At 43.2% G+C, this 144,179-nt stretch overlaps 2 long non-coding RNA genes across 6 annotated transcripts; one reads left to right on the plus strand and one right to left on the minus strand.

Moving 5' to 3' along the window:
- Positions 1-25,332: 25,332 nt before the first annotated feature.
- On the minus strand, positions 25,333-69,381 carry LOC111751390 (uncharacterized). 5 transcript variants are annotated; one of them, XR_010319808.1, is made up of 7 exons: positions 66,973-69,381; positions 40,358-40,447; positions 38,313-38,523; positions 37,612-37,743; positions 31,722-31,934; positions 30,081-30,291; positions 25,333-25,905 (listed from the first exon to the last, which is right to left on the minus strand). It is a non-coding gene; the product is annotated as an uncharacterized LOC111751390 (long non-coding RNA). The 5 variants fall into 5 exon arrangements; XR_010319807.1 differs by having other exon boundaries at positions 66,953-69,381; XR_010319809.1 differs by lacking the exon at positions 66,973-69,381 and adding an exon at positions 41,934-55,781 and having other exon boundaries at positions 38,379-38,523.
- Positions 69,382-71,301: 1,920 nt separating this feature from the next.
- LOC135228963 (uncharacterized) lies at positions 71,302-94,111 on the plus strand. The gene is made up of 3 exons (XR_010319811.1): positions 71,302-72,261; positions 89,621-89,719; positions 90,252-94,111. It is a non-coding gene; the product is annotated as an uncharacterized LOC135228963 (long non-coding RNA).
- The last annotated feature ends 50,068 nt before the right edge of the window (positions 94,112-144,179 follow it).

The raw sequence follows: 144,179 nt of genomic DNA on the forward strand, positions 1-144,179 counted from the left end.
GACAACATGTTCAAAGTATGTAAGATGCAGTCTCGTCATCCTTGCTTCTAAGGAGCATCCTGGTTGTACTTCTTCCAAGACAGATTTGTTTGTTCTTTTGGCAGTCCATGGTATATTCAATATTCTTGGCCAACACCACAATTCAAAGGCATCAAGTCTAGAAGGCTAGAAGTCCAAATTCAGGGTGCCAGCTCCAGGGGAAGGCTCTCTCTTTCTGTCGATTCTGGAGGAAGGTCCTTGACATCAGTCTTCTCCTGGTCTAGGAGCTTTTCAATGCACGAACCCCAGGTCCAAAGGCACGCTCTGCTCCCAGCACTGCTTTCTTGGTGGTATGATGTCCCCCTGTCTCTCTGCTGGCTTCTGTCTTTCACATCTCAAAAGAGATTACCTTAAGACACAATCTAATGTTGTAGGTCTTATCAAAAAGAACTGCCACTAGTCCATCTCATTAACATCATAGTGATAGGATTTACAACACATAGAAAAATCACATCAGATGGCAAAATGTTGGGCAATCACACAATATTGGGAATCACGGTCTAGCCAAGTTGGTACACATATTTTTGAGGGACACAATTCAATCCATGACACCTTCCGTCTTCTTTTGATGCTTCCTGTGTCATATAATATTTCCCCTGTAGAATCCTTCAATGTTGCAACTCCAGCCTTGAATATTTTCTTCAGTGTTTTCAGCTTGAGAAAGGCTGAGCATGTTCTTCCCTTTTGATTTTCTATCTCCAGGTCTTTGGATGTGTCATTATAATACTTCGTCTTTTCGATGCACCCTTTGAGATCTTCTGTTCAACTCTTTTACTTCATTATTTCTTCCATTAGCTTTAGCTACTTAACGTTCAAGAGTAACTTTCAGAGTCTCTTCTGACATCCATTCTGGTCTTTTCTTTCTTTCCTGTCTTTTTTATGACCTCTTCATGTAGGATGTACTTGATGCCATTCCACAACTCTTCTGGTCTTCGGTCATTAGTATTCAATGCATCAAATCTATTATTGAGATGGTCACTAAATTGAGGTGAGATATACTCAAGGTGCTACTTTGTCTTTCGTGGACTTGTTCTAATTTTCTTCAACTTCAACTTGCACTTGCGTATGAGCAACTGATGGTCTATTCCACAGTTGGCCCCTGGCCTTGTTCTGAGTGATATTATTGAACTTATCCTTCCTCTCTTTGCACAGATGTAGTCAATTTGACGCTGGTGAGGTCCACATGTACAGTCACCATTTATGTTGTTGAAAAAAGGTTTTTGCAGTGAGGAAGTCATTGGTCTTGCAAAATCCTATCATGTAATCTATGGTGTTGTTTCTATCACCAAGGCAATATTTTTAATCTACCAATTCTACTTTGTTTCCAACTTTCGTTTCTAATCGCCAGTAATTATCAAAGGATCTTGATTGCATGCTTGATCTATTTTAGACTTCAGAAGTTGGTAAAAATCTTCAATTTCTTCACCTTTGGCCTTAGTGGTTGGCATGTAAATTTGAATAATAGTTGTATTAACTGGTCTTCCTTGTAGGGGTATGGATATTTTCCTATCACTGACAGTGTTGTACTTCGGGATAGATCTTGAAATCTTCAGTTTATCATTCCTGGCATAGTAGACCATATGATTGTCCAATTCAAAATGTCCAATACCAGTCCATTTCAGCTCACTAATGCCTAGGGTATCTATGTTTATGCATTCCATTTCATTTTGGCGATTTCCGATTTTCCTAGGCCCATACTTCATACTTTCTATGTTCTTATTATTAATGGATGTTTGCAGCTGTTTCTTCCTATTTTGAGTAATGCCACATCAGCAAATGAAGGTCCCAATAGCTTTATTCCATCCACATCTTTAAAGTCCACTCTACTTTGAGGATGCTACTCTTCCTCAGTTGTATTTTGGGTGCCTTCCAACCTGAGGGGTTCAGCTTCAGGCACTGTTTCAGACAGTATTCCACTGCTATTCACAAGTTTTTCACTGGCTAATTTTTTCAGAAGTAGCCCACCTGGTTCTTGTTCCTAGTCTGACTTAGTCTAGTCTGGAAGCTGTGCTGAAACCTGTCCACCATGGGTGGCCCTGCTGGTATTTGTAATACCGGTGGCATAGCTTCCAGCTTCACAGCAACATGCAAGCCACCATAGTACGACAAATTGAAAGACACGTCAGTGGAGAGCAGTGCATGAGCTAGTGTCAATTCTTATTTTCCAAAGATGATAAAAGATTACAGTAAACTCTTCAACCTCACCCTGACTTGTTTGCAGGACCCATTTATCTTTTATTCCTGAGCTAGTGTTGCATGATGTTTTTATATTTTCACTTGCTGCCTTCTTTTCTCCCTAAGATTGCCGCCATAGATTTCATGATCTATTTCAGATAAGAGATTCTTTTTTCCTTTTGACCATTTGATTGGACATGAAGACAAGAACATCTTTCTCACCTATTCAGTGAGCCATAGAACAGGACTAGGGGAAGGTTATAGTAAAGTTGGTCTATATTGCCCCAGTCTCTTTTAATCCCTATTCTTTTCTCTGTGGTACTTCTCAGTGACTAAAGATCTTCTATTTTCCAGGTTATTCAAAATCTGCTTTTAAAACAGGATCTGCTTTCAATAATTTATCCTCTAGTGCAAGAATGTTAAATAAATTGTATGTTAGCCCTAAATTATTGATAGTAGCTGTCTCAAATGTTATATTAGGAAGGATTATTGGGCTGCATCCATTTGAATTAGTTGTGGAAAGAAGAATGGCTTTTTAAGAAGGAGGATCAATATTCAATGGCTTAAAGAAAAAGAAAGGTCTTTCCCACATGATAGTCCCAACGTAAAATATTCAGGTCAGAAGGGCTCTGTTCAGCTCCATTTCTTGGAGACATTCCGGTACTTGATTCCCTTTCAAGTCATTGCATTTCAATTTCTTAGAGATTTGCTGTCACCTGTATGGCTAAAGGTGTACAGCCATTATATATGGGTTGCAGTTGGTGGGTAGGGGATGAAAGTGGAGAGGAGAGCATAACCTATGTCTTGAAACCCAGGTCCAGAAATGCCACACATCACTTCCACTCACATTTCATTGGCTACAACTTAATTATTTGGCTGCATAAAACTGTGTCGAAGGCTGAGAGATGTAGTCTAGTTGGGCAGCCACATGTCAAGCAAGAAGGGGAGAATGTATTTTGGTGGGTAACTAGCAGTCTACCCCTCACTAGTCTTAGCAAGCACCATGATTGATTAATGATATGTGCCATGACCTGGGAGAAAGAAACCGTGGCATCCATACATGTTATGTATTAGCTGATCTTGCCTTACATGAAGAGTGAAATCATGTTTTCTCTCTTAGAAGTTTCTGAAGTTTAAACCTAATTCAAAAAATCAATTCAACAGACATTTGCTGAGCATCTCCCATGAGCAAAACACTCTCAGTAGGTTCTCAGCAGGTACAAAAATAAAATGTAGTCCCTGCTTTATCACTTATTGTGGAATCAAAGATTTACCTATCTATAATGGAATTTCATAATATCATTTACAAAAAGAGAAAATATAGGCTTGGAAAAGAAGGTCTTCTTGCATGTTGGTAGTCACATCACACAGATGCAAGACAGATCTACCTATACATACATGTGATACTATGCAGATGAGATTGTTTCAGAGATTTAGTTAGGAAATGGACAGAGACCACAGTTGGCGGGGCAAAAACTGCAAGCGCTAAGGTGAGAAAGGAACAGAACATAGGCAAAGATTATAAAACCAACTAAGTAGCATAAGTATCTGGCTGATAAACTTATCAGGTAAAACTGCCTACCTACTTCCTAACCAAGCTAACATCTGTTTTGGGCCTCTAGGATATGGGATCTCTTAATACCAGGTCTTTCTGTGCCTGCTATTTTAAACCCTACTGCTATCTTCTGTGTCTTCCCTTACAGGTTTTTTTTCCTCCAACGCTGGCCGCTCTTCCAGCATTTCTTATTCCAAATATGGACAAGTAGAACATTTTGATGTATGGGGAATTGAGTAGGGATTGGCACTGGAAAGGGGGAACTGAGCAGTGTCCTTGGCTAAATTGAGAATGGCATAAGATAGGGTAGGGGTCTTACTTAGAATAATACTGCTATTTAATAGAATGTACTATTCTTTTTTTTTGCTACAGGGTGGGAACATTCTCTAACATTCACTAGTAAATCTAGGGGACTTTTATAGATCATCCAGCCTTCCCCCTGGTCATTGTACTCCTTATTTAGTAATGCAGGGAAAGAGCAAAAAATAGAAGAGAAGAATAAAGGGACTTCTCATTCCAGACTAGATTTTGAAGGGAAGTCATGGTTGGGGCTTTTCTTTGGCTTTTACCTAGTCTTAGTATATCTAATGATATGACTGTTATATCATTGGGGACTAATAACCAATCCAGTGACTAGGTCACTAAAGTTATTTTATGTGAACTTTGTAAACTCCTGACAGATTATTCTGCTGAAAGTGATGGGATTTACTATTTATTTTGGATACTTTCCAAAGCCAATCTGCTATCCACAGTAATCAGAGGACACTTCCGTTTGGCTATAGTTCAGGTAAGTTCTACACTTCATGCCGTTTCTCAACATTCTGCTACCCAGGGCCATTGGAGTCACAAAATCCAAACTCCAATGTCTTCTTGCTATATTGAAAGCAGAAAGTCCCTTCCATCAGTGGTTGGGTGAACTAATTTTAGTCAGTGCCAGTTACATTCTTCTTGGTTCATTCACTTCCTTTGGAGGCAACAGCTTAGTAAGGTGGGAAGGACAGCTAGAATCTATTTCTATCTTTTTTCACCACTTTTGTAGCTCAAAAGCAACTTTACTCCCCATTGAGACCTGTTCTTTCCAATGGTTATTCAAACAAGAACCGGGTGACAGTAATAAGATGGGAGGTTTGGGATCATAGGATAGTATCATCAAAGGTAATCTAACATCCACCTTTTTCTCATGGTCTTACTACCTCCCTGCAGACTCAGATTTCACCTGCTGTCCTCCCATGTCTACAGTCCGAATGCATGGATTACTAAGGTGGAAACAATCTCCAGGTCTTCAGGAAGTAGCAACTGGGAGTACTTTCACTCAAGATGGGAGCAGCCCAATAATTGGACTCCAGCCATGAATGAGTACAACTAAGAATTTACCTGAGTCTGCCTGCTCCTCAGTTCTCCACTCTTACCCACCTCTTTTCCTGGTTTGTTGTGGTAAAGTAGCAGTCATAACATGGGTATAAAAACAGAAGTAACAATGGGAAAGCGGAAGGGGCAAATAGTACTTTGGTAATTTCAACAGTCCAGTAGTAATGAAGCCTCCGCCGAGGCTTCCCCTGCTCCACCGGGTCTCCCTGCTCCTCTGAAGCCTGCCAAGCCATGGCTTCTAGCTGCAGTTCAGCCCAACCAGGCCGCGGCCCTAACTGCTGTTTGAATTTGGTGCCAGAAACCTGCACGTACATAAACCAGGATTCTGGCCCAGGACCTGAAGAGCTGTGTCCCCCTCAGCCTGATCCTGGAGCTAAGCATCGCCGGAGAGGAAGATATTTTCCAGCACGCCAGGGTTCCCGAGCCTATTTGCAAAGCAAAAGGTCCCTTCCTTTGTAAGGTGACTCAGGGCCCTGATCTCCAAATATGAGCATGGGAGGGCTTGGGGTTTCAGATTTGGGGCCCCAATCCCAGCTCCCTTGGGGTGGGGAGCTCGTGGTCTTTCACTCATGAGGCCCCACGTTGCTCCTTATTTTCACAAACAATAAATTTCCACTTTCTGTTTCCCTTGCAACTGGTGGTGTGGCGTCCATCTTATTTCTATGAGCTAATAGGACAGGATGAGAATTCAGGTTCATTTACAGTAATAGAAGATAAACTAGCTGATTTTTGCTCAGTTCAAACCCTATCTCTCCAAGCTAGGAGGCATGGGGTTGGGGTTTATGAGTGGATGGAGTATCTTCCTACCGTCCTTCAAGTAGTCAAGATTGCTGTCTGTTTCAGGCACCAGATTTAGCCACAACCTAGTCTCTGGGAGACAAAGGCTTGTGATTCTCTTACAGAAGATCCTTAATTGCCCATTTTTTTTCATGTTTTTAAGAGGAGAAATTTATTAATGTCAATGCCAAAAGGGGACCCCTAAAGACCTCTTCACTTTCAATGCTAGGTTCAGTCCTATCCCAAGTGTGGTGTAAGGAATAACTTAATATGGCCCTTCTAGCCGTGGTCTTTGTGACTCACACAGAATGATTGAGTGGGACTATGCAAATAAGGTTTATGGAACCTGTGATGGTTGGAGTTATGAGTCAACTTGACTAGGCAATGACTCTTAATACTGCATGCTTGTCCTCGATTTTATCTGTTGTGGATCCTGACCTCTACATGTTGATGAGGCAGGATTGGTATAGGTGTGTCTTGAGTCACAGCCTTGCAGGAGGGCGTGACTCAAGTCTCACCCTTACTCAAGTTACACTCTTCCCTGGGGTGTGGCCTGCACATAAAATATATGTGTGGATGACCTGCTTGGTCTGTCTCTCTGTGCATCTGGATCTCACGTCTGGTTCGTGATCGATTGATCTCTGGTTTTTTGGGACTTGAGCCAGAGGTCTAGTGTCTGACCTGCCGATTCTGGGATTCCCTGGCCTCCACAGCCCCGTGGGGCAGTGGCCTATCATCTGACCTGACTCACCAGCTTCCACAGCCTTGTGAACCAGCAGCCTGTGGTCTGAACTGGCAGTTCAGTATGGGTTCATCAGACCCTTCAGCCTTGTGAGTCAGGAGACGCCTATTTCTGTCCCATGGATTTGGGACTTGCCAGCCCCCACAATCACCTGGCATCAAAATTGGAGGAAGCTAATTAACAACATGCTATAAGAAGATGGGAAACCCTGGTGGCATAGTGGTTAAGTGCTACGACTGCTAACCAAGAGGTTGGCAGTTCAAATCTGCCAGGTGCTCCTTGGAAACTCTATGGGGAAGTTCTACTCTGTCCTACAGGGTTGCTATGAGTCGGAATCTACTCAACGGCAGTGGGTTTGGTTTTGGTTTTGTTATATGAAGATGACACAACCTGGCTTGCTGAAAGTGAAGAGGACTTGAAGCATTTATTGGTGAAGATCAAAGACTATGGCCTTCAGTATGGATTACACCTTAATATAAAGAAAACAAAAATCCTCACAACTGGACCAGTAAGCAACATCACGATAAATGGAGAAAGTATCAAAGTTGTCAAGGATTTCATTTTACTTGGATCCACAATCAACACCTATGGAGCAGCAGTCAAGAAATCAAATGAGGCATTGCATTGAGCAAATCTGCTGCAAAAGACCTCTTTAAAGTGTTGAAAAGTGAAGGTGTCATTTTAGGGACTAAGGTGGTCCTGACCCAAGCTATGGTATTTTCAATCATCTCATCTGCATGCAAAAGCTGGACAATAAAGAAGACTGAAGGAGAATTGATACATTTGAATTATGGTGTTGATGAAGAATATTGTATATACCATGGACTGCCAGAAGAATGAACAAACCTGTCTTGGAAGAAGTACAGCGACAATGCTCCTCAGAAGCAAGGATGGCAAGACTTCATCTGACATACTTTGGGCATGTTATCAGGAGGGGCCAGCCCCCGGTGAAGGACATCATGCCTGTTAAATTAGAGGGTAAATGGGAAAGAGGAAGACCCCCGATGAGGTAGGTGGATGGATTGACACAGTGGCTGCAATATTGGGCTCTAGAATAACAATTATGAGCATGGTGCAGGACTGGGCAGTGTTTTGTTCTGTTGTACAAAGGGTCGCTATGAGTCAAAATCTACTTGACAGAACCTAACAACAACTACAACATCTGCATGATCCATTTCCTTTATACGGTCCATGAGTTCTGTGAAATATTGTGGGGAACTATGGAACTCAAATATGAGAGGGAGGGTACTGAGGGAAGAGGGAGTAGTTTATGTTAGAGATGATGGCGTCGTACAGCAGTTTGGAAAAGTCAGACACTTGGGACATCTTTAACATCTGCATCACTGAAACCAGCTTTGTGGTGATCCTTGTAAAAGAAATTATTTGTTTAGTTGGTGTCAGAATGGTGGGTTTCACTGCGACAGCATAGACTCACTGGAATACGTGGTTTTGATAAAAAGGGGATAAACAGGAGAATGATAAAACTTTGGTTTCTGGATAGGATAATAAACACCCACAGATTGAAGCAGCTGTTATATTGCAATCAGTTACCCAAGGCAAAAGCTCTTCATGGGATTTAAGAGGTGTGGATCTAACTCCTGAAGAATTGGCCAGTTGGATGAATATGAAAGAGTGATAAGGAAAAGGCCAGATATACAATTCCTTGGTTTATGTTATCAGTAATAGCTGCAATGGCAGGAAAAAAAGAATGTAGGGGCTGATTTAGCACTGAACTAAGCCCAGATCTGGACTGGTGAGAGCTATGACTGACTGCTAGTCTCAAGAAAGGAAAAAAGATGTGAGAACAAGAAGAAGTTCCTCTATAACTGTTGATCACCACAAAGGTAGTCCGGGAGGGAAGTGGGCAAGACCAACATACTATAGAAAGCGGGGTGGTATAGTGTAAAGGAGTTGCTTCAATTTTTAGATTGGTGTATATATATATATATATATATATATATATATATATTTATTTATCATCAGCTTCTTGAGGAACCGTTACTAAAATGGATTGTGAGAGTGACTAATTTAGGGGCAGTGTCTGTAGTTTTTTGAATGCTGCAGAATGGAAGCGTATGTTTGGGTTGATGCAAGACCCACAAATCACTATGAAATGGTCACAAATGATGACACAAGATTCAGTTACAGAGCAGGTTAACCCAGAGGGGACGGCCAGCCTGGTGGACTGGATAAAATTTGCAGTGAGATTTGTTTACTCTGAGAAGGGAAACTGCCCCTCTCCACCCACTCTGAAATACCCAGTGGAACACTCCAGATGAAGTAGCTGATGTGCTGCTTACGCAGGCCATGCTGAAATAGCTTTATGATGATCATGTTATTTATCCAATGAGTATGCTCCTTACACAGGTCATGGTAGATACAGTAATAAACTGAGCCCTTCTACATGGGCACCCCATGTAACCTTGCTACTGTGAAAAAAAACAACAATTCTAGAAGCCTTGTCAGATCTGTTGGCATAGCTTTCCCACATGGGTCTTACAGATGCAAGAAACAAGGGTGATATATATGAAAATGGGAAGAGACAATAGGGAAAGAACTTACCCTAGCAGGACAGAGATTTTTAGATGGTTACTAAGAAATAGGAAACATTATAATTGCCCAGTTCCACTCAGGTTGTTAATTTGCAACAATATAGCATACCTGGTTGACAAAAGTAGATTACTGCTTTGATTAAAGACATGCTAAAGGCTAGAGTATTGGTGCCAACAAATTCTCTGTGTAACAGCCCTTGTCTGACCTGTAAAAAATGCAGATGGCTCATGGAAGCTGACAGTAGACTATCCAGGCCCTAAATAGTGTCATCTGTGGCTTCAGCTGTTCTAGACATGGTATCAACGGTGCAGAAAATACAGCAAACTAAAGGAGCCTGGTACTCAGTAACTGATCTTGCAAATGCCTTTTTCTCCATACCAATCTCAGAAAATAGCAGGCCTCAGTTCGCTTTCACATGGGCAGGATCTCAACTTACGTTCACTACATTGCCACAGTGTTACCTGAATTCACCAGCTTGCTTTCATTGTTTGGTTAGAAGAGACTTGGGGTGGATCTCAAGTGTAATGATAGATTACATTGTTGATATTATGTTAATATCAAACACCTAAGAACAGGCTAGAGCTGATTTGAATACAGTTGTAGCCCACAGGACCAACAAGGTTGGCTAACAAATTCAGCAAAAATCCGGGACACTGCCCAAATGGTGACATTCTTGGGAGTAATTCGGTTGGAGCCACCGATGACATTTCACAGGCAACAAAGTATAAGCTGTTGTTGCTACCTACCCCCAAGACTAAGCAAGAGGCCCAAAACGTTTGGATTTTGGAGAATGCATATTCCATATCTGGAATATTGCTGACTTCTATCCATAAAACCACTCAAAAGAAAACTACATTTGAATGGGGATCAGAGTAACAGCAGGCTATGTCTGAATTACAAAAAGAAGTTTCACTCTGCCTGCCTTTAGGCCCTTATGATCCACATTCAGACATGATTTTGGAGGTATCTGCCACACGTGTTTAGGCAGACTGGAGCTTATGGCAAAGAGCTGAGAATGCCGCCCTACAGCAACCACTGGGATTCTGGACTAGAAAGTCTCCAGATGCTGCAACACAATGCATGTCATTTGAAAGACAATTACTCACCTGCTCTTGGGCATTTAGACTGCCTCAATGACCGAAAGACATAAAATCATCATGAGACCTGAAATACCCATAATGTCTTGGGTGATGTCAGAGAATCACTCTAATAAGTAAGGCAGTGCCCCAAATTGTCCCATAATAAAATAGAAATGGCTCATACAAGAACAAGCTACTGGGGGCATGCAAGGAGGCAGCCACCATATCCACGAGTGGGTAGCCTCTTTTCCCATAGGTTCTACCCTGGAAACACCTGAGAAGCTCCCAGCGTCCATTGCTAGGTAAAAGGTGCTCTATGAACAACTTTCTGCTGACCAGCAGAAGGTTGCTTGGTTCACAGATGGCAGTTCCAGAGTACGTGGACTACATGTAATGTGGAAAGCTGCTGCATTGAGACCAACAGGTGGACAGACTGATTGAAGAAGGTGAGAACAGGTCAGCCCAATGGGTTGAACTGCATGCTGTCTTCCTAGCTGTGATGGAAGAATTGTGCAACGGTGAAAGCTCATATATTTGGATTTTTACTCATTTAAGGGCAGTGTCCAATGGCCTGGCTATATGATCAGGCAAATGGGGGATGGAAAATTGGACTGTTAGGGGAACACCTGTGTGGGGCATGAACTTATGGAAATCACCTTGGGAACTTAGAGGGCACATCAGAATAGGACATGTCGATGCCCATCAGAAAAACCCTGTTCTTGGATCAAAAGGCAATTGGAATCAGCAAGTGGACCTGTTGGTATGCTCACTTGAGGTGGCCATTTGGGTCCATGAAATGAGTGAACATGCAGGTGCTGCAACAATGCAGACATGGGCTGAATCTAGACACATCCCCCTTGCACCCTCTGAGGCACAAATTGCCAATAAAGACTGCTGTGTCTGCCAGCAAGAAAGACAGAGGTTGTACATGGCTTTGGGACAGATTCCCCAGGGGAGGGGGAAGTCCTGCATATAGCTGGCAAGTTAATTACATTGGACAAATGATGCCGGTGGCACCAGGTGGCTACAAATGGGTCCTCACAGTCTAGCACTTGCTAGACTGGTCTTGCTACCAGCAATCTGGACTAGCACAACAGCTGAACCTCATGTCAGCTCCTTCCCAAGGTGGAAAAGATTGGGTAAAAATATATGACAAATGAATGGAGGGAGAAATTTTAGCTGAAGCTAAAGGAATGAATAAATGGGTTATGCAACGTGTAACCTAACGGCACTGGGGTTTTTAACCTAACATTATGCTGATACCTCCAGAGAGACTCAGAGCAAGGGAATAATCTTCTCTCAGTTAAATTTTATTAGAGGCCAGAAAGGGTAAAGGCAAGACAAACTATTGGAGTACCTGACCAATTCAGATGGACACCTGCAGCATACCTGAATGACTGGTATCTGAATAACTGCACCCTTAGGACTCTTTTTCCCTACTGAAGGACTAACTGTTAATGACTGCTTTGGGATGGTAAAATGACTCAAGTAGGGAAGGGTCAATGGCTAGAAGAGCCAGGGGGTGGCCTGTGGTGTAATGAATTACTTAATATGGCCCTTCTAGTCAGGGTCTTTGGGACTCACACACAATGTGGGACTATGCAAATATGTAACCTGTGATGGTTGGGGTTATGTGTCAACTTGGCTGGGCCATGATTCCCAATATTGTATGGTTGTCCTCCGTTTTATGCATTGCGGATCCTGACCTCTACATGTTGATGAGGCAGGGTTGGTATAGGGTGTGTCTTGGGTCGCAGCCTTGCAGCAGGGCATGAATCAAGTTCCACACTTACTCAAGTTACATCCTTCCCTGGGGTATGGTCTACATGGAAGGTATATTGCGGGTGACCTGGTGGGTCTCTCTCTCTCTGCTTCTGGATCCTACCTTCAGTTCATGATCAATTGACCTCCAGTTCTTGGGATTTGAGCCAGAGGCCTGCTGTCTGACCTGCCAATTCTGGAATATGCCGGCCTCCACAGCCCCATAGGTTGGCAGCCTATCGTCTGACCTGATTCATCATTTTCCATAGCCTTATGAGCCAGCAGTCTGTGGTCTGAAATGCCAGTTTGTGTTCCTCAGATCCTGCAGCCACATGGGTCAGAAGAATCCTATGCCTGTCCCAGGGATTTGGGACTTGCCAGCCTCCACGACTGCATGAGCTATTTCATTTATATGGTCCATGAATTCTGTGAGACGTTGCAGCGAATTACAGACAGGAGGGAGAGTACTCTGAGGAGAGGGAGTAGTTTACGTTAGAGATGATGGAGTGGCACAGCAGTTTGGAAAATTTGGACATTTGGGACATCTTTAACTTCTGCCTTATAGGAACCAGCTTTGTGTTCATCCTTATAAAAGAAATTATTCATTTACCAAGATTAAAACAGTCACCTTAAACTAGAGCTTCTTCACTGTCAGTGATTGGGGTTCACTGCATTTGGTTTCCTATTAATTACTAAAGCACGGTTTGCTTGGTAGTCCCCTGCATTTGCTTTGAGTTGAAAGAATATAATTCACACAAAGAGAAGAGGTATACAAAGACTTTAAGTTTCAAATCTTGTCCTTGTTAGGAAGGCTCACATATTTTCCACAATTCTTTCACCTAAATATAATCTATCTGTCCTCTTGGAACCACATAGTTACAACCAGTAAAAATGGCAAGTTTTTCCCAAGAAGTCCAACATGACCACATGTATAGGTATAGCTTTAGGATCATTAGCAAATTGTGGCTTGCCCAGGGCTTTCTGGCTTATCGTTTAGGACAATACGGACTCCACGTGTTGTCACACCCCCAATCCAAATAGAAATCCATTTATAAAAATTCTACTTCTACCAGTCATTAAAAAATAAATAAATAAAACCCCTCTGCCACTGAGTCAATTCCAGCTCTTAATGACCCTATAGGACACAGTGCAACTGCTCCACAGGATATCCAAGAAGTGGCTGGTGGATTCAAAATGCCAGCCTTTTGGATAGCACCCATAGGCTTAACCACTATGCCACCAGGGTTGCCACGCATAAGACCTAATTTACTAAGCCAAGTTCAATCAGAAAAGTGGCCCTATCCATTTCAACCATATACATTTGAAAAAAAAAAAACCCAAACCCGCTGCTGTCAGGTTGATTCTGACTCATAGCCACCAGTAGGACAGAGTAGAACTGCCCCATAAAGTTTCCAAAGAGCGGCTGGTGGATTTGAACTGCCAACCTTTTGGTTAGCAGACAAACACTTAACCACTGTGCCACCAGGGCTCCTTTGTAGTTAAATGATATGATGATATACAGCATTTATTTGCTTACTATATGACAAGTACTATTATGCTTACATGCATTTTCTAAATTTAAACTTCACTACAACACTATGAGGTAGGTACTGTCATCTTCCTCATTTTACTGATAAGGAAACAAAAGCAAAGAGATTTAGTGACTTGTTCAGATTCAATAAGTAGCAGCACCAAAATATAAACACAGGCAATATGATTTCCAAGCCTGCTCTCAGAATTACTATACACCCATCCTTTGGATATTCCCTGAGGCTTTGTCTCCCCTTAAGTATAATGGCATGAAGTAGTCCACTGGAGAGTAGCTATGATTAGGGAGAGCTGTGCCTAAATGGAAATTACTTATAATCCAAACTCATTCCTGATCAGAATGTATCCCTTTTGTCATAAAAAAGTGCTATCATAATAAATAGTGAGAAAAGCACTAGTCTAGAAATAAGTGACCTTAGATCTAGGTTCACCTCAGCTATTATTTTGGACCGTGACATTGAGCAAGTTATTTTATTTCTCTGGGCCTTTGGTGCCTGATCTTTATTGTGTTTATTTATACAAACAATTTTAATTACTCTGTTGGTAATTACGTGGCTAAGACCTGATGCATGAAAATAAAATTCAGTGAAATTTAGTTAGAGGGGGTAAAACCAGCACACTATGCAGATGAAGACCAGTTTGTCAACCTTCAAAAAGTAAAATCTAAAAGACAAAGGGGGATTCGCTCTAGGTCTGCAATATATGTTTTGTTTTGTTTTTAATTTATTAATTGTGCTTTAGGTGAAAGTTTAGAAATCAAGTCAGTCTCTCCTACAAAGAGCCATACACACCCAGCCATGCATTCCCAGGTATTCTCTCCCTAATGCGACAGCGCACTCCTCCTCTCCACCCCATATTCCCCGTGTCCGTTCAACGAGCTCTTGTCTCCCTCTTCCTTCTCACCTCGCCACCAGACAGGAGTCGCCTGCAGAGTCTCATGTGCCTACTTGAGCCACGGAGTTCACTCCTCACCAGCATCATTGTCTGTCTTATACTCCAGGCCAATCCCTCTCTGCAGAGTTGGTTTCAGGAGTGGTTCCAATCTTAGGCTATCTCAGTCAGACCATTAAGCCTGGTCTTTTTATGAGAATTTAAGATCTGCAACCCACTGTTCTCCTGTTCCATCAGGGATTCTCTGTTGTGTTCCCTGTCAGGGCAGTGATCGGTGGTACCCGGGCACTCAGGCTGATGGAGTCTCTGGTTTATGTGGCCCTTTCCGAAGTAGAGAAGATATATTTTCTTTAGTGTTTTAGTATTGAAGTAGAGAGAATATGTTTTCTAATGTTTTAGTATAACTGTATAAGCTAGTCTTTGAAACGTAATTACTTGCTCTGGAATCTGTCCCACGATTGTTCCTTTGAAGAAAAATAAGGTAATCAATTTTTTGTCTTTGATTAAACTATGTTCCTCTCCCAGGGGGCAAAACACACAGGACCAAAGTAGGTGAACGAAACTCAGATCCATCTTGTGACTGAAACCAGGATGGGGTGAAGAGACTTGCAAGACTCCAGGATAGCATGAAGAGACTTGCAAGACTTCAACAATAGATCACTTTATCATTATGTCCACCTCAAAGAACAATCAACATTCCTAGAAATCTCTAAGCCCTGACCTCCTCCCTATAAAACCCTCCAGTTAGCCCTTTAGAGTTAGACAGAAATTTAACCCCCTCTGTCTCTTGGACATCGGTATTCAATAAAGGCCTCTTGCTGCATACGTCCTCCTGTCTCAGTATTGGCTTTGCGGCAGGCGGCTACATTTTTGTCTCTTGGGCTCATGTTTACCTTGCGTCTTTGGTGTTCTTCATTCTCCTTTGCTCCAGGTGGGTTGAGACTGATTGCTGCATCTTAGATGGCTGCTTGCTAGCGTTTAAGATCCCAGATGCCTCTCACCACAGTGGAATGCAGAATGTTTTCTTAATACATTTTATTATGCCAATTGACCTAGATTTCCCCTGAAACCATGGTCCCAAGACCCCCCTCCCTGCTATTCGGCCTTCGAAGCTTTTGATTGTGTCTTATAGAATATAAAAGTGGGGCCACCCAAAGGTACCCCCTCACAATCCATCCTGCCTTTGACATTCTTCTATGTAACTCTTCTTCTAAAGAGTTTTTTTCATCCTGCCTGCAAAGTCTACTTGCAATTTTTTTTTTTTTTTTACTGCCAAGCTCCCCAGAGAAGTGAGGGGTTCTATCTAAGTAGTTAAAAAAAAAAAAATAGGTACCAGTAAAACTACTGTAATCCAACATTTATTTCACATCCTACTTTGTCTTTCTCCTTCCTTTCCTTATACCCCCAAGTGATGAAACCTTTTGCTACAGCACTCAAAGAGGGAGGTACGATTTTTGACTGAGTACACAGGGGAGACAAACTGGAATGGGGAAAAAAATCACCACTTGGAACATGGGTACTGGGAAAGACTGTGGAAAACCTAGAACTTACTGTTGGTTAAAAAAAAAAAAGCTCAAAATATCAATTTGTCAAGCGAAAGGAAGCAATATAGCCAAGAAATTAAAGGTATAAAGCCTATTCCAATGGTTCCTATGGTATTCCATTTTGCATAAGCCCTAGAAGCTGTCTTTCAATTGGCTTTGACTAACTCCCTTCGACTTTGTGAGAAACTTGTCCCTGAAATTAGCAATTTTTCTACCATCCAGAGTGGAATGGCTAGCTCAATTTTAGATCCCGCTTAAATTGTCCAACTCTCAAATTGAAATAAGAGTTTGCCTAAGTCTACCAGTCCCAGAGGATCCCTGGTGAAGTGGTGGTTAAAAGCTAGGCTGCTAACCAAGAGGTTGACAGCTTGAATCCACCAGCTCCTTGGAAACTGTATGGGGCAGTTTTACTGTCATATAGGGTCTATGAGTCAGATTCGACTTGATGGCAATGGGTTTGGTTTGTTTGTTTTTGGTTACCAGTCCCAAAACCATTATCGTTTCAAAAAAGAAAAAAAAAAAAAACCCGAGGGGATAAAAGTAACTTCTCTTGCCTAAGGGGAGAATAGTAAACTGATAGAAGGCACAAGTTAAAAATGTGTGGGTATGGCCTGGCATAAAATAACTGTTAAATACAATGCAGTGACTACCCTATAGAAAATAGAGAAGCTGAAAAATATTGGCAAATGTTTTCACATTTTCTAAATATTCTTGTTGCCCCATTAAAATTGCCTTGTCTGCGTCTGGGGTCTTAAATGCTAACAAGCAGCCATCTAAGATGCATCAATTGGTCTCAACCACCTGGATCAAAGGAGAATGAAGAACACCAAGGTCACACGACAACTAAGAGCCCAAGAGACAGAAAGGGCCACATGAAATAGAGGCTTACATCATCCTGAGACCAGAAGAACTAGATGGTGCCCAGCCACAAACCGACGACTGCCCTGACAGGGAGCACAACAGAGAACCCCTGAGGGAGCAGGAGATCAGTGGGATGCAGACCCCAAATTCTCATAAAAAGACCAGACTTAGTGGTCTAAGGCTAGAAGAATCCCGGCGGTCATGGTCCCCAAACCTTCTGTTGGTCCAGAACAGGAACCATTCCTGAAGACGACTCATCAGACATGGATTGGACTGGACAATGGTTTGGAGATGCTGATGAGGAGTGAGCTACTTGTATCAGGTAGACACTTGCGACTATGTTGGCATCTCCTGTCTAGAGGGGAGATGGGAGGGTGGGGGGGGTTAGAAACTGACAAAATGGTCAGAAAAGGAGAGGCTGGAAAGAGGGAGCGGGCTGACTCATTAGGGGTAGAGTAAATAGGAGTATGTAGTAAGGTGTTAAATTTATATGTGACAGACTGACTTGATTTGTAAACTTTCACTTAAAGCACAATAAAAATTATTTTTTTTTAAAAATTGCCTTGTCTGACCTTTCCTCACTAACCAAGAGACAGTGTTTTTCATTTCCTCTTCATCTGCAAAGTACAGAAGCAATTTTGAGGGCCAAATGAACCAAACACAACGTGTAAGTGCAGCACATATAATAAAGAGACTGAAGTCAGAACCCCTGAGGGAATCGGAGCCACGGTGGACATCAAAGAATAACTTCAGGGAGAAGCCTTTCCTCACCAGCCTCGTGTTCTTCCCCACGTACTCTCCCGCTTTATCCCACACCCAGCTTTGCAGGAAAATGGAAAAGCCACCTAGGACTAACCCAGCGCCCTAGGACCATCGCAGTTCAAAACCAACACCCCAAGATAATGGGTCAATATTGCCAATGAAAACCCTACCAATCACTAATGACAAGAATTACTAACACAAAACGCAAGAGCTCTTTAGACTTTCAGATTAAAAGCACATATACTGAATGGTTACTTGGACCAAGACAGCTTAAAGCCATCTTCCAAAAATGCTCGTTGCCACTTGTGAGAAATATTGCTAATTGTGAACAAAGCAGTAGAAACTCATCTACAAACACTGCCCTGGGTTATATGCCTGTGAAATTGCCATTTTAGCATTTGGGTATTTAGTCACTCAAAAACCTATGAATACCAAAGTTCCCTTTGCCTGCTCAAGGGTTGGGCCTGTTAATTAGTACTGTGGTTTCCTTTTTGCGTGTGCCCTACTTCCCACAACCTTACAAATACCTCATTTATGTTCTATTTCTATTCCACCACTGCTCAATAGTTTTTTGCTTTTTTCATTTTTTATTAGGCTCGTGCTTCTCAATATATCTGACCAAAGTATGCAGCTATACAAAATAAGACCTTAAATCATTTACTCGAACTGGGTGACTGTAAAAGAAACTTAAGGTACTATGGTTGGGAAAGGATAGACAGTGAGAAGTTATCGAAATACAAAGGTTTAGAATGGTACATTTTATTTTACGTTAGACAACAAACTCCACAACTTGTCTCAGTTGTGACATACATATGGCTTTTGATAAAGGTGAAGTTATTTGCTTGCTTGGGGTTGGGGTAACATGGGCAAAGGAAGCAAAATAGCTTATTCGAACCAAGTTCAAGATCTCAGGTTGAGTTTGGAACACACAAACACCTGTCATTACCTACAAAAGTAAAGCTATAAAAACATTTTAAGTTCGAAGTGCTTTTCGGCAGTCATCCATGCTGAGTAAGATTCTTCAATCTTCAACACACTCAGGGTCAATGGAGATTCTAGATTTCACATCAGTTCACTAGTCATAGGGTCTTCCATTTATCTTAGAATTTTGGCAGAGCTTTCCTTTGAGGTAGAAGAGTAGAGAAGTCATTTCCTTTAAAAACGGGTTTGTTCACCACAACTTCATTTATGCAACAAAAATAGACAGTAACATGCCCTCTTATTCTTGTTTAATCAGTAGTGGTAGTCTTATGATGCCAGAAACTGTGAAAAGAAGGCTTTTAGTTACTTCTCCTTTCTACTTCCCAATAATGCACTTCCCACCCCTATCTGAAGAAAGGGGTGTTACCAAATCCAGCAGATACCACATTAAAAGCTAGACATTATTATTTCAGATGTATCTGATGCTTAACTAAAAATGTACAAAGCAAAAACTAGAAATATTACCCCCAAATCCTCTTCAATCATTTCCTCCATCAATTGTCCATTGTCATTAATCTGTTTCCTCCTCCATTTCTGGATGTTATTGTTGGCTTCTTATGTGAAATAACAGTTTTGATGCTTTGAAATTACGTATGAATTACAATGAAGCTCTCATCCTTTGCAGTGAATTTTAACTTCAGTCAGTCTTAAGGCCACCTTACGATGAAGCGGTCACATTGACTCAATTAATAAATTCTACTCCCAGATAAATCAGGTTTAATTGATAACCTTTCAGACAAAACTAGTTATTTCTCAAAAACTTATAAACAAATGAGGATCAGAGATTTTGTCTTTGTCTCAGCAATGACCAGAGTTATTGGGATTTCTTTAAACTAAAAAAAACAACCTCAAGTTAGACCTGGAGCTGGTAATGCTCTTAAGATCAACCCAGAACAAAGGCTGGCTGCCCTTAGACAACAGGTTTGACCTTTTCTTTCACTCATCCTCCTAGCCCACCCTCTTTGAGTGATTTAAAAATAGAAAAGGTCAAACCCTTCTTGGGCCTAGTTGAAAGAATTTTTTTTTTAGTCATGTTTTTGCTCCAATTTTTGCCAATTATTTCCAATTTTTATTTTATTATTCACACCTTAAAACTTAAGCAAGTAGGGTAACATTTTTAAGCTGTTTTCATCCCCTGACACTACGCTACTCATAACAAATTCTTCGGCAGGTTTTGAAAAGAAGGCAACATTTCTAAGGTGTAAGTCGAGAAGCTATTGCAAAGGAGAAGTCATGTCTCCATCTCCAATTTTATGCTGAGATTGTTCCTGAAAGGGACCTATTTTGGCATATACTTTTTGTCAGCAGATAGAGGGAAAGTAATTGAAAATAGACAAAACTTGTAAATGTTTTTCTAAATTAGTTGTGGCCTGAGTATGGGGTATTGGTTCCCTGCGTCTGGTTTGGGAATTTGTTACCATCCCTCCTTCTGCCCAATAGTGGTTGCAGCCATTTTTTTTTTATGAGGGATGGGTCAGAAAAAATGAAGTTTGTAAGGAGGGTTCTTGCAACTTAAGGAGCAAGCTCAGTATATAACCCAGCTACCTGCTTACTGTAGTGGCCAGAGTGGTAGAAGAGATTTGGAGTAGAAATTAAACCGTGCCATGTTAATGAGGGACTAAACTATGCCCGTAACAAGAAAACAGGCCCTAAGGAAAGTTTTACAAGAGCTCTGGGATGGTATACATGTTTTCATCTTTGGGGTCAACTGAGAATCTAGTAAAAGGTCTTATACTCAATTAAAAAAAATACTTGCATAATGAATAAATAAATGATCTTTCATTTATTTTTGTCTAGGATTTAACATAATGCCTTGATATAACAGGTATTTCTGTTTGGTGAAAAGAATATCACTCCATTTCTTACTTTTTAATTTCATCTCCAAGTCAGACTAAGTGCCTTTTTGACCAGATCTATTTCATCTGGCATCACCTTCATTGTTTGTATGAATTCAGAAAATAAATAAAAGCCCTCCACTGTTCCCCCTCTACAAAGCATGCCAAAGAGGCGATCTATTTAATCACACCTTCTCAGTGTCTTTCATATCACAGCTGTTCAATAAATTTTTTTTCAACTAAAGCAGTCCCTTATTAAATTTGTTCTTGTGTTTCCACCATAAGCTTCTGTGAGATGCAGTGCATTTGGCTCTAGGTCTCTTAAATCTTTTCATTCTCAATACTTAGGAGCAGTACTTTATTGAGGTTTAATCAATACATTTTTACTAAATTTAATAAATGTAAAAAAGAATTCCCTTTATTGCTCAAGTGTCTTCCTGACTCTAAGCCAGGCCAATCAACATGAAAGCCAGCTGTTTCATTTTGAGTCTAATTATAAACCATTTTTAAGTTAAAGAATGAAAGAACAAACCCTTAGCCCTTTTACTGTTCTTCTGGCTTTAAACCAGGCCAATGAAAAAATAATTTGGGGCTTCATGGAACTAGAAAAAATATTTTCATTTTGTGTTAAAAGAACCTTGCCTTTTTTTTTTTTTTTAATTCTCCAAGGCAAGACAATGAGTCTTCTAGACCAGACCTACTTAACTACTTCATCTAGCATAGTACCTTGCAGGAAAACAGCCACTGAAATATTCACTGAATAAACAAAAGATGTTTTCCTGTCTTAAGCTGTGATGAGTAATCATTAGATTACTTTTTAAATTAGATCAACTTTTAGACTACGCCCATCCTCAGGACCTAGAGTAGTATATTCCACATAGAAGATGCTTTGTCAAATGAATTAAAAAGCAAAGCCGAGCCCTTTATTTTTACTCCTTTACTGTCTCTAGGCCAAGCCAAGGTGAATCTACTCACCTCCATCTTCCATTTAGGACTGGAAAACCACAACCCGTTTCTATTCTAAAATTTTCCTCTCTTAAATTAGGCCAAGGAGCAAGTGGCATTCCAGGCCAGATTTTATCTCTTTATGTAGCTCAGTATTTAGTACACTGCCCAGTACATTGTTAATTGATACAAAGAGATCCAAATCCATTTTTCCCGTATATTCTCATTAACGAATAAGCTTAGTAGTGGTTAAGTGACTTTAATCTGGATCTCACATCTACTAATTCATCTCCTCCTGTGAGCATACCATAATGATAAAATCATTTTTATATCCAATGGTATACACAGTTCTGAGCCTCACAGCAAGTAATCAATATTCATTCATTAAGCCGACAGTTAATTCCTTATGTCTGTATAGAACAGTAGGCTTTGTAAATTCACACAGATCTTTGTTGTAGGCTCAATGATGATAATTTTTGTACCCCGTTTGTTATCTCTGGGGATAAGAAATACTAAAAACAAAAATCAACACTTATTCAGCAGACATTACTTATATATGTGTAGCAGTTTACAACTTATTGATTTTACACATACGATCTTCTACTACCCAGGATACAATGTCTAGCAAGGAGGCTGGCACATAATAAAACAATCACTATCCATCCTTACACTCATCAGAAATTTAATACTTTACATATTATATTCAGTGTCTAGTTAACAATTCTTCCTCAAACCTTTTTTTTTTTTAATACTTTTTTTCCCCCAGAGTATACTGGTAACTGAGATACAATTTTATAAACTTACTACTTGGCACCAAATAAAACCAATAATTATATTTATATGGTGCTCTGTTTTATTTTTTTTTCTATTTTATAGTTTAAAACATGCTAATATTTCCTTATTCTCAGCTGTGGGCACAAGAAATGAGTGGGCAGTGGTTAAGAGCTCGGCTGCTAGCCAAAAGGTTGACAGTTTGAATCTACCAGCTGCTCCTTGGAAACCCTGTGGGGGCAGTTCTACTCTGTCCTATAGGGTCTTTATGAGTCAAAATCGACTCGAGAGCAATGGGTTTGGTTCTTTTTTTGGTTTTTTACATTACCTTTCTCATTGTGGTTCAAGCATACAATGAGAATTCATTTTAGCTCCAGTGCCTGCTATGTACTATTAATATTCATTTGTCAAATATATACGACCTGGTCTTTGGATAATGATTTACCAATTACAGAAAACTTGCCTCTTATTACTTGGGATAATTAGTAATCATAGAATCAATCCACAGTACCCAAGACAATGGCTGGCACAAAAAAGGGGATGAATATTTATTTATTCATAAACATGTACTCCATTAGTATTTGTATAGTGCTTTTTAGTTTACAAAGCACTTTAATATGTATTTCCTTTCTGAAATCTTTAATTCTATAACGAGAATATATATATATTTTTCTCTCCTTGGTATAACTGGAGTCTAGTATGGCATCTGGCATCTCATAGATTATCACAATAGATTAATCCTTAATATTTTTAGTATATTTTATGCTTTAAAAGCAGTTTCCATGTTTTTTTTTTTCTTTTCTGCTATCTACAATACTGTAAATCTTTTTACTGAAAATCATCATAGTAGCAGAAAAGTGTTGGACACTGATATATATTCATTTACCCAACACATAATTCCTTAAGTCTGCATAGTGCTACATACTTTTAACAAAGGAATTTTCTATTCATGCTTCCTTTAATCTTTGTATTCACAGTGTCTAGCACAAGCGAATTAATAGGTAATCAATACGCATTCATCAAACACTGAAACTCATTCTTTTTTAAGTGCTTTATACTTTGCAAAGCAAGTTCACATATATTTTTCCTCAAGTCATCCGAATGTGATCATAAATAATTTTGCATCCCCAGTGCCCTAGCACAGGGACAGGCACAGAGAAGGAATTTAATATTATTCAGCACATAGTCCTTGGCACATACATTAGGGGTTGGTAAACTATGGCCCACAGGCCAAATCCGCTTGGCTGACAAGCTAAGAATGAATTTAACATTTTTAAAAAATTGTAAAAAATGAATATACAACACAGACTATGCAGCCTCCAATGCCTAAAAATATTTATTACCTGGCTCTTTACTGAAAAAGCCTACTGACCCCTGATTTACGTAATGCATTACAGCTTACAGGGCACTTTCAGATGTTACCTGTGCCTGGTTGCCAAAACACTATTAATGAGAATGCCTTGCTTTCCTCTCACGTTTTAGTCTGAAAAGTGTTTTCATATACATTATCAATCATTTAAACCATCTTCCCACATAGAAGGGAAAAAGAAAATTCAAGAAAAGGATTGAACCTGCTAAATAGCCCCAATTTCTCTCACCTTCAAGTCCAGAGGTGGGTATTAAACCCAGATTGGCACAGTCCACCTATTTGGCCACTACCATGAGCAGGGAGTTCAGGCTGTCTCCTCGGGGACTCACTTTGTCCTAGGGCCAATCACCCTTTCTGTAACCATTATTAGAAATTCAAAATCTCAAGAATCCTGCTCTTCCAGGCTCTAGAAAGTAAGGAGTTGTTGGCTGGTGCTTCTTAGTAGGTTAGCACATCTGGGTATTTCTTGTTTAAGTTCTTCTCAGTGGCTGAGAGAATCTCTTCACACTGTCTCTAGATAGCCTGGCATTTTTCCCCCCAACAGCTTATGCTTTCCTCTTCCCATCAGCTTAGGGCTTCTGAGGAAAAGGGAGGACTTAAATACAATGTCACCTATATGGATGCTTGCTCCTGAGAGTAATAACACAATCCAGACTAGATATTGACTGGATATTGGTATGTCTGTCAAATGGAGAGGTGACGAGAGATATAAGTGTTTAGGAGGGGGAAAAAAAAAAAACCACTTTAGAAAAATCTAGTGAGTAGTTTAAAACTAAGATAAGAAATGGTTCAAAATATTCTCTCAGGGATAATATCACCAATTTTTGATGTTGTCCTCAAGTAATGTTCCTTTAAAGTAATCACATCACAAAAGGACATTAAAAAAAAAAGTGTTTAAATGGAGATAGGAGACCAGGAAGGGGAGAACTACAAATGTTCAAAAGTAGGGGCTACAGCAATAGAAAAGAGCTGAGAAAAGCTAAGGTTTAGGTTCTCATAATGGGATTTCCTCTGGTCTTGGAGCTTCTATACTGAGTTCTAGGTCTTGGGTCTCTAGCTTCCTGCTTTTGCTCTTGAGTTGTCTATTTTCCTTGGGCCTCCTGTTCATCTAGGGCCATAGGTCCTGGGCCTTTTGTGTATCTTGGGCCTTCCATCCAAGGTCTTGTGTATCTTAGGTCTCAGTTCTTGGACCTTCCATGTGTCCTGGCTCTTGGTTCTTTTACGCATCCTAGCTCTCAGGCCTTCTGTTTAACTCCTGACTTGAGCCTTACATCAAACTCCGGCCACCTTCTGTACATCTTGGCTCTCTGGGCTTCTGTCGGTTTCAGGGCTAAGGCTTCATTTTCCTTGGGACATGGGCTTTCTGTTTTAGCCCTTAGATCTCAAGTCTCAAACCATCTATTCGTAGCTTCCCATCTATTTTGGGCTTTCTGCCTTTTGTTCTCCTTCAGTCTTGGGTTTTACTTCAGTTTAGGGCCTTGGGCCTTCTTTTCGTCCTGGATCATCTCACAGGGTAGCGTGGCATAAGGAACAGCTCTGCAAAGCATTTTGATAGCTGACACTCTGCACCTAGTGGAAAGGAGCTAGGAAGCCCCTCTGTCACATGCACATACAGATGCACAGGCACAAAGAAATATCTGAGAGAGGATTACATGAAATCGAAGAAGAGGACATATAGACTCACATGAAGAGGCTGAAATACTGAGAAGACAGCAGGAAGGGAAAAAAGCAGAGAAATACAACACAAGAGAACAGGGAGACGAATGCTGAAATGGAAAAATGACAAAGAGCAAAGAAACACTAAGACACACAGAGAAGGAAAACAGAGAGAAAATGGCCCAAGAGAGGCAGAGAGGAAATGTGGAAAAGAGAAATGATAGGTATAGAGTAGAAACAGCAGAAGGATGGCTAGAATCAAAAACAAGAAGTCAAACAACAGAGGGGGTAACAAACAATCAGGATTCACAGAGAGAAAAAGAGAGGTAGGAAGAACAGGAAAAGAGCAAAAAGAACACAGCACGTGACTCAGCAGACACAAAACAAGTGAAAAAAGGCCAGATAAAGGAGAGTAAAGAGAAGAAACAAGAAAGTGAAAAACACAACAAAACACAAGAGGCACATCTAAGACAAAGCACAAACCACACAGCTCTTAGGAACAAAAAGAGAAAATGAAACAAAGGCATGCATGGAAGAAAGTAGCAAGAGAAATAGTTAAGACACACTTAACATACAGAAGAAAAAGCAAAGACACTCGAGGAAGAAATAGACAAGCAAAGAAATACTCACATAGGCGTGAAAGAGATAAGCAAGAGAGGGAAAAAAGCCAAAGAGACAAGATAAAGCGAGGCGCTAACAGAGGCACAAAAAGCCATCACAAAGCAAAGACAATAAAAGAAAACCAAAAGGTGCCATTAATAATCATAATATTAGTACCAAACCCCAAACCAAACCCATTGCTGTTGAGTCAATTTTGACTCATAGTGACCCTATAAGACAGAGTAAAACTGGACTATAGGGTTTCCAGGGAGCTGCTGGTAGATTCAAACTGCCGGCCTTTTGGTTAGCAGCCTGGCTCTTAGCCACCTGTGCCACCAAAGGTCCATTACTAGTACCAGTACTATTTATATTACTACCAATAATAACAATAACAACAGCAACCACCAACACACATTTCATCTATTTATAAACTTCAACCTTACAAATTTCTTACATAAAACCAAAACATACCAACTCTGCCTGCCACCAGATGGTATTAGTGGTTACTGTTACACTGTGTCAAATGAATTTATGAAACTTCTTGTGTTACCTTTTACTTACCATGGGCCAGACATTATACTAAGCACTTTACATACATGACTTCATTTAACCCTCACAAAAAAGATAAGTCTAATCAGAGACTAATGAGTAGCAGACAGAATTTATACAGAATGCCTGACTCTAACATTCGGCTACAAATGCTTTCACTAGGATTTCCATAAGAACCAAATGAGATGTCACAGATCAGTGAATATTATAATAAAGGGCCCTTAGATAGCATCTAGTCAATCTTCTCATTTTATAGCTTCACTTTTTCCCTCATCTGTATCTTCGTTGTTGTTGTTAGGTGCCATCGAGTTGGTTCTGAATCATGGCGACCCTATGTACAACAGAACCAAACACTGCCTAGTCCTGCGCCATCCTTACAATCATTGTTATGCTTAAGCCCATTGTGGCAGCCACTGTGTCAATCCATCAATCTAATTGGGGGTCTTCCTCTGTTTTGCTGATCCGCTACTTTATCAAGTATGATGTCCTTCTCCAGGGGCGGATTCCTCCTGACAACACGTCCAAAGTATGTGACATGCAGTCTTGCCATCCTTGCTTCTAAGGTGCATTCTGGTTGTACTTCTTCCAAGACAGATTTGTTCGTTCTTTTGGCAGCCCGTGGTATATTCAATACTCTTCTCCAACACCACAATTCAAAGGCATCAATTCTTCTTTGGTCTTCTTTATTCATCGTCCAGCTTTCACACACATAGGAAGGGGGGCAATTGAAAACACCATGGCTTGGGTCAGCTGCTCCCTAGTCTTCAAGGTGACATCTTTGTTTTTCAACACTTTAAAGAGGTTTTTTTGCAGCAGATTTGCCCAATGCAATGCGTCTTTTGATTTCTTCACTGCCGCTTCCACGGGTGTTGCTTGTGGATCCAAGTAAAATGAAATTCTTGACAACTTCAATCTTTTCCCCGTTTATCACGATGTTACTTATTGGTCCATAAGCCCATTGCCCATTGCCGTTGAGTCGATTCTGACTCAAAGCGACCCTACAGGACAGAGTAGAACTGCCCCGTACGGTTTCCATGGAGCGCCTGGTGGATTTGAACTGCCAACCTTTTGGTTAGCAGCCGTAGCACTTAACCACCATGCCACCAGAGTTTCTTTTATTGGTCCAGTTGTGAGAATTTTTGTTTTCTTTATGTTGAGGGGTAATCCATACGGAAGACTGTGGTCTTTGATCTTCATCAGTAAGTGCTTCAAGTCCTCTTCACTGTCAGCAAGCAAGGTGGTGTCATCTGCATAACGCAGGTTGTTAATGAGTCTTGCTCCAATCCTGATGCCCCATTCTTCTTCATATAGCCCAGCTTCTTGGATTATCGGCTCTGCATACAGACTGAATGGGTATGGTGAAAGGATACAACCCTGACACACACCTTTCCTGACTTTAAACCATGCAGTATCCCCTTGTTCTGTTCAAACAACTGCCTCTTGATCTATGTACAGGTTCTTCATGAGCACAACTAAGTGTTCTGGAATTCCAATTCTTCGCAATGTTATCCATAATTTGTTACGATCCACACAGTCGAATGCCTTTGCATAGTCAATAAAACACAGGCAAACACCTTTCTGGTATTCTCTGCTTTCAGCCAGGATCCATCTGATATCAGCAATAATATCCCTGGTTCTGTGACCTCTCCTGATTCCAGCTTGAATTTCTGGCAGCTCCCTGCTGATACAATGCCACGGCCACTTTTGAATGATTTTCAGCAAAAGTTCTTGCATGTGATATTAATGATATTGATAATTTCCGCATTCGGTGGGACGACCTTTCTTAGGAATAGGTATAAATTTAGATCTCTGCCAGTTGGTTGGCCAGGAGGTTTCTTCCATATTTTTTGGAATAGACAAGTGAGTACTTCCAGCGCTGCATCCCTTTGTTGAAACATCTTAATTGGTATTCCGTCAATTCCTGGAGCCTTGCTTTTCACCAATGCCGTCAGTGCAGCTTGGACCTCAACTTTCGGTATCATCGGTTCCTGATCATATGCTACCTCCTGAAATGGTTGAACATTGGCCAATTCTTTTTGGTATAGTGACTCTGTGTGTTCCTCCCATCTTCTTTTGATGTTTCCTGAGTCATTTAGTATTTCCCCCATAGAATCCTTCACTGTTGCAATTCGAGGCTTGAATTTTTTCTTCAGTTCTTTCAGCTTGAGAAATGCAGATCGTGTTCTCCCCTTTTGGTTTTCCATCTCCAGGTCTTTGCACATGTCATTATAAAATACTTTACTTTCTCTTCTCAAACCACCCTTTGGAATCTTCTGTTCAATTCTTTTACTTCATCATTTCTTTCTTTTTCTTTAACTACTTGGCGTTCAAGAGCAAGTTTCAGAGTCTCTTCTAACATCCATTTTTGTCTTTTCTTCCTTTCCTGTCTTTTTAATGACCTCTTGCTTTCTTCATGTATGATGCCGTTAATGTAATTCCACAATTCATCTGGTCTTCAGTCATTAGTGTTCAACACTTCAAATCTATTCTTGAGATAGTCTCTAAATTCAGGTGGGATATACTCAAGGTCATACTTTGGGTCTCATGGACTTGTTCTAATTTTCTTTGGTTTCAGCTTGAACTTGCATAAGAGCAATTGATGGCCTGTTCTGCAGTCAGCCTCTGGACTTATTCTGACTGATGATATTGAGCTTTTCCATTGCCTCTTCCCGCAGATGTAGTAGATTTCATTCCTGTGGATTCTGTCTGGAGAGGTTCACCTGTATAGTCACTGTTTATGTTGGTGAAAAAAGGTATTTGCAATGAAGAACTCTTTGGTCTTGCAAAATTCTACCATTTGATTTCCGGCATCTTTTCTATCACCAAGGCCGTATTTTCCAACTACTGATCCTTCTTGTTTCCAACTTTCACATTCTAATCTCCAGTAATTATCAATGCATCCTGACTACAAGTTCTATCAATTTCACACTGCAGAAGTTCGCAAAAATCTTCCAATTTCTTCACCTTTGGCCTTAGTGGTTGGTGCATAAATTTGAATAGCAGTTGTATTAACTGGTCTTCCTTGTAGGCGTACGGATATTATTCCATCACTGACAGCATTGTGCTTCAGGTCAGATCTTGAAATATTCTTTTTGACGATGAATGCAATGCCATTCCTCTTCAAGTTGTCCTTCCTAGTAGCCCATATGATTATTTGATTCAAAATGGCCAATACCAGTCCATTTCAACTCATTAATGCCTAGGATATCAATGTTTATGCATTCCATTTCATTTCTGATGAGGTCTAATTTTCCTAGATTGCATACTTCATACATTCCACATTCTGGTTATTAATGGATACTTGTAGCTGTTTCTTCTCATTTTCAGTCGTGCCACATCAGCAAATGAAGGTCTTGAAATATCTTTAATTTTCCCCATCCCTTTAGAAAACTGACTTGGTTTTCACACCCTTCAAGTGTATAATGGTTGCTTCAGGGTCTGGGTTTCTTTCACTATTAAATCCTAACTGCAATTAGAATCTCTTACAAGGGGAGGTGACAAAGGGCCAACCCTTTTAGTAGAAACCAAAAACTATGTTTAAGGCTTCTATATGTTTAGGTCTCTAAGAGTGCAAAGGACTTATGGAGTAAATGTATAGAGCAGACAAGTAGAGGCTAAAGTACTCTGATACAACTAGAATATATGCAATGTCTCTGAGTTACTTCATTGAAACCCCTTCCATCTCACATTTCACACCACTTCACGTTAAACCACCACACCTCAATAGTTCTGGAGTGATCCTCACAGGATTGTAACACCAACTAACTTCATCCTGCTATTCTAAGCTGCTGAAGAGGTTGGCATATTGATATTCACGCAAAAGGCTGACTTCCTTTGGTGTCTTCAAATCTCCTGATTCTGTGGAAGCCCTGGATGCACTGCTTTTGGGAAGGATAATGATTTGGCAGATATGGACGAAACGACCAAGAGCTACAAAAAAAAAGCAGGAGAGAAAAACTGTAAATGCCGTAAAGAAGTATTAACTGAGTACTGTGCTAGAGTTACATAGGATTCAAATTAATGGGACATGGGAACTGTCTCCACAGAACTTAGAAACAAATTTGAAGCTTTGAGGTCCTTAGAGATAAAACTAATACAACTTCCTCATCCAACAGAATAGGAAACTATGGCACATAGGAAAATGACTCGCTCAACATCACTTGGTAAGGTCACTGAAAATATCAACATTAATCATAGCCTCACTCCTGTAGTTAAAGACTAGAATCCTGTTTACAATGTCAATCAGCTAGGAATGAGTCCCTTTAAATGATTAATAAATGAGACCACAAAAACCAACAGTAGATATTAAGGTAAAGAGAGTAGGGTCTAAGAACAGGACTATCTCAAGTTAGCGTTATTTAAGACCCCTGGTTATGGGCCATGACACTTTGGCTCTTGTTTGTCTAGAGGCAAGGATACCAATAGCGACAAGGATAGCCACAGAAGGCAGCATTTTCAAAACTATTAATAGCTTTCTGAGATAAAAGTGAGTCACTCTGGTAGGCAGAAGTTCTCAAAGTAAGAGAATTCACATAGAGTACTGGCTGCCCTAGCAGAACTCACTTAAAAATTTTGAATAAAGAGAGATCCTCCTAGATAACTCTCACCTTAGCTTTCTATTTCTAGGCTTTCTAACAAGTTCTTTTAACTTTATCTATTTTCAAATCCATGAATCTTTCTAGTCAACTAGCAGCAATTACATTTCAAGAATTTCTACATGGTGAAAAATCTTATGTAATTTCTAGGGCATCCACTCTTTATAAAGAACGGTAGACAATGCCTGTATGATCAGGACTTATCATACTGAATGGTCACCTCCATCTCCCAACCCTTATTCTCTTAATCAGCCTGGCCCATCACTAAACTAGAGTATGAAGGCTTCCATCAACGAGCCCAACATTAAAAAGATACAACTTATTTTTATCTTCTCAAACAGTTTGTTGTGTGCTTCATCCCACTGATATCTTAGGGCATCCTGAAGTATGTAAATGATTGGCAAAGTTCTCTTGCTAAGCCTCAAGGTAGAGTTTGGGGACCAGATAGAATGGTATGATGATTTGCCCATGATCTAGGTCACCAACGTGGCATATATTGCTCATGTTCTCCAAAAAGGAAGGACAATTTATACGTAGGACTCTATCACTTACAATAGTCCTACCCTATACAACTGTACTCATGCAATCTGCTCCCCTCTTCACACCATAACTTTTGCCAATCTCATACCCAGATGCTTCCCAAGTTAGTTAAGAAGCTATTTTTGCCACTGCAGACACAGAATAATGCAGAATACAAATGTCAATAGAAAGCTAAGTGCAACATACACCTGAAAGCAAGATAAAAAATAAGACTACAGAGCTTACCCACTTGATATATGGTGGTTGTCTTTTGAGATTCCATCCTCCTATCTGGGTGCAGGGAAGTATTTTGGTACAATTTCTTGGCATAGAGTTGTTGACCAGAGTTAGTGAGCATTTCCCCTGGAAGATCCTCATGCCCCATCTCCACCTAAGGATCTTCAAAGGGAATGGGTCACTAACACTGTAAGACAACAAGCCTATTATTTTATGGAAGACCTGGAGAAGAGAAAAAAGAAAAGTATATTACTGAAATGTCGTGAACTGGAAAAATATGCCTCAATGGGCAACAAGTGGTGGAATTCACCATGAATTAACCAAGGGTAATTAACACACCAATAAAATTTTTCTGAAGGTGATTCAAAAAAAGTTGCAGCAGTCCATCAACAGGGAACTGCCAGAAATTCAAGCCAGCATCAGAAGAGCACATGGAACTAGGGTATCATTGCTGATGTCAGATGGATCTTGGCTAAAAGCAGAATATCAGAACGATATTTACCTGTGTTTTACTGACTACGCAACGGCATTTAACCGCGTGGATCATAACAAATTATGGATAATATTACAAAGATGGGAATTCCAGAATATTTGCTTGAGCTCATGCGGAAGCTGTATATAGATGAAGAGGTGGTCATTCAAACAGGACGAGAGGATACTGAGTGGCTTAAAATCAGAAAAGGTATGCATCGGAATTGCATGCTTTCACCATACTTATGCAATCTATATGTTGGGCAAATAATCCGAGAACCTGGACTATATGAAGAAGAATGTGGCATCATGATTGGAGGAAGCCTCATTAACAACCTGCATTATGCAGATGACAGAGCTTTGCTTGTTGAAAGTGAAGAGGACTTTTGAAGCACTTACTGATGAAGACTGTCTAGTGCTGTTATAACAGAAATACCACAAGTGGGTGGCCTGAGCAAACAGAAATTTATTTTCTCACAGTTTAGGAGGCTAGAGGTTCAAATTCAGTATGCTGGCTACAGGGGAAGGCTTTCTCTGCCTGTTGGCCCTGGAGGAAGGTCCTTATCTTTTCTACGCTTCTGCTCCTGGGCAGTCTTCATGTGGCTTGGCATCCCTCTCTCTTCCTTCATCTCTATTTCTATTGCTTGCCTGTTTAATCTCTTTTATATCACAAAATAGATTGACTCAAGAACACCCCACAGGAATCCTGTCTTATTAACATGATAAAGACAACCAATTCCTAAATGCAATTATAACCACAGGTAGAGAGATTAGGATTTACAACACACATTTTGGGGAACACGATTCAATCCATAACATCCCATCCTTTGGCCCCCAAAAATTCATGTCCTTGCCACATGCAAAACACATTCACTCCACCACATCATCCCACAAATCTTAAATCAACTCCAAGTCCAAAATCTCATCTTCTGAATCATTAAATCAAATATGGGTGAGACTTTAGGTGTATTCCGCCTGGGGCAAAATTCCTCTTCATCTGTGAACTTGAAAGTGGTGTTGTCTGGTGTTCTAAAACTGACGGGCTTTGTTTAATAATTCTTGTAAGTTTGGCTTGATTTTTACATATTCCCTTAACTTCTGTTTATTTGGAAATGTCCTAATTTCACCATCATATTTGAACAGTTTTGCAAGATATATTATTCTTGGTTGGCAATTTTTTCTTTCAAGGTTTTATATATGTCACCCCATTGCCTTCTTGTCTGCATGGTTTCTGTCAAGTAATCAGAGCTTAGGCTTATTGTTTCCCCTCTGTATGTGACTTTTTGTTTTTCTCAAGCCGCTCTCAGGAGTCTTTGTTTTTAGAACTGCTCTCAAGATTCTTTGTTTTTCTCGAGCTGCTCTCAGGATTCGTTGTCTTTGGTTTTAGTGAGTGTGATTACGATATGCCTTGGTGATTTTCTTTTGGGGCCTATCCTATACAGGGTTTGCTGAGCTTCTTGAAGGGTCAGCTTTTTGCATCTTTCACGATATTAGGTAAGTTTTCTGTCAGCAATTCTTCAATGATCTCCTCTGTGTTGTCCATTTTCTTCCCCTGTTTCTGCAACTTGGTCACTTGTAAATTTTTTGCTTTTTGTTGTATCCCACATCATTCTCAGGGTTTCTACATTTTTCTTCATTGTTTTCTCTGATTTATCTTTTGGATTTCTAATTGCTGTTTTTGTATGATTTCTAGTTGTGAATTTATTTTGGCATTTTGTTCCTGTATTATTTTCCTGAATTCTTCCACTGTTTCGTCAGTTTTTTTTCCATGACTTTGTCTATTTTTTTTTCATCATTTTTGTCTCCTTTTTCCTTCAACTCTTGGATAGCTCTGAGTATGAGAGATTTGTATTCCCTATTGGGTTTTTATTATTATTATTATTATTGGGTAGTTCCAGTGCCTTTTTTTCTACTGGAATGTCATCTGGTGTTTTATTTTGGACACCTACTGGAACCATCCTGTCTTGTTTTTTATTAAATATTTTTTTATATTGTCTGCTGTCTTCTGGACGGTCAGTAGTTATTTTCTTCATTTATTAATTCTAGATTTGTTTGTCCTGCTTTTTTGTTTTATTTGGTTAGGCCTGAGCAGGTGCACTGTGTTCTTTGTCGTTTGCTTGTATGTGGGCATGTTACTTCTCACCACCTTTTCTCACCACCTTTTCCAATGGGCATGGCCAGTCACTTAGCAATGGCACAGCAGGGCATGTCCAGCAGGTGCTCTGTCTCCTGCTGGGGGCTGCATGAAGCTGCTTTCCCATACTCCCTGTATGCCAGTTTCCAACAGGAATCCAAGATGGTGAATCCATGGTGCATTAGCTGATAGGTGACTTCCGCTCCATATCTCCCCTAGCTCTCTGTTCTCTGTCAGGTTCTTATTCCATTCGGTGCTTGGTTGAATTATTTCTCTCTTCATTTGATGCTTAGGGTTCCAGGATTGTTGTCTGTCTCTGCTTTACTTAGTTTTTTGGTTCTTTGCTGTGGGGGGATGGTGTGGTGCTCGTGTCTATAGTGCCATGTTCAAGGATCTGCACAGTTTATTTTTAAGTCAATCATCTTCCCTCTCATATCTTCTAAAAATGACAAGAAGAAACCACATGGCCCCTTTAGGATCTTGCTTAGAAATGTCCTCAGCTAAATATCCAAGTTCATCACTTGCAAGTACAACAAATCCTCAGAGCTTAGTACTACCACTCTTGCCAAAGGAAGGTGGGAATAATTTAAAAGCCTGTTAATCAATATGGAGAGGGATACAAGGCTATATAGGACAATACAAGTTAGGTTTTTACTTAGAAAAATAGGGGTAAATATTAAGGTAACCACAAAGAGGTATAACAACTCCATAACTCAATATAAAAACCAAGAAAAACGTAACAACTCAACAAACATAAAGTCAAACACTACGAAAATGAGAATCGCATAATTTACAAAGAAAAACGTCTCAGCACAAAAAAGTAAGTGGAAAAATGAAATGGTCAACAACACACATAAAAAGGCATCAAAATGACAACACTAAACACTTATTTATCTATAATTACGCTGAATGTAAATGGACTAAATGCACCAATAAAGAGACAGTCTCAGACTGGATAAAGAAACACGATCCGTCTATATGCTGCCTACAAGAGACACACCTTAGACTTAGAGACACAAACAAACTAAAACTCAAAGGATGGAAAAAATATATCAAGCAAACAATAAGCAAAAAAGAAGAGGAGTAGCAATATTAATTTCTGACAAAATAGACTTTAAACTTAAATCCACCACAAAGGATAAAGAAGGACACTACATAATGATAAAAGGGACAATTGACCAGGAAGATATAACCATATTAAATATTTATGCACCCAATGACAGGGCTGCAAGATCCATAAATCAAATTTTAACAGAACTGAAAAGTGAGATAGACACCTCCACAATTATAGTAGGAGACTTCAACACACCACTTTCGGAGAAGGACAGGACATCCAGTTAAGAAGCTCAATAGAGACACGGAAGACCTAATTACAACAATCAACCAACTTGACCTCATTGACTTATACAGAACTCTCCACCCAACTGCTGCAAAGTATACTTTTTTTTTCTAGCACACATGGTACATTCTCTAGAATAGACCACATATTAGGTCATAAAACAAACCTTTGCAGAATCCAAAACATTGAAATATTACAAAGCATCTTCTCAGACCACAAGGCCATAAAAGTGGAAATCAATAACAGAAAAATTAGGGAAAAGAAATCAAATACTTGGAAACTGAACAATACCCTCCTGAAAAAAGAGTGCATTATAGAAGACATCAAGGAGGGAATAAGGAAATTCATAGAATGCAACGAGAATGAAAATACTTCCTATCAAAACCTCTGGGACACAGCAAAAGCAGTGCTCAGAGGCCAATAAATACACACATACAAAAAGAAAAAAGAGCCAAAATCAGAGAACTGTCCCTATAACTTGAAAAAATAGAAAGTGAGCAACAAAAGAATCCATCAGGCCCCAGAAGAAAACAAATAATAAAAATTACAGCTGAACTAAATGAATTAAAAAAAAAATGAATTAGAGAACAGAAAAACAATTGAAAGAATTAACAGCGCCAAAAGCTGGTTCTTTGAAAAAATTAACAAAATTGATAAACCATTGGCCAGACTGACTAAAGAAATACAGGAAACAAATAACCCAAATAAGAAACGAGATGGGCCACATCACAACAGACCCAACTGAAATTAAAAGAATCATATCAGATTATTACGAAAAATTGTATTCTAACAAATTTGCAAACCTAGAAGAAACAGATGAATTCCGGGAAAAACACTGCCTACTTAAACTAACACAATCAGAAGTAGAACAACTAAATAGACCCATAACAAAAAAAGAGATTGAAACGGTAATCAAAAAACTCCCAACAAAAAAAAAGCCCTGGCCCGGATGGTTTTACTGCAGAGTTCTACCAAACTTTCAGAGAAGAGTTAACACCACTACTACTAAAGGTATTTCAAAGCATAGAAAATGACGGAATACTACCTAACTCATTCTATGAAGCCACCATCTCCCTGATACCAAAACCAGGTAAAGACATCACAAAAAAAGAAAATTACAGACCTATATCCCTCATGAACATAGATGCAAAAATCCTCAACAAAATTAAAAATATTGTCAGTACCATACTTAATGGTCTGACTGAGACTAGAGGAATCCCGGAGGACATGGTCCCCAAACCTTCTGTTGGCCCAGGACAGGAACCATTCCCAAAGACAACTCATGAGACATGAAAGGGACTGGACAGTGGGTAGGAGAGAGATGCTGATGAAGAGTGAGCTATTTGTATCAGGTGGACACTTGAGACTGTGTGGGGATCTCCTGTCTGGAGGGGGAATGGGAGGATAGAGAGAGTTGGAAGCTGGCCAAATTGTCACGAAAGGAGAAACTGGAAGGGCTGACTCATTAGGGGGAGAGCAAGTGGGAGTACGGAGTAAGGTGCATATAAACTTATATGTGACAGTTTGACTTGATTTGTAAACGTTCACTTGAAGCTCAATAAAAGTTACAAAAAAAAAAAAAAAAGCCTGTTAATCAGAAGGAACAGGCTCATTCTATTCCTTCCACTAACTATGTGATGCGACAGGCAGTAATTTCTTGTTTTGCATCTCTCTTCGCTTAAAAAAAAAAAAAATTTTTTTTTTCATTTATGAAATGGGGATAAATTATGCCTGGATTTACTGATCTACTGGAGCCTACCTCTGAGGGTTAAAGGAAATAATATGCAAAATTCAGTGTAGAAAGTTAATAGTATGTATGTGTATGTACATCAAAGAAATTATATAACAATTGACAAAAACTGTGTCATATTCTGCTTTAAAAAGAAGCAATGCAGAAAGGTAGAGCCCTTAAAGCCAAACACGGAAATCCCACAACAATGAGCTCCCCAAACTACCTTTTTCTCCAGTGGCCTGCAAATCAACTTTTTGGATTAGTTGGAGTGTGTCCAGATTCTCAAAAGGAATGATCTGCTGGATTTCTTCTTAGAGCAGCTTGCAGTCCTCAGGTCTTACGTGGTAGGATCATCCTTGAGGAGGAAAACAGGGTTCAGAAGAAGGCACCAGTAGGATACCAAAACTGTTGAGAAAATCTCAACAATAACAATAAAACTAGGATGCATCGTCTTAAAGCATTAGATATAGGTGTCTCCTGTCTCTACTTTTTAGCTTATTTGGTCTCCACAAGGGCCTGTAATTGCAAGCATTAGCAATATTGCATAAGGATTAGGCAAGTGAAGAAAAAGAATTATATGAAAATATGGGTCAAGCCAATGCCCTCCTTAAGGACTGACTAAATTTATGGTCTAAAGGTTATCCTGTTGTTGAAAATACTTCAAGCACAAGGTGGCAGAGAAGTTCCTCCTACTACTGTCTGGAAGTATAACAGCTTCGACTGTTTTTACTAATTAGCTAGCTCACTTTACTATAGGATAGGAGCTCGGATTATATTTGATATATATTTGACTCTGCTCCTTCCTGAAACTCCATTAATGAGGGTAAGTGGACACCCCATGTTTCCAAGAAAAGTTATCCAAAGAATTTTTAAGTAAATGGATCCAAGCTCAAATTCTTTTATACGCTGCCAAGGTTAGAGTACCTAGAAAGAAATAACCATTCCATCTGACTGAGACTAGAGGAATCCTGGTGGTCATGGTCCCCAAACCTTCTGTTGGCCCAGGACAGGAACCATTCCCGAAGACAGCTCATCAGACATGGAAGGGACTGGACAATGGGTTGGAGAGAGATGCTGATGAAGAGTGAGCTACTTGTATCAGGTGGACACTTGAGACTGTGTTGGCATCTCTTGTCTGGAGGGGAGATAGGAGGATAGAGAGGGTTAGAAACCGGCAAAATTGTCACGAAAGGAGAGACTGGAAGGGCTGACTCATTAGGGGGAGAGTAAGTGGGAGTATGGAGTAAGGTGTATATAAGCTTATATGTGACAGACTGACTTGATTTGTAAACATTCACTTAAAGCTCAATAAAAATTATTAAAAAAAAAAAAAAAAGAAATAACCATTCCAGCCTCTCCAAATCTTCTGAACCATAATGGCTGAGTATGACTGCTTTAGCATTAAAGTCCTCTAGTTTTGTTATTCCAGTGATGAAATACTCAAGAAACATTCCCTTTCCTTTAAAGGGAATTTAAAGCCAGGGAAAGTGGTTACATTTGGAAGCTGGTATAGAACCAAATTTTACTAGAGTTCAATATTCATTGATAAGAATTTTGAGATTCCTGATCTGTCATCTCATGGCCCAACAAAACGTCAAGGTACTTTGGACATAATAACCAAATGGTATAGGCAGCCAGCTGGTTAGAATACTCGAGCACTAAGCAAGTCACAGAATCATCAAAGCTAGAAGGAACATTAAATGATCATGTAATCCAACATTTTCACTCTCCAGATAAACTGGCATCTCAGAAGATGCAACTCTCCCAAAGTTTTGCAATCAGTAGATGGCAGAGTGGCACTTAAACCCAAGTCTTTTGTCAATCAGAGATCTTTTAATTCTGGGGTCTAGGCAAGGATTCTAAGAGATATGGAAGCCTTCCACAAAAATATTATCATATTTTCATTTTACTGTAATGATAGTCTACATTAGCCACAGGGCTATCTCACAATGGATGACTGCATTGACAGATTGGTGGCATATGGTACTAGTTTTATTGCCTGGAGCTTATAGAAAAGAACAGAGGCAAATAATATATAAATGTGTTTTGTGCCAAATTTGCTTAAGTACATGAACAGCATGTGATATGCCATACTGAAAAGAAGCAATATCAAACTAGTAGGTACCATAGTCACATTTTAGGAGCTATTTGCTACTATTTTGTAAATTTGCTATGTTTTACAGTTTAACTAGAGATCTAAGCAAAAATATTTTACTCCTATGGGTATTCTGTTCATTCACTTTAGCTTAAAAATTATTTCCATAAACTTATTGGGACTATAAGAATTTTTTTCCCTTTTTTAAGTATTTATTTTAGTTTTGGTGAAAATATACACAGCAGATCATACACCCATCCAACAATTTCTGCATGTGCAGTTCAATGACATTGGTCACATTCTTCATGTTGTATCACCAGTCTTGCTCTCTCTCCCTCTTTTTTCCTTTTAAAGAAAAAGTTTAATCAAATATAGCAAAATATTAACTGTAGAATCTAAGTCGTGGGTTTACGGGTGTTAGTTGTACAATCCTTTCAACTTTTCTGAAATTGTCCATAATAAAATATTGGGGGGAAAAAGGGAAAGTTTGATAAAACAGCTCAGTACTGTCAAACTCGTTGCTCAGATTTTCTTCAAAAACACTATCTCAGTCTAACACCTAACATATTAAAATTATGTTCGATACTTTTTCCACTCTTCTTTTATGCTCCACGTAACTTCCAAGCATTTTATACCCAACGTAATGATTTGTTCATTTCTGTGTCCTCCATGAAACAGCAAATTCCTTGAAAGGAATCATGTCTTTGCTTTTGCTATTCTTCCAGTGCCTGGCACAATAAATATACGTCAACACAAGGATTATCTCAATTTTGATGCCCACATTTCCAGAGCATCCTTTGCACAACAGCTAGAGATTTTTCTTAAGAGTAGAGATAATTTCAAGCAATGAAACAAATAAAACACCAAGATTCACCTTTGGATGCCATCTAGTGTAGGCTTCCATCCACCTAAAATTGATCCATTCTTCCTTGAGTGGAGTACAGAACTGGCTGTGAATTCATCCCTTTAAAACAAAATCCGGCAATAGTTATAGCTACGTACTGATACTGAATGGCAACTTAACCATTAGCAATAAAAGATTTCATAGGCATAGACCAGTGTTTCTCAAATCGAGGTGATAAGAACCCTGGAGATTTGTGTACATATTCTTATGGATCCCCAAATTCTACATTATATAAAATGGGTCTTTGACAAAGATAACTTGAAGGTGGAAAACATGTTTACATTTCAAATAACTTTCTTAAGTCAGGGTTCCTCAAAACCCATTTGCTTCAGGATCCCAGAAAATGTTGTTCCTATGAAAGCTGTTTCATCCAGAAGCATACCTGAGTTTAAGAAACAAGTCACAGACCATGTTTCCAAGAAGGCTCAGAACTATTATATGTGTTACCCCAGTCAGTCAGACAAATAATATCTTTAGGCCTTGGGGAAAAAGTATGCTGTGAGGAGCTATGGATATAAATTAAAATGGTTCTTTTTGTTCCTGCTAGGATGCATGTGCATGTACAAGAAATGTTTCAAGTTTTATGTTAAGGAATTTCCTTGACTGGGCCTCTGTGTTTGTTTTACATCAGAGAGGCTAAGCTTCTTCTTGCTTACCAAGACACTGTTGAAAAAGGGAAAGGGAAGAAGGTATGTAAACTAGAGCATAAAGTAGGCAAGGTCAAGGTTTTCTTGTAAAATTATTACACTTCTTCACTGCTCTCCTGCCAAAAAGGTTCCACAAATATCCCAAACTAAGAAGGTCTCTCTACTCTGCTCTGGATTAGCCATGGTCATCTGTTCTTAGGCAGAAATAGAATAAAATGGAGCAAAGAGCCAAAGTATCAGACTTATACCCCCAATCCCTTTATCTTTAAAAGTTAAAGTTACAATGAGACTTAATAATCACCATTTGCCAGACTTAGTATATACAGCCAAATGCAATAGCTAGTCCCTGTTTAATTTCTTTTCATGTCTCCAACACAGGTAAAAAAAAAAAAAAAAAAAAAAAGACATTAAAATAAACCAACTGGATTACCCAGATGGCTGAAATATTAATCATATCCTGGCCCACAGAGAAAAAGTAAACCATCTTGAAGCTTATGCTATCAAATTCAAACTTCAATGGGCTCCTTTAAAAAAGAAAACTCTGTAATTTGTAATTCATGCAAGATAGCCTTGATTATCATCAACTTATTTCAAGTGTGCTTATTTATATTAGCTCAACAAGATAACCATCTTAATGATGGGATTATATAGGACTATACCATTTCTGTCCCTCACCTCTGTGTAACCTAGCATAGGGCTGGGTAAATTCTGCTGGTTAATTTACATGGTGATATATATGGATGCATAGATAGGCAGACATATATATTGTAGATGAAGTGGGAACAAGGAAAGAAACTAAGAGACTTTCTGGACCTACTGAGTTTTCTATGGGCGGCATCTAAAAGATAGAAAATAGAACAGGGAAAAAGATTACTTAATATCTGCAAAGTGGTACTTACAGTATTCTAAAGAGCCAGAGACTCTTCTTACAGCTGTCCAAGGAGCTAGTAGTGCAAACTGCACCCTGAGCTGAGCCGATCTTTTGACATCCTTCTCATAAGAACAGTATCCTTTTTCAGTGATTACAGGGTAATCGCTGTTGTGATGACTAGTTATTTGCTTCAGCAGTTCCATACTAAATACTCCTCTGCCACAAAGCACCCTGTACACTAGAGGTTGGGACACTAGTCATTTTTACTACAAAGCTATCTCACTGTTGACATTTATATCCAGAAGAATGATTAGATCTTGGCTTATTTTTCTTATAAAATAGGGAAACAGGTCCCATCATTCCTAAGATAGCGCTTCACTTCGGTGTAGTGCTTCAGGCTACTTCAAATTATCTCCAGAACTATAAGAAGGTGCCTAATAATCAAACAGGGTGGTCTATGGTTTTCAAAAGCACCTCAGCATATGTTCTCTCATGTAAACCTTTTACAGGAATCCCCTTGAAATAAGTATGGGCTACTGCTCCAGGTGAAGAAATGTAAGGATTAGAAAGTTCAGATGGTTTTTCTGAAAGTGAATGGTGGTACAGCCCAAACAAGGACACTGGTCTTAGAGAGTTCCACTCCAGAACTCCTTTGATAATACTAATATAGCAAGAGTCACAGTGGTCTGTCCACAGACTCACCACCCTCAGTAAAATAAGAGACACTGTTTATCGGTATGTGCTATAAATGGAATTTTTGACTTCGAAATATTAATGACCAGGTTATCAATTCCTTCTTGCAATCCTGATGTCTTCCTTAAAAAGTAAAAAATTAACACCAATTTTTCCAGTTGTATCCTGGCAATTGGCACTGCACAATACCAATATACAGAAAAAAAGGGGAGGACAGATTCTTGGTCAGACAATCTCCTTTGGAAGGAAGAATGCAAGGAAAGGGCTAATCTCCTTCCTGGGAGACTCTTTTCAGCGATACTATATATTGAAAACCCAAAATAAAGGATGGCAATCCAGCTCCTTGGTATTTTGCACTGTAGAGTAGTAACAGCTGGGCAAGAATGGTTCCTGCCCCAGAATTGACAGTAACTTGAATCACTAACAATGCAGAAAAAAAAGTGAAGGCCCAGCCACCTAATCCAGTCCTGCTTTTGGTAGTCAACACTGCACATACAACCAAAATGGTAGGGGGATCTAGTATCGATGGGCTGAAAAATGGGACAATTGGTATTGTGCTCATTGATAATACAAAAGAAGGGACTTTGAGAAGTCAGCACTACTCAAAAGCAACTCAAAGAAGGAAGTGGAAGGGTGCATGGGAAGGACCAAGGGAAGTACAACTGATGCATTACAGCAATACAAAGTTGGTAAACCAGTGACCTCCGGGATTGTTAAACTTTTAAAAGTCCCAGAGAAAGGACCTTGCCAGTCAACATTCCCCAACAGTGCAAAAAGGGCAGGGAAAGGGGAGAGCACGACATTATCTATTGGCTAGATACATGGATACCTGAAATTGTGAGCATTAATAATAGTTCATAAGAAAGGTCCAAGGGCAGGCAAGGGGCGGGGGAAAAGACCTTTTATAAAGGTTGAGACCATGAATACTTGGAACTTTATACATTGGAGCAAGGCAAAAGGAGAGTGTGAGTCCCTATATGGATTTGTTGGATAAGATCATAGCCTTTTGCAATGTTTACACTTTATTATGGCATTGGAAATTGGCGGTGGGGTGCTTGCATAACAGGGCTGGGGAGAGAAAAATATTGATAATTGCCACTGTACCCATTAACAGTCCAGAAGGTTTTGGGTGGTCAGAAGCTTCTGCAGTAATGTAAAGGGGATGTGAGGAGACGCTATCTTAGTTTAACAAAAGGGGACATGGATAACTGCAAATATTCACATTAGCAGTCTAAGAAAAGGAGCCTTAAGTACTCCAAAGGCATCTATGCAAAGAGGGTACAAGGATTATAGTGATCAGTATTCGCCACAGTTGTTATTGGTGCATATTAACTGTGCAAGAGCTGAGGACCTGAATAACTAGTACCCTTCAGCAGCAATCCAAAGGTAATGGTAGGAGCATAGGGTCTTTTTTTAGCTGCACAAGTCCACAGACAAATATAATTATTCATATTTATATTCCCAAGAGAAGGGAACATGTATGGCTAACATATCTTAATGCAAAAGAGTTGAGGGGACAGAATCCTAGCCAAACTAAATAGATGGACAATTGCAATTATGCACATTAAAGTCCAAAGGGGTATTAGGTGAACAGCACTCCCTGCTCTAAAGCAAAGAGGGTGCAGGGCTTCTGGTGTAAGACATGCTTGTAGAAAATTGTGTATGTGACCTTTTCAGATGTAGGGATCTTGAATAGTGGGAACTACCTGCTAAAAATGCTAAGGAAGCAGGTAGGGCCCTCAAGTAGTGCACAGAACAGGGGCAAAAGTAACTACATACACTAACAGTCCAAAAAGGAGGGCCTTTGTTGAGCAGTAAGCCCTGTTATAACGCAAAGGAAATGTAAGAAGGAATGACCTCAGGCTAATAATGAAGACCAAACAGTTGGAATTATGCATATTACATATCAAATGCAAGGGTCTCCAGCAGTGGACACCACTTACTGGAAGGCAAGGAGAGTTTGATGGGGACATCTTTGTCTACTGCACAATAACCGTCACAAATACAATCATGCACATTAACTAGCCAAGAGAGATCTTAGTCATCATCACCCCTGCTATATTGTAAAATGGGTGTGAGGGGGTAAGACCTTATTTAAATAGAATGAAAAAGAGGCAATTATACATATTAATGCTTAAAGGACGTGGCTGTGGTCAATTAAAGTCACGTACCTTGACTGTCGAAATAAAAGGATTTTAAAGTAGTGAGCGCTCCCTGCTGTAAGCAAAGGCACTGGGGGAGAGTGGGCAGGGAGGACAGGCCTGTGTTCTTATCTAGGGCACAGGAACACGGACAAATGCAGTTATGCACAGCAACAGGCCAAGAAAAGAGGCCTTAGTGGTCAGCACCCTTGTTATATCCCACAAAGTTTGTGAAGGGGTAAGATCTGATTGAAATGGGAGGAACCATGTACAATTTATGCACACTGATGTCCAAGGGACATGGTTGTGGTCAATTAAAGTACCTAGACTGTCCAAATAAAAGGATCTTAAAGTAGTGGGAGCTCCCTGCTCAAACACAAAGCGCTATGAAGGTGAAGGGGCAGAGAGGACTGGGCTGTGTCCTTATCCAGTGCACAGAACATGGACAAATGCAATTATGCACCATAACAGACCAAGAAAAGACGCCTGAGTCGTCAGCACCCTTCTTATATCCCACAAAATCTGTGAAGGGGTTGGATCTTATTCAAATGGGAGGAAGCATGTGCAATTATACACACTGACGTCCAAGGGACATGGTTGTGGTCAATTAAAGTCATGTACCTTGACTATCGAAATAAAAGAATCTTAACATAGTGGGCACTGCCTGCTGTAAAGCAAAGGAACTAGGGTAGAGGGGGCAGGGAAGATGGTTTGGTGTCCTTATCCAGTGCACAGGAGCATGGACAAATGCAGTTATGCACAGCAACAGGCCAAGAAAAGAGGCCCCGTGGTCACTACCCTTGCTGTATCACACTAAGTGTGTGAGGGGGTAGGATCTTATGCAAATGGATGAACCATGTGCAATTATATACATTGATGTCAAAGGACATGATCGTATTCAATTAATGTCATGAACCTTGACTGTCCAAATAAAAGGATCTTAAACCAGTGGGTGCTCCCTGCTGTAAGGAAAAGGTGCTGGGGAGTTAGCAAGGGGAGGTGGAGCAGTGTTTTTATCCAGTGCACAGGCACATGGGCAAATGTAGTCATGCACAGTAATAGGCCAAGAAAAGAGGTCTTGTCTTAGTAATTAGCATCCTTGTTGTATCGCAGAGTGTGAAGGGGTAGGATCTTACTCAAATGGAACAAACCATGTACAATTTATGCACACTGATGTCCAAGGGACATGGTTGTGGTCAATTAAAGTACCTAGACTGTCCAAATAAAAGGATCTTAAAGTAGTGGGAGCTCCCTGCTCAAACACAAAGCGCTACGAAGGTGAAGGGGCAGAGAGGACTGGGCTGTGTCCTTATCCAGTGCACAGGAACATGGACAAATGCAGTTATGCACCATAACAGACCAAGAAAAGACGCCTGAGTCGTCAGCACCCTTCTTATATCCCACAAAATCTGTGAAGGGGTTGGATCTTATTCAAATGGGAGGAAGCATGTGCGATTATACACACTGACGTCCAAGGGACATGGTTGTGGTCAATTAAAGTCATGTACCTTGACTATCGAAATAAAAGAATCTTAACATAGTGGGCACTGCCTGCTGTAAAGCAAAGGAACTAGGGTAGAGGGGGCAGGGAAGATGGTTTGGTGTCCTTATCCAGTGCACAGGAGCATGGACAAATGCAGTTATGCACAGCAACAGGCCAAGAAAAGAGGCCCCGTGGTCACTACCCTTGCTGTATCACACTAAGTGTGTGAGGGGGTAGGATCTTATGCAAATGGATGAACCATGTGCAATTATATACATTGATGTCAAAGGACATGATCGTATTCAATTAATGTCATGAACCTTGACTGTCCAAATAAAAGGATCTTAAACCAGTGGGTGCTCCCTGCTGTAAGGAAAAGGTGCTGGGGAGTTAGCAAGGGGAGGTGGAGCAGTGTTTTTATCCAGTGCACAGGCACATGGGCAAATGTAGTCATGCACAGTAATAGGCCAAGAAAAGAGGTCTTGTCTTAGTAATCAGCATCCTTGTTGTATCGCAGAGTGTGAAGGGGTAGGATCTTACTCAAATGGAACAAACCATGTACAATTTATGCACACTGATGTCCAAGGGACATGGTTGTGGTCAATTAAAGTACCTAGACTGTCCAAATAAAAGGATCTTAAAGTAGTGGGAGCTCCCTGCTCAAACACAAAGCGCTACGAAGGTGAAGGGGCAGAGAGGACTGGGCTGTGTCCTTATCCAGTGCACAGGAACATGGACAAATGCAGTTATGCACCATAACAGACCAAGAAAAGATGCCTGAGTCGTCAGCACCCTTCTTATATCCCACAAAATCTGTGAAGGGGTTGGATCTTATTCAAATGGGAGGAAGCATGTGCAATTATACACACTGATGTCCAAGGGACATGGTTGTGGTCAATTAAAGTCATGTACCTTGACTATCGAAATAAAAGAATCTTAACATAGTGGGCACTGCCTGCTGTAAAGCAAAGGAACTAGGGTAGAGGGGGCAGGGAAGATGGTTTGGTGTCCTTATCCAGTGCACAGGAGCATGGACAAATGCAGTTATGCACAGCAACAGGCCAAGAAAAGAGGCCCCGTGGTCACTACCCTTGCTGTATCACACTAAGTGTGTGAGGGGGTAGGATCTTATGCAAATGGATGAACCATGTGCAATTATATACATTGATGTCAAAGGACATGATCGTATTCAATTAATGTCATGAACCTTGACTGTCCAAATAAAAGGATCTTAAACCAGTGGGTGCTCCCTGCTGTAAGGAAAAGGTGCTGGGGAGTTAGCAAGGGGAGGTGGAGCAGTGTTTTTATCCAGTGCACAGGCACATGGGCAAATGTAGTCATGCACAGTAATAGGCCAAGAAAAGAGGTCTTGTCTTAGTAATCAGCATCCTTGTTGTATCGCAGAGTGTGAAGGGGTAGGATCTTACTCAAATGGAACAAACCATGTACAATTTATGCACACTGATGTCCAAGGGACATGGTTGTGGTCAATTAAAGTACCTAGACTGTCCAAATAAAAGGATCTTAAAGTAGTGGGAGCTCCCTGCTCAAACACAAAGCGCTACGAAGGTGAAGGGGCAGAGAGGACTGGGCTGTGTCCTTATCCAGTGCACAGGAACATGGACAAATGCAGTTATGCACCATAACAGACCAAGAAAAGACGCCTGAGTCGTCAGCACCCTTCTTATATCCCACAAAATCTGTGAAGGGGTTGGATCTTATTCAAATGGGAGGAAGCATGTGCGATTATACACACTGACGTCCAAGGGACATGGTTGTGGTCAATTAAAGTCATGTACCTTGACTATCGAAATAAAAGAATCTTAACATAGTGGGCACTGCCTGCTGTAAAGCAAAGGAACTAGGGTAGAGGGGGCAGGGAAGATGGTTTGGTGTCCTTATCCAGTGCACAGGAGCATGGACAAATGCAGTTATGCACAGCAACAGGCCAAGAAAAGAGGCCCCGTGGTCACTACCCTTGCTGTATCACACTAAGTGTGTGAGGGGGTAGGATCTTATGCAAATGGATGAACCATGTGCAATTATATACATTGATGTCAAAGGACATGATCGTATTCAATTAATGTCATGAACCTTGACTGTCCAAATAAAAGGATCTTAAACCAGTGGGTGCTCCCTGCTGTAAGGAAAAGGTGCTGGGGAGTTAGCAAGGGGAGGTGGAGCAGTGTTTTTATCCAGTGCACAGGCACATGGGCAAATGTAGTCATGCACAGTAATAGGCCAAGAAAAGAGGTCTTGTCTTAGTAATCAGCATCCTTGTTGTATCGCAGAGTGTGAAGGGGTAGGATCTTACTCAAATGGAACAAACCATGTACAATTTATGCACACTGATGTCCAAGGGACATGGTTGTGGTCAATTAAAGTACCTAGACTGTCCAAATAAAAGGATCTTAAAGTAGTGGGAGCTCCCTGCTCAAACACAAAGCGCTACGAAGGTGAAGGGGCAGAGAGGACTGGGCTGTGTCCTTATCCAGTGCACAGGAACATGGACAAATGCAGTTATGCACCATAACAGACCAAGAAAAGACGCCTGAGTCGTCAGCACCCTTCTTATATCCCACAAAATCTGTGAAGGGGTTGGATCTTATTCAAATGGGAGGAAGCATGTGCAATTATACACACTGATGTCCAAGGGACATGGTTGTGGTCAATTAAAGTCATGTACCTTGACTATCGAAATAAAAGAATCTTAACATAGTGGGCACTGCCTGCTGTAAAGCAAAGGAACTAGGGTAGAGGGGGCAGGGAAGATGGTTTGGTGTCCTTATCCAGTGCACAGGAGCATGGACAAATGCAGTTATGCACAGCAACAGGCCAAGAAAAGAGGCCCCGTGGTCACTACCCTTGCTATATCACACTAAGTGTGTGAGGGGGTAGGATCTTATGCAAATGGATGAACCATGTGCAATTATATACATTGATGTCAAAGGACATGATCGTATTCAATTAATGTCATGAACCTTGACTGTCCAAATAAAAGGATCTTAAACCAGTGGGTGCTCCCTGCTGTAAGGAAAAGGTGCTGGGGAGTTAGCAAGGGGAGGTGGAGCAGTGTTTTTATCCAGTGCACAGGCACATGGGCAAATGTAGTCATGCACAGTAATAGGCCAAGAAAAGAGGTCTTGTCTTAGTAATCAGCATCCTTGTTGTATCGCAGAGTGTGAAGGGGTAGGATCTTACTCAAATGGAACAAACCATGTACAATTTATGCACACTGATGTCCAAGGGACATGGTTGTGGTCAATTAAAGTACCTAAACTGTCCAAATAAAAGGATCTTAAAGTAGTGGGAGCTCCCTGCTCAAACACAAAGCGCTACGAAGGTGAAGGGGCAGAGAGGACTGGGCTGTGTCCTTATCCAGTGCACAGGAACATGGACAAATGCAGTTATGCACCATAACAGACCAAGAAAAGATGCCTGAGTCGTCAGCACCCTTCTTATATCCCACAAAATCTGTGAAGGGGTTGGATCTTATTCAAATGGGAGGAAGCATGTGCAATTATACACACTGATGTCCAAGGGACATGGTTGTGGTCAATTAAAGTCATGTACCTTGACTATCGAAATAAAAGAATCTTAACATAGTGGGCACTGCCTGCTGTAAAGCAAAGGAACTAGGGTAGAGGGGGCAGGGAAGATGGTTTGGTGTCCTTATCCAGTGCACAGGAGCATGGACAAATGCAGTTATGCACAGCAACAGGCCAAGAAAAGAGGCCCCGTGGTCACTACCCTTGCTGTATCACACTAAGTGTGTGAGGGGGTAGGATCTTATGCAAATGGATGAACCATGTGCAATTATATACATTGATGTCAAAGGACATGATCGTATTCAATTAATGTCATGAACCTTGACTGTCCAAATAAAAGGATCTTAAATCAGTGGGTGCTCCCTGCTGTTAAGGAAAAGGTGCTGGGGAGTTAGCAAGGGGAGGTGGAGCAGTGTTTTTATCCAGTGCACAGGCACATGGGCAAATGTAGTCATGCACAGTAATAGGCCAAGAAAAGAGGTCTTGTCTTAGTAATCAGCATCCTTGTTGTATCGCAGAGTGTGAAGGGGTAGGATCTTACTCAAATGGAACAAACCATGTACAATTTATGCACACTGATGTCCAAGGGACATGGTTGTGGTCAATTAAAGTACCTAGACTGTCCAAATAAAAGGATCTTAAAGTAGTGGGAGCTCCCTGCTCAAACACAAAGCGCTACGAAGGTGAAGGGGCAGAGAGGACTGGGCTGTGTCCTTATCCAGTGCACAGGAACATGGACAAATGCAGTTATGCACCATAACAGACCAAGAAAAGACGCCTGAGTCGTCAGCACCCTTCTTATATCCCACAAAATCTGTGAAGGGGTTGGATCTTATTCAAATGGGAGGAAGCATGTGCAATTATACACACTGACGTCCAAGGGACATGGTTGTGGTCAATTAAAGTCATGTACCTTGACTATCGAAATAAAAGAATCTTAACATAGTGGGCACTGCCTGCTGTAAAGCAAAGGAACTAGGGTAGAGGGGGCAGGGAAGATGGTTTGGTGTCCTTATCCAGTGCACAGGAGCATGGACAAATGCAGTTATGCACAGCAACAGGCCAAGAAAAGAGGCCCCGTGGTCACTACCCTTGCTGTATCACACTAAGTGTGTGAGGGGGTAGGATCTTATGCAAATGGATGAACCATGTGCAATTATATACATTGATGTCAAAGGACATGATCGTATTCAATTAATGTCATGAACCTTGACTGTCCAAATAAAAGGATCTTAAACCAGTGGGTGCTCCCTGCTGTAAGGAAAAGGTGCTGGGGAGTTAGCAAGGGGAGGTGGAGCAGTGTTTTTATCCAGTGCACAGGCACATGGGCAAATGTAGTCATGCACAGTAATAGGCCAAGAAAAGAGGTCTTGTCTTAGTAATCAGCATCCTTGTTGTATCGCAGAGTGTGAAGGGGTAGGATCTTACTCAAATGGAACAAACCATGTACAATTTATGCACACTGATGTCCAAGGGACATGGTTGTGGTCAATTAAAGTACCTAGACTGTCCAAATAAAAGGATCTTAAAGTAGTGGGAGCTCCCTGCTCAAACACAAAGCGCTACGAAGGTGAAGGGCAGAGAGGACTGGGCTGTGTCCTTATCCAGTGCACAGGAACATGGACAAATGCAGTTATGCACCATAACAGACCAAGAAAAGACGCCTGAGTCGTCAGCACCCTTCTTATATCCCACAAAATGTGTGAAGGGGTTGGATCTTATTCAAATGGGAGGAAGCATGTGCGATTATACACACTGACGTCCAAGGGACATGGTTGTGGTCAATTAAAGTCATGTACCTTGACTATCGAAATAAAAGAATCTTAACATAGTGGGCACTGCCTGCTGTAAAGCAAAGGAACTAGGGTAGAGGGGGCAGGGAAGATGGTTTGGTGTCCTTATCCAGTGCACAGGAGCATGGACAAATGCAGTTATGCACAGCAACAGGCCAAGAAAAGAGGCCCCGTGGTCACTACCCTTGCTGTATCACACTAAGTGTGTGAGGGGGTAGGATCTTATGCAAATGGATGAACCATGTGCAATTATATACATTGATGTCAAAGGACATGATCGTATTCAATTAATGTCATGAACCTTGACTGTCCAAATAAAAGGATCTTAAACCAGTGGGTGCTCCCTGCTGTAAGGAAAAGGTGCTGGGGAGTTAGCAAGGGGAGGTGGAGCAGTGTTTTTATCCAGTGCACAGGCACATGGGCAAATGTAGTCATGCACAGTAATAGGCCAAGAAAAGAGGTCTTGTCTTAGTAATCAGCATCCTTGTTGTATCGCAGAGTGTGAAGGGGTAGGATCTTACTCAAATGGAACAAACCATGTACAATTTATGCACACTGATGTCCAAGGGACATGGTTGTGGTCAATTAAAGTACCTAGACTGTCCAAATAAAAGGATCTTAAAGTAGTGGGAGCTCCCTGCTCAAACACAAAGCGCTACGAAGGTGAAGGGGCAGAGAGGACTGGGCTGTGTCCTTATCCAGTGCACAGGAACATGGACAAATGCAGTTATGCACCATAACAGACCAAGAAAAGACGCCTGAGTCGTCAGCACCCTTCTTATATCCCACAAAATCTGTGAAGGGGTTGGATCTTATTCAAATGGGAGGAAGCATGTGCAATTATACACACTGATGTCCAAGGGACATGGTTGTGGTCAATTAAAGTCATGTACCTTGACTATCGAAATAAAAGAATCTTAACATAGTGGGCACTGCCTGCTGTAAAGCAAAGGAACTAGGGTAGAGGGGGCAGGGAAGATGGTTTGGTGTCCTTATCCAGTGCACAGGAGCATGGACAAATGCAGTTATGCACAGCAACAGGCCAAGAAAAGAGGCCCCGTGGTCACTACCCTTGCTATATCACACTAAGTGTGTGAGGGGGTAGGATCTTATGCAAATGGATGAACCATGTGCACTTATATACATTGATGTCAAAGGACATGATCGTATTCAATTAATGTCATGAACCTTGACTGTCCAAATAAAAGGATCTTAAACCAGTGGGTGCTCCCTGCTGTAAGGAAAAGGTGCTGGGGAGTTAGTAAGGGGAGGTGGAGCAGTGTTTTTATCCAGTGCACAGGCACATGGGCAAATGTAGTCATGCACAGTAATAGGCCAAGAAAAGAGGTCTTGTCTTAGTAATCAGCATCCTTGTTGTATCGCAGAGTGTGAAGGGGTAGGATCTTACTCAAATGGAACAAACCATGTACAATTTATGCACACTGATGTCCAAGGGACATGGTTGTGGTCAATTAAAGTACCTAGACTGTCCAAATAAAAGGATCTTAAAGTAGTGGGAGCTCCCTGCTCAAACACAAAGCGCTACGAAGGTGAAGGGGCAGAGAGGACTGGGCTGTGTCCTTATCCAGTGCACAGGAACATGGACAAATGCAGTTATGCACCATAACAGACCAAGAAAAGACGCCTGAGTCGTCAGCACCCTTCTTATATCCCACAAAATCTGTGAAGGGGTTGGATCTTATTCAAATGGGAGGAAGCATGTGCGATTATACACACTGACGTCCAAGGGACATGGTTGTGGTCAATTAAAGTCATGTACCTTGACTATCGAAATAAAAGAATCTTAACATAGTGGGCACTGCCTGCTGTAAAGCAAAGGAACTAGGGTAGAGGGGGCAGGGAAGATGGTTTGGTGTCCTTATCCAGTGCACAGGAGCATGGACAAATGCAGTTATGCACAGCAACAGGCCAAGAAAAGAGGCCCCGTGGTCACTACCCTTGCTGTATCACACTAAGTGTGTGAGGGGGTAGGATCTTATGCAAATGGATGAACCATGTGCAATTATATACATTGATGTCAAAGGACATGATCGTATTCAATTAATGTCATGAACCTTGACTGTCCAAATAAAAGGATCTTAAACCAGTGGGTGCTCCCTGCTGTAAGGAAAAGGTGCTGGGGAGTTAGCAAGGGGAGGTGGAGCAGTGTTTTTATCCAGTGCACAGGCACATGGGCAAATGTAGTCATGCACAGTAATAGGCCAAGAAAAGAGGTCTTGTCTTAGTAATCAGCATCCTTGTTGTATCGCAGAGTGTGAAGGGGTAGGATCTTACTCAAATGGAACAAACCATGTACAATTTATGCACACTGATGTCCAAGGGACATGGTTGTGGTCAATTAAAGTACCTAGACTGTCCAAATAAAAGGATCTTAAAGTAGTGGGAGCTCCCTGCTCAAACACAAAGCGCTACGAAGGTGAAGGGGCAGAGAGGACTGGGCTGTGTCCTTATCCAGTGCACAGGAACATGGACAAATGCAGTTATGCACCATAACAGACCAAGAAAAGACGCCTGAGTCGTCAGCACCCTTCTTATATCCCACAAAATCTGTGAAGGGGTTGGATCTTATTCAAATGGGAGGAAGCATGTGCAATTATACACACTGATGTCCAAGGGACATGGTTGTGGTCAATTAAAGTCATGTACCTTGACTATCGAAATAAAAGAATCTTAACATAGTGGGCACTGCCTGCTGTAAAGCAAAGGAACTAGGGTAGAGGGGGCAGGGAAGATGGTTTGGTGTCCTTATCCAGTGCACAGGAGCATGGACAAATGCAGTTATGCACAGCAACAGGCCAAGAAAAGAGGCCCCGTGGTCACTACCCTTGCTATATCACACTAAGTGTGTGAGGGGGTAGGATCTTATGCAAATGGATGAACCATGTGCACTTATATACATTGATGTCAAAGGACATGATCGTATTCAATTAATGTCATGAACCTTGACTGTCCAAATAAAAGGATCTTAAACCAGTGGGTGCTCCCTGCTGTAAGGAAAAGGTGCTGGGGAGTTAGTAAGGGGAGGTGGAGCAGTGTTTTTATCCAGTGCACAGGCACATGGGCAAATGTAGTCATGCACAGTAATAGGCCAAGAAAAGAGGTCTTGTCTTAGTAATCAGCATCCTTGTTGTATCGCAGAGTGTGAAGGGGTAGGATCTTACTCAAATGGAACAAACCATGTACAATTTATGCACACTGATGTCCAAGGGACATGGTTGTGGTCAATTAAAGTACCTAGACTGTCCAAATAAAAGGATCTTAAAGTAGTGGGAGCTCCCTGCTCAAACACAAAGCGCTACGAAGGTGAAGGGGCAGAGAGGACTGGGCTGTGTCCTTATCCAGTGCACAGGAACATGGACAAATGCAGTTATGCACCATAACAGACCAAGAAAAGACGCCTGAGTCGTCAGCACCCTTCTTATATCCCACAAAATCTGTGAAGGGGTTGGATCTTATTCAAATGGGAGGAAGCATGTGCGATTATACACACTGACGTCCAAGGGACATGGTTGTGGTCAATTAAAGTCATGTACCTTGACTATCGAAATAAAAGAATCTTAACATAGTGGGCACTGCCTGCTGTAAAGCAAAGGAACTAGGGTAGAGGGGGCAGGGAAGATGGTTTGGTGTCCTTATCCAGTGCACAGGAGCATGGACAAATGCAGTTATGCACAGCAACAGGCCAAGAAAAGAGGCCCCGTGGTCACTACCCTTGCTGTATCACACTAAGTGTGTGAGGGGGTAGGATCTTATGCAAATGGATGAACCATGTGCAATTATATACATTGATGTCAAAGGACATGATCGTATTCAATTAATGTCATGAACCTTGACTGTCCAAATAAAAGGATCTTAAACCAGTGGGTGCTCCCTGCTGTAAGGAAAAGGTGCTGGGGAGTTAGCAAGGGGAGGTGGAGCAGTGTTTTTATCCAGTGCACAGGCACATGGGCAAATGTAGTCATGCACAGTAATAGGCCAAGAAAAGAGGTCTTGTCTTAGTAATCAGCATCCTTGTTGTATCGCAGAGTGTGAAGGGGTAGGATCTTACTCAAATGGAACAAACCATGTACAATTTATGCACACTGATGTCCAAGGGACATGGTTGTGGTCAATTAAAGTACCTAGACTGTCCAAATAAAAGGATCTTAAAGTAGTGGGAGCTCCCTGCTCAAACACAAAGCGCTACGAAGGTGAAGGGGCAGATAGGACTGGGCTGTGTCCTTATCCAGTGCACAGGAACATGGACAAATTCAGTTATGCACCATAACAGACCAAGAAAAGACGCCTGAGTCGTCAGCACCCTTCTTATATCCCACAAAATCTGTGAAGGGGTTGGATCTTATTCAAATGGGAGGAAGCATGTGCAATTATACACACTGACGTCCAAGGGACATGGTTGTGGTCAATTAAAGTCATGTACCTTGACTATCGAAATAAAAGAATCTTAACATAGTGGGCACTGCCTGCTGTAAAGCAAAGGAACTAGGGTAGAGGGGGCAGGGAAGATGGTTTGGTGTCCTTATCCAGTGCACAGGATCATGGACAAATGCAGTTATGCACAGCAACAGGCCAAGAAAAGAGGCCCCGTGGTCACTACCCTTGCTATATCACACTAAGTGTGTGAGGGGGTAGGATCTTATGCAAATGGATGAACCATGTGCACTTATATACATTGATGTCAAAGGACATGATCGTATTCAATTAATGTCATGAACCTTGACTGTCCAAATAAAAGGATCTTAAACCAGTGGGTGCTCCCTGCTGTAAGGAAAAGGTGCTGGGGAGTTAGTAAGGGGAGGTGGAGCAGTGTTTTTATCCAGTGCACAGGCACATGGGCAAATGTAGTCATGCACAGTAATAGGCCAAGAAAAGAGGTCTTGTCTTAGTAATCAGCATCCTTGTTGTATCGCAGAGTGTGAAGGGGTAGGATCTTACTCAAATGGAACAAACCATGTACAATTTATGCACACTGATGTCCAAGGGACATGGTTGTGGTCAATTAAAGTACCTAGACTGTCCAAATAAAAGGATCTTAAAGTAGTGGGAGCTCCCTGCTCAAACACAAAGCGCTACGAAGGTGAAGGGGCAGAGAGGACTGGGCTGTGTCCTTATCCAGTGCACAGGAACATGGACAAATGCAGTTATGCACCATAACAGACCAAGAAAAGACGCCTGAGTCGTCAGCACCCTTCTTATATCCCACAAAATCTGTGAAGGGGTTGGATCTTATTCAAATGGGAGGAAGCATGTGCGATTATACACACTGACGTCCAAGGGACATGGTTGTGGTCAATTAAAGTCATGTACCTTGACTATCGAAATAAAAGAATCTTAACATAGTGGGCACTGCCTGCTGTAAAGCAAAGGAACTAGGGTAGAGGGGGCAGGGAAGATGGTTTGGTGTCCTTATCCAGTGCACAGGAGCATGGACAAATGCAGTTATGCACAGCAACAGGCCAAGAAAAGAGGCCCCGTGGTCACTACCCTTGCTGTATCACACTAAGTGTGTGAGGGGGTAGGATCTTATGCAAATGGATGAACCATGTGCAATTATATACATTGATGTCAAAGGACATGATCGTATTCAATTAATGTCATGAACCTTGACTGTCCAAATAAAAGGATCTTAAACCAGTGGGTGCTCCCTGCTGTAAGGAAAAGGTGCTGGGGAGTTAGCAAGGGGAGGTGGAGCAGTGTTTTTATCCAGTGCACAGGCACATGGGCAAATGTAGTCATGCACAGTAATAGGCCAAGAAAAGAGGTCTTGTCTTAGTAATCAGCATCCTTGTTGTATCGCAGAGTGTGAAGGGGTAGGATCTTACTCAAATGGAACAAACCATGTACAATTTATGCACACTGATGTCCAAGGGACATGGTTGTGGTCAATTAAAGTACCTAGACTGTCCAAATAAAAGGATCTTAAAGTAGTGGGAGCTCCCTGCTCAAACACAAAGCGCTACGAAGGTGAAGGGGCAGAGAGGACTGGGCTGTGTCCTTATCCAGTGCACAGGAACATGGACAAATGCAGTTATGCACCATAACAGACCAAGAAAAGACGCCTGAGTCGTCAGCACCCTTCTTATATCCCACAAAATCTGTGAAGGGGTTGGATCTTATTCAAATGGGAGGAAGCATGTGCAATTATACACACTGATGTCCAAGGGACATGGTTGTGGTCAATTAAAGTCATGTACCTTGACTATCGAAATAAAAGAATCTTAACATAGTGGGCACTGCCTGCTGTAAAGCAAAGGAACTAGGGTAGAGGGGGCAGGGAAGATGGTTTGGTGTCCTTATCCAGTGCACAGGAGCATGGACAAATGCAGTTATGCACAGCAACAGGCCAAGAAAAGAGGCCCCGTGGTCACTACCCTTGCTGTATCACACTAAGTGTGTGAGGGGGTAGGATCTTATGCAAATGGATGAACCATGTGCAATTATATACATTGATGTCAAAGGACATGATCGTATTCAATTAATGTCATGAACCTTGACTGTCCAAATAAAAGGATCTTAAACCAGTGGGTGCTCCCTGCTGTAAGGAAAAGGTGCTGGGGAGTTAGCAAGGGGAGGTGGAGCAGTGTTTTTATCCAGTGCACAGGCACATGGGCAAATGTAGTCATGCACAGTAATAGGCCAAGAAAAGAGGTCTTGTCTTAGTAATCAGCATCCTTGTTGTATCGCAGAGTGTGAAGGGGTAGGATCTTACTCAAATGGAACAAACCATGTACAATTTATGCACACTGATGTCCAAGGGACATGGTTGTGGTCAATTAAAGTACCTAGACTGTCCAAATAAAAGGATCTTAAAGTAGTGGGAGCTCCCTGCTCAAACACAAAGCGCTACGAAGGTGAAGGGGCAGAGAGGACTGGGCTGTGTCCTTATCCAGTGCACAGGAACATGGACAAATGCAGTTATGCACCATAACAGACCAAGAAAAGACGCCTGAGTCGTCAGCACCCTTCTTATATCCCACAAAATCTGTGAAGGGGTTGGATCTTATTCAAATGGGAGGAAGCATGTGCGATTATACACACTGACGTCCAAGGGACATGGTTGTGGTCAATTAAAGTCATGTACCTTGACTATCGAAATAAAAGAATCTTAACATAGTGGGCACTGCCTGCTGTAAAGCAAAGGAACTAGGGTAGAGGGGGCAGGGAAGATGGTTTGGTGTCCTTATCCAGTGCACAGGAGCATGGACAAATGCAGTTATGCACAGCAACAGGCCAAGAAAAGAGGCCCCGTGGTCACTACCCTTGCTGTATCACACTAAGTGTGTGAGGGGGTAGGATCTTATGCAAATGGATGAACCATGTGCAATTATATACATTGATGTCAAAGGACATGATCGTATTCAATTAATGTCATGAACCTTGACTGTCCAAATAAAAGGATCTTAAACCAGTGGGTGCTCCCTGCTGTAAGGAAAAGGTGCTGGGGAGTTAGCAAGGGGAGGTGGAGCAGTGTTTTTATCCAGTGCACAGGCACATGGGCAAATGTAGTCATGCACAGTAATAGGCCAAGAAAAGAGGTCTTGTCTTAGTAATCAGCATCCTTGTTGTATCGCAGAGTGTGAAGGGGTAGGATCTTACTCAAATGGAACAAACCATGTACAATTTATGCACACTGATGTCCAAGGGACATGGTTGTGGTCAATTAAAGTACCTAGACTGTCCAAATAAAAGGATCTTAAAGTAGTGGGAGCTCCCTGCTCAAACACAAAGCGCTACGAAGGTGAAGGGGCAGAGAGGACTGGGCTGTGTCCTTATCCAGTGCACAGGAACATGGACAAATGCAGTTATGCACCATAACAGACCAAGAAAAGACGCCTGAGTCGTCAGCACCCTTCTTATATCCCACAAAATCTGTGAAGGGGTTGGATCTTATTCAAATGGGAGGAAGCATGTGCAATTATACACACTGATGTCCAAGGGACATGGTTGTGGTCAATTAAAGTCATGTACCTTGACTATCGAAATAAAAGAATCTTAACATAGTGGGCACTGCCTGCTGTAAAGCAAAGGAACTAGGGTAGAGGGGGCAGGGAAGATGGTTTGGTGTCCTTATCCAGTGCACAGGAGCATGGACAAATGCAGTTATGCACAGCAACAGGCCAAGAAAAGAGGCCCCGTGGTCACTACCCTTGCTGTATCACACTAAGTGTGTGAGGGGGTAGGATCTTATGCAAATGGATGAACCATGTGCAATTATATACATTGATGTCAAAGGACATGATCGTATTCAATTAATGTCATGAACCTTGACTGTCCAAATAAAAGGATCTTAAACCAGTGGGTGCTCCCTGCTGTAAGGAAAAGGTGCTGGGGAGTTAGCAAGGGGAGGTGGAGCAGTGTTTTTATCCAGTGCACAGGCACATGGGCAAATGTAGTCATGCACAGTAATAGGCCAAGAAAAGAGGTCTTGTCTTAGTAATCAGCATCCTTGTTGTATCGCAGAGTGTGAAGGGGTAGGATCTTACTCAAATGGAACAAACCATGTACAATTTATGCACACTGATGTCCAAGGGACATGGTTGTGGTCAATTAAAGTACCTAGACTGTCCAAATAAAAGGATCTTAAAGTAGTGGGAGCTCCCTGCTCAAACACAAAGCGCTACGAAGGTGAAGGGGCAGAGAGGACTGGGCTGTGTCCTTATCCAGTGCACAGGAACATGGACAAATGCAGTTATGCACCATAACAGACCAAGAAAAGACGCCTGAGTCGTCAGCACCCTTCTTATATCCCACAAAATCTGTGAAGGGGTTGGATCTTATTCAAATGGGAGGAAGCATGTGCAATTATACACACTGATGTCCAAGGGACATGGTTGTGGTCAATTAAAGTCATGTACCTTGACTATCGAAATAAAAGAATCTTAACATAGTGGGCACTGCCTGCTGTAAAGCAAAGGAACTAGGGTAGAGGGGGCAGGGAAGATGGTTTGGTGTCCTTATCCAGTGCACAGGAGCATGGACAAATGCAGTTATGCACAGCAACAGGCCAAGAAAAGAGGCCCCGTGGTCACTACCCTTGCTGTATCACACTAAGTGTGTGAGGGGGTAGGATCTTATGCAAATGGATGAACCATGTGCAATTATATACATTGATGTCAAAGGACATGATCGTATTCAATTAATGTCATGAACCTTGACTGTCCAAATAAAAGGATCTTAAACCAGTGGGTGCTCCCTGCTGTAAGGAAAAGGTGCTGGGGAGTTAGCAAGGGGAGGTGGAGCAGTGTTTTTATCCAGTGCACAGGCACATGGGCAAATGTAGTCATGCACAGTAATAGGCCAAGAAAAGAGGTCTTGTCTTAGTAATCAGCATCCTTGTTGTATCGCAGAGTGTGAAGGGGTAGGATCTTACTCAAATGGAACAAACCATGTACAATTTATGCACACTGATGTCCAAGGGACATGGTTTTGGTCAATTAAAGTCATGTACCTTGACTGTCCAAATAAAAAGATCTTAAACTAGGGGGTGCTCCCGGCAGTAAGGAAAAAGCACTAAGCACTGGGGGGGGGGGGTTGGTGAGGGGAGGGGAGCAGTGTTCATATCTAGTGCACAGGAACACTGACAAATGCAGTTACGCACAGTAACAGGCCAAGAAAATGTCTTATTGGTCAGCACCCTTGCTGTATCGCAAAAATGGTGTAAGTGGGTAGAATTTTATTCAAATGGAATGAACCATGTGCAATTATACACACTGATGTCCAAGGGCAACGGTTTTGGTCAATTAAAGTCATGTACCTTGACTGTCCAAATAAAAGGATCTTAAAAGTAGTTGGCACTCCGTGCTCTAAGGGGAGGCACGGGGCGGGGGGGTTGGGGTCCTAATCTAGTGCACTGGAACAGGAAGCAGCGAATGAGGTCCTAATATAGTGCACTGGAACACGGACAAATGCAGTTATGCACAGTAACAAGCCAAGAAAAGAGGTCTTATTGGTCAGTACCCTTGCTATATCACAAAAAGGGTGTGAGGGTAGGATCTTACTCAAATGGGATGAAATATATGCGATTACATACATTGATGTCCAAAGGACATTGTTGTGGTCACATATAATTGTGCACCTTGACTATTGAAATTTAATGGACTCATGTACTGGGCACTCCCTGCTAGAAGGCAAAGGAAGATGGGTGGGGGCGGGGGGGAGTTTCCTTGTCAGTGCACAAGAACTGGACAAATCCAATCATGCATATTAACAGGCCAAGAAAACGTGTTTTAGGGGTCTGCAGCCCTGCTATACTGCCAAGTGAATGTGAGGAGGTAGGACCTTGGTCAAATGGGATGAACCACTTGCAATTATACACATTAATGTTCAGTGGACATGATTGTGGTCACTTAAAACTGTGCACCTTGACTTTCCGAATGTAAAGGACTCATGCAATGGGCCCTCCCTGCTGGAGGCCAAAGGAAGATGAGGGAAAGGTCTTTCTTGTCTAGTGCGCAGGAACTCTGACAAATACAATCGGGCACATTAACAGGCCAAGAAAAGAGGCCTTAGTAGTCAGTACCCTTGCTGTATTGCAAAAGGGGTCTGATGGTATAAGACCTGAATGAAATAGGATGAACCGTGTGCAATTACTCAAGTTAATGTCCAAAGGATATGGTATGGTTACTTACAACTGTGCATCTTGACTATTCAAATGCAGCAGACTTGTGCAGTGGGCCCTCCCTGCTGGACAGCAAAGGAAGATGAGGGAGAGAGGCTACTTGTCTGGTGCACAAGAGCTGGGGCAAACACACCTGTGCACGCGAACAGGTCAAGAAAAAGGGCCTTGGGGGGGGTCACACACTCCTGCTGTACTGCAAACGGAGTGTGAGGGGGAAGGATTCTAATGTAGTTGTAATTTATGCGTTAACAATTTGCAAAGGAGGCCTTAAGGGCTCAGTACCCCATGCAGTAATGCAAAGGTGTGAAGAGTCATGGACTCCAGTCTAACTTGAAGGATGTGCCTGGACAATTGTAATTACACACATTCATAGTCCAAGAGAAGAGCTTTAATAGGAATCCTGATCTAACAGGCATGGTTTTGAACAAATAAGATTTTGCACAGGACAACTAAGACTGTTGTGCACATCAACAGATGCATTAACATACAAGAAAACAAATCTTGGCTTGCCAGCAGCAACCCCTGCAACAATGCAAGTGGAGGAAAGGAACGGGCTCTTACTCTAACACAAGGGAGCACAGGCTACTACAATTATGCACCTTTAAACAGCATAGAAGGGTGGGTTAACACCCCCTGCTATTACGCAAAAGGTGTGAGGGACTAAGATCTTAACGTTTGACACAACAACAGTCCAAGAGGAGGAGTTTAGGTGGTTAGTACTTCCTGCTATATAAAAGAAGTCAGGATGTCAGCTTATTGGGAGAGATCAGGGAGAATCGGAAACACGCACATTAAGAGTCACGGACAATTAGATATATACACAAGTCCCAAAAGAATGAAATTTGGGTGGCTAGCGTCCGGTTATATAAACGAGGTGGGATATCAGTTTAGTGGGAGGGACCATGGACACTGACATTTTGCACATTGATAGTCCCTAGGAAAGGTGACTTATGAGGGTAATTAACACCGTTTGCAATACAACAAAAAGGGTACAGGGGTACCTGATCTGAAAGACATGGTTTGGTCAATTACCATTGTTCAAATGAACTATTCTAGTGTGAAGCTCTTGAGGGCATTCCACTGCTCAATACCAACGAAGTGAGGTCTTTATCTAGCGCACAGAAAGAGGAATAAATGCAACTTTGCACATTAACAGTGGAAAAGAGGGGGCCTTGGTGATCGGCACCTTCTGCTATAATGCTAACAGAGCATGAGGGAATGGGATCTTAGTTTACTGGAAGGGACCATGCTGCAATTTGGTACATTAACGGTCCCAAGAGAAGATCTTTAGGTGGTCAGTATCCCCTGCAGCGGGAAACCCTAGTGGCGTACTGATTAAGTGCTACGGCTGCTAACCAAGGGGTTGGCAGTTCAAATCCGCCAGGCGCTCCTTGGAAACTCTATCGGGCAGTTCTACTCTGTCCTATAGGGTCGCTATGAGACTGAATCGATTCGACGGCACTGGGATCCCCTGCAGTAATGCAAAAGGAGTATGATGGGATGGGATCCCAGATTTACAGGAAATATGGACAGCTGCAATTTTTTCAAATGAACAATCTTAGAAGAGGGGCCTTGGGTAATCAGCATCCCCTTGATGTAAAGTAAAAATTTGAAGGGATACTGAGAAAAAATATTAATTTCTAATCAGCTAGGACTGTGCACATAAACTCTCCCAGAGCAGAGCCCCTTGATAGAATACAAAGAGTGGTGGGGCTAATGCACAAGATCGTGACAAATGCAATTATGGACATCGACAAGGCAAGAGAAGGAGTCTTGGGTGATCAGCCCATCTTATGGTCTGCAAATGGGACATAGTGGCCCTTGCAAATGGACAGGACTCTGGACAACTGAAACTGTGCAAATTAACTGTCCAAGAGCTGGGTTCTTGAATGATCTTCTCTCCCTAACAACATCCCACAGAGGGTGGGATGGAGTGGGAATCCATTTTTATTGCATAGGACCATGGATATATGCAATTATTTGCATCAACAGTTTAAGAGAAGGGGCTCTGGTTAGTAAGAACTCCCCAGCAGCAAAGGCAGAGAGACGGGGGACATCCTAGACTAACGAGTGGGACCGTGGGCAATTAGGATTTTATCTACTAATGCAAGGCAGTGGGTGTTCTGCTCCATCTAGGAGCAATGAAAAGCGTATGGGTGGGTCTTTCTATTAGGCAGGATCATGAACAATTATGATTGTGTCCCTCAATAATCCAAGGGAAGGGACTTTGAGGATCAGCCCTCTGATGTGATACAAAGAGGTTGCAAAGGCCCTAGTGTAATGAACAGGACAATGGACAATTGAGATTTTACTCATTAATCAAGAAACATGGTCTCGGGTAGTCAGCACTGCCCAGTAGCAATGCAAAGGGGATGGGGGGTGATTAAGGGGCAAGACAATGGACAATTATTATTTTGTACTTTAATTGTCCAAGAAGAGCAGGACTCCCCAGAAACAAGGCAAAAAAAGTAGGGTGCCCCTTTGTTTGATGGGCAAGACTATGACAATTAGAAATGAGCATGTCAACTGTCCAACAGAAGACAGACGCCTTGGGCTGTCTGCACCCCATGAGGAATGCAAATACGGTTTGGACTGAAGTCTAGTGGGCAACATTATGAACAATTAAAATTTGATTCAATGCAAGGAGCCTTAGGTAGTTAGCACTTTTTAACAGCATATAAGAGAAGGCCACTGAGTACGGCCCCGCAACAATGAAAAGACAGAAAATTGGGATTGTAAGTATTGCAGCAATGACAGAGGGATGGTTTCTCCTTTCTTAGGGGCAGGGGATTGAAAGGATGATGAGTAATTGGAATTATGGACAGTAATTGTCAGATATAAAAGTCTTGATGAATCAGCATCTCCTAACATTAACGCATAGAGTGCAAGGGATTTTTTGTCCCAACACAGCGCCATGGACAAATGGGATTGTGTGCATTAACTAAGAACGGGGTCTCAAGTAGTGCACTTAGGATTAGCAATGCCAACGAGACACATAAAACGAAAAACCAAACCTGTTGCCTTCTAGTGGATTCCGACTCACTGGGTATTCCGATCAGTTGGTGAGCAACAGCCAACTGATTTTGAACACCGACCGGTGCAAAGTGGAGTGGCGCTTGAAGAAACTGGGCTGTAGGGTGGGGGCTGGAGACATGGACCTGGGTCTGGGCCGGGGCTGGGGTTGGGGTTGGGGTCTGGGCCGGGGCTGGGGCTGGGGTTGGGGCCTGGGCCGGGGCTGGGGCCGGGGCTGGGGCTGGGGCCGGGGCTGGGGCCGGGGCCGGGGCCGGGGCCGGGGCCAGGGCTGGGGCTGGGGCTGGGCAAGGGGCTGGGGGCTAGGCTGGGGTAGGGGTGCTCGGAGTGGAATTGTATGCTGGGGGAAGCCGAAAACCACTGAAAATTTAAAATTGTGAGCATTAATGCTCCATTGTAAATCTGAATATAGAGTACAAGACCATACTAATTCAAGTTTTCTGCAGGATAGAGGGTCATTAGTCAATTAGTGCAGCATCATGGTTGGGGGCTAGAGCAAGGCCTGGACTGGGGTGGACCTTCAAATATTCCTTTTCACCATGGGTCATGAAGTTAAACTTTGTATTACCTTTTTCTGTGCTATAAAACTCAAAAAAAAAAAAAATTCCAAAGGAGATTGAGCCAATTTAAATTGGGGAAAAAAATTCAGTAAGGTTTTAAAAATGTGAAATAGTTTGACTTTGATGACCTAAAACCGGAGGGGGAAAAAAATTAAGGTAATTCATAGTAACAGAGATTGGCAAGCCAAAGAAATTTTAAGAAAACAGCTCGGTAACTGCAAAATCAATTCTATGAATAAAACCCCCTAAGTACATTCCTATTTTAGTCACTTAAGGCTTAAATTCAAGCAATAGCAAAGCACACAATGACTATATACTGACATTGAACAAATAGATACAAATCAAAACCTGACCCCACCATTAGCCAAGGGGGAGACCTTACTCTTGAAGAAGGCACGGATTCCTCTTCTGCTAAATGTTGGTCAACTATCATCTGAGGTCAATCCTTACCCGCACCAGACACGCCTGTGGCACTACTCATAACCATGATGCAAATTAAGAGCAGAGGCCAGGAAAGAATATAGACGCCTTAGACGGTGCTGCCAACGCATTAGAATGGGATGAACTCAGCCTGACCATATATTCAGCACTGGAGGAGGCAATGCCGGAGGAGATGGTAGTGGCTAAAAGGTCAATTGTCTTTCAATGTCCTTGAAACAACCGCGGTTAACACGCACTGTGATACACATACAACGCGAACCCCTGGCTGAACCGTTAGGCTAACTAACCCAAATCCAGTTGAGTAGCGGACCAGTATAATCAGTCAATTTGCATCTTCTATTCGAATTGGTTTGCCAACTCCCGCCCTCTTTCTGATTGGTCTGGTTACGCGGCAACCCGGCACTGCTCTACCTACCTTTTCTGTTATTTTGAGCGGCACGGGCGGCAAAACCCGCCATCTTTAACAATACAGCAGGCCCACCTTATGCAAAGCCCGCCAAGACTAAAGAGCAAAACTCCCGCTCTCATGATCATGAAACCAACAGCCATGTGGTCTTATGTGACATATAGGTCTTATGTGACAAGGCCTAACATATTGTCCCTGCGGCAAAACATGCCAGGAAGTGTGCATGACAAACACTCCCCTCCCGGTTCTACTCTGCAGCAAGAGCCTTAGCCGCCATCTACTACTATGTGACACTATCATGCAACATACATACCAGGACAAAAAGTCGCTCACCAAGTAGTGGACATCCCACCATTTGGCCGTTGCGGCAAACTGGAGCCGCCATTTTAGACAACAGCACAAAGCCGCCGGCCATATTAAGCAGTGCCGTACAGTTCGAGTCGCCATTTTGAAGGGTGTGCCTAAGTCCTTAGCTTCGGCTGGCCCCTTTCACTCTGACAGGACGACTCTGCTGTCCGGCCTCCAGGTACGATTTGTGCAAATTCCCTAACAGGTGTCTAATCAAAATCACTTTGAAGTCTGCGCCTAAGTCCGTTAGCTTCGGCTGGCCCCTTTCACTCTGACAGGACGACCCCCCCGCTGTCCGGCCTACAGGTATGATTCACGCAAATCCCCTAACAGGTCTCCAACCAAAATCGCCACTTCGAAGCCTGTGCCTACGCCCTTTCGTTAGCTTCGGCTGGCCCCTTTCACCCTGACAAGACGACTCCATTGTCCGGCCTCCAGGTATGATTCATGCCAATCCCCTAACAGGTCTCTAACGAAAATCACCACTTCGAAGCCTGTGCCTACGCTCTTTCGTTAGCTTCACGGCTGGCCGCTTTCACCCTGACAGGACGACCCCGCTGTCCGGCCTCCAGGTACGATTTACGCAAATTCCCTAACAGGTCTCTAATCAAAATCACTTTGAAGTCTGCGCCTAAGTCCGTTAGCTTCGGCTGGCCCCTTTCACTCTGACAGGACGACCCCGCTGTCCGGCCTCCAGGTACGATTCATGCCAATCCCCTTACAGGTCTCTAACGAAAATCACCACTTCGAAGCCTGTGCCTATGCCATTCCGTTAGCTTCACGGCTGGCCCCTTTCACTCTGACAGGACGACCCCGCTGTCCGGCCTCCAGGTACGATTCGTGTAAATCCCCTTACAGATCTCTAACCAAAATCACCACTGCGAAGCCTGTGCCTATGCCCTTTCGTTAGCTTCACGGCTGGCCCCTTTCACTCTGGCAGGACGACCCCGTTGTCCGGCCTCCAGATACAATTCCTGCAAATCCCTTGACAGGTCTCCAACCAAAATCACCACTTCGAAGCCTGTGCCTACGCCATTCCGTTAGCTTCACGGCTGGCCCCTTTCACTCTGACAGGACGACCCCGCTGTCCGGCCTCCAGGTACGATTCGTGTAAATCCCCTTACAAATCTCTAACGAAAATCACCACTGCGAAGCCTGTGCCTATGCCCTTTCGTTAGCTTCACGGCTGGCCCCTTTCACTCTGGCAGGACGACCCCGTTGTCCGGCCTCCAGATACAATTCCTGCAAATCCCTTGACAGGTCTCCAACCAAAATCACCACTTCGAAGCCTGTGCCTACGCCCTTTCGTTAGCTTCACGGCTGGCCCCTTTCACTCTGACAGGACGAACCCGCTGTCCAGCCTCCAGGTACGAGTCATGCAAGTCCCCTAACAGGCCTCTAACCAAAATCACCACTTCGAAGCCTGTGCCTACGCCCTTCGTTAGCTTCGGCTGGCCCCTTTCACTCTGACAGGACGACCCCGGTGTCCAGCCTCCAGATAACGATTCATGCCAATCCCCTAACAGGTCTCTAACGAAAATCACCACTTCGAAGCCTGTGCCTACGCCCTTCGTTAGCTTCGGCTGGCCCCTTTCACTCTGACAGGACGACCCTGCTGTCTGGCCACCAGGTAGGATTCATGCCAATCCCCTAACAGGTCTCTAACCAAAACCACCACTTCGAAGCCTGTGCCTACGCCGTTTCCTTAGCTTCACGGCTGGCCCCTTTCACTCTGACAGGACGACCCCGTTTTACTGCTTTCAGTTTCAAGTCCTGCAAACCTCCTAACGAGTGGCAAGTCAATGCACTCAGGACATTTAGCTCGTGCAACACATACAACTGCCTCTGCTTGTCTCGCTCTCCAACTCTCCTCCCTAATTCATCTTAGCACAAGCAACTAGCCCCTCAGTCCAGCTATGCGGCAATCCAGAAAAGCGGCCATTTTTCCTCTGCAAGCTGACCATCTCAGCCAACTGCAGTTACACCCAGCCAAAGCCGGAGGTTCACTCACACGACACAAACTGATCAGGAGCAAAATTATTAGATACCCCAGATGGTGAAATAAACTACAAAACCCAACACTTCTACATCCATAAAAAGACCCGATGGAAGATAGGAAAAAAAAAATTAAAGCAGGTATCCACGACCCCGATGGGCAGGGGAAAAAAAAAATATAAAGCAGGTATCCACGACCCCGATGGGCAGGGGAAAAAAAAAATAAAGCAGGTATCCGAGGCCCCGATGGGCATGCAAAAAAAAAAAAAACAATAAAAGCAGGTATCCACAGCCCCGATGGGCCAAAAAATAAATTATGGGAAAAAAGGAACAGGTCTCCGTTGCTCCGATGGGCCAGTGGTTGGGTGGGGGGGGGGGGACACAGCAGTTATCCATGGCCCTAACGGGCTAAGGAAAAAAAAAATTAAAAAGCAGGTATCCGCAGCCCTGATGGGCGAGGAAAACAAAAAATATAAAAGGCAGGTATCCACGGCCCCGATGGGCAAAGACCAAAAAAAAAAAAAAAATTAAACCAGGTATCTGCAGCCCGGATAGACAAGGGACAAAGGATACAAAAGGAAAAAAGAGAGCTAGGCCGCAAAAAGCAAACATCAACGAAAACGTAGTCCAAAGACAACACTTCCGGAGAAATAAAGGGGAGGTGTGGCGAAAACCCTAGGATCTTGTACCTAGTTTTAGAACTAATTTCGGTGATTTGCTTTTCAGAGAAATATGCCCGAAGCCCATCTCAGGGCTCTAACGCTTCCAGAAAGAGACGCCAAGGCAGAAACATCGGGGTTCAGATCTCTCCGGCTCGACAGAAGAATATGGCGACTGGAGCAAATTGCGAGACTTAAAACACTGACGTAGAGCTGCATGGGTGGAGGAAGCAGAACAGGCGTGGCTTGAAAAATTGAAAGCTGGACATTCTTTTCGTGGGTTTTCCGTGGATTTTTCTAGTCAGCTCAAAAAAAAAAAAAAAAAAATTTACCCAGAAATAAGACAAAAGGCCATTCCAACAAATCCGAGGCATTCTACAAGGAAAGTAAGTCTCACTTCCGGTCCAGGAGTTACAACATCAATAGATTTTCAAAGTTTTCATCTATAAGATAGAAATGTTGAGTAAATCAAATTAGATAAGTGATGCTAAAATTCTCTACAAACTGCCTAGCAAACGTAAAGGTTTCTACTTAGTTTGGTTTTGAGATTAGAGGAAAGAGGAGAACTTCGATTTGTTGCTACGTCCTCCAAGTACCTCGTTCAGCCAGAATGCATAACCTCCTGACCAAACCTTTGAATCAAAGAAGTGAGGAAGCGGCAGTACATCGAGGTTGAACCACCTTCAAAGCACTTCGCTAGCATCATCGAATGCGGTAGTGAAGAATGATTTACCTGCCTTATACAGAGGGCCGTAAAGGCTGAGTAATGTACATGGACTCAGGCTGCGATTGAGTGTTCCTTGTACCCCAGTACAGGGCCCGCTGTGGCGCCCGACAATTGGAAAGGTGAGTTAAGCACTTATGCGGTCGGAGAGACACAGGAACGCATCTCACAGAAAGGCTATTTGGCCCCTAAACAATTGATAAGCAACACTGCCACCAGTTTTTAACTCTGAAACTGTATTTCCTTCATCTTTAGTATTTGCTTACTTCGTCGATTTGCTCTACTCAACACTGGATCAACGAGGACAACATCGCAACACTGAAGCTCACCAACCAGCAGTAAGAAACTCTCAGGTGAATGCCAAAGCATCCCCAGAGCCTGGCTGTTTCAGTGGGAAGCAAACGAACCTCATGAACCTCCTTTACTGTTCGTCAGAGAGAAAGTGGAGAGCCTTAGGGAGCCAGTGGAGGCTGTGTTTCATGACAGCTCCCAGAAAGTCTCGGATCACGTCGCACTCCCAAAGGCTGACTGAAAAAGCGTACCAGTGAGCACATGGCACCTCATAAGCATGCCCCAGCCTCCTCAGACAAATAATGAAGTGTGCACAATTTAAGGAAATAATTTGATTGGTTATTCTAAGTGAGGGATTTTGCAGTGCAAAAGTGGTATCCTTGAGAAGACTATACTCAACACGAAGAGAATCTAACAACAGAAATTCAGTCTGGAAGGTAATTACCAACAGGTACCTTCCAGAAAACCAAACCACAGAGCAAAATCCTATGAACAAGACCTACTATACTTTCCAGATTTGGGGAAGGAAATGAAATTATTTGTTGGCCTCTTTTTTTTTTTTTTTTTTAACAACAGGACTCTACCCAGAAAACCCTTAAAAGCAGGTCTTTTTTTTTTTTTTTTTAACGATAGGATTCTACCCAGTAAACCCTTAACAACAGGCCTGTTTTTTTTTTTTGTTGTTGTTGTTGTTTAGCAATAGGACTCTACCCAGGAAACCTTAGCTCTCCGAGTAAACAAAGTTCTCTTAATATACATAAAAAAATAAACAGTTCTCCGAATACACATAGTTTTGTTAGTAAACATGGTTCCCTAAGTAAGCCATAGTTCTGGGAACACCATTCAAAACCTTGGCCTGAAGCAATTTACATTAAAGAAGCACTTTACATTAGCATATGTAAAGCGACCATGAGACCAGGTTTCCCAGGCTCCAGCTCCGGGTTGGGAACTCTGGCTTAACATGGCCCTATCCAATTTTTTTTTTTTCAATCCAATAGAATTTTCTACAATTACGGAAACCTGCTATACTTTTTCAACCTTGGGTTAAGGAAAAATTTCTTAAACAGGACTCAAAAAACATTGACTGTAAAAGATTGATAAATTTGACTCTTCGAAATTATAGCCATTTGTTTAACAAAAACACTTTGAAAAGTGAAAAGACAAGTTATAAGCTGGCCTGTTCTAGGGATCTGTGGCCAGGCCCTGGTTCCAGGAGTGTGGTTAGGTGAGCAGATTATTCACACTGGCTGTCATAGTATTTCTTTCACGGGGTTGTGTGTGATTAGGCCACCAAAATGGTACTATAGCATTCTGATTTGAGGTGACTCTCACTCACATCAGACACAAGACACGTTCAGGGCTCTGGGCTACCAAGGTCTGCTGCTGACACTTCAGCTAAGGGAATTGCCAAGGCAAGAAATCTATATTGTTTCAACATAAACAGGTTCTGAAGAGCCAGTGCATTGGATGTAGTAACAGTGTTGCTACATTTTTCTCATTTGACAATAAAGAACATGAAGCAACGGTTTCTGAACTTGAAAAAGGAAGAGATGGTGCCTGGATGATCTGAATGATCTTTAAGTGTACTGAATGGACGCTAAATATGTAAGTACCTCGTCTCTAGCTATTATTCTAAACCTTCACTGATAAATCACTATACCTCACATGGGCCCACAAATTTTGTAATACATTTATAATCAAATTGTTTATATAAGCAGGGGCTCCAAAAAAAATTTTCCTGGGGCCCTGCATGCCCCGTGGCAACCTTGCCCTCTTCTGTTGTTTACCACCTTTGAGCTCTATTCCCCACCCCTTGCCATCCCCACCAGTCCTAGATCCTCCACTTCATTCCCTCCTTTTCATGACTTGGCTTTAAGTTTGCTACTGCGTGGCTCCATTTTATAAATGTATTAGGCTCACAGATGTGGAAACTGAGACTCTAAAAGGAAAAGTGACTTGCTCAAAGTGAATTAACTAGTCAGAGTTGGACACCCGCGGGGATGTTCAGGAGTATTTTCTGTGGCTATGTCCTAGCTGTGTTAGAATCTTCTATTTTGGGTTCCCAAATGCATGTCACACATAGGAACTCTATAAGGTGGAGGGGAGAATCAGGTCTTCTTTTTAAAAGATTCAGATTATTCTAATTCTAGGCTTGTCACTTCATTGCTTTGTACCTCACCATTCCCCTGCCAGACTATGACCAAAAAAACAAAAAGTTAGGCAGGTCCTGATTTCGCCACCAGATGGCAGCATGAGATCAGCAAAGAAACACTGAGCGCGCCTTTGGCGCCAAGGTCTTATACCAAACCGGACTAGGGCCTGAGTGTTACTCATACAAGGGCAGTATCAGAAGAAAGGCTGAAAGAAAAATAATCAGCTTTACTTTGCACAGCCTCGGTGAATGGAAGTTTGTTCTTGGCTTCAGGGCAGTGCCATTTAAAGAGGATTTTAATAAAGTAGCAAGAAATTAGCAGGCTGGTAGGGACTCTCCAAACCATCAACAGTGAAAAACAGTTAAAGGAACCAGAATCTATTATCTGGAAAAGAGAAGACCCGAGGAAGGGCTCTGTGCAACTCAGAAGGGCTGTCTGCAGTGGGAGGAAGAAATCATTAGCTTTGTTGTGTAGCTCATGTAAATGAGGACTTCTGAATACTGTGAGCTGTCCAAATATGCAACAGACTATCTCCAGATCTGAGGAGATGCCTATCAATGAAGGTGTACAAGAAAAAGGTGTATTTAGTGGGGATACTACACAGATGATCATCAAATGGAGATGCTGGGCCATATGCCCTATAAGGGTCCTCTAATAATGGAACTAGCCCAAGGCCCCATGTACCTCTTTAGAGTATCTGGGGCATCCCTCTATCCCTGCTGCTCATACACACAATTTATGGTGTCCTCCCTCAAAAGTATATGAGGATGGTGAGAGAGGTTTAATATTAATCAAAAAGGGACCATGGGGTTACACATGTCAAAACTCAGTGAATGTACAGTTTATAATTCTGCACTTTAATGTATATACTTCACACCGAAATAAAAATACTGTAAAAAGCATTAAACTCTTTAATGTTATATACATGGAGTGGTGTACTGATGTCTGTAGTTTACTTTGAAATGCATCAGAAAAATAAGATGAATTACTGGATGGATAGAAGGATGGACAGAAGTGTAGTTATATGATAAAACAATTATAGTATGTTAATGGTAACGCCTATGTGGTGAGGTATCTCTGGACTATTCTTTCATCTTTGCCGCATGATTACAAATTTTCATGATCAAAATGAAATGTTGGGGTGATGTAACTGAGAATGGTGGAGTAGGGAGCTCCAAGGACCATCCCTCCAAAGAAGCAACCATTAACCTGGGAAAAATTGTCACAGATGATTTTTAGGAAACCTGAAATTGAATTTTAAAAAACAGCAACCAAGGGAGTAGTTAATGAAGAAAAAGAGCATGCTAAATGTTGGTAAGAGTATTGTGGTTTTTTTGCTTACCAATCCCCATTTCTCAAAACAGCTGTAGCTGTGAAGATGGTGGCCTGCTTTCCTATTGTGGCTTACTGGTGTCAGATGGATCGATATGGACCTTGTTCTAGGAATTTTATGTTTTGAGTTCTTACATTTAGATCCTTAGTTGATTTTGACTTATTTTTCATATATGGTGTGAAGTATGGGTCCAGCTTCATTCTTTTGAGTGGAAATCCAGTTGTCCCAGCACTATTTATTAAAGAGACTGTTCTACCCCACTCTGGAGCCCTAGTGGCACACTGGTTAAAAGTTTGGCTGCTAACCATGAAGGTCAGCAGTTCAAATCCACTAGCCACTCCTTGGAAACCCTATGGGGCAGTTATACTCTGTCCTATAGGGTCGCTGTGAGTCAGAATCCACTTAAAGGCAACTGGTTTGGTTTTGTTTTTCATTCTATCCCTATCCAGTGGGCTTAACACTCTTGTCAAAAGTCACTGGACCATAAATTCACATTTCTATGTTATTGGTTTATATGTCTATCACTATACCAGTACCAGACCCTTTTGATTATTATCGCTTTATAGTGTTTTGAGATTGGCAACTGTGAGTCCTCCTACTTTGCTTTTACAAGATTGCTTGCAGTTATATATAAATTTGAGAATTGGCTTTGACATTTCTGCAAAGAAAGCTGTTAGAATTTTGATGGGGATTACATAGAATCTGTAGATTGCTTTAGGCAGTAATGACATCTTAACAATATTGTCTTTCTTCAATGACCAGAGAATGTCTAACCATTTATTTAAGTCTTCATTAAATTCTTTCAGTAATGATTTATAGCTTTCAATGTACAGGTTTTTCACTTACTTGGTTAAGTTTATTCCTATATAGTTTATTATTTTAGATGCTATTGTAAAAGAAATTGTTTCCTTAAAATGCTTTTCAGAATGCTCATTGCTGATGTATAGAAGAAACCCAATTGAATTTTGTGTGTTGATCTTGTATCCTGATACTTGTACGAATTCATTTAATATCTCTAATAGAGCTCTTGTGCAATCTTTGAGGTTTTTTATACACAGAATCATGTCATCTGTGAAAAAGGATATTTTTATTTCTTCCTTCCCAATTTGGGTACCTTTTATTTATTTTTCTTGCCTAATTACTCTGGCTAGGACTTCCAGTACAATATTAAATAGCAGTGATGGAACTGAGCAGCCTTCTCTTGTTCCTGATCTTAAAAGGAAAGAAAGCTCTCAGTCTTTCTTCACTGAATATGATGTTAGCTACAATTTTTTCATGAATGTCCATTATCATATTGAGAAATTTCCTTTATATTCCTAATTTGTTGAATGATTTTATCATGAAAGACTCTTGGATTTTGTCAAAAGCCTTCTCCGCATCAATTGAAATGATCTTGAGGTTCTTTTCATTTGTTCTATAAATCTGATGTATTATGTCTTAGTAATCTACTGCTGCTGTAACAGAAATACCACAAGTGGATGGCTTTAACAAAAAGAAAGTTATTTTCTCACACTAAAGTAGGCTAAAAGTACAAATTCAGGGAGTCAGCTCTAAGGGAAGGCTTTCTGTGTTGGCTCTGGAGGGAGGTCCTTGTCCTCAATTTTTTCCCTTGATCCAGGAGCTTCTCTGTGCAGGGACCCTGAGTCCAAAGGATGCGCTCTGCTCCTGGCACTGCTTTCATGATGGTATGAGGTCCTCCTGTCTCTCTGCTCACTTCTGTCTTTTATATCTCAAGATATTGCCTCGAGACACAATCCAATCTTATGGGCTGAGTCGTGCCTCACTGACACAACCGCTGCCCATCCTCCCTCATCAACATCATAGAGGCAGGATTTACAACATAAAGCAAAATCAAGCAATACTGGGAATCATGGCCCAGCCAAATTGATACGCACATTTTTGGGGGGACATAATTCAATCCACAACATATTACATTGATTGATTTTCTAATGTTGAACTACCCTTGCATTTCTGGGATAAATCCTACTTAATCATAGCAAAGCCCTGGTGAAGAAGTGGTTAAGCAGTTGGCTGCTATCCAAAAGGTAGGAAACCCTATGGGTCATTTCTACTCTGTCCTATAGGGTCGCTACAAGCCAGAATCGACCCAACGGAAACGGGTTTGGTTTTTGTTTTTATTTTTTATCATGGTGTATAATCCTTTTAATATATTTTTGGATTGAGTTTGCTGGTGTTCTGTTGAGGGTTTCTGCATCTATATTCATAAAGGATATTGGTCAGTAGTTTTCTTTCTTTCTGGTGTATTTGTCTGGCTTTGATATCAGGGTAATGCTCCATTCATAGAATGAGTTAGAAAGTGTTCCCTCCTCTTCAGTTTTTGTTAAAACTTCGAGGATGATTCAAGTCATTTATTTGATAAAAGTTTGTTAAAATTCTCCAGTGAAACCATCCAGGACTTTTCTATTTTTGAAGGTTTTTTATTACCAATCAATCTATTTACTTGTTTATTTTGTTGATGTCTTCTAGTTGTTCTTTGGTCAGTGTAGGAAATATATGTGTTCTTAGGAATTTTTCGCTGGCGTCACGGTCAGACCCTCCGCTGTCAGCCCCCACCCCCAAGGTTAAGGCTCCCCTACTGGGACGGTGCACTCCCGTCTCCAAAATCAGTCGCTGCCTCCCAGGAACTCCCTGTCCCACCAGTCGCGTCGCGCGCCTCTCCCGCGAACCGGGTGAGGTCCCCCCCGGGGTCAGCTCAGGAGAGCAGAGCAGGTCCCCGTGCCTGAGTCGCGACTGCGTGTCCCGGCTGGGGCGCCGCTCTCCCCGTTCCAAGACCAGCCACTGCCTCCCGGGGACTTCTTCCACCGGCTACTCCGCCACACCGCCCGCGCAAACCAGCTGGGCCCGCGCGAACCGGTTGGGACCGTCCCGGGGTCAATTCAGAGAAATGTAGGTGATCCCCGCGCTCACGCCTCGCCCGCGCCCGCCAAAATACCGGCGGGACGGCTCCCCGGCTGGGACGCTGCTCTCCCCGCTCCAAGACCAGTCACTTCCTCCCGGGGACTTCTCCCTCCGGTGCGCCGCGCCGCTCCCGCGAACTGGGTGGGCCCGCCCGCACGAACGACTGGGCCCCCCCCGGGGTCAATTCGGGGAAATGTAGCTTGTCCCCGCGGTCGTGCCACGCCCGCTCCCTGCCAAACTCCCAGCGGGACGGTTCCCCGGCTGGGACGCTGCTCTCCCCGCTCCAAGACCAGTCACTGCCTCCCGGGGACTTCTCCCACCAGCTGCGCCGCCACTCCGCCCACGCCAAGCGGCTGGGCTCCCTTCCGGGATGAGTTCGGGGGCTAGGGCTTGACCCCTTGTCTGTGCCGTCTGCCCCCCTGGGCTCTGCCCCAAATCGGGCTCCGAAGGTCACCTGCCAGGTACGCTGGCTCCTGGCTCTGAAAACAATCGCTGTCTCCCCGTATTTGTTCGTTCTCCGACTCTAAATCTGTGTTTGTTGTTCAGAGTTCGTAGATTGTTATGTATGTGATCGATTCACTTGTTTTTCTGAGTCTTTGTTGCAAGAGGGATCCGCGGTAGCGTCCACCTAGTCCGCCGTCTTGGCCCCCTCTCAATTTTTTTTTTTTTATGGGTGTGCATATATCTGTTTGTGTGAAGGCTCTTATTTCTCTAGGGTATATTCCGAGGAGTGGGATTTCTGGGTTGTATGATAGTTCTATTTCTAACTGTTTAAGATAACGCCAGATAGATTTCCAAAGTGGTTGTACCATTTTACATTCCCACCAGCAGTGTATGAGAGTTCCAATCTCTCTGCAGCCTCTCCAACATTTATTATTTTGTGTTGTTTGGATTAATGCCAGCCTTGCTGGTGTGAGATGGAATCTCATCGTCGTTTTAATTGGAATTTCTCTAATGGTTAATGATCGAGAGCATTTTCTCATGTATCTGTTGGCTGCCTGAATATCTTCTTTAGTGAAATGTGTGTTCATCTCCTTTGCCCACTTCTTGATTGGGTTGTTTGCCTTTTTGTGGTTGAGTTCTGACAGAATCATGTAGATTTTAGAGATCAGGCGCTGGTCGGAGATATCATAGCTGAAAATTCTTTCCCAATCTGTAGGTGGTCTTTTTACTCTTTTGGTGAAGTCTTTAGCTGAGCATAGGTGTTTGATTTTTAGGAGCTCCCAGTTATCGGGTTTCTCTTCATCACTTTTGGTAATGTTTTGTATTCTGTTTATGCCCTGTATTAGGGCTCCTAGGGTTGTCCCTATTTTTTCTTCCATGATCTTTATCGTTTTAGTCTTTATGTTTAGGTCTTTGATCCACTTGGAGTTAGTTTTTGTGCATGGTGTGAGGTATGGGTCCTGTTTCATTCTTTTGCAAATGGATATCCAGTTATGCCAGCGCCATTTGTTAAAAAGGCTATCTTTTCCCCCAATTAATTGACACTGGTCCTTTGTCAAATATCAGCTGCTCATACGTGGATGGATCTATGTCTGGGTTCTCAATTCTGTTCCATTGGTCTATGTGCCTGTTGTTGTACCAGTAGCAGGCTGTTTTGACTACTGTGGCTGTATAATAGGTTCTGAAGTCAGGTAAAGTGAGGCCTCCCACTTTCTTCTTCTTTTTCAGTAGTGCTTTGCTTATCCGGGGCTTCTTTCCCTTCCATATGAAATTGGTGATTTGTTTCTCTATCCCCTTAAAATATGACATTGGAATTTGGATCGGAAGTGCGTTAAATGTATAGATGGCTTTCGGTAGAATAGACATTTTTACTATGTGAAGTCTTCCTATCCATGAGCAAGGTATGTTTTTCCACTTAAGTATGTCCTTTTGAATTTCTTGTAGTAGAGCTTTTTAGTTTTCTTTGTATAGGTCTTTTACATCCTTGGTAAGATTTATTCCTAAGTATCTTATCTTCTTGGGGGCTACTGTGAATGGTATTGATTTGGTGATTTCCTCTTCGGTGTTCTTTTTGTTGATGTAGAGGAATCCAATTGATTTTTGTATGTTTATTTTATAACCTGAGACTCTGCCAAACTCTTCTATTAGTTTCAGTAGTTTTCTGGAGGATTCCTTAGGGTTTTCTGTGTATATAATCATGTCATCTGCAAATAGTGATAACTTTACTTCTTCCTTGCCAATCCGGATACAATTTTATTTCTTTGTCTAGCCTAATTGCCCTGGCTAGGACTTCCAGCACGATGTTGAATAAAAGCGGTGATAAAGGGCATCCTTGTCTGGTTCCCGTTCTCAAGGGAAATGCTTTCAGGTTCTCTCCATTTAGAGTGATATTGGCTGTTGGCTTTGCATAGATGCCCTTTATTATGTTGAGGAATTTTCCTTCAATTCCTATTTTGGTAAGAGTTTTTATCATAAATGGGTGTTGGACTTTGTCAAATGCTTTTTCCGCATCAATTGATAAGATCATGTGGTTTCTGTCTTTTGTTTTATTTATGTGATGGATTACATTAATGGTTTTTCTGATATTAAACCAGCCTTGCATACCTGGTATAAATCCCACTTGATCAGGGTGAATTATTTTTTTGATGTGTTGTTGGATTCTATTGGCTAGAATTTTGTTGAGGATTTTTGCATCAATGTTCATGAGGGATATAGGTCTATAATTTTCTTTTTTTGTAATATCTTTACCTGGTTTTGGTATCAGGGAGATGGTGGCTTCATAGAATGAGTTGGGTAGTATTCCGTCATTTTCTATGCTTTGGAATACCTTCAGAAGTAGTGGTGTTAACTCTTCTCTGAAAGTTTGGTAGAACTCTGCAGTGAAGCCGTCCGGGCCAGGTCTTTTTTTTTGTTGGGAGTTTTTTCATTACCGTTTCAATCTCTTTTTTTGTTATGGGTCTATTTAGTTGTTCTACTTCTGAATGTGTTAGTTTAGGTAGGTAGTGTTTTTCCAGGAATTCATCCATTTCTTCTAGGTTTTCAAATTTGTTAGAGTACAATTTTTCATAATAATCTGAAATGATTCTTTTAATTTCATTTGGTTCTGTTGTGATGTGGTCCTTCTCGTTTCTTATTCGGGTTATTTGTTTCCTTTCCTGTATTTCTTTAGTCAGTCTAGCCAATGGTTTATCAATTTTGTTAATTTTTTCAAAGAACCAGCTTTTGGCTTTGTTAATTCTTTCAATTGTTTTTCTGTTCTCTAATTCATTTAGTTCAGCTCTAATTTTGATTATTTGGTTTCTTCTGGTGCCTGATGGATTCTTTTGTTGCTCACTTTCTATTTGTTCAAGTTGTAGGGACAGTTCTCTGATTTGGGCTCTTTCTTCTTTTTGTATGTGTGCATTTATCGATCTAAATTGGCCTCTGAGCACTGCTTTTGCTGTGTCCCAGAGGTTTTGATCGGAAGTATTTTCATTCTCGTTGCATTCTATGAATTTCCTTATTCCCTCCTTGATGTCTTCTATAACCCAGTCTTTTTTCAGGAGGGTATTGTTCATTTTCCAAGTATTTGATTTCTTTTCCCTAGTTTTTCTGTTATTGATCTCTGGTTTTATTGCCTTGTGGTCTGAGAAGATGCTTTGTAATATTTCGATGTTTTGGACTCCGCAAAGGTTTCTTTTATGACGTAATATGTGGTCTATTCTAGAGAATGTTCCATGTGCGCTAGAAAAAAAAGTATATTTTGCAGCCGTTGGGTGGAGAGTTCTGTATAAGTCAATGAGGTCAAGTCGGTTGATTGTTGTAATTAGATCTTCCGTGTCTCTATTGAGCTTCTTACTGGATGTCCTGTCCTTCTCCGAAAGTGGTGTGTTGAAGTCTCCTACTATAATTGTGGAGGTCTCTATCTCACTTTTCAATTCTGTTAAAATTTGATTTATGTATCTTGCAGCCCTGTCATTGGGTGCATAAATATTTAATATGGTTATGTCTTCCTGATCAATTGTCCCTTTTATCATTATAAAGTGTCCTTCTTTATCCTTTGTGGTGGATTTAAGTCTAAAGTCTATTTTGTCCAAAATCAATATTGCTACTCCTCTTCTTTTTTGCTTATTGTTTGCTTGATATACTTTTTTCCATCCTTTGAGTTTTAGTTTGTTTGTGTCTCTAAGTCTAAGGTGTGTCTCTCGTAGGCAGCATATCGATGGATCATGTTTCTTTATCCAGTCCGTGACTCTCTGTCTCTTTATTGGTGCACTTAGTCCATTTACATTCAGCGTAATTATAGATAAATAAGTTTTTTAGAGCTGTCATTTTGATGCCTTTTCACGTGTGTTATTGGCCATTTCATTTTTCCCCATACTTTTTTGTGCTGAGGCGTTTTTCTTAGTAGATTGTGAGATCCTCATTTTCATGTTTAACTTTATGTTAGTTGAGTCGTTACGTTTTTCTCGACTTTTTTCTTGAGTTATGGAGTTGATATTCCTTTTTGTGGTTACCTTATTATTTACCCCTATTTTTCTAAGGAAAAACCTAACTTGTATCGTTCTATATCGCCTTGTATCACTCTCCATCTGGCAGTTCAATGCCTCCTATATTTAGTCCCTCTTTTTGATTATTGTGATCTTTTACCTATTGATTTCCATGATTCCCTGTTATGTGTATTATTTTGTTTATTTATTTATTTTTTAGAATTAATCTTAATTTGTTTGTTTTTGTGCTTTCCCTATTTGAGTTGATATCAGGACGTTCTGTTTTGTGACCTTGTATTGTGCTGGTATCTGATATTATTGGTCATCTGACCAATCTCCTTTAGCATTTCTTGTAGCCTTGGTTTGGTTTTTGCAAATTCTCTAAACTTGTGTTTATCTGTAAATATCTTAATTTCTCCTTCACATTTCAGAGAGAGTTTTGCTGGATATATGATCCTTGGTTGGCAGTTTTTCTCCTTCAGTGCTCTGTATACTTCGTCCCATTCCCTTCTTGCCTGCATGGTTTCTGCTGAGTAGTCTGAACTTATTCTTATTGATTCTCCCTTGAAGGAAGCCTTTCTTTTCTCCCTGGCTGCTTTTAAAATTTTCTGTTTGTCTTTGGTTTTGGCAATTTTGATGATAATATGTCTTGGTGTTTTTCTTTTTGGATCAATCTTAAATGGGGTTCGATGAGCACCTTGGATAGATATCCTTTCGTCTTTCATGATGTCAGGGAAGTTTTGTGTCAGGAGTTCTTCAACTATTTTCTCTGTGTTTTCTGTCCCTCCTCCCTGTTCTGGGACTCCAATCACCCGCAAGTTATCCTTCTTGATAGAGTCCCACATGATTCTTAGGGTTTCTTCATTTTTTTTTAATTCTTTTATCTGATTTTTTTCCAGCTATGTTGGTGTTGATTCCCTGGTCCTCCGGATGTCCCAGTCTACATTCTAATTGCTCGAGTCTGCTCCTCTGACTTCCTATTGCGTTGTCTAATTCTGTAATTTTATTGTTAATCTTTTGGATTTCTACATGCTGTCTCTCTATGGATTCTTGCAACTTATTAATTTTTCCACTATGTTCTTGAATAATCTTTTTCAGTTCTTCAACAGTTTCATCAGTGTGTTCCTTGGCTTTTTCTGCAGTTTGCCTTATTTCATTTGTGATGTCTTGAGGCATTCTGTAAATTAGTTTTTTATATTCTGTATCTGATAATTCCAGGATTGTATCTTCATTTGGGAAAGATTTTGATTCTTTTGTTTGGGGGGTTGTAGAAGCTGTCATGGTCTGTTTCTTTATGTGGTTTGATATGGACTGCTGTCTCCGAGCCGTCACTGGGAAACTAGTTTTTCCAGAAAATCCGCTAAAAAAATGCAGTCAGATCCCTATCAGAGTTCTCCCTCTGGTTCAGGCTATTCGGATGTTAATGGAGCCGCCTGGGGAGGGTGGCGGAGGGATCAGAGAGTTAGGAGTGTAAACCTCATAATATAGCCAGAGTTGTTTGTCTTACTTGGAATGACTCTTATATCTGAGATTTCCGCGGGGCGCGTCGCCTATATGTATTGGCTGTGTGGAGATTGCCCCCTGGGGGTTCTGGCCCGCTGGCGTCACGGTCAGATCCTCCGCTGTCAGCCCCCACCCCCAAGGTTAAGGCTCCCCTACGGGGACGGTGCACTCCCGTCTCCAAAATCAGTCGCTGCCTCCCAGGGACTCCCCGTCCCGCCAGTCGCGTCGCGCGCCTCTCCCGCGAACCGGGTGAGGTCCCCCCCGGGGTCAGCTCAGGAGAGCGGAGCAGGTCCCCGTGCCTGAGTCGCGACTGCGTGTCCCGGCTGGGGCGCCGCTCTCCCCGTTCCAAGACCAGCCACTGCCTCCCGGGGACTTCTTCCACCGGCTACTCCGCCACACCGCCCGCGCAAACCAGCTGGGCCCGCGCGAACCGGTTGGGACCGTCCCGGGGTCAATTCAGAGAAATGTAGGTGATCCCCGCGCTCACGCCTCGCCCGCGCCCGCCAAAATCCCGGCGGGACGGCTCCCCGGCTGGGACGCTACTCTCCCCGCTCCAAGACCTGTCACTTCCTCCCGGGGACTTCTCCCTCCGGTGCGCCGCGCCGCTCGCGCGAACTTTGTGGGCCCGCCCGCATGAACGACTGGGCCCCCCCCGGGGTCCATTCGGGGAAATGTAGCTTGTCCCCGCGGTCGTGCCACGCCCGCTCCCCGCCAAACTCCCGGCGGGACGGTTCCCCGGCTGGGACGCTGCTCTCCCCGCTTCAAGACCTGTCACTGCCTCCCGGGGACTTCTCCCACCGTCTGTGCCGCCACTCCGCCCACGCCAAGCGGCTGGGCTCCCTTCCGGGATGAGTTCGGGGGCTAGGGCTTGACCCCTTGTCTGTGCCGTCTGCCCCCCTGGGCTCTGCCCCAAATCGGGCTCCGAAGGTCACCTGCCAGGTACGCTGGCTCCTGGCTCTGAAAACAATCGCTGTCTCCCTGTATTTGTTCGTTCTCCAACTCTAAATCTGTGTTTGTTGTTCAGAGTTCGTAGATTGTTATGTTTGCGATCGATTCACTTGTTTTTCTGAGTCTTTGTTGCAAGAGGGATCCGCGGTAGCGTCCACCTAGTCCGCCGTCTTGGCCCCCTCTCAATTTTTTTTTTTATGGGTGTGCATATATCTGTTTGTGTGAAGGCTCTTATTTCTCTAGGGTATATTCCGAGGAGTGGGATTTCTGGGTTGTATGATAGTTCTATTTCTAACTGTTTAAGATAACGCCAGATAGATTTCCAAAGTGGTTGTACCATTTTACATTCCCACCAGCAGTGTATGAGAGTTCCAATCTCTCCGCAGCCTCTCCGACATTTATTATTTTGTGTTGTTTGGATTAATGCCAGCCTTGTTGGAGTGAGATGGAATCTCTTCGTAGTTTTAATTTGCATTTCTCTAATGGCTAATGATCGAGAGCATTTTCTCATGTATCTGTTAGCTGCCTGAATATCTTCTTTAGTGAAGTGTGTGTTCATATCCTTTGCCCACTTCTTGATTGCAAGATTAAAAAAAGCCCAACACAGGATAAAGACGGTGTTATTATATAAAAGAAGACAACATTAAAATAATAAAGAGGGACTAAGAAAAGTCATCATACACCTTCCGTATGGAGAGGAAGATACGGCAATACAAAGAAATAAAAGTTAGTTATAAATTTAGAAAAACGGGGGTAAATAATAAAGTAACCACAAAGGAGACATACTGTCCTACTCATCAAGAGAAAATACAAGGGAAAAATACAGACTCAGCAGAGACCAAATCAACAACAACAAATATGAGGAAAGGACAATATATAAAGATAATCTACTCAGCACATAAAATCAAGTGGGAAAAAGAAACTATCGAAACACAAAAAAAGAGATCAAAATGATAGCACTAAATTCATACCTATCCGTAATTACCCTGAATGTAAATGGACTAAATGCACCAATAAAGAGACAGAGAGTGGCAGATTGGATTAAAATACAAGATCCGTCTATATGCTACCTACAAGAGACACACCTTAGACTTAGAGACACAAACAAACTAAAATTCAAAGGATGGAAAAAAATATATGAAGCCAAAAACAATCAAAAAAGAATAGGAGTGGCTATATTAATTTCTGACAAAATAGACTCTAAAGTGAAATCCATCATAAAGGGTAAGGAAGAACACTATACAATGACTAAAGGGACAATACACCAAGAAGATATAACCATATTAAATATTTATGGAGCCAATGACAGGGCTACAAGATAAATAAAACAAACTCTATCAGCATTGAAAAGTGAGATAGACAGCTCCAAAATAATAGTAGGAGACTTCAACACACCACTTTCAGTGAAGGACAGGACATCCAGAAAGAAGCTCAGTAAAGACTCGGAAGATCTAAATGCCCACAATCAAACAACTTGACCTCGTAGACATATACAGAACACTCCACCCAACAGCAACCAACTATACTTTCTTTTCTAGTGCACATGGAACATTCTCTAGAATAGATGACATATTAGGTCATAAAGCAAGCCTTAACAGAATGAAAACATTGGAATATTACAAAGCATCTTCTCTGATCATAAGGCCATTAAAGCACGATAAAAATTATTAAAAAAAAATTGAAGATCATTTAGTTAAAATGCTGATTCATTAAATCATTTGTAGATAGCAACAATTAGTTGCCTGTTGATAACTTCTTGATGTTACTGAGTGGAAACCCCAAGTTCTTACTGGGCATGACTCGTATTGGCCAATAAATGAGAGACCGAGGTCAGAGAACAAGACGGTCACATTTACTTCATTGTAAAAGGAAATGGGGTCAGTTGGAGCTACTGCTACCAAGACTTCTGGCCAAGGGTGGACAGGCAGGTTACTTTTCAAGGGGTTTACAAATAGGGAGTTCATACAAGTTACCTCAGCAACATTCTTAATTATACTAAGCAGGTGCAATGGGGTTTACAAATAAACTCCAAGCAAAAGCAGGATTCAAACGCAAAGCTGAGCGGGATGGGGGAGCCCAACAAAGGAAATGATTTTGTAATACAACACTGTGGGGGAGGAAGCCAGGTAAAGAATACAGCACTGTCCGGGTTCTGTCTCACTCTTCTCATTCAAGACCAGTGTCCATTTTGAACTATAGCCTGGTTCAGAATTGTTTGGCATATTTTCAGGGATGGGCAGATATTGAACCTAGGCCTTTCATTCTGGCCACTGACCTCTTGTTGGTTTATAACTATTTAAAAAGAGTGGCTTTTATGTCCTCTTTATGTCAATGTGTCCCTAAAAGATTTTTTTTTCAGCTTGTCTTAGCTATTGTCTTTATACCTCAGGTCCCAGTTGATGTGTCTTTATGAGTTTTTGTGAGTCCAGCTCCAGCTGGGTCACATTCTTTATGCTCAAGGCCTGGGAATAACGGCTCCAATATTATCTCCTAAATCATTCTTTTCTTTTGATTGGAGATTGAAGATATTAATCCCCGGATCTAGTCAAGCCTTAAATGGTGGCCATTGCAGGCTATTTAAACTCATGGTGCTGGTTTTCCACCAGATACCTTTTGGTTTTTCACCAGGATATTAAGTAAAATCTATGTTCTTATTAAGCAAGAGCATTGCCGGAGTGAGCAGACTCAATGTACATCAACATTTTAGCCCGAGGCCTTCTTTTACCCTTTTAGGTGTGTAAGACAATCAAAGATAAATTTTGTTGTGCATAATGCTATCAGGATGCAGACTAACGATATTACTATTCCTTGCAGTGGTGATCTAGCCCATGTACATATTCCTGATGTTACCCAACCAAATAAATCTGGTGTTTGTAAGGGTGTTACAGAGCATAACCAAGTAGCTTGTTAATTCTATGTATATACTGTTCTACTTTTCCTGTGTTTTTATCCAAATACAACAAGAGATATTTGCTACAGCATAGGCTATACTTTCTTGGGTTATTAAAAAATTCTTAAGGCTATTTTGTTGTCTCATGTCACCTTGGCTAATGAGGTCAGAAATTACTGTTTTGTCCTTATCTCGTCAGTAACTTTGTCTGTTATTTGTCCCATAAAGATCGATAAATTTCTTAAAGATTTCTCCAATTCAACTATATCATAACTAGAAAATAAAGCTACTAACCATACCCTGAGTGTTAGACCAATGAGTTTCTTTGTGAATCTCATTTTATAGTGTGTAACTATTTAGTATTACCGTTCAATATTTTACTAGTATCGTTACTATGAATATCTGAAGGTAATATTAAAATTCTCAAAGTGCATTGTCCGTGCATTCACCAAGAATCTAAACAAAAGATTACCCACATAAACTCACTGTCAGTCTGGAAGAGAACATTTAAAACCAGTATAGTTGGATCCACACACATAAACTTTGTCTAGAGGAAACAGAAGATATAGAAAAATTTACATGTGACAGCAAGATTTTCATCAGAGAATACATGATTAACAAGATGATATAGGTTGGACCCCTACTGTTAGAGGTCTTTAGTTAATCTGTTTAAAACATACTAAGTGTTCTTAAGGGCAAGCTGTCCCTCCTTACTCTACCTATTAACAGTCATGGGTCACTTTATCAGAAGCAGTAGTGTCACAAAACTGTTTTTATGAGAGAAGAACTTCTAATTAAAGACTTACAATATCTGAACTCATTAGTTAAATAATGTAGGAGAAAGGAAAATGGTTTCTTATATCTAGAAAGTCGGACCTTAAAATATTGAAAATATTCCCACATAAAACCCATAGTTTCCTTTCATTTAATCAGTCTTATGTAGTTGATTTCTGTTCCACGTGATTCTGGATCAGCCACAGTCAGCTTCTGTAGAGGAGTTCTGGAAATTTTATTCAGTCTAGTCGGTCCTTTCTGCAAGTCCAATACAGTCCATCTTTTTGCTGAGATATTTTGGTCAAACATTTTCAGCAAACCAGCAAAATAAAAACTTATCTGCAGATGAAAACTGAATATGGCCATGATTAACTTATAAAAATAATACTCTTAAAAGTGAAAGACATGATAGAAATTAATTAAAAGCATAACATAAAAGCCAAATAAAATCAGTTTAAAAAAATCATTAGATAAAAATATCTCTAAATTAACCATTAACTGTATTTTTAAAGATCTTCACATATAATACATAATAATCTTGAGACATAATATCTGGATATACCAAGTCAGGATATACCAAGAATATACCAAGATTATCAAATCTTTAAATACCTGAATAGTAATAAAAGAAAACTTCATAGGTAAATGATGTGAATTCTCAGTTAAACCATTGGCTTTGATAAAGTTGCAACCAAGTTACCAATTAAGAAATAATAATAAAATTCTGACATAATATGCATTTACTGGCTAAGATACGGCAAAAACACAAGAGTATAAATCTTAACTGAAGAGAATCAGGCATTTTTCTTGATTTTGACAACACCTTCCATAAAAATTAAATAAAACTTCTTAGCGTATTTCCTTTATAAAATTTTTTTGTGGCTTCCCTTGAAGTTTCAGAGTTGTCAGGAATTTATTATAGGTCATGGTGAAACAATAGTTAAGTTATTTAATCAAAGATTTTAAAGTAAAAATCTAGGGTTTTTTTTTTTTTTCCTGAAAGCCATGCAGCTTGGTTTTTGGCTCAGGAATCTTATTCTAATGAGAGGCCGAACCTCTGCCCTTGAGGCAGATTACACGAAGAATAAATTAACCCTTCAACTCAGAAATTAAAGAAAATTTTGTTATTTTAACAGGAAGAAACCCAATTTTTGGTTTTATATTTTATTTAACTTCAAAGCTCCTAAAAATTTCAAAAATTAAACCATTAAACTTTAGTCAGATAAAACTTTTAACCATATCAAATAAACTTTGTTTTAATAAACCTCTTAAATGTTGTCTTTGTTGCATATCTCTTAGAGTGAATCTCTTTAAATGGCAAAAATGAACTCACTCATTAGCAGATCCAAATATACACATATATGTATCCTTTCTCTTGTGGCATAAAAAGCTAAAACATATAAGCTTAAATTATGATGATTTTGGAAATAATACTGGAGTCATTATTCCTTGTTCTTGAGCATAGACGGTTTGACCCAGCTGGAGCTGGGCTCACAGGGACTCGCAAGGACACATCAACTGGGCCCTGAGTTATAAATACAATAGCTAAAATAATCTTGGAAAATATCTTTTATGGAACCTTTCACGTATGCCAATCTAACAGAATACAAAAGACTTTTCACTCTTTTTTTCTATCAGCATTTAGTGAATGGAAAATTTGTTGCACCAATGAAGACCCTCCTGACTGTCATTACTGAAACTTACTGAAACCTGTACAGAAGATTGTTGAGAGGGACAATTCAAAATGTAGGATCACAGTTTCTAGCCAATCTGTGAGAAGATGAAGCTTTCAATGGTTTTGCCCATTTTGTAGTATTAGTATATACTGATGACTCTGTAATGTTCTTTGGACTCAGGCAGACATGATTGTGGCTGCACGCTTGTCCCTCTTCCCACTTTTGTCTGTTCTGTAATATTTCCTTTGACTTGGGCAGACATGGCTCTGGCAACACGCTTGTCCTCTTCTCAATTTTGCCTTTTTGAATATATGCTTTACTAAACTTTATGATGTTTTGTTTTTACCATACAACAGTTAATGACATAGTACTCAAGGGTTTCTGAAGCTACAAATGTTACTGCAAATCGCCAATTCAAGCAGCCTGCCGCAAAGCCAATACTGAGACAGGAGGAGGTAAGCAGCAAGAGGGCTTTATTGAATACCGGTGTCCAAGAGACAGAGGGGGTTAAATTTCTCTCAAATTCTGTCTGACTCTAAAGGTCTAACTGGAGAGTTTTATGGGTGGAAGTTCAGGGTTTAGAGATTTCCAGCAATGTTGATTTTTCTTTGAGATGGACAAGATGATAAAGTGATCGATTATTGAAGTCTTGCAAGTCTCTTCATGCCATTTTGGAATCCTGCAAGTCTCTTCACACCATCCTGGTTTCTGTCACAAGATGGATCTAAGCTTTGTTCAGCTACCTCAGCCCTTTGTGTTTTGCCCCCTGGGATAGAAGCATGGTTTAATCCACAACAAAAAAATTGATTACCTTCTTTTTCCTTACAAGAACAATCATGAGACAGATTTCAGAGCAAGTAGTTATGTTTCAAGGACTAGAGATCAATCACAGCTTACACAGCTATACTAAACGCTGGAAAAATATATTTTCTCTATTTCAATACTAAAGATTAAAGAAAATATATTTTCTCTACTTCACGAATCCAGTCGAACTCAAGGAGACCTGGACTGTGGAGCAGATGCTAGCAAAAGAGGTCCTATCTCCCAGAGCCACGTGTTCCCACTCCACGTCCTTTCAAAACTGACGGGGTGAGTGCTCTTCGAAAATGAGCCTTTCCTTACTCTTTTTTGTTCTTTTTCTCATGTTAAGATTTGTTCGGCATATTTGTTTGAAAAACTGGTTGTTTCTTAGAGTTTTGCTTGATCATGTTACCCTATTAGGGTCTGTGCCCTGAAGCAGTCAAGCCAATGAAACATGCTCCAAGTCAGAAAGAGTGAGAAAGTTTCTTAAGGGGATATATACATCGCCAGAGACCCGGCAGCAACACAGGCTGTCTCTACAGAATCCCAAACAGCAATTTTACCTTAGAGCTTATATAGAATCTTACATGGGTTACAAGTGTCTTTGTAGTCTGCAGATCGCCTGGCTGGAGGAGTCATTCATTACAAGATAGTGACAAAAGACTCTTTATCAGACTAAAAAGATACATGCCAGACATCTCTTTATCAGGCTAAAGGTATACATATCAGACACCTGGGCTCTGATTTTCCTGTGAGGGGCTGTAAGTCACTGGTGGTCAGACAGAACAAAACAAAGTTATTTACATCAGATTAAAACAAAGAACAAAATTGTTAACATTAGGTCAAAACAAAGTCATTAATAGAGGCAGCAGGCAGAGGAAGGAGAATAACTTATAGGTTCATCATGGCATTAGTTATGTCAAGTTCTAAGTCGCCCATTTTGAAAAAGGAGAAAACATGCTTGGGAGTATTAGGGTCACATATTTCCCCCTTTGAAACTTTGGTGACCATATACACCTAATCCAAGTTTCAGCCTATTCCTTGTAGATCAGAGGGTTTCAGGCAAAAGGATTGGGCCTTCTGCCTGTGACAGGTTTGAGCCATCTATTGGACAGTTGACTCGGGACAGAGGATGCCATCCCACATATAGGCATTAATTGGAGACAGCAAAAGATTAACAGGCCTGTAACAAACCAAACCCAGTGCCGTCAAGTCGATTCTGACCCATAGAGAACCTTTAGGACAGAGTAGAGCTGCCCGATAGTTTCCAAGGAGCACCTGGAGGATTCGAACTGCCAACCCTTTGGTTAGCAGCCATAGCACTTAACCACTACACCACCAGTGTTCTAATTCCACCGATAAATAAGGTTTTCAGCCAGGTGAAATCTGGCAGCTAAGAGGTCAGCCAAGAAAAATCAAATCCTTCATGAATCTTGTAACAGGGCCCCAGTCATAAATATCAGAATATTGTAGCTCTTTCTTTATGTGTTTAAAAATTTCTCAATGCCTCTAGGGGAATACAAAGCCCGATATGACAGAGCTTGAGAGCCAAGTTGGCATGCAACCCACTGTCCAGACAGAAATCAGTAATTCTTTCATCTAATTTTTCTTCAAATATATTAGTGCCAAGTGATTAATCTTTGAGTTCAGAAATTCTAGCTTCTACTTGCTCAATTCTGCTCCTCTCACTTTCTATTGAGTTATCTAATTCTGTGATTTTATTGTTAATCTTCTGAATTTCTGATTGCTGTCTGTCTATGGATTTTTCCAGCTCATTAAACTTTTCATTATGTTCCTGAATAATCTTTCCGAGTTCTTCAGTTGCTTTATCTCTGTGTTCCTTGGCTTGTTCTGCATATTGCCTCATTTCCTTTCTGATGTCTTGAAGGGTTCTGTATATTAAACTTTCGTATTCTGCATCTGGTAATTCCAGGAATGCACTTTCATCTAAAAGATCCCTGGATTCTTTGTTTTGAGCACCTGTTGAGGTGATCATGGCCTGTTTCTTTATGTGACTTGATGTTGACTGTTGTCTCTGAGCCATCTATAAGTTATTGTATTAGTTTATTCTTGCTTACTGTGTCATGGCTGCTTGCTTTGTTCTGTTTTGGTATACCCCTATGGGTTGCTTGAGTGAGCTAGCTTGATTAGTTTTACCTTTGGAGCTCTGGTGTCCTGTCCCCAGCTGGCTAGAGCTGTTATCAGGTATATCAGTCTAGAAGTCCATTCAGTTTTTTTGTATGAATTCAGCTCAGGTTTCCGGGTAGCTGGTATCAAGTGTATGGTACAGGCTGTGTCCTACAGTCTGAGAGGTGCAGGGGTGATTGGCGTATATACCCGTATCTGGTTGCAGCAGGGGGTCATGCTTTGAACAAGGCAGGGGGCTGAGAACCGACCCCCAAGTGTCTCTGAGGAAAACACGTCTCTGTTCCTTAGAGCGTTCTGGTGGGTGGGCTCTGCAGAGGGACCATGGGCACCCAAAGATTTTGTTGTAAGGACTGGGAGGCACCAGTTATCCCTGGTCCCCTGTCGCAGGTGACTGGGCGACCCAAGTGGAGCCACCAGTACTTAAGTCCCCGTTGTGGGTAAGTGAGGACCTTGTTTTATAGGCAAAACAATGTCAAACGTCAAACAACCACCTCTCCACTGCACCGCTGAAATGGTTGGAGTTTGCCAATGATGGCCTATTCTCCTGAAATAGGACCACACAGGTCCATGCAGAAGGGAAAGGTACTCAAGGTCCACGGACGGTTTATGCCTGGACAGGAGCCGCTTCTGTCCTGAGCTCCCCCAGTTAATGGAGCTAGCAAATTATCTTTTCCCCCCAGTTGGAAATTTTTTCCTTCCCCAAGGCTGGGAGGACAGCTCCAGGTGCTCACCAGGGTCTATCTCAGGCCTGGGGATTCAGCCGCTGAAGCTGGGTTGGGGGCGGGGGGGGGGACGCGGTAAAATATACACAAGTACTTAGCTTTCGCCAAGAGCGCCCTTCTGCCTGGGTTCCGGAGGTGTGAGTGGGCTGTGTGGCTGACTACTTCTCCCTGAGGAAACTGCAGCTGAACGCTAGTGCCAGCCCACCGCCGCTGCTGCTGCTCCGGGAATGGTGCCTGAGGGCTCCCTGTGATTCAGGTCCGGTATCTCCTCTCCGCTTCTGAATGGTCTTTTCCTTCCCCTGCCCCTCAGTTTGTTGTCTAAGCTTGCCTTTGATGCTCAGGGCTCCAAGCTTGTCACAAATATATTCGTTTCACTTGTTTTTTCAGGTCTTTGTTGTAAAGAGGCCTCGATGGAAGCGTCTGTCTATTCCGCCATCTTGGCTGTGCCTCCTGAACATTTTTGATCAATGATTCTATAAAAAGAAACTGATCCAAAGGAGGGAACCATGAAAGATTGTATATAATTTTCCTGGAATCCAGATTTCTAGCTTTCATAGAGGTTGGGGCAACCTACATAGGCCACTGTGAAGTAGAGAAAATACATTTTCTGTAGCGTTTTAGTATTAAAATAAGAGAGAATATATTTTCTAGTTTAGCTGTATAAGCTGTGATTAAAATCTTTAGTCTTTAAAAACATTGATTATTTGCTCTGGAATCTGTCTCACGATTGTTCCGTTGTAGAAAAACAAGGTAATCAAGATTTTTGTTGTTGATTAAACCACGTTTCTCTCGGAGGTAACAAAAACAATGAGCAATACCATCAGCACCCGAGATAATTGAGCAAAACCCAGACCCATCCAGTGACCGAAACCAGGATGTCGTAAAGAGGCCTGAAAGACGTCAACAATAAGTCACTTCATCTTTACGTTCCCCTCAAAAAAGAATCAACATTCCTGGGAATTTCTAAACCCTGACCCTCTCCCTATAAAATGCTTTTGTAGCCCTCTTGGGGCAGACAGAATCTGGGGGAAACTTTGCCCCCTCTTTCTCTTGAACACGGTGTTCAATAAAGCCCTCTTGCTGCTTACCTTCCCTCCTGTCTCAGTATTGGCTTGTGGCAGGCGGCTCGAATCCGCAATTTGTGGCAACAATCGCCTTTGGGTGTCCTTTTAAACCTCGAGCTTTGAGAAAAAAACTGATACCTGAAGCCACTTTGAGTCAAATAATTGTCCAGATAAAGTAACAAGACCATTTTGCTTTGGGGGTTGTGCTTTTTTTTTTTTTTTTTAAGAATTCAGTCTGTTTTGAGAAACTGACCCCAAAAATCAATAAATAGAGTTATGTTTAGGGTATATCAGTAATCAGTTTAATCAGCCTTCAAGACAATGTTGTATGAAATACCTGTCTAATGTTTACAATCAAACTCTTACCCTCTTGCTATATAGAAAATTATGTGTCTTAAAGAAATCAGGTTCTCAGAAGAGATCAACCTCATGACTCAGACTCCATTTTGTCTTAGATTCCACTTCTGCTTCTGAGTAAGTGACCCATGATTGTTAACAGGTAAACCAAGGAGAGGCATCTTGCCCTCAGAGAAAGCACTTAGTATGTTTTAGACAGATTAACTGGAGACCTCCAACAGGAGAAGTCCATCCTATATTATCTTACTAATCATGTATTCTTTAATAGAAACTTGTTTGTCATATGTAAATTTTTCTATGCCTTCTGTTTTCTGTAGACAAACTTTGAGTGCCCTTTATAGATATGTTTTTGCGTGGTAGATCCAACTACACAAATTTAGATGATCCCTTTCCAACTAATAGTGAATTTATGTCGACAATCTCTTGTTTAGATTCCTAGTGAATCTGTGGGCAATGAATACACTTTGAGAACTTTAAGATTATCTTTAGATATTTGTAGTAAATAGTAGAAAGGTAATGTTAATTTTTTTATCCTTTGTAAAACGAGAGTCAGAAGAAAGCCTATTGGTCCAACACTCAGGGTATGGTTGGTAAATTTAATTCCTACTTATGGTATATTTGAATTGGAGAAATCTTTAAATAAATTTATCAATCACTATGAGATAAATAACAGACATAGTTATGTTGCTAGTGAGATGGAAACACAACAGTAATCTTTGACCTCATTAAGCCAAGGTGACATGAAATGACAAAGTAACCTTAGAAATTTTTTATCAGTCCAAAAAATGTGTAGTCTGTAATGTAACAAATACCTCTTGTTGCATTTAGATAAATAACACACGAGAAGTAGAATAGGATATACATAACATTAGATAACAAACCACTTGGTTACACACTGTAACACCCTTATAAACACCAACTTTATTTGGTTGGTTAACATGACCTAGATCACTACTACAAAGAATAATAATATTCTTAGTCTAAATCCTGATGGTATTAGGCATAATAAAATTTATCCTGTATCATCTTACGTACCTAAAAGAAAAAAAGGCTTCGGGCTAAAATGTTGATATACATTGAGTCTGCTCACTTCAGCAATACAATTGATGAGAACTTTGCTCTTAAGATCCTGGTGGAAAACCAGCACCATGAGTTTAAAGAACCTGCCAAGGTCGCCATCTAGGAGCTCAACTAAGTCCAGATATTGATCATCGATGTGGTTTCTCCAATCAAGAGGAGAGAATGATTTAGGAAATAATATTAGAGTCATTATTCCCTGCCCTTGAGCATAGAAAATGTGACCCAGCTGGAGCTGGGCCCACAAGCACTCACAAGGACACATCAACTGGGCCCTGAGGTATAAAGACAATAAAAAACAAAAAATCTTGGGAAATATCTTTTAGGGAAACATTCACAGAAGCCAGAACACAAAAGACTTTCCACTCTTATCTTTTTCTACTAGCATTTAGTGAATAGAAATATATTGGACCAATGAAGACCCTCCTGACTATCGTTACTGAAACCTGTACCAAGGATCGTTAAGAAAGACAATTCAAAATATAAGATCACAGGTTCCAGCCAATTTGTAAAAAGGTGAAGCCTTCAATGGTTTTGCTCATTTTATACCCTGTAATATTCTTAAGACATAAAAAGACACGACTCTAACAACATGCTTGTCTGCTTCCCACTTTTGCCTTTTTAAAAATATGAACCAGTAAAAAGACTTAAATGGCTATTCAAGAGACAAAACAAAGACTGGTAAATAAGTATCATAAAAACAAGTACTATAAAAGTATTAAGATCTGTTTTTGCTCTAGCCCTTTTACTAATTTCTATTTTAACCTTTGCTTGTGTTGTTCCTCTCTCTAGATAAGCTTATGTGTCTTGGTGTATGCCTTAATGAGTTGGTGCCTTCTTGCCCAAAGGGTAGAGTCATTTCAAGTGATTCAAAAGTTCCAAATCCAAATGATGGTTGCTCAAAAATTTCAACCCATCCCCCTATCAAGAAGGGAGACAGCAGCCTAATAAAGGGCCACCAAAAAAAAATTTTTTTATAGATGGGGTTGGGCTGGGTATAGATACAAGAGAAATATAATGGTTTAACTCAGACAACACAAGAGTTCCACTTCTCTAACCTTTAGACCTCTACGCCCCCATCCAGCAAAAAACAGCTAGAGAGACACGGCGCCGTTTCCCAAGATTGAGAAACCTACAACAAAAAGGGGGGATTGAAACAAGCTTCTCAGCCATATTGAAAACCCCAATCAACACCCCTTTCCCCCTCTCTTTGCCTTGCTAACCACAAGCTTGTTATGAGCAACATTTTTCAGGAAGACTCAGCAGGTAGTGGCTCCTTCCATTGAACTAGCCTGAGTTACACCTTGAAGCATGAACAAACTGAAGAAATCACATCCTTCCACTGACCCCCCGGAACCCCGAAATATGGGCATGGGAGGGCTAAGGGCAGAAAGTTCCTGGTACCAAACCCAACCCCAGATGCCACTGGAAACAAAAAGCTCCCCAGCCCCCGTAGTCAGGGAGCACATGGCCTTATGGTCACTAAACCCCACCCGTTCCTTGTGTGCACAGACAATAAACTTGCCGCTTTCTGTTTCCCTTGCAATCAGTGTCTGTCTTATTTCAATCAGCTAATAAGACAGGACAAGAACCCGAGTGGCGTTCAGTTACAGTACTTTGAAATGTCCAGTTCACTTAGGCTGTAACAAGCGGTCCTTCTACTTTTGGAGGAGCACCTGGTCACCAGGCTGGACTGCCCGATGTAACTGGAAAAGAATTTTGGTTAGAGAAAGCAAATATTTAGACATCATTTCATTAGGGGTCTGGGTGGAGGATTTTTGGGAAAAGCTGGTTGAGACAATATGGTCTCCTATAAAGTACCTCAAAAGGACTAGTTTTAAGTTTTCCCCGGGGTGCAATACGGACTTGAAGGAGGGCCACGAACAGAACATCTGTCCAGAGCAGCCTGGTTTCTTGACACAGCCTATTAAGGTGATGTCTTATGGTCTGATTCATTTTTTCAACCTTTCTGCTAGATTGAGATCTCCATGTTGTGTGGAGTTTGCACTTTATTTCTAAAGCAGTTGAAACCTGTTGTGCCTTTCTCTAGCTGTATCAGTAAGGCAGAGAAAAGCCTCTACCCATTCTGAAAAAGAATCTACACACACCAGTAAATATTTCATTTGATGTTTAGTTTTGAACACTTTACAAAAGTTAAATATTATTTCTCTCAAAAGCTGGGTTTGATATAATGCTATCACTATATCCTTATTGTCCCCATATTACAGTCACTGTGTGAGGGACAAATGCCATAGTTATCATGTCCCAAAGTAAATTTGTTAGCCTCTTTAATGATAACGTTGTCTGTGGCAACTCCTCAGAGGCAGGCCGGCCAGCCTTTTGAGACAGTGTCCAGATTTCTAGAGAAATAGGGACAGAGTATCTCCATGGTCCCAACAACTGGATTAATACACCAACAGTTACTCCTCTTCTTTCATCTATATAATTCAAAGGGTGTTTGATAATCTGGCAGCCCCAAACCTGGGGTTTTCATCAACGGAAACTTTAAATCACAAAAAGCTTGTTGACATTCAGGAGTCCATTTGAAAGGATCTCTCTCTGAGATAGAGAGGTTAGCTTGTAAATTTCTTAAAGACACTGGGTCCAAAAAGTTTAAGACAGTCACAGTATTTGTAAGAGTCTTTCTCAGACTTGTTCCCTACGAGGAGGTCCACATATTGCAGGACCATTCCTCGTTTGAAGGGAGGTAATTGCCCTAGAGCTTGGGCCAGCACTGTTCCAAAAATAATGGGGAGTTCTTAAACCCTTGAGGTAGCACATTCCAACAGAGCTGTTTCTTTCCTTTGCCCCCTTCCCTTTCGAAAGCAAAAATCAGCTGGCTCTCAGCAGCCAGCGGGGTACAAAAGAAAGTGTGTTTTAAATCCAAAACAGTACTGGAAGGTGGAAGGGCTGATAGTACGGCATATGGGTTTGGGACTACCGCGTGTAAGGTCTTTACAACTTTGTTAACAGCCTACAAATCTTGAACAAAATGGCAATCACGGTGGATACCTTCTTCACCGGGAGGACAGGAGTGTTGAATGGGGATCGGCACTCCCGCAACATTCACCACTCTAGGTGTCCAGTGATCAGTCCCTGCAGCCGCAGGAAAGCCTCAACTTGTTTAATCCAAGGAGGCATGATGTTGGGTAACAGCTCCACAGTAACAGGGAGGACAGTCCAAGCTCGTCTTGGCCGGCTGCAGGCCCAAACCCAAGGGCCACGGCATCAACCACTCTTTGAACTTGGTCTCCTTATTTTCCTCCTGATGATCCTAGAGCAGCGGCCAATAGATTGGCCTGTTTCGTCATGTCCTAGTATTTTTCTTTCTTTTTTTCAGCCTGTTTTACCCGATCTCTGTTGGTAAAGACCTTAAATGCGTTCAGTCATGGCATGAGGGTCTGACCAATACTCTGTAAGGTTTTACTTCCAATTGTACTAACTGGATGCCAGGAGCGGATTACAGACCCACATTATCTGAGGTGGCCCTTCTGCAGCGGGGACTGGCACCTCCTGGAATAGGTAAAGCCCTCTTGGGGAAACTGGGCTGAATTGTACCCCACTTCTAGTATGGGGTAGACAGACCATATCTGTCCCACCTCCCCCACCCCCTCCCTTTCAACGCCTTCCCACCCTCATCTTCTGATACCACCTAGGAGAGGTCACAAATGAGGTTTTTCAAGGTGGGGGGATGAGAAGAACATCCTCCAGTTCTTTGTCTCTTAACTTGTCATCATAATTCAACTGCACAAGAGGGGCTAAAACAAAGGCTTTATCCTTTTTTCATGCCATAAAGTCATAAAACGTTTCACATACAGCTTTTCATCTCATTTGTTAGTTCAAGTACAGAACAGATCAAGCTTCATACCGCAAAAAAAAAAAAAAAAAAAAAACCCATTGCCGTCAAGCTTCATAATAGTACCAAAATCTCTAGAATCATTTACAGGCCACACTTGATTATGCAAAATTTTAAGACATCTCTTAGTTAGAGAATCCCATCCTAAATGAGTGCAGTTCCTAGTGGAATCTCGGCTGGAACCTTACCTCCTGGGTACCCACTTGCAGCTGGGAACCTCGTAGATCTCTCTTCCAACCTCATGGGACCTAGTTCCCTATTCTTGGAGGGAATCTATGAGAACCAACGCCCCTACGTCTTTTAGAGGGTTTACCACCTGAAGCCCAGTTACCTACATTGGCCAAAAAAACTTTTCTCCTTTTGTCTAGAGCTGGCTGCCATGGAGTCCTCCCCCATTGCCAGACCTCTGGACCACCACAGGTTGAGAGACTTCCACAATTGGAGGAGGGGTGCACCTTCCCTCTTACAGGGCACATCCCAGGGGCTCGGTCCTTAGGGAGATGGAACCAGGGCCTGAGTAATTCGAGTCCCACATTGGGCACCAAAAATTTGTTACCTGATTAGTGTCCGTGCCCTAGAGTAGTTGAGCCAATGAAACATACTCCAAGTCAGAAAGAGTGAGAAAGTTTATTAAGGGGATGGATGTGCATAGTAGTTAAGTGCTCCAGCTGCAAACCAAAGGGCTAGCAGTTCGAATCTACCAGGTGCTCCTTGGAAACTCTATGGAGCAGTTCTATTCTGTCCTATAGGGTTGTTATGAGCCGGAATCGACTTGACGGCAACGGGTTTGGTTTTTTTTTCCAGTAAGTCACCGGGGATCCAGCAGCAACACAGGCTGTCTCTATGGAGTCCCAAACAGCAATTTTACCTTACCGCTTATATAGAATTTTACATGGGTTACAAGTGTCTTTGTAGTCCTCGGATGACCTGGCTGGAGGAGTTATTCATTACAAGATAGTGACAAAAACCTCTTAATCAGACTAAAAAGATGCATGCCAGACATCTCTTCATCAGGCTAAAGATATATGTATCAGACAGCTGGGCTCTGATTTTCCTGTGGGGGATTGTAAATCACAGGTGGTCAGATAGAACAAAACAAAGTTATTTGCATCAGATTAAAACAAAGAACAAAGTCATTAAGATTAGATCAAAACAAAGTCATTAACAGAGATATGTGAAGGAGGAGGCAGGCAAAGGAAGAACTTATAGGTTCATCATGGCGTTAGTTATGTCAAGCTCTCAGTCACCCATTTTGAAAAAGGAAAAAACATACTAGGGAATATTAGGGTCACAATTGTTTGGTTAAGACTGGCATTTAGTAACTCTTTTGGTGAACTACAGTTTACGTCTGGATTTGGGCGTTTGAAACATTAAAGAGGTAATTCTATTTTCAAAGAGCTTTGAGCCACTGTAAGCTGAAAAACTGCGGACACGGGTCGACCAGTAAAAGCCATTAGGGTGGTTGCCAGTGCTCATCACAAGTGCTAAAGTCTCCTGTGACAGGAAAAGGTGGTCTCAACACAGGCTAGAGCACTAGGCTGCCTGGCACCTACAAGAAAATTCTCATGCAACGAAGGTACACATTGGTCTAAGTGAAACACTGTCCAAACCCCATGACTTTCCTCGTTAGGTTTCTTTTTGTGGCTCAGAGAAAACCTGGAAAATAGTGCTCTATTTTGCCAAATTCTCAGGGTGGTGGCAGCTCCTGACCTGTGTTATGAAATTTAAAGAAGTGGTAGTTCTGTACCTTTTTTATGATATAGCTTCTCAATGAAGAATCACAAAATTAAAATCACCAGTAGCTATTGTAAGGTACTTTCCAGTTGGAAGAACTAGTATATTTAAGGTCCAAAATAAGAGACTAGGTCTCTAGCCAGGAATAAGTACATGGGCTAGATCACTACTGCAAGGGATAGTAATATTCTTAGTATGCATCCTAATAGCATTAGGCAAAAGAAGACCTTGGGCTAAAATGTTGATGCACGTAGAGTCTGCTTCACTCCCAGCAATGTGATTGTTGATAACATCCTCACTCTTACTTAAGAACCTGGTGAAGTACCAGATGGTATCCGGTGGAAAATCAGCACCATGAGTTTAAAGAATCTGTCATGGTCACCATCTAGGAGCTCGAATAAGTCCAGGTATTGATCAGCAATGTGTTATCTCCAACCTCTAATCAAAAGGAGGGAAGGAATTAGGAAATAATAATGGAGTCATTATTCCCTGTCCTTGAGCATAGAGAATGTGACCCAGCTGGAGCTTGGCTAGCAAGAACTCACAAGGACACATCAACTTGGCCCTGAGGTATAAAGATGATAGCTAAAATAATTTTGGAAAATATATTTCAGGGAACTTTTCACATAAGCCAATCTAACAGAACACGAAAGACCTTTCACTCTTATCTTTTTCTATTAGCATTTACTGAATGGAACATTTGTTGGACCAATGAAGAGCCTCCTGATTGTCATTACTGAAACTTATTGAAAACTGTACTGAAGATTGTTGAGAGGGACAATTCAAAATGTAGGATCACAGTTTCTAGCCAGTCTGTGAAAAGGTAAAGCTTTCAATGGTTTTGCTCATTTTGTAGTGTTAATATTTACTGATGACTCTGTAATGTTCTTTGGACTCAGGCAGCCATGGCTGTGGCAGCATGCTTGTCCTTTTCCCATTCTTGTTTATTCTGTAGCATTCCTTGAACTTGGGCAGACATGGCTTTGGCAGCATGCTTGTCCATTTTTCCGTTTTTGCTTATTCTGTAACGTTCCTTGGACTTGGGCAGACATGGCTTTTGCAGTATGCTTGTCTGTTTTCCCATCCTTGTTTATTCTGTAACATTCTTTGGACTCTGGCACGTATGGCTGTGGCAGCATGCTTGTCCATTTTCCTGCTTTTGTCTGTTCTGTAATATATACTTGGACTCAGGCAGACATGGCTGTAGCAGCATGCTTGTCCTCTTCCCACTTTTGCCTTTTTGAATATATGCTGAATAAAACTTTCTTTTTGCTTTACTAAACTTTATGATGTTTTGTCTTTACCCTACAACAAATATCTATTAACTCAATTTAACATCAATAAGTTACCTAAAAGGTCTTAGGAATTATTTTAAGCCCGTATACTATAAAACATAACTGTTGTTGAAAGGAAGTCTGCTTAAATGTTCTGAGTTTTCTTTTACTTTTACTATTTCTCATATTCCAATCTAATTTTAGCCCTTAAAGATTTTATCAACTAGCTTTGGAAATCACAAAGTCTCTGCTCAACTGACCAATTCGTTGATATGGCTATAACCTTAAAGTGTCTGGCTAGGGTTGGAAACACTTTCCCAGGCCATTTCAGGTGTGTCTAATTGTGATTTCTATATGTCCTTGGAGACTGAGGGCTGGGAACCCTGATGTTATCCCACCCTCTCAATTTTTTGACCCATGGTAGAAGACAAGATTAGGCCATTCTGATTTATTTATATATGTTTAAATCTATTGAGGCATTTTAAAAGGCTATCTACCCAGTAAATACCAAAGCTCCCTAGCAATTTCGTAAATGAATCCACCAATTCTTGGCAATCCATCAAGACTGGGGACTCGGCAGGGGGTGGTTATCCCAATTCATTTACATACATTTAAATTGATCTAGGCATTTTGAAAGGCAGAAGATAACTAATTTCTTTCCCTGTTATTCTTTTGGAAAGCGGTTTTACTTTCTCTTTATCACAACCTTTTATCTACCCAGTAAATATCTAAGCCCTTTAGCAATTTTTTTTCTAGCTTTGCCTCCTTTTCCATACTCTGGAACGATTAGTTTTACTTTAAGACAAAATCATCCTTTTTTATTTAAATAAAACACATTTCCTATAATATCTAGCTTAAGTTACTTAGAAAGGCTTTGCTTTTATGATTGACTTAAATATAAAGCTTTTCAATATAGCTACTAAAAATCTAAATCATAAGACAGACACAAGTCACAGTTTTTCTTGAAGGAGGAAAGAACTGAGGTTCTAAGACAGCCTTACCAAAGAAAAGAAAAAAACAGCAATTCTCAGCCATAGCCTCCAACCTGATAGAAGACAGAAACTTAGACACAAAGCTCTAGACCAGAAGCAAGCTCTCAGAAAAAAAGAAGAGAGACAGAAAGACCACATAAACTCACTGAACAATACCACACAAAACAAGAATATGCAGTTTTAATTTCTTGAAGTATATATAGCAATTTTTGGTAAGATAGATTCAATTCAACAGAAATAATAGTTTCTACATAAAACTTATTAACTTGTCATAGCCTCAGATTGAGGAACATTATTGTGACTCTTTATCGAGAAACTCTATCATAAAACAGGTATGGGGCTACCACTTCTCCCTGTGAGTACAGCAAGACACAGCCACTATTTCCCATGTTTTCTCTGAGCCACAAAAAGAAGCCCAATGAGGAACGCTGCGGGGTTTGGACAGAGTTTCATTGAGAACAATATGTACCTTCCTTGCATGAGAGTTTCCTTCTGAGTGGCAGGCAGCCTAGTGCTGTAGCTTGTCATGTGACTACCTTATCCTGTCATGGGAGTCATTAATGCTTGTGATGAGTGCCACCGACCAACCTAATGGCTTTTACTGGTCGAACCATGCCCAAGTTTCCACAGTTTATAGTGGCTCAGAGCTCTTTGAAAACAGAATTACCTCCTCAAAGTTTCAAATGCCCAGATCTGGACCTAAACTACAGTTCACCAAGGGTTACTAGATATCACTCTTAAAACAAACAAGCAAAAATCTAAGAAAGATTCTCCTTAATCAAACAACTGGTTTTTCAAACAAATACCCTGGACAAGACTTAGGAAAACATGGACAAAGAACAAAAATAATAAGCAAAGGCTCACTTTCTGAGAGCACTCACACCATCAGTGTTGAAGGAATATGGAGAGTGAATGATTGTGTCCAGAAGGTATGACCTCCGTTTTTGCCAGCTTCTGTTCCACAGTCCAGGTCTCCTCGAGGTTGATGGGATTCATGGTTTTGAAATCCCTGTAGCAACTAACTCCACATAAGGTAGACTCTAAAAGAAAGTCACCAAGACATATTATAATCGAACTTGCCAAAACCAAAGCTAAAGAGAGAATTTTAAGAGCAGCTATGGATAAACGAAAAGTCACCTACAAAGGACAGTCAATAAGAATAAGCTTGGACTACTCGGCAGAAACCATGCAGGCAAGAAGGCAATGGGATGACTTATACAAAGCATTGAAGGAAAAAAATTTCCAGACAAGACTTATATATCCAGCAAAACTGACTCTCAAATATGAAGGTGAAATTAGGGCATTTCCAGGTAAACAGAAGTTTAGGGAATTCATAAAAACCAAACCAAAACTACAAGAAATACTGAAGGGATTTCTTTGGTTAGAAGATCAATAATATCAGGTATCAACCCAAGACTACAACACTGGGCAGAGCAATCAGATGTCAATCGAGACAGGGAAATTACAAAAACAAATCAAGATTAAAAAAATGCTCACAACAGGGAAACAGTGATATAATTATGTAAAAGAAGACGTTAAAACAATAAAGACGGACTAAAATATGTAGTCATAAATCTTTCATATGGAGAGGAAGACAAGGCAATATAAAGAAATAAAAATTAGGCTTAAACTTAGAAAAATAGGGGTAAATATTAAGGTAACCACAAAGGAGACAAACTACCCTACTCATCAAATTAAAACACAAGAAAATAATAGAGACTCAACAGAAACAAAATAGACTACAAAGAATAAGAGGAAAAGACAATACATAAAGATAAACTACTCAGCACAAAAAAATTAAGTGGGAAAAAGAAACAGTCAACAACACACGAAAAAAAGACATCAAAATGATAGCACTAAATTCATACCTATCTATAATTATGCTGAACGTAAATGGACTAAATGCATCAATAAAGAGATAGACAGTGGCAGAATGGATAAGAAAACATGATCAGTCTATATGCTGCCTACAAGAGACACAACTGAGACTTAGAGACACAAACAAACTAAAACTCAAATGATGTAAAAATATATCAGGCGAACAACAATCAAAGAAGACCAGGAGTGGCAATATTAATTTCTGACAAAATAGACTTCAAAGTTAAATCCAACACAAAGGACAAGGAAGGAGACTATATAATGATTAAAGAGACAATGTACCAGGAGGATATAACCATATTGAATATTTATGCACCTAATGACAGGGCTGCAAGGTACATAAAACAAACTCTAATAGCATTGAAAAGTGACATAGACAGCTCCACAATTATAGTAGGAGACTCCAACACACCACTTTTGGTGAAAGACAGAACATCCACAAAGAAGCTCAATAAAGACAAGGAAAATCTAAATGCCACAATCAACCAACTTGACCTCATAGACATATACAGAACACTCCACCCAACAGCAGCCAAGTGTACTTTCTTCTCTAGTGCAAATTTAACACTCTCTAGAATAGACCACATATTAGGTCACAAAGCAAGCCTTAGAATCGAAAACATCAAAATATTAAAAAGCATCTTCTCAGACCATAAGGCCATAAAAGTAGAAATCAACAACAGAAAAAGGAGGAAAAAGAAATCAAACACTTGGAAACTGAACAATACCCTGCTCAAAAATGACTGGGTCATAGAAGACGTTAAGGATGGAATAAAGAAACTCATAAAAACCAGTGAGAATGAAAATACTTCCTAGCAGAACCTTTGGGACACACCAAAAGCAGTGCTCAGAGGTCAATTTATATCAACAAACGCACACATCCAAAAAGGAGAAAGGGCCAAAATCAAAGAATTATCCCCACAACTTGAACAAATAGAGAGCAACAAAAGAAATCCTCAGGCACCAGAAGAAAGCAAGTAATAAAAATTAGAGTAGAATTACATGAAATAGAAAACAGAAAAACAAATGAAAGAATTAACAAGATCAAAAACTGGTTATTTGAAAACAATAACAAAATTGATAAGCCATTGGCCAAACAGACAAAAGAAAAACAGGTGAGGAAGTAAATAACACAAATAAGAAACGAGATGGGCAATATTACACAGACCCAACTGAAATTAAAAGAATCATATCAGATTACTATGAGAAACTGTACTCTAACAAATTTGAAAACCTAGAAGAAATCGATGAATTCCTAGGAAGACACTACCTACTTAAACTAACACAAACAGAGGTAGAACAACTAAATAGACCCATAACAAAAGAAGATTGAAAAGATAATCAAAAAAATCCCTCCCCACAAAAAAGCCCTGGCCCAGACGGCTTCACTGCAGAGTTCTACCAAACGTTCAGAGAAGAGTTAACACCACTACTACTAAAGGTATTTCAGAGCATAGAAAAGGATAAAATTTTCCCAAACTCATTGTATAAAGCTAGCATATCCCTGACCCCAAAACCAGGTAAAAAACCGAAAACCAAACCTACTGCCATTGAGGCAATTCTGACTCATAGTGACCCTGTAGGACAGAGTATAACTGGCCCATAGAATTTCCAAGGAGTGCCTGGTGGATTCCAACTGCTGATCTTTTGGTTAACAGCCATAGCACTTAACCACGACGCCACCAGAGTTTCCAAACCAGGTAAAGACTCTACAAGAAAAAAAAATCACAGACCTATATCCCTCATGAACTTAGATGAAAAATCCTCAACAAAATTCTAGCCAATAGACTTCAACAACATATCAAAAAAATAATTCACCATGACCAAGTGGGATTCATAACAAGAATGCAGGGATAGTTCAGCATTAGAAAAACAATTAATGTAATCCATCATATAAATTAAACAAAAGACAAGAATCACATGATTTTTTCAATTGATGCAGAAAAGGCTTTGACAAAGTTCATCACCCATTCATGATCTTTAAAAAAAAAAACTTGCAACAAAATAGGAATAGAAGGAAAATTCCTCAACATAATAAAGGGCATTTATACAAAGCCAACAGCTAACATCATCCTAAATGAAGAAATTCTGAAAGCATCCCCTTGATATCAGGAACCAGACAAAGATGCCCTTTATCACCACTCTTATTCAACATTGTGATGAAGGTCCTAGCCAGAGCAATTAGGCTGTATAAAGAAATAACGGTATCCAGATTGTTAAGGAAGAATTAAAAGTATCTCTATTTGCAGATGACATGATCCTGTACACAAAAAACTCTAAAGAATTCTCAAGAAAACAACTGAAACTAATAGAAGAGTTCAGTATATTATCAGGATACAAGATAAACATACAAAAATCAGTTGGATTCCTCTACACCAACAAAAAGAACATCGAGGAGGAAATCACCAAATCAGTGCCATTTACAGTAGCCCCCAAGAAGATAAAATACTGAGGAATAAATCTTACTACAGATGTAAAAGACGTATACAAAGAAAACTGCAAGAAACCAAAAGAGACCTACATAAGTGGAAAAACATTCCTTGATCATGGATAGGAAGGCTTACCATTGTAAAAATGTCTATTCTACCAAAGGCCATCTATAGATACAATGCAATTCCAATCCAAATTCCCATGATTTTTTAATGAGATGGAGAAACAAATCACCAACTTCATATGGTAGGAAACAAGCCAGTGATAAGAAAAGCATTACTGATAAAGAAGAATAAAGTGGGAGGCCTCACTCTTCCTGTTTTTAGAGTGCATTATACCATCACAGTAGTCAAAGGAGCCTGGTACTGGTACAACAACAGATACATAGACCAATGGAATAGAATTGAGAATCCAGACATAAATCCATCCACATATGAGCAGTTAATATTTGACAAAGGCCCGAAGTTAGTTAAATAGGGAAAAGATAGTCTGTTTAACAAATGTGGCTGGCATAACTGGATATCCATCTGCAAAAAAATGAAACAAGACCCATACCTCACTCCATGTACAAAAATGAGCTCAAAATGGATCAAAGACCTAAATATAAAATCTAAAACAATAAAGATCATGGAAGAAAAAATAGGGACAACATTAGGAGTCCTAATACATGGCATAAACAGTATACAAAACTTACTAACAATGCAGAAGAAAAACTAGATAACTGGGAGCTCCTAAAAATCAAACACCTGTGCTTATCCAAAGGCTTCAGCAAAAGAGTAAAAAGATGACCTGTAGACTGGGAAAAAGTTTTTAGCTATGACATTTCCTATCAGCGTGTGACCTCTAAAATATACACGATACTGCGAAAACTCAACTACAAAAACACAAATAACCCAATTAAAAAATGGGCAAAGGATATGAATAGGCACTTCATTAAAGAAGACATTCAGGTAGCTAACAGATACATGAGGAAATGCTTACAATCATTAGCCATTAGAGATATGCAAATCAAAACTACAATGAGATTCCATCATACTCCAACAAAACCCAAAACAAAACAAAGCAACCAAACCCAGTGCTGTCGATTCGATTCAGACTCATAGCAACCCTATAGGATAGAATTGAACTCTCCCATAGAGTTTCCAAGAAGCTTCTGGCGGGTTTGAACTGCCGACCCTTTGGTCAGCAGTCATAGCACTTAACCACTACTCCACTGGGGTTTCCCACTCCAACAAGGCTGGCATTAATCTAAGAAACACAAAGTGATAAATGTAGGAGAGGTTGTAGAGAGACTGGAACACTTATGCACTGCTGGTGGGAATGTAAAATGGTACAACCACTTTGGAAATCAATCTGGTGCTTCCTTCAAAAACTAGAAATAGAATTACCATACAATCCAGGAATCCCACTCTTTGGACTATATCCTAGAGAATTAAAAGCCTTTATACAAACAGATATATGCACACCCATGTTCATTGTAGCACTGTTTACAATAGCAAAAAGACGGAAGCAACCAAGGTACCCATGAATGGGTGAATGGATAAATAAATAATGTTATATTCACACAAAGGAATACTACCCATCAATAAAGAACAATGATGAATCCATGAAACATTTCATATCACAGAGGGATCTGGGAGGCATTACGCTGAGTGAAATTAGTTTCAAAAGGACAAATATTGTATAAGACCACTATTATAATACCTGGAGAAATAGTTTAAACAGAGAAAATTCTTTGATGGTTATGGTAGAGGGAAGGGAGGGAGGGAGGGAGAGGAGTTCTCACTAATTAGATAGTAGATAACAATTATTTTACGTGAAGGCAAAGACAACACAATAGAGGCGAGGTCAGCACTACTGGACTAAACTAAAAGCAAAGAAGTTTCTTGAACTAACTGCACGCTCGAAGGCCAGCATAGCAGGGGCGGGGGTTTGTGGGCCATGGTTTCAGGGGGCATCTGGGTCAACTGGCATAATAAAATCTATTAAGAAAATGTTCTGCCTCCCATTTTGGAGAGTGCCGTCTGGGGTCTTAAAAGCTAGCAAGCGGCCATCTAAGATGCATGAATTGGTCTCAACCCACCTGGAGCAAAGGAGAATGAAGAACACCAAAGACACAAGGTAATTATGAGCCGGAGACAGAAAGGACCACATAAGCCAGAGATTGCATCGGCCTGAGACCAGAAGAACTAGATGGTGCCTGGCTATAACTGATGACTGCCCTGCCGGGGAACACAACAGAGAACCCATGAGGGAGCTGAAGAGCAGTGGGATGCACAGCCCAAATTCTTGTAAAAAGACCAGACTTAATGGTCTAACTGAGACTAGAAGGACCCTGGAGGTCATGGCCCGCAGATCTTCTGTTAGCCCAAGATAAGAACCATTCCCAAAGCCAATTTTTCAGAGATTGGACGGGACTATAGGATAGAAATTATACTGGTGAAGAGTGACCTTCTTGGATCAAGTAGAAGCGTGAGAATATACTGGCATCTCCTGTAGTCTGGAGGGGAGATGAGAGGGCAGAGGGAGTCAGAAGCTGGCGGAATGGAGATGAAAACAGAGAGTGGAGGGAAGGAGTGTGCCGTTTCATTAAAAAAAATTTTTTTTTTTTTAGGGGGAGTGTAATTAGGAGTATATAGCAAGGTGTATATGAGTTTTTTTATGAGAGACTGACTCAGTTTGTAAGCTTTCACTTAAAGCACAATAAAAATTAAATAAAAAGAGCTGAGCAGATGGCTCCTGGCTGGCTTGCCAGAAAAGTTACCAAGTGGAAACCCCAGGTTCTTACTAGGCTTGACTTGTATTGGCCAATAAAGGCGAGAAAGAGGTGGGAGAAAAGGAAAGGCAACTTTATTTCATAGAACAAGGAAATGGAGTCAGTTGGAACTTACTGCTGCCAAGATTGCTAGCCAAGGGCAGGCAGGCAGATAACTTTTAAAGGGGTTTACAAATAGGGAGTTCATACAAGTTAAGTCAGCAACATTCTTAATCTTACTAAGCAGGGCAATGGGGTTTACAAATAACCTCCAAGCAAAAAAAAAAAAAAAAAAGCAGGATTCAAATGCAAAGCTGGTCGGGGAAGGGGATCGCGATCCCAGCAAACAAAAAGATTTTGCAATACAACACTGTAGGGGAGGAAGCCAGGTAAATAATAGGGGTTTCTGTCTCATTGATAATACTGTAAAATTGGCTCTGAGCTCACAGACTCTCTAACAGTAGAGCTAAAAAGTGTCAGATTATTGCAAAATACAAGACCATAGTAAAGGACAAAGTTTGAAAATATTTCTTTGCCTTGGCTTAAAATACCTGAGACTGAAAATCTATGGAATATGTTAAAATCTCAGCCCAGTTGCTCAATTCTGATGATCTTGTTTCCTTGATTTACTGTTTACTGCAGTTGCCTGTAATATGAAAATTTATTGTTCTTTGTAATTTCTCTAGTTACGCCCTTGACTAGGAAATCAAGTTTTGTGGCTTTTGAAAAAGGTAAGGATTTTACTTCTAAAACCTATTAGTGTTACTTTGGTTAAACAGATGTCCACCTTGGTGACCTATGATAACTCCCGACAATTTTGGAAACTTCGTGGAAAGCCAGAAAATATTTGCTCCTGCCTTGTAAAGGGAAAGATGAAAAAATAAATAAAATAATGAGGCTTATTTAATGTGGTGTCAGTTGCATGAAATGTGTGTTTTTGGTGCAAGTTCTTTTATAGAGCAATTTAGGTTCCCATTCAACAATTTCTACACAGATTGTTCAGTGACATTGGTTACATTCTTCACAATGTGTCAACATGCTCAGTATTTCCATTCTGGTTGTTCTGGTTCCAGTAATCTAGTTTCCCTGTCCCCTTCTCAAGTAAACTTTAAAGTAATTGTTGATCATATGGTCTTAAATATGTGGTTTTTAAAAAAATATTTTATTTTATTTTTTGTTGTTGAGAATACACACAGCAAAACATACACCAATTCAACAGTTTCTACATGTACAATTCAGTGACAACCATGCACAATTCTTGAACCTCAAAAGGAGAGGTCAAAATTGACATCCTTCCCAGGAACGGTTTGACATCTCATCCTCCTTTCCCACCAACATTTTATTTATGGAGATAAATATGGATACTTGGTCTTGCATGTTTCCCAAGGGACCGTTCTAAAAAAACAGTCACCCACTGATGAATCCGCTGATCCACAACCCCCCAGCCCCCAGCCTGTGTTAGTGCGTACTTAGGATATCAGACTCAGAAGGCAATTCAGTGTCTCTTTTTCTTTGTTTCCTTTCTCCACCTGTCACCTCCTTCGTTTCTCTGAGGACTCCAAAAAAGTGGTCCTGTTTATGATTGCTGAATTCCAGTTGACATTTGGCCTGTCATGCTTACACAGGTACAGAGCGGCTCACAAGTTTTCCAGATAAGACTTCTGTATTTAGGATAAAGGAAGCACCAGTTTTAACTTTTATTCCATGGACATTCAGGGTGGAATTGCTCTCACTTACTTGCCATGTCCCTGTCATTTTGGGAAGGGGGGCAGGGCTGGGGAGGCAGGAGGACTTGGGCTAAAATGTTATGAGCCGATCATTAGCCATTAGAGAAATGCAGATCAAAACTACAATGAGATTTCATGTCACTCTAACAAGGCTGGCATTAATCCAAAAAACACAAAATAATAAATCTTGGAGAGGCTATGGAGAGATTGGAACACTTCTATACTGCTGGTGGGAATGTCAAATGGTACAACCACTTTGGAAAACGATTTGGCGCTTCCTTAAAAAGTTAGAAATAGAACTACCATACGATCCAGCAATCCCACTCCTTGGAATATATCCTAGAGAAATAAGAGCCTTTACAAGAACAGATATATGCACACCCATGTTTATTGCAGCACTGTTTACAATAGCAAAAACATGGAAGCAACCAAGGTGCCCATCAACGGATGAATGGATAAATTATGGTATATTCACACAATGGAATATTACGTATCGATAAAGAACGGTGAGGAATCTCTGAAACATTTCATAACATGGAGGAACCTGGAAGGCATTATGCTGAGTGAAATTAGTTCCAAAAGGACAGATATTGTATAAGACCACTATTATAAGAACTTGAGAAATAGTTAAAACTGAGAAGAAAACATTCTTTTGTGGTTACAAGAGGGAGGGAGGGTGGGAGAGGGTTATTTACTAATTAGATAGTAGATAAGAACTACTTTAGGTGAAGGGAAAGACAGCACACAATACAGGGGAGGTCAGAACAATTGGACTAAACCAAAAGCAAAGAAGTTTCCTGAATAAACTGAATGCTTCAAAGGTCAGCGTAGCAGGGGCAGGGGTCTGGGGACCATGGTTTCAGGGGACATCTAAGTCAATTGGCATAATAAAATCTATTAAGAAAACATTCTGCATCCCACTTTGAAGAGTGGCATCTGGGGTCTTAAACCCTAGCAAGCAGCCATCTAAGATGAATCAATTGGTCTCAACCCCCCTGGATCAAAGGAGAATGAAGAACACCAAGGACACAAGGCGATTACGAGCCCAAGAGACAGAAAGGGCCACTTGTAACAGCGACTACATCATCCTGAGACCAGAAGAACTAGATGGTACCCGGCTACAACCGATGGCTGGCCTGACAGGGAATACAACAGAGAACCCCTGAGGGAGCAGGAGAAGAGTGGGATGCAGACCCCAAATTCTCATACGCCCAGACTTAAAGGTCTGACTGGGACTGGAAGAACCCTGGTGGTCATGGCCCCCAGACCTTCTGTTGGCCCAGGACAGGAACCATTCCCGAAGCCAACTCTTCAGACATGGATTGGACTGGACAATGGGTTGGAGAGGGATGTTAGTGAGGAGTGAGCTTCTTGGATCAGGTGGACACTTGAGACTATGTTGGCATCTCCTGCCTGAATGGGAGATGAGAGGATGGAGGGGCTTAGAAGCTGGTGAAAAGGACACGAGAAGAGAGAGTGGAGGGAGAGAGTGGGCTGTCTCATTAGGGGGAGAGTAATTGGGAGTGTGTAGCAAGGTGTATATGGATTTTTGTGTGAGAGAGTGACTTGATTTGTAAACTTTCACTTAAAGCACAATAAAAATTATTTAAAAAAATGTTATGTGCCAGTGTCTCCTCCTATATTTTGCCTATTAAGCAAGAAGAGCATATTATCAGTCATTATTTTATTTGTTTAATTGCTAACTTGTTTGCAACTTCATTCTTAAATTTAAATCCAGCAGTGCTGAAGTCAAGGAGCTTTAACTCTGTGAGGTTTACTTCACCTACCTCTAAGAGATTCATTAATATTCGGATGTTTAGAAACATGATACTTCTAGTATAGTCTTGGTATATCCTACCTACATGCTTTATATTCATATTATGTTATATCACGGGATTATTATATGTTACATCTAAAGTTTTTTTTTTCTTACTATGGATTATGGTCATCCATTTTCAAAAATTAAAAAAAAGGATGATCACTGTTTAGAGATATTTTGTCTAATGTTTTCCTTGAGGTTGACTTTTGTTTTGCCTTGCATTACTTTTGTAATGAATTTTCATCTGGCCTTTTCACTTCAGTGAATTATTAGTAGTAAGAAATTAACCATGGCTATTTTTAAGTCTTATCATCTGCAGATGGTTCTTACTTTGATTTCCTGGGAGGTGCCTGCAATAAACCACAGGTCAAAGTATTTTCACAAAAGGGACCCATAAAAAAGGACTATGCCAGATATTTGGGCACAGACTTCTAAATGACACTGCTTATAGCATTGAACTGAATCAAGATTTCCAGAATTCTTACAGGGAAGTTGATGGGTTCATGACTGCTGATCCAGGATAAATGGAACAGAAATTAATTACAAGACGAAGTGGATTAACAGGCTAGGTAGGGGGGATATTACAGATGTTGTAATGTTCTGTTTTCTGGGTAAAAGAAATCATTTTCTCTCTTCTAAACTATTTATAACTTATAATATTTAATAGACAGTGTTTATGCAAAGATGAAACATCATTTCTCTCTCTGTAATCTCCACAGGATTGGAAAACTATTAAAGCACGCTGTTATTTTTTTGGCAATATACTTATTTGCATAAGTGCAATACAAAGCCGCCCCCCCCCCCCTTGTTAACAGGGCATAATTGGAAATCTTGGTTATATGACGAAGCTTTGACTGGAACGTCATACGTGAGAATGATGCTCAGAGAATCAGATATGACCAAAACTTCCATCAAGGCAGTTTATATGATAAATTACCATTCCTGCTGTGCTGCATCTATGTGAATAATAATGAACAGCTATATTTTAAATAAGAAAATTTTTTCTCTGAGATTTTCTTTTGAGTGAGACGAAGGTTAGTGTAAAGTAAAATTTTGTGTTTCAATAGAAAATTATGACAAGCCCTCATGGGCTACTGAATTCTGGCTTTCATTCATTCTTTTTGAGAAACCACAGAAAACTAATAAGTTTGTTTCCTACTTGCAAATTAGAATCATTTTTGTTATGTGGTTTATATTGTTCTCTATATAATCAATTAACCAAAAGGAAAATTTGGAAATATGAGAGATACTAAGGCTGAAAGTCATAAAACAATTGAATAAACTGCTATCAAATCAGGTTCTATTGACAAAGAGAGAATTGGTAGTTCTGTAACAGCCATACTACCCTGAGTTACTAAACTTAGTTTAAACTGTGTGTGTGTGTGTGTGTATGGTTACAAATGATACTAAACAAGGTGGATTTGTTAATAATGTAGGCCATGAGAGGGCAGAGCAAGATGGCAAACTGCATGGATGTTCCCATTTACTCCTCCAGCAACTAAACCACTGAACAATAAATTTAAAAAAAACCACAGGCTGAGATCTCAGGACTCCAGATGGCAGCTGAGGTGCTGGAGGGTTGGGGTGAGTCCAGAAACAGGGGCGAAGAGAAGCAGGGATGGCACAAAAGCTGTGAAAATCTACACACTAACATCTGGAGCACTTGCTCATCACAGCCATTTTGGGATGGGGCTGGGCAACTCTCCAAATAGAGAACGCAGAAAGACAGCTAATCTGATGAAGCTGTAGCCTGATTTTTTAAGGTGGCGCAGATTGGCCGTGGGAGTTGGTGGGCCACAGAATTGGGAGATGAAGGGAGATTGTGGTGCTTGTAGAATGTACTGCTGAATCTCACTAAGGCCTGAGACAGATGGGCTCTAGGACTGGGAGGAACTGCAAGGGCAGCAGGGCAAGGGGAACTTTGGATGGAAGGGCAACACAGAGGAAATGTCGTCAGTGTCGTCATCTTGTAAATCCCTATTCATACAAAACCCCTCACCAGGTTCAAGAACAGTTTTAACCTAAGTTCTTGAGATCGACAATGAGTTTCCTTGGTCTGTGCACGGACTATTTTAGAAGACTTGCCCAAAGAAGTTAGGGTCCTAAGCTAGGGACCCAAGCCATCCTGAAAGAATTAAACCTACTTAGTGAAGAGATAGATTAAGCATTGTGCTCCTGAGAACCTCAAACTCTCCCCTTTGTCAAGCAAAGTTGATCCTGCCTGAGGCAGGAAAAAGGAGAGTTTAAAGAAAACAGATATTAGCATGGGAGGAGGCCCATCTCTTCCAGCTGAATCCCCGCTGGGCTGCCTTTTGGCCAGTTGAAAAGGTAGAGTTATGAATGAGCCCTTGACCAAAAAGCGGATGATTCGCCTGTATAACAGCATATGGCCTCAATACCAGTTGGGGGAACAAGAACAGTGGCCCCCAGAGGGGTCTTCACGTTGTGCTACAATACTTCAATTGCATTTGTCCTGCAGAAGAACTCAAAAGTGGGACCTTATGTACAAAAAAGAAAAGAAAAGAAAAATTTTCAAAGCCTTCAGGTCTCTCTACCAGACCTTGCACCCCCCTAATCAGGTTTTCTTCCAGGGAAAATCAAAGGCCAAAGTACTCCCTGAATCCTCCTCAGAGGACCCCCTCCTAGAGACATGGGCTACGGCCACCGTTTCGGCTCCCCCTCCCCCGTATAGGGGAGGTGCGGTAGAAGCCGAGGGGTCGGACCGTGGAAGCACAAGGTCTCCAAACAGAATGGTCGAGCCCGATTCTAGCTTGGCCAGCACACCAAAGGCGGATGGAGGAGGAGGATGAGACAGTGAAGGTCCGGCTACTTCAGGTATGGTCTCCCCTTCTCATACCCATCAGGGTACCGTTTTCGGTGAGGGTGTCTCAGGAGTCCAGGCAGGGCAATACCCCCTGAGAGAAGTTCCTGCCCGAGTGGTTGGTAAAGGGCAGCCACAGGGGACAATGCTGGTACATACTCCATTTTCCACCTGTGATCTATGTAACTGGAAGAGCCACAGCTCCCCCTACCGGAGTGACCCAAACAAAATGACTGAACTGTTTCTTTCTATTTTCTCTACTCACCGCCCTACCTGGGCAGATACAGAGGCACTAATCACCACTCTGTTAACTTCAGAAGAACGCCCTATGGTGTTAGACCAGGCTCGGAAAGAGGCTGATAGGCTCCGTAACTTAGACCCTAGCAATGGAGCCCGACCCCCTGAGACAGAAGCCATTCCTACTAGAGATCCGGGTTGGAATCACAATGCGGAAGAAGGGGCGAGTAGACTTCATTTCTATGGAGACTGCTTAATCGTTGGGTTGAGAAACGGGGCCCCCAAACCCAAGAGCTTACAAAAGTTTAGAGAAATTATCCAGGCAGGAAAGAAAGACCCATCCACTTTCTTAGAAAGAGTGACAGACACGTTTCCTCAGTACGCTGGTATCAACCCGGAAGAACCCAACAACGCCGGGCTGATAAACCTGACTTTTATTTCGCAGAGCAGCCCTGATATGCAAAAACAAAACATTTACAAACATTAGAAGGAGGACTTGGGATGCCAATAGGGCAACCATTTGAAGCAGCTTTGAAGGTGTTCACTAACCGGAACCAAGTAGCAGAGCAAAAATCAAAACAAAAGATGAACCAAAAGGCAGCCTTACTAGCAGCAGCCTTAGGGCCCCTCTTCCCCCAGTGAAGAGGAGGGAAGGGAGATAAGAACCATAAGAAGGACCACCCCGGGGCGAGGAGGGAGAGCTTTAGAACCTGACCAGTGTGCCTTCTGTAAACGACGAAGGGGCCACTGGAAGCCGGAGTGCCCAGAGAGAAGGGAAAGGCGAGACGGAACAAAACTGGCCGCTCTCCAGGCTTATCCGGAAGGGCCGGCACGGTTAGATGATTCCGAATAACCGGGCCCAGGGACTCAAACCTCGTCAGCTATCTCCCACCGCGAGCCCCAGAACCCACGCGTAACTCTAAAGGTGGGAGGACGCCCTATTGACTTTATTCTGGACACGGGTGCCACCTTTTCGCTTTTGAACACCGCGACATCTCCCCTTAGTCCACGTACTGCCCCAGTGGTAGGGGTTCCAGGAAAACTTTCAACTCGGCCTTTCCTCCAACCGGTGAATTGTGAAATTGGAAAAGACTTGTTACACCACGAGTTCCTTTATATGCCGGAATGCCCCGCAACCCCTCCTCGGGAGGGATATATTGTCAAAATTTGGGGCATGAGTCAGCTTTGGGCCTTCTCGAATTTTGGTGCAAAATCTGCCCGAACAGGCATGCGCTTTGCAAGCAGTCCTGTTGCTAGAGGAACCAGCGGCCCCTAGGGACATCCCTGTCCACATACAACAAGAAGTGAGCCCGGAAGTCTGGGCATCCAGGAGGCCGGGAAGGGCCAGGTTCGCGGAGCCAGTCAAAATTGCCCTAAAGCCTGGAGTGCCTGTTGTAAATCAGAAACAATACCCGCTCGGTAGAGAAGCTCTGGAAGGGATTACTCCACGGGTCCAAAGATGTATAGAAATTGGATTTTTAAGACCATGCCGGTCACCATATAACACCCCCATTCTGCCAGTGTTAAAGCCCGGGACAGGAGAATATCGGTTTGTGCAAGACTTAAGAAAGATGAATCAAATAGTAAAAGATATTCATTCACCCGGTTGTGCCCAGCCCATGTACTCTCCTAGTAACCGTACCCAGCATATATGCTTGGTTTTCAGTATTAGATCTGAAAGATCCTTTCTTCTGCATTCCCTTGCATCCTGAGTCTCAACGTTTGTTTGCGTTTGAATGGACTGATTTAGAAACAGGGACCAAAAGGCACCTCACATGGCAGGTGCTGGTCCAAGGGTTCAAGAACTCCCCCACAATTTTCGGAGAGCCGTTGTGTAAAGACATGAGGGCCTTGTAACTAGAAAAGGGGATGGTCTTAACGATATTTTCGTGGCAAGTGAAAGTCAAGAAGACGCAGATCGAAATACCATCCTGGTCTTAAACCATCTGGCTAGGTGTGGGTACCGAGTTTCCAAAAGGAAAGCCCAAATATCACGACAACGAGGAAGATAACTGGGGTTCCAAATACCACAGGGGCAGCGGAGCCTTCTGCAAGACCGGCGAGAAGTTATTATGCGGGTAGCGCCCCCTACCTCTGAGTGACAACTTAGAGGTTTTCTTGGGATGGCAGGTTTCTGACGAATCTGGATACCAGGGTTTGGACTCATGGCAAAATTTGGTGGCCCGTACGGGGCCTCCAGCCGTTTGAGACGCGGTGGCCCGGCGGCGGGGCCAGGGCCTGATGGACAGTTCTCCTACCAAGCGGCCGCTGAGGACTCTCTTTGTCCCCCGAGGCTGTCCCCAGACCCGGGCTCCCCTGCAGCGCCACCGGTCCCCAACCGCGCCAAAGAGATGGGTGAAAGCAAGACCTGACCAGGATCCTGAGGTGAGTCCGCGACCCTCTCCCCGTTGCGCTCAGGGCCGGGGCGGATAGGGCGGGCAAGCGTGGCTTCCGGAAACGGACCCGGGCCCTTGGTTTCTCAGGCGAGTGGCGCCATGGAGGACCGTCCCCGTGAGTAGAATGGTAAGGAGGGACTCTTGGTGACTCTAGAGCTGGGCAGCCGAATCAGTGTGCATAGGCCGTGGGTTTTTGTATCTGGATCGTTGTCTGCCTCTGGTTGCTGCACCCTGGTTTGGGGAAGTGGGTATAGACATCTCTGTCGCTTTAGATTGGGAGATTGGAGCCCCTCGGCCTGGCATTGAGGATAGGAGGTATCTGGAGGATTGAGGTGGAGATTGAGACATTCCTAGTAATGTGTTAGACCTCACTAAGATTCTCCTCGCTCCCCTTTCCATTTCTGGCGTTTGTGGTCTGAGTATTTTTCTCTGTTTGTCAGGTTTGTCTTATGTACACCCCACCTTGCTGTCTGGGAGGTTGAGACTGCAAGGTTATCGCCGTTATTTTTGTCGGTCGGTCTCTTTGTCTTATGTACCATTACTTGTCCTCATGAGGCTTTCGTGTTTTTTTTTTTTTCTTCTTCTCAGTGTCGTCATCTTGTAAATCCCTATTCCTACAAAACCCCTCACCAGGTTCAAGAACAGTTTTAACCTAAGCTCTTGAGATCGACAATGAGTTTCCTTGGTCTGTGCACGGACTATTTTAGAAGACTTGCCCAAAGAAGTTAGGGTCCTAAGCTAGGGACCCAAGCCATCCTGAAAGAATTAAACCTACTTAGTGAAGAGATAGATTAAGCATTGTGCTCGTGAGAACCTCAAACTCTCCCCTTTGTCAAGCAAAGTTGATCCTGCCTGAGGCAGGAAAAAGGAGAGTTTAAAGAGAACAGATATTAGCATGGGAGGAGGCCCATCTCTTCCAGCTGAATCCCCGCTGGGCTGCCTTTTGGCCAGTTGAAAAGGTAGAGTTATGAATGAGCCCTTGACCAAAAAGCGGATGATTCGCCTGTATAACAGCATATGGCCTCAATACCAGTTGGGGGAACAAGAACAGTGGCCCCCAGAGGGGTCTTCACGTTGTGCTACAATACTTCAATTGCATTTGTCCTGCAGAAGAACTCAAAAGTGGGACCTTATGTACAAAAAAGAAAAGAAAAGAAAAATTTTCAAAGCCTTCAGGTCTCTCTACCAGACCTTGCACCCCCCTAATCAGGTTTTCTTCCAGGGAAAATCAAAGGCCAAAGTACTCCCTGAATCCTCCTCAGAGGACCCCCTCCTAGAGACATGGGCTACGGCCACCGTTTCGGCTCCCCCTCCCCCGTATAGGGGAGGTGCGGTAGAAGCCGAGGGGTCGGACCGTGGAAGCACAAGGTCTCCAAACAGAATGGTCGAGCCCGATTCTAGCTTGGCCAGCACACCAAAGGCGGATGGAGGAGGAGGATGAGACAGTGAAGGTCCGGCTACTTCAGGTATGGTCTCCCCTTCTCATACCCATCAGGGTACCGTTTTCGGTGAGGGTGTCTCAGGAGTCCAGGCAGGGCAATACCCCCTGAGAGAAGTTCCTGCCGGAGTGGTTGGTAAAGGGCAGCCACAGGGGACAATGCTGGTACATACTCCATTTTCCACCTGTGATCTATGTAACTGGAAGAGCCACAGCTCCCCCTACCGGAGTGACCCAAACAAAATGACTGAACTGTTTCTTTCTATTTTCTCTACTCACCGCCCTACCTGGGCAGATACAGAGGCACTAATCACCACTCTGTTAACTTCAGAAGAACGCCCTATGGTGTTAGACCAGGCTCGGAAAGAGGCTGATAGGCTCCGTAACTTAGACCCTAGCAATGGAGCCCGACCCCCTGAGACAGAAGCCATTCCTACTAGAGATCCGGGTTGGAATCACAATGCGGAAGAAGGGGCGAGTAGACTTCATTTCTATGGAGACTGCTTAATCGTTGGGTTGAGAAACGGGGCCCCCAAACCCAAGAGCTTACAAAAGTTTAGAGAAATTATCCAGGCAGGAAAGAAAGACCCATCCACTTTCTTAGAAAGAGTGACAGACACGTTTCCTCAGTACGCTGGTATCAACCCGGAAGAACCCAACAGCGCCCGGCTGATAAACCTGACTTTTATTTCGCAGAGCGGCCCTGATATGCAAAAACAAAAAATTTACAAACATTAGAAGGAGGACTTGGGATGCCTATAGGGCAGCCGTTTGAAGCAGCTTTGAAGGTGTTCACTAACCGGAACCAGGTAGCAGAACAAAAGTCAAAACAAAAGATGAACCAAAAGGCAGCCTTACTAGCAGCAGCCTTAACGCCCCTCCTCCCCCAGTGAAGAGGAGGGAAGGGAGATAAGAACCATAAGAAGGACCACCCCGGGGCGAGGAGGGAGAGCTTTAGAACCTGACCAGTGCGCCTTCTGTAAACGACGACGGGGCCACTGGAAGCCGGAGTGCCCAGAGAGAAGGGAAAGGCGAGACGGAACAAAACTGGCCGCTCTCCAGGCTTATCCGGAAGGGCCGGCACGGTTAGATGATTCCGAATAACCGGGCCCAGGGACTCAAACCTCGTCAGCTATCTCCCACCGCGAGCCCCAGAACCCACGCGTAACTCTAAAGGTGGGAGGACGCCCTATTGACTTTATTCTGGACACGGGTGCCACCTTTTCGCTTTTGAACACCGCGACATCTCCCCTTAGTCCACGTACTGCCCCAGTGGTAGGGGTTCCAGGAAAACTTTCAACTCGGCCTTTCCTCCAACCGGTGAATTGTAAAATTGGAAAAGACTTGTTATACCACGAGTTCCTTTATATGCCGGAATGCCCCGCAACCCCTCCTCGGGAGGGATATATTGTCAAAATTTGGGGCATGAGTCAGCTTTGGGCCTTCTCGAATTTTGGTGCAAAATCTGCCCGAACAGGCATGCGCTTTGCAAGCAGTCCTGTTGCTAGAGGAACCAGCGGCCCCTAGGGACATCCCTGTCCACATACAACAAGAAGTGAGCCCGGAAGTCTGGGCATCCAGGAGGCCGGGAAGGGCCAGGTTCGCGGAGCCAGTCAAAATTGCCCTAAAGCCTGGAGTGCCTGTTGTAAATGAGAAACAATACCCGCTCGGTAGAGAAGCTCTGGAAGGGATTACTCCACGGGTCCAAAGATGTATAGAAATTGGATTTTTAAGACCATGCCGGTCACCATATAACACCCCCATTCTGCCAGTGTTAAAGCCCGGGACAGGAGAATATCGGTTTGTGCAAGACTTAAGAAAGATGAATCAAATAGTAAAAGATATTCATTCACCCGGTTGTGCCCAGCCCATGTACTCTCCTAGTAACCGTACCCAGCATATATGCTTGGTTTTCAGTATTAGATCTGAAAGATCCTTTCTTCTGCATTCCCTTGCATCCTGAGTCTCAACGTTTGTTTGCGTTTGAATGGACTGATTTAGAAACAGGGACCAAAAGGCACCTCACATGGCAGGTGCTGGTCCAAGGGTTCAAGAACTCCCCCACAATTTTCGGAGAGCCGTTGTGTAAAGACATGAGGGCCTTGTAACTAGAAAAGGGGATGGTCTTAACGATATTTTCGTGGCAAGTGAAAGTCAAGAAGACGCAGATCGAAATACCATCCTGGTCTTAAACCATCTGGCTAGGTGTGGGTACCGAGTTTCCAAAAGGAAAGCCCAAATATCACGACAACGAGGAAGATAACTGGGGTTCCAAATACCACAGGGGCAGCGGAGCCTTCTGCAAGACCGGCGAGAAGTTATTATGCGGGTAGCGCCCCCTACCTCTGAGTGACAACTTAGAGGTTTTCTTGGGATGGCAGGTTTCTGACGAATCTGGATACCAGGGTTTGGACTCATGGCAAAATTTGGTGGCCCGTACGGGGCCTCCAGCCGTTTGAGACGCGGTGGCCCGGCGGCGGGGCCAGGGCCTGATGGACAGTTCTCCTACCAAGCGGCCGCTGAGGACTCTCTTTGTCCCCCGAGGCTGTCCCCAGACCCGGGCTCCCCTGCAGCGCCACCGGTCCCCAACCGCGCCAAAGAGATGGGTGAAAGCAAGACCTGACCAGGATCCTGAGGTGAGTCCGCGACCCTCTCCCCGTTGCGCTCAGGGCCGGGGCGGATAGGGCGGGCAAGCGTGGCTTCCGGAAACGGACCCGGGCCCTTGGTTTCTCAGGCGAGTGGCGCCATGGAGGACCGTCCCCGTGAGTAGAATGGTAAGGAGGGACTCTTGGTGACTCTAGAGCTGGGCAGCCGAATCAGTGTGCATAGGCCGTGGGTTTTTGTATCTGGATCGTTGTCTGCCTCTGGTTGCTGCACCCTGGTTTGGGGAAGTGGGTATAGACATCTCTGTCGCTTTAGATTGGGAGATTGGAGCCCCTCGGCCTGGCATTGAGGATAGGAGGTATCTGGAGGATTGAGGTGGAGATTGAGACATTCCTAGTAATGTGTTAGACCTCACTAAGATTCTCCTCGCTCCCCTTTCCATTTCTGGCGTTTGTGATCTGAGTATTTTTCTCTGTTTGTCAGGTTTGTCTTATGTACACCCCACCTTGCTGTCTGGGAGGTTGAGACTGCAAGGTTATCGCCGTTATTTTTGTCGGTCGGTCTCTTTGTCTTATGTACCATTACTTGTCCTCATGAGGCTTTCGTGTTTTTTTTTTTCTTCTTCTCAGTGTCGTCATCTTGTAAATCCCTATTCCTACAAAACCCCTCACCAGGTTCAAGAACAGTTTTAACCTAAGTTCTTGAGATCGACAATGAGTTTCCTTGGTCTGTGCACGGACTATTTTAGAAGACTTGCCCAAAGAAGTTAGGGTCCTAAGCTAGGGACCCAAGCCATCCTGAAAGAATTAAACCTACTTAGTGAAGAGATAGATTAAGCATTGTGCTCCTGAGAACCTCAAACTCTCCCCTTTGTCAAGCAAAGTTGATCCTGCCTGAGGCAGGAAAAAGGAGAGTTTAAAGAAAACAGATATTAGCATGGGAGGAGGCCCATCTCTTCCAGCTGAATCCCCGCTGGGCTGCCTTTTGGCCAGTTGAAAAGGTAGAGTTATGAATGAGCCCTTGACCAAAAAGCGGATGATTCGCCTGTATAACAGCATATGGCCTCAATACCAGTTGGGGGAACAAGAACAGTGGCCCCCAGAGGGGTCTTCACGTTGTGCTACAATACTTCAATTGCATTTGTCCTGCAGAAGAACTCAAAAGTGGGACCTTATGTACAAAAAAGAAAAGAAAAGAAAAATTTTCAAAGCCTTCAGGTTTCTCTACCAGACCTTGCACCCCCCTAATCAGGTTTTCTTCCAGGGAAAATCAAAGGCCAAAGTACTCCCTGAATCCTCCTCAGAGGACCCCCTCCTAGAGACATGGGCTACGGCCACCGTTTCGGCTCCCCCTCCCCCGTATAGGGGAGGTGCGGTAGAAGCCGAGGGGTCGGACCGTGGAAGCACAAGGTCTCCAAACAGAATGGTCGAGCCCGATTCTAGCTTGGCCAGCACACCAAAGGCGGATGGAGGAGGAGGATGAGACAGTGAAGGTCCGGCTACTTCAGGTATGGTCTCCCCTTCTCATACCCATCAGGGTACCGTTTTCGGTGAGGGTGTCTCAGGAGTCCAGGCAGGGCAATACCCCCTGAGAGAAGTTCCTGCCGGAGTGGTTGGTAAAGGGCAGCCACAGGGGACAATGCTGGTACATACTCCATTTTCCACCTGTGATCTATGTAACTGGAAGAGCCACAGCTCCCCCTACCGGAGTGACCCAAACAAAATGACTGAACTGTTTCTTTCTATTTTCTCTACTCACCGCCCTACCTGGGCAGATACAGAGGCACTAATCACCACTCTGTTAACTTCAGAAGAACGCCCTATGGTGTTAGACCAGGCTCGGAAAGAGGCTGATAGGCTCCATAACTTAGACCCTAGCAATGGAGCCCGACCCCCTGAGACAGAAGCCATTCCTACTAGAGATCCGGGTTGGAATCACAATGCGGAAGAAGGGGCGAGTAGACTTCAATCATTTCTATGGAGACTGCTTAATCGTTGGGTTGAGAAACGGGGCCCCCAAACCCAAGAGCTTACAAAAGTTTAGAGAAATTATCCAGGCAGGAAAGAAAGACCCATCCACTTTCTTAGAAAGAGTGACAGACACGTTTCCTCAGTACGCTGGTATCGACCCGGAAGAACCCAACAGCGCCCGGCTGATAAACCTGACTTTTATTTCGCAGAGCGGCCCTGAGATGCAAAAACAAAAAATTTTACAAACATTAGAAGGAGGACTTGGGATGCCTATAGGGCAGCCGTTTGAAGCAGCTTTGAAGGTGTTCACTAACCGGAACCAGGTAGCAGAACAAAAGTCAAAACAAAAGATGAACCAAAAGGCAGCCTTACTAGCAGCAGCCTTAACGCCCCTCCTCCCCCAGTGAAGAGGAGGGAAGGGAGATAAGAACAATAAGAAGGAACACCGCGGGGCGAGGAGGGAGAGCTTTAGAACCTGACCAGTGTGCCTTCTGTAAACGACGAAGGGGCCACTGGAAGCCGGAGTGCCCAGAGAGAAGGGAAAGGCGAGACGGAACAAAACTGGCCGCTCTCCAGGCTTATCCGGAAGGGCCGGCACGGTTAGATGATTCCGAATAACCGGACCCAGGGACTCAAACCTCGTCAGCTATCTCCCACCGCGAGCCCCAGAATCCACGGGTAACTCTAAAGGTGGGAGGACGCCCTATTGACTTTATTCTGGACACGGGTGCCACCTTTTCGCTTTTGAACACCGCGACATCTCCCCTTAGTCCACGTACTGCCCCAGTGGTAGGGGTTCCAGGAAAACTTTCAACTCGGCCTTTCCTCCAACCGGTGAATTGTGAAATTGGAAAAGACTTGTTATACCACGAGTTCCTTTATATGCCGGAATGCCCCGCAACCCCTCCTCGGGAGGGATATATTGTCAAAATTTGGGGCATGAGTCAGCTTTGGGCCTTCTCGAATTTTGGTGCAAAATCTGCCCGAACAGGCATGCGCTTTGCAAGCAGTCCTGTTGCTAGAGGAACCAGCGGCCCCTAGGGACATCCCTGTCCACATACAACAAGAAGTGAGCCCGGAAGTCTGGGCATCCAGGAGGCCGGGAAGGGCCAGGTTCGCGGAGCCAGTCAAAATTGCCCTAAAGCCTGGAGTGCCTGTTGTAAATCAGAAACAATACCCGCTCGGTAGAGAAGCTCTGGAAGGGATTACTCCACGGGTCCAAAGATGTATAGAAATTGGATTTTTAAGACCATGCCGGTCACCATATAACACCCCCATTCTGCCAGTGTTAAAGCCCGGGACAGGAGAATATCGGTTTGTGCAAGACTTAAGAAAGATGAATCAAATAGTAAAAGATATTCATTCACCCGGTTGTGCCCAGCCCATGTACTCTCCTAGTAACCGTACCCAGCATATATGCTTGGTTTTCAGTATTAGATCTGAAAGATCCTTTCTTCTGCATTCCCTTGCATCCTGAGTCTCAACGTTTGTTTGCGTTTGAATGGACTGATTTAGAAACAGGGACCAAAAGGCACCTCACATGGCAGGTGCTGGTCCAAGGGTTCAAGAACTCCCCCACAATTTTCGGAGAGCCGTTGTGTAAAGACATGAGGGCCTTGTAACTAGAAAAGGGGATGGTCTTAACGATATTTTCGTGGCAAGTGAAAGTCAAGAAGACGCAGATCGAAATACCATCCTGGTCTTAAACCATCTGGCTAGGTGTGGGTACCGAGTTTCCAAAAGGAAAGCCCAAATATCACGACAACGAGGAAGATAACTGGGGTTCCAAATACCACAGGGGCAGCGGAGCCTTCTGCAAGACCGGCGAGAAGTTATTATGCGGGTAGCGCCCCCTACCTCTGAGTGACAACTTAGAGGTTTTCTTGGGATGGCAGGTTTCTGACGAATCTGGATACCAGGGTTTGGACTCATGGCAAAATTTGGTGGCCCGTACGGGGCCTCCAGCCGTTTGAGACGCGGTGGCCCGGCGGCGGGGCCAGGGCCTGATGGACAGTTCTCCTACCAAGCGGCCGCTGAGGACTCTCTTTGTCCCCCGAGGCTGTCCCCAGACCCGGGCTCCCCTGCAGCGCCACCGGTCCCCAACCGCGCCAAAGAGATGGGTGAAAGCAAGACCTGACCAGGATCCTGAGGTGAGTCCGCGACCCTCTCCCCGTTGCGCTCAGGGCCGGGGCGGATAGGGCGGGCAAGCGTGGCTTCCGGAAACGGACCCCGGCCCTTGGTTTCTCAGGCGAGTGGCGCCATGGAGGACCGTCCCCGTGAGTAGAATGGTAAGGAGGGACTCTTGGTGACTCTAGAGCTGGGCAGCCGAATCAGTGTGCATAGGCCGTGGGTTTTTGTATCTGGATCGTTGTCTGCCTCTGGTTGCTGCACCCTGGTTTGGGGAAGTGGGTATAGACATCTCTGTCGCTTTAGATTGGGAGATTGGAGCCCCTCGGCCTGGCATTGAGGATAGGAGGTATCTGGAGGATTGAGGTGGAGATTGAGACATTCCTAGTAATGTGTTAGACCTCACTAAGATTCTCCTCGCTCCCCTTTCCATTTCTGGCGTTTGTGGTCTGAGTATTTTTCTCTGTTTGTCAGGTTTGTCTTATGTACACCCCACCTTGCTGTCTGGGAGGTTGAGACTGCAAGGTTATCGCCGTTATTTTTGTCGGTCGGTCTCTTTGTCTTATGAACCATTACTTGTCCTCATGAGGCTTTCGTGTTTTTTTTTTCTTCTTCTCAGTGTCGTCATCTTGTAAATCCCTATTCCTACAAAACCCCTCACCAGGTTCAAGAACAGTTTTAACCTAAGCTCTTGAGATCGACAATGAGTTTCCTTGGTCTGTGCACGGACTATTTTAGAAGACTTGCCCAAAGAAGTTAGGGTCCTAAGCTAGGGACCCAAGCCATCCTGAAAGAATTAAACCTACTTAGTGAAGAGATAGATTAAGCATTGTGCTCGTGAGAACCTCAAACTCTCCCCTTTGTCAAGCAAAGTTGATCCTGCCTGAGGCAGGAAAAAGGAGAGTTTAAAGAGAACAGATATTAGCATGGGAGGAGGCCCATCTCTTCCAGCTGAATCCCCGCTGGGCTTCCTTTTGGCCAGTTGAAAAGGTAGAGTTATGAATGAGCCCTTGACCAAAAAGCGGATGATTCGCCTGTATAACAGCATATGGCCTCAATACCAGTTGGGGGAACAAGAACAGTGGCCCCCAGAGGGGTCTTCACGTTGTGCTACAATACTTCAATTGCATTTGTCCTGCAGAAGAACTCAAAAGTGGGACCTTATGTACAAAAAAGAAAAGAAAAGAAAAATTTTCAAAGCCTTCAGGTCTCTCTACCAGACCTTGCACCCCCCTAATCAGGTTTTCTTCCAGGGAAAATCAAAGGCCAAAGTACTCCCTGAATCCTCCTCAGAGGACCCCCTCCTAGAGACATGGGCTACGGCCACCGTTTCGGCTCCCCCTCCCCCGTATAGGGGAGGTGCGGTAGAAGCCGAGGGGTCGGACCGTGGAAGCACAAGGTCTCCAAACAGAATGGTCGAGCCCGATTCTAGCTTGGCCAGCACACCAAAGGCGGATGGAGGAGGAGGATGAGACAGTGAAGGTCCGGCTACTTCAGGTATGGTCTCCCCTTCTCATACCCATCAGGGTACCGTTTTCGGTGAGGGTGTCTCAGGAGTCCAGGCAGGGCAATACCCCCTGAGAGAAGTTCCTGCCGGAGTGGTTGGTAAAGGGCAGCCACAGGGGACAATGCTGGTACATACTCCATTTTCCACCTGTGATCTATGTAACTGGAAGAGCCACAGCTCCCCCTACCGGAGTGACCCAAACAAAATGACTGAACTGTTTCTTTCTATTTTCTCTACTCACCGCCCTACCTGGGCAGATACAGAGGCACTAATCACCACTCTGTTAACTTCAGAAGAACGCCCTATGGTGTTAGACCAGGCTCGGAAAGAGGCTGATAGGCTCCGTAACTTAGACCCTAGCAATGGAGCCCGACCCCCTGAGACAGAAGCCATTCCTACTAGAGATCCGGGTTGGAATCACAATGCGGAAGAAGGGGCGAGTAGACTTCATTTCTATGGAGACTGCTTAATCGTTGGGTTGAGAAACGGGGCCCCCAAACCCAAGAGCTTACAAAAGTTTAGAGAAATTATCCAGGCAGGAAAGAAAGACCCATCCACTTTCTTAGAAAGAGTGACAGACACGTTTCCTCAGTACGCTGGTATCAACCCGGAAGAACCCAACAGCGCCCGGCTGATAAACCTGACTTTTATTTCGCAGAGCGGCCCTGATATGCAAAAACAAAAAATTTACAAACATTAGAAGGAGGACTTGGGATGCCTATAGGGCAGCCGTTTGAAGCAGCTTTGAAGGTGTTCACTAACCGGAACCAGGTAGCAGAACAGAAGTCAAAACAAAAGATGAACCAAAAGGCAGCCTTACTAGCAGCAGCCTTAACGCCCCTCCTCCCCCAGTGAAGAGGAGGGAAGGGAGATAAGAACCATAAGAAGGACCACCCCGGGGCGAGGAGGGAGAGCTTTAGAACCTGACCAGTGCGCCTTCTGTAAACGACGACGGGGCCACTGGAAGCCGGAGTGCCCAGAGAGAAGGGAAAGGCGAGACGGAACAAAACTGGCCGCTCTCCAGGCTTATCCGGAAGGGCCGGCACGGTTAGATGATTCCGAATAACCGGGCCCAGGGACTCAAACCTCGTCAGCTATCTCCCACCGCGAGCCCCAGAACCCACGCGTAACTCTAAAGGTGGGAGGACGCCCTATTGACTTTATTCTGGACACGGGTGCCACCTTTTCGCTTTTGAACACCGCGACATCTCCCCTTAGTCCACGTACTGCCCCAGTGGTAGGGGTTCCAGGAAAACTTTCAACTCGGCCTTTCCTCCAACCGGTGAATTGTAAAATTGGAAAAGACTTGTTATACCACGAGTTCCTTTATATGCCGGAATGCCCCGCAACCCCTCCTCGGGAGGGATATATTGTCAAAATTTGGGGCATGAGTCAGCTTTGGGCCTTCTCGAATTTTGGTGCAAAATCTGCCCGAACAGGCATGCGCTTTGCAAGCAGTCCTGTTGCTAGAGGAACCAGCGGCCCCTAGGGACATCCCTGTCCACATACAACAAGAAGTGAGCCCGGAAGTCTGGGCATCCAGGAGGCCGGGAAGGGCCAGGTTCGCGGAGCCAGTCAAAATTGCCCTAAAGCCTGGAGTGCCTGTTGTAAATCAGAAACAATACCCGCTCGGTAGAGAAGCTCTGGAAGGGATTACTCCACGGGTCCAAAGATGTATAGAAATTGGATTTTTAAGACCATGCCGGTCACCATATAACACCCCCATTCTGCCAGTGTTAAAGCCCGGGACAGGAGAATATCGGTTTGTGCAAGACTTAAGAAAGATGAATCAAATAGTAAAAGATATTCATTCACCCGGTTGTGCCCAGCCCATGTACTCTCCTAGTAACCGTACCCAGCATATATGCTTGGTTTTCAGTATTAGATCTGAAAGATCCTTTCTTCTGCATTCCCTTGCATCCTGAGTCTCAACGTTTGTTTGCGTTTGAATGGACTGATTTAGAAACAGGGACCAAAAGGCACCTCACATGGCAGGTGCTGGTCCAAGGGTTCAAGAACTCCCCCACAATTTTCGGAGAGCCGTTGTGTAAAGACATGAGGGCCTTGTAACTAGAAAAGGGGATGGTCTTAACGATATTTTCGTGGCAAGTGAAAGTCAAGAAGACGCAGATCGAAATACCATCCTGGTCTTAAACCATCTGGCTAGGTGTGGGTACCGAGTTTCCAAAAGGAAAGCCCAAATATCACGACAACGAGGAAGATAACTGGGGTTCCAAATACCACAGGGGCAGCGGAGCCTTCTGCAAGACCGGCGAGAAGTTATTATGCGGGTAGCGCCCCCTACCTCTGAGTGACAACTTAGAGGTTTTCTTGGGATGGCAGGTTTCTGACGAATCTGGATACCAGGGTTTGGACTCATGGCAAAATTTGGTGGCCCGTACGGGGCCTCCAGCCGTTTGAGACGCGGTGGCCCGGCGGCGGGGCCAGGGCCTGATGGACAGTTCTCCTACCAAGCGGCCGCTGAGGACTCTCTTTGTCCCCCGAGGCTGTCCCCAGACCCGGGCTCCCCTGCAGCGCCACCGGTCCCCAACCGCGCCAAAGAGATGGGTGAAAGCAAGACCTGACCAGGATCCTGAGGTGAGTCCGCGACCCTCTCCCCGTTGCGCTCAGGGCCGGGGCGGATAGGGCGGGCAAGCGTGGCTTCCGGAAACGGACCCCGGCCCTTGGTTTCTCAGGCGAGTGGCGCCATGGAGGACCGTCCCCGTGAGTAGAATGGTAAGGAGGGACTCTTGGTGACTCTAGAGCTGGGCAGCCGAATCAGTGTGCATAGGCCGTGGGTTTTTGTATCTGGATCGTTGTCTGCCTCTGGTTGCTGCACCCTGGTTTGGGGAAGTGGGTATAGACATCTCTGTCGCTTTAGATTGGGAGATTGGAGCCCCTCGGCCTGGCATTGAGGATAGGAGGTATCTGGAGGATTGAGGTGGAGATTGAGACATTCCTAGTAATGTGTTAGACCTCACTAAGATTCTCCTCGCTCCCCTTTCCATTTCTGGCGTTTGTGGTCTGAGTATTTTTCTCTGTTTGTCAGGTTTGTCTTATGTACACCCCACCTTGCTGTCTGGGAGGTTGAGACTGCAAGGTTATCGCCGTTATTTTTGTCGGTCGGTCTCTTTGTCTTATGAACCATTACTTGTCCTCATGAGGCTTTCGTGTTTTTTTTTTCTTCTTCTCAGTGTCGTCATCTTGTAAATCCCTATTCCTACAAAACCCCTCACCAGGTTCAAGAACAGTTTTAACCTAAGCTCTTGAGATCGACAATGAGTTTCCTTGGTCTGTGCACGGACTATTTTAGAAGACTTGCCCAAAGAAGTTAGGGTCCTAAGCTAGGGACCCAAGCCATCCTGAAAGAATTAAACCTACTTAGTGAAGAGATAGATTAAGCATTGTGCTCGTGAGAACCTCAAACTCTCCCCTTTGTCAAGCAAAGTTGATCCTGCCTGAGGCAGGAAAAAGGAGAGTTTAAAGAGAACAGATATTAGCATGGGAGGAGGCCCATCTCTTCCAGCTGAATCCCCGCTGGGCTTCCTTTTGGCCAGTTGAAAAGGTAGAGTTATGAATGAGCCCTTGACCAAAAAGCGGATGATTCGCCTGTATAACAGCATATGGCCTCAATACCAGTTGGGGGAACAAGAACAGTGGCCCCCAGAGGGGTCTTCACGTTGTGCTACAATACTTCAATTGCATTTGTCCTGCAGAAGAACTCAAAAGTGGGACCTTATGTACAAAAAAGAAAAGAAAAGAAAAATTTTCAAAGCCTTCAGGTCTCTCTACCAGACCTTGCACCCCCCTAATCAGGTTTTCTTCCAGGGAAAATCAAAGGCCAAAGTACTCCCTGAATCCTCCTCAGAGGACCCCCTCCTAGAGACATGGGCTACGGCCACCGTTTCGGCTCCCCCTCCCCCGTATAGGGGAGGTGCGGTAGAAGCCGAGGGGTCGGACCGTGGAAGCACAAGGTCTCCAAACAGAATGGTCGAGCCCGATTCTAGCTTGGCCAGCACACCAAAGGCGGATGGAGGAGGAGGATGAGACAGTGAAGGTCCGGCTACTTCAGGTATGGTCTCCCCTTCTCATACCCATCAGGGTACCGTTTTCGGTGAGGGTGTCTCAGGAGTCCAGGCAGGGCAATACCCCCTGAGAGAAGTTCCTGCCGGAGTGGTTGGTAAAGGGCAGCCACAGGGGACAATGCTGGTACATACTCCATTTTCCACCTGTGATCTATGTAACTGGAAGAGCCACAGCTCCCCCTACCGGAGTGACCCAAACAAAATGACTGAACTGTTTCTTTCTATTTTCTCTACTCACCGCCCTACCTGGGCAGATACAGAGGCACTAATCACCACTCTGTTAACTTCAGAAGAACGCCCTATGGTGTTAGACCAGGCTCGGAAAGAGGCTGATAGGCTCCGTAACTTAGACCCTAGCAATGGAGCCCGACCCCCTGAGACAGAAGCCATTCCTACTAGAGATCCGGGTTGGAATCACAATGCGGAAGAAGGGGCGAGTAGACTTCATTTCTATGGAGACTGCTTAATCGTTGGGTTGAGAAACGGGGCCCCCAAACCCAAGAGCTTACAAAAGTTTAGAGAAATTATCCAGGCAGGAAAGAAAGACCCATCCACTTTCTTAGAAAGAGTGACAGACACGTTTCCTCAGTACGCTGGTATCAACCCGGAAGAACCCAACAGCGCCCGGCTGATAAACCTGACTTTTATTTCGCAGAGCGGCCCTGATATGCAAAAACAAAAAATTTACAAACATTAGAAGGAGGACTTGGGATGCCTATAGGGCAGCCGTTTGAAGCAGCTTTGAAGGTGTTCACTAACCGGAACCAGGTAGCAGAACAGAAGTCAAAACAAAAGATGAACCAAAAGGCAGCCTTACTAGCAGCAGCCTTAACGCCCCTCCTCCCCCAGTGAAGAGGAGGGAAGGGAGATAAGAACCATAAGAAGGACCACCCCGGGGCGAGGAGGGAGAGCTTTAGAACCTGACCAGTGCGCCTTCTGTAAACGACGACGGGGCCACTGGAAGCCGGAGTGCCCAGAGAGAAGGGAAAGGCGAGACGGAACAAAACTGGCCGCTCTCCAGGCTTATCCGGAAGGGCCGGCACGGTTAGATGATTCCGAATAACCGGGCCCAGGGACTCAAACCTCGTCAGCTATCTCCCACCGCGAGCCCCAGAACCCACGCGTAACTCTAAAGGTGGGAGGACGCCCTATTGACTTTATTCTGGACACGGGTGCCACCTTTTCGCTTTTGAACACCGCGACATCTCCCCTTAGTCCACGTACTGCCCCAGTGGTAGGGGTTCCAGGAAAACTTTCAACTCGGCCTTTCCTCCAACCGGTGAATTGTAAAATTGGAAAAGACTTGTTATACCACGAGTTCCTTTATATGCCGGAATGCCCCGCAACCCCTCCTCGGGAGGGATATATTGTCAAAATTTGGGGCATGAGTCAGCTTTGGGCCTTCTCGAATTTTGGTGCAAAATCTGCCCGAACAGGCATGCGCTTTGCAAGCAGTCCTGTTGCTAGAGGAACCAGCGGCCCCTAGGGACATCCCTGTCCACATACAACAAGAAGTGAGCCCGGAAGTCTGGGCATCCAGGAGGCCGGGAAGGGCCAGGTTCGCGGAGCCAGTCAAAATTGCCCTAAAGCCTGGAGTGCCTGTTGTAAATCAGAAACAATACCCGCTCGGTAGAGAAGCTCTGGAAGGGATTACTCCACGGGTCCAAAGATGTATAGAAATTGGATTTTTAAGACCATGCCGGTCACCATATAACACCCCCATTCTGCCAGTGTTAAAGCCCGGGACAGGAGAATATCGGTTTGTGCAAGACTTAAGAAAGATGAATCAAATAGTAAAAGATATTCATTCACCCGGTTGTGCCCAGCCCATGTACTCTCCTAGTAACCGTACCCAGCATATATGCTTGGTTTTCAGTATTAGATCTGAAAGATCCTTTCTTCTGCATTCCCTTGCATCCTGAGTCTCAACGTTTGTTTGCGTTTGAATGGACTGATTTAGAAACAGGGACCAAAAGGCACCTCACATGGCAGGTGCTGGTCCAAGGGTTCAAGAACTCCCCCACAATTTTCGGAGAGCCGTTGTGTAAAGACATGAGGGCCTTGTAACTAGAAAAGGGGATGGTCTTAACGATATTTTCGTGGCAAGTGAAAGTCAAGAAGACGCAGATCGAAATACCATCCTGGTCTTAAACCATCTGGCTAGGTGTGGGTACCGAGTTTCCAAAAGGAAAGCCCAAATATCACGACAACGAGGAAGATAACTGGGGTTCCAAATACCACAGGGGCAGCGGAGCCTTCTGCAAGACCGGCGAGAAGTTATTATGCGGGTAGCGCCCCCTACCTCTGAGTGACAACTTAGAGGTTTTCTTGGGATGGCAGGTTTCTGACGAATCTGGATACCAGGGTTTGGACTCATGGCAAAATTTGGTGGCCCGTACGGGGCCTCCAGCCGTTTGAGACGCGGTGGCCCGGCGGCGGGGCCAGGGCCTGATGGACAGTTCTCCTACCAAGCGGCCGCTGAGGACTCTCTTTGTCCCCCGAGGCTGTCCCCAGACCCGGGCTCCCCTGCAGCGCCACCGGTCCCCAACCGCGCCAAAGAGATGGGTGAAAGCAAGACCTGACCAGGATCCTGAGGTGAGTCCGCGACCCTCTCCCCGTTGCGCTCAGGGCCGGGGCGGATAGGGCGGGCAAGCGTGGCTTCCGGAAACGGACCCCGGCCCTTGGTTTCTCAGGCGAGTGGCGCCATGGAGGACCGTCCCCGTGAGTAGAATGGTAAGGAGGGACTCTTGGTGACTCTAGAGCTGGGCAGCCGAATCAGTGTGCATAGGCCGTGGGTTTTTGTATCTGGATCGTTGTCTGCCTCTGGTTGCTGCACCCTGGTTTGGGGAAGTGGGTATAGACATCTCTGTCGCTTTAGATTGGGAGATTGGAGCCCCTCGGCCTGGCATTGAGGATAGGAGGTATCTGGAGGATTGAGGTGGAGATTGAGACATTCCTAGTAATGTGTTAGACCTCACTAAGATTCTCCTCGCTCCCCTTTCCATTTCTGGCGTTTGTGGTCTGAGTATTTTTCTCTGTTTGTCAGGTTTGTCTTATGTACACCCCACCTTGCTGTCTGGGAGGTTGAGACTGCAAGGTTATCGCCGTTATTTTTGTCGGTCGGTCTCTTTGTCTTATGAACCATTACTTGTCCTCATGAGGCTTTCGTGTTTTTTTTTTCTTCTTCTCAGTGTCGTCATCTTGTAAATCCCTATTCCTACAAAACCCCTCACCAGGTTCAAGAACAGTTTTAACCTAAGCTCTTGAGATCGACAATGAGTTTCCTTGGTCTGTGCACGGACTATTTTAGAAGACTTGCCCAAAGAAGTTAGGGTCCTAAGCTAGGGACCCAAGCCATCCTGAAAGAATTAAACCTACTTAGTGAAGAGATAGATTAAGCATTGTGCTCGTGAGAACCTCAAACTCTCCCCTTTGTCAAGCAAAGTTGATCCTGCCTGAGGCAGGAAAAAGGAGAGTTTAAAGAGAACAGATATTAGCATGGGAGGAGGCCCATCTCTTCCAGCTGAATCCCCGCTGGGCTGCCTTTTGGCCAGTTGAAAAGGTAGAGTTATGAATGAGCCCTTGACCAAAAAGCGGATGATTCGCCTGTATAACAGCATATGGCCTCAATACCAGTTGGGGGAACAAGAACAGTGGCCCCCAGAGGGGTCTTCACGTTGTGCTACAATACTTCAATTGCATTTGTCCTGCAGAAGAACTCAAAAGTGGGACCTTATGTACAAAAAAGAAAAGAAAAGAAAAATTTTCAAAGCCTTCAGGTCTCTCTACCAGACCTTGCACCCCCCTAATCAGGTTTTCTTCCAGGGAAAATCAAAGGCCAAAGTACTCCCTGAATCCTCCTCAGAGGACCCCCTCCTAGAGACATGGGCTACGGCCACCGTTTCGGCTCCCCCTCCCCCGTATAGGGGAGGTGCGGTAGAAGCCGAGGGGTCGGACCGTGGAAGCACAAGGTCTCCAAACAGAATGGTCGAGCCCGATTCTAGCTTGGCCAGCACACCAAAGGCGGATGGAGGAGGAGGATGAGACAGTGAAGGTCCGGCTACTTCAGGTATGGTCTCCCCTTCTCATACCCATCAGGGTACCGTTTTCGGTGAGGGTGTCTCAGGAGTCCAGGCAGGGCAATACCCCCTGAGAGAAGTTCCTGCCGGAGTGGTTGGTAAAGGGCAGCCACAGGGGACAATGCTGGTACATACTCCATTTTCCACCTGTGATCTATGTAACTGGAAGAGCCACAGCTCCCCCTACCGGAGTGACCCAAACAAAATGACTGAACTGTTTCTTTCTATTTTCTCTACTCACCGCCCTACCTGGGCAGATACAGAGGCACTAATCACCACTCTGTTAACTTCAGAAGAACGCCCTATGGTGTTAGACCAGGCTCGGAAAGAGGCTGATAGGCTCCGTAACTTAGACCCTAGCAATGGAGCCCGACCCCCTGAGACAGAAGCCATTCCTACTAGAGATCCGGGTTGGAATCACAATGCGGAAGAAGGGGCGAGTAGACTTCATTTCTATGGAGACTGCTTAATCGTTGGGTTGAGAAACGGGGCCCCCAAACCCAAGAGCTTACAAAAGTTTAGAGAAATTATCCAGGCAGGAAAGAAAGACCCATCCACTTTCTTAGAAAGAGTGACAGACACGTTTCCTCAGTACGCTGGTATCAACCCGGAAGAACCCAACAGCGCCCGGCTGATAAACCTGACTTTTATTTCGCAGAGCGGCCCTGATATGCAAAAACAAAAAATTTACAAACATTAGAAGGAGGACTTGGGATGCCTATAGGGCAGCCGTTTGAAGCAGCTTTGAAGGTGTTCACTAACCGGAACCAGGTAGCAGAACAGAAGTCAAAACAAAAGATGAACCAAAAGGCAGCCTTACTAGCAGCAGCCTTAACGCCCCTCCTCCCCCAGTGAAGAGGAGGGAAGGGAGATAAGAACCATAAGAAGGACCACCCCGGGGCGAGGAGGGAGAGCTTTAGAACCTGACCAGTGCGCCTTCTGTAAACGACGACGGGGCCACTGGAAGCCGGAGTGCCCAGAGAGAAGGGAAAGGCGAGACGGAACAAAACTGGCCGCTCTCCAGGCTTATCCGGAAGGGCCGGCACGGTTAGATGATTCCGAATAACCGGGCCCAGGGACTCAAACCTCGTCAGCTATCTCCCACCGCGAGCCCCAGAACCCACGCGTAACTCTAAAGGTGGGAGGACGCCCTATTGACTTTATTCTGGACACGGGTGCCACCTTTTCGCTTTTGAACACCGCGACATCTCCCCTTAGTCCACGTACTGCCCCAGTGGTAGGGGTTCCAGGAAAACTTTCAACTCGGCCTTTCCTCCAACCGGTGAATTGTAAAATTGGAAAAGACTTGTTATACCACGAGTTCCTTTATATGCCGGAATGCCCCGCAACCCCTCCTCGGGAGGGATATATTGTCAAAATTTGGGGCATGAGTCAGCTTTGGGCCTTCTCGAATTTTGGTGCAAAATCTGCCCGAACAGGCATGCGCTTTGCAAGCAGTCCTGTTGCTAGAGGAACCAGCGGCCCCTAGGGACATCCCTGTCCACATACAACAAGAAGTGAGCCCGGAAGTCTGGGCATCCAGGAGGCCGGGAAGGGCCAGGTTCGCGGAGCCAGTCAAAATTGCCCTAAAGCCTGGAGTGCCTGTTGTAAATCAGAAACAATACCCGCTCGGTAGAGAAGCTCTGGAAGGGATTACTCCACGGGTCCAAAGATGTATAGAAATTGGATTTTTAAGACCATGCCGGTCACCATATAACACCCCCATTCTGCCAGTGTTAAAGCCCGGGACAGGAGAATATCGGTTTGTGCAAGACTTAAGAAAGATGAATCAAATAGTAAAAGATATTCATTCACCCGGTTGTGCCCAGCCCATGTACTCTCCTAGTAACCGTACCCAGCATATATGCTTGGTTTTCAGTATTAGATCTGAAAGATCCTTTCTTCTGCATTCCCTTGCATCCTGAGTCTCAACGTTTGTTTGCGTTTGAATGGACTGATTTAGAAACAGGGACCAAAAGGCACCTCACATGGCAGGTGCTGGTCCAAGGGTTCAAGAACTCCCCCACAATTTTCGGAGAGCCGTTGTGTAAAGACATGAGGGCCTTGTAACTAGAAAAGGGGATGGTCTTAACGATATTTTCGTGGCAAGTGAAAGTCAAGAAGACGCAGATCGAAATACCATCCTGGTCTTAAACCATCTGGCTAGGTGTGGGTACCGAGTTTCCAAAAGGAAAGCCCAAATATCACGACAACGAGGAAGATAACTGGGGTTCCAAATACCACAGGGGCAGCGGAGCCTTCTGCAAGACCGGCGAGAAGTTATTATGCGGGTAGCGCCCCCTACCTCTGAGTGACAACTTAGAGGTTTTCTTGGGATGGCAGGTTTCTGACGAATCTGGATACCAGGGTTTGGACTCATGGCAAAATTTGGTGGCCCGTACGGGGCCTCCAGCCGTTTGAGACGCGGTGGCCCGGCGGCGGGGCCAGGGCCTGATGGACAGTTCTCCTACCAAGCGGCCGCTGAGGACTCTCTTTGTCCCCCGAGGCTGTCCCCAGACCCGGGCTCCCCTGCAGCGCCACCGGTCCCCAACCGCGCCAAAGAGATGGGTGAAAGCAAGACCTGACCAGGATCCTGAGGTGAGTCCGCGACCCTCTCCCCGTTGCGCTCAGGGCCGGGGCGGATAGGGCGGGCAAGCGTGGCTTCCGGAAACGGACCCCGGCCCTTGGTTTCTCAGGCGAGTGGCGCCATGGAGGACCGTCCCCGTGAGTAGAATGGTAAGGAGGGACTCTTGGTGACTCTAGAGCTGGGCAGCCGAATCAGTGTGCATAGGCCGTGGGTTTTTGTATCTGGATCGTTGTCTGCCTCTGGTTGCTGCACCCTGGTTTGGGGAAGTGGGTATAGACATCTCTGTCGCTTTAGATTGGGAGATTGGAGCCCCTCGGCCTGGCATTGAGGATAGGAGGTATCTGGAGGATTGAGGTGGAGATTGAGACATTCCTAGTAATGTGTTAGACCTCACTAAGATTCTCCTCGCTCCCCTTTCCATTTCTGGCGTTTGTGGTCTGAGTATTTTTCTCTGTTTGTCAGGTTTGTCTTATGTACACCCCACCTTGCTGTCTGGGAGGTTGAGACTGCAAGGTTATCGCCGTTATTTTTGTCGGTCGGTCTCTTTGTCTTATGAACCATTACTTGTCCTCATGAGGCTTTCGTGTTTTTTTTTTCTTCTTCTCAGTGTCGTCATCTTGTAAATCCCTATTCCTACAAAACCCCTCACCAGGTTCAAGAACAGTTTTAACCTAAGCTCTTGAGATCGACAATGAGTTTCCTTGGTCTGTGCACGGACTATTTTAGAAGACTTGCCCAAAGAAGTTAGGGTCCTAAGCTAGGGACCCAAGCCATCCTGAAAGAATTAAACCTACTTAGTGAAGAGATAGATTAAGCATTGTGCTCGTGAGAACCTCAAACTCTCCCCTTTGTCAAGCAAAGTTGATCCTGCCTGAGGCAGGAAAAAGGAGAGTTTAAAGAGAACAGATATTAGCATGGGAGGAGGCCCATCTCTTCCAGCTGAATCCCCGCTGGGCTGCCTTTTGGCCAGTTGAAAAGGTAGAGTTATGAATGAGCCCTTGACCAAAAAGCGGATGATTCGCCTGTATAACAGCATATGGCCTCAATACCAGTTGGGGGAACAAGAACAGTGGCCCCCAGAGGGGTCTTCACGTTGTGCTACAATACTTCAATTGCATTTGTCCTGCAGAAGAACTCAAAAGTGGGACCTTATGTACAAAAAAGAAAAGAAAAGAAAAATTTTCAAAGCCTTCAGGTCTCTCTACCAGACCTTGCACCCCCCTAATCAGGTTTTCTTCCAGGGAAAATCAAAGGCCAAAGTACTCCCTGAATCCTCCTCAGAGGACCCCCTCCTAGAGACATGGGCTACGGCCACCGTTTCGGCTCCCCCTCCCCCGTATAGGGGAGGTGCGGTAGAAGCCGAGGGGTCGGACCGTGGAAGCACAAGGTCTCCAAACAGAATGGTCGAGCCCGATTCTAGCTTGGCCAGCACACCAAAGGCGGATGGAGGAGGAGGATGAGACAGTGAAGGTCCGGCTACTTCAGGTATGGTCTCCCCTTCTCATACCCATCAGGGTACCGTTTTCGGTGAGGGTGTCTCAGGAGTCCAGGCAGGGCAATACCCCCTGAGAGAAGTTCCTGCCGGAGTGGTTGGTAAAGGGCAGCCACAGGGGACAATGCTGGTACATACTCCATTTTCCACCTGTGATCTATGTAACTGGAAGAGCCACAGCTCCCCCTACCGGAGTGACCCAAACAAAATGACTGAACTGTTTCTTTCTATTTTCTCTACTCACCGCCCTACCTGGGCAGATACAGAGGCACTAATCACCACTCTGTTAACTTCAGAAGAACGCCCTATGGTGTTAGACCAGGCTCGGAAAGAGGCTGATAGGCTCCGTAACTTAGACCCTAGCAATGGAGCCCGACCCCCTGAGACAGAAGCCATTCCTACTAGAGATCCGGGTTGGAATCACAATGCGGAAGAAGGGGCGAGTAGACTTCATTTCTATGGAGACTGCTTAATCGTTGGGTTGAGAAACGGGGCCCCCAAACCCAAGAGCTTACAAAAGTTTAGAGAAATTATCCAGGCAGGAAAGAAAGACCCATCCACTTTCTTAGAAAGAGTGACAGACACGTTTCCTCAGTACGCTGGTATCAACCCGGAAGAACCCAACAGCGCCCGGCTGATAAACCTGACTTTTATTTCGCAGAGCGGCCCTGATATGCAAAAACAAAAAATTTACAAACATTAGAAGGAGGACTTGGGATGCCTATAGGGCAGCCGTTTGAAGCAGCTTTGAAGGTGTTCACTAACCGGAACCAGGTAGCAGAACAGAAGTCAAAACAAAAGATGAACCAAAAGGCAGCCTTACTAGCAGCAGCCTTAACGCCCCTCCTCCCCCAGTGAAGAGGAGGGAAGGGAGATAAGAACCATAAGAAGGACCACCCCGGGGCGAGGAGGGAGAGCTTTAGAACCTGACCAGTGCGCCTTCTGTAAACGACGACGGGGCCACTGGAAGCCGGAGTGCCCAGAGAGAAGGGAAAGGCGAGACGGAACAAAACTGGCCGCTCTCCAGGCTTATCCGGAAGGGCCGGCACGGTTAGATGATTCCGAATAACCGGGCCCAGGGACTCAAACCTCGTCAGCTATCTCCCACCGCGAGCCCCAGAACCCACGCGTAACTCTAAAGGTGGGAGGACGCCCTATTGACTTTATTCTGGACACGGGTGCCACCTTTTCGCTTTTGAACACCGCGACATCTCCCCTTAGTCCACGTACTGCCCCAGTGGTAGGGGTTCCAGGAAAACTTTCAACTCGGCCTTTCCTCCAACCGGTGAATTGTAAAATTGGAAAAGACTTGTTATACCACGAGTTCCTTTATATGCCGGAATGCCCCGCAACCCCTCCTCGGGAGGGATATATTGTCAAAATTTGGGGCATGAGTCAGCTTTGGGCCTTCTCGAATTTTGGTGCAAAATCTGCCCGAACAGGCATGCGCTTTGCAAGCAGTCCTGTTGCTAGAGGAACCAGCGGCCCCTAGGGACATCCCTGTCCACATACAACAAGAAGTGAGCCCGGAAGTCTGGGCATCCAGGAGGCCGGGAAGGGCCAGGTTCGCGGAGCCAGTCAAAATTGCCCTAAAGCCTGGAGTGCCTGTTGTAAATCAGAAACAATACCCGCTCGGTAGAGAAGCTCTGGAAGGGATTACTCCACGGGTCCAAAGATGTATAGAAATTGGATTTTTAAGACCATGCCGGTCACCATATAACACCCCCATTCTGCCAGTGTTAAAGCCCGGGACAGGAGAATATCGGTTTGTGCAAGACTTAAGAAAGATGAATCAAATAGTAAAAGATATTCATTCACCCGGTTGTGCCCAGCCCATGTACTCTCCTAGTAACCGTACCCAGCATATATGCTTGGTTTTCAGTATTAGATCTGAAAGATCCTTTCTTCTGCATTCCCTTGCATCCTGAGTCTCAACGTTTGTTTGCGTTTGAATGGACTGATTTAGAAACAGGGACCAAAAGGCACCTCACATGGCAGGTGCTGGTCCAAGGGTTCAAGAACTCCCCCACAATTTTCGGAGAGCCGTTGTGTAAAGACATGAGGGCCTTGTAACTAGAAAAGGGGATGGTCTTAACGATATTTTCGTGGCAAGTGAAAGTCAAGAAGACGCAGATCGAAATACCATCCTGGTCTTAAACCATCTGGCTAGGTGTGGGTACCGAGTTTCCAAAAGGAAAGCCCAAATATCACGACAACGAGGAAGATAACTGGGGTTCCAAATACCACAGGGGCAGCGGAGCCTTCTGCAAGACCGGCGAGAAGTTATTATGCGGGTAGCGCCCCCTACCTCTGAGTGACAACTTAGAGGTTTTCTTGGGATGGCAGGTTTCTGACGAATCTGGATACCAGGGTTTGGACTCATGGCAAAATTTGGTGGCCCGTACGGGGCCTCCAGCCGTTTGAGACGCGGTGGCCCGGCGGCGGGGCCAGGGCCTGATGGACAGTTCTCCTACCAAGCGGCCGCTGAGGACTCTCTTTGTCCCCCGAGGCTGTCCCCAGACCCGGGCTCCCCTGCAGCGCCACCGGTCCCCAACCGCGCCAAAGAGATGGGTGAAAGCAAGACCTGACCAGGATCCTGAGGTGAGTCCGCGACCCTCTCCCCGTTGCGCTCAGGGCCGGGGCGGATAGGGCGGGCAAGCGTGGCTTCCGGAAACGGACCCCGGCCCTTGGTTTCTCAGGCGAGTGGCGCCATGGAGGACCGTCCCCGTGAGTAGAATGGTAAGGAGGGACTCTTGGTGACTCTAGAGCTGGGCAGCCGAATCAGTGTGCATAGGCCGTGGGTTTTTGTATCTGGATCGTTGTCTGCCTCTGGTTGCTGCACCCTGGTTTGGGGAAGTGGGTATAGACATCTCTGTCGCTTTAGATTGGGAGATTGGAGCCCCTCGGCCTGGCATTGAGGATAGGAGGTATCTGGAGG

This window comes from Loxodonta africana, chromosome X (genome assembly GCF_030014295.1).
Source record: "Loxodonta africana isolate mLoxAfr1 chromosome X, mLoxAfr1.hap2, whole genome shotgun sequence".
NCBI lineage: Eukaryota > Metazoa > Chordata > Mammalia > Proboscidea > Elephantidae > Loxodonta > Loxodonta africana.